The sequence below is a fragment of the Bombus impatiens genome, unplaced genomic scaffold, assembly GCF_000188095.3.
Source record: "Bombus impatiens unplaced genomic scaffold, BIMP_2.2 scf_0582, whole genome shotgun sequence".
Taxonomy (NCBI): domain Eukaryota; kingdom Metazoa; phylum Arthropoda; class Insecta; order Hymenoptera; family Apidae; genus Bombus; species Bombus impatiens.
The window spans coordinates 1033885-1175780 of record NT_177001.1 but is presented as its reverse complement, the minus strand read 5'-3'; the positions used below and the strand labels follow the sequence as shown (position 1 = coordinate 1175780).

The following is a 141896-nucleotide window of genomic DNA, read 5'->3' as shown; positions in this document are numbered from 1 at the left end:
GTCGAAACGTTCGTTTAAGATATTTATGGAAGACTAATATAGATAGGCAGTTACAAAGCGGTATACTGGTTCCCAGTATGGTCTCACATAGACCAACAATTCTTGTTACGTTTTATTAGAATTTATATTAGATCGTCCAAAAAGTTTCTTTCGTTTTATAAGGAAATAATGGACGCACAATATTTTCCGTTTTATATTATTTTATCGAATTACGTGTGATCCATTTTGTTCTATCAAAATAAAGATCACAATGTTCGACAGATTAGGTTTCATGTTTGTATAAAGATGCGTCGTTGTAAAAGACGTTGTATCTGTAAAAGAAAGACACTTTTCGGACAACCTAATATCATGTATATTCGTACTGTCGCAATTGCCTAGACTATAAGTTTCTGTCACACACACATTTGTATTTTTTTATGCAAATAATTTTTTTATTTATTTAATCAGATATAGTGTTTAATTTTCTGATATAAAATATTGCGTTTTGGGTGTTTTTTGAAAATTGTTTTCGCGCTAAATGAAAATGTTTCATTTTTCGAAAATTAGATATTTTGACCAATATACTTCATTTATTGCTTTTTGTTTTAGTAATTGAGTTGGCTTGCGGTGAATATGGAGATGACAAAATAGCGATGTTAATATCGGGCTCAAAGAACGGCAAGAGTACGCAATGGTTCCAAAATGCTGATAGTCTTGCAACTGCAAATAATTTGAGAGGTATATCTATTACGAGTTAAATTTGCATTATTTTAATAAGATTATATATAAATTAAATCAAAACCGAGAATGATTTTTTTAATGACATTCATTTCTTCATTTTGCAGCGTTGCATCCGATTAAGAAGCATGTGAATTTAAATGGAAAAAGTAGTCTTCATGCGACTTCTTTAATACATCAGATTAAAATTCTGATTGAAAGAGGTTTTATAAAGTCTAAAAGAGATACTGTAAGTATTATAAAAGTGCAAAATCTACAAAATTATCAATTTAAACAATTATTAATTATGCATTAATTAATATAATTTGTTAGGATGTGATGTTTATTTCTGATTATCCTTAGTAATCTACAAGTAGTAGTAATTAATATTTCATTATGTAGTCATATAATCTCTCTCTTTATGATGAATGATTTTTCATAAGCTTATACTGAATGAAATATCATAGATGGATAAATACTATTCTTCGAATAAATTGATATCTTTCTATTACAGACATTAACATATTTACGAATCATAGTCAATATAGCCGTTGGTTTAATGCTTGGTATGGTCTTCGTTGGAGCTGGAACCGACGGTGCCAGAGTGTTAGATAATTATAATCTTTTGTTTTCCATTCTTATACATCATTTGATGACCACAATGATGCTTACCGTAGTTACTTGTACGTAAAACTGTCCATAATTTAGCGATTAATTGTTATAATTTTTGATAATTTTTAAATATGATTTTTAATAGGGTTTTAATATTTTTTCAGTTCCTATGCAAATGAGCATTCTATTAAAAGAACATTTCAATAGATGGTACAGTTTAAAAGCATTTTATACGGCCATTACTGTCATCGAATTACCGATTTCGATAATATGTTGTCTACTTTTTACGTTGATAACGTATTTGTTCACGTGTCAACCATTAGAAATGTCACGATTTTTCATGTTTTTCGCGATTAGCTTGTTAGTGGTTCTAATATCACAGGGAGCTGGTCTCATGATTGGGGCAGTGTGCAATGTAATTGTAAGTATATCGTAATAATTATAATTAAATTGCCGATTTTTATGTATTTATAGAAAATAATATACAAAAATATGTAATATACACAAAACATAAAGTGCTGTAAAACAATATTTATTTTTTTTTTCTATCTATTATATTCATAGTTATATTCATAGTCGTATAATTCACAATATGAATTTGCCATTCATGGTACCAATGACATTTCATAATTAGAAGATATTTAACATATTTCCTTAAAATCTTAGAATGGAACATTCGTGGGACCAACTTTGACCGTGCCATTGATGATGTTCGCTGGCTTTGGTGTTACATTACGTGATATACCAAATTACCTTAAGTGGGGTACATATATAAGTTTCTTGCGATATGGTTTGGAAGGGTAATATTCCTTTTCTTATATTTTTAAATATGTCACAAATTTTAAAGATAACAAAAGTAATGCAGCCTTGTTCCAATTATCTAAAACATTACTTTTGCATTATTGTATATTAATATTTTATTAAAATCTTTTAACGTAGAAGTTTTTTTTTATGAGATAATTGGAAAAAATTAGCTTTCTATAAAAATATTAATTTATTCCATAATGTTTAAATTAATTTTCTTTGTGAATTTACAGATATATCGGTGCAATTTATGGATTCGATAGACCAGTGTTATTCTGCGAAAGTAACGAAAATTTGTACTGTCATTACAGATATCCAGCAAAATTCCTTTCTGATATTGCGATGGAAGGCAATCAGTTTTGGAATGATATTGTGGCGCTTATAATAATACTTATACTAACGCGATGTGCCGCGTATTTTCTTCTTAAGTGGAAGATCATGTCTGTACGATAAATCGATTAAGTTCAAAGTGATCTTCGAACTTGTTGTTTCGATTTTGTTTCGTATCGTAAGCGATAAACGATCGCTATTTAGCTGCATAGAACGTTATATGCAAGGTAATCGAAGAATGTATTTATACTGTTTCTCTAGTTTTGCAAATACTTTTTGCTCAATACAGGGTAATTTTTATAGAGATATAAAATTGGTTCAAAAAGTAATTTTGATACGGTTTCTAAAAAACAAATACATTTATATGGTAGTTATGGATTCTTGAAAAATGTGTATAATTCTGACTAAGCCAAAGACATTATTTTTATTAAACTGGTTTAATTAACGGTTTAATTAATCTCGTTTAATTAATGATCTGGTGATATCTCTAATTTGTAAATACCAGATTTTCTTTTTTTAAACGAGAATGATGTCGGCGATATCTACTCGTTCGTAATAACATAATACAATTTAGGATTATTCTGGAATCAATTTTAACTTATTCGTTATTTTTATTTCTCATATTCAATAATGATAAGAATTTTAGACATTTGAATGTCTAAATTGTAAATTAATCTTTCGTGGTCGAATTACGTTACGATAGAATAATTTTTTTCAATAACCTTAATAATTCCATCACTAAAGATTAATAGACGAGAAGAAACGCGCTGTTATATTGTAAATTAAGTATATATTTAAGCTGATACATTTTTCCGAAACGATATTTTCGGAAGTTGAACGTGATATTTTAAAATTGCTCAACGAATGTCAATTATCAATGCAAGTATATTTTTTTACATATCAGTTTACGAAATAAAATGAGAAATTTGGCTCTCCAATTGTACGTACGCAAACTTTTATTTTATAAGTATATTTTATATGTTCATATTTCTATAATTTATAATGTGAGAAACCTTTTAACTTCTCCTACTTGAAATTGTTCATGATACAACTAATTGTACATCTATACAATTAGTTATACAATTGAATACTGCTCATACTTCTGTATAAAATGATATTGTTAAGTTCATTATTCTGTAACATGTAATGTTAGAAATTTCTTGCCCTTTTTGTACTTGAAATTATCAATTGTACATGTAAAGTATTTTTATACAATTATTTTATTAATATATTTATATTTGGTGGGACGAAGAAATCGTAGTTAATCAATTGCAACTTTGAAACAATCCTATTCAAAGCATTCTTGTTTCCATCGTCAGTGAGCTACGTTATGTGAGTATTTGCGGAAATACTTTGGACTTGTGATTACGATTAAAGGAACAGTAAAACATTTGAAAAATATTTCTAAAAGAGTACGTTTATTAAACTTATGATAACCTTTCGATAATCCTCAGATATAGTACTTCTACGAATGAATATTTCTTGAACGAGTATAAAAGTGTTCGATATTTGCAATATGAACATACATAGATAATGAAAAATATTTATCTTGATAAGAAAATCCGTATTTTAGATCTTGAAAGTATAATATATTTATATAAAATCAGACAAATGTTATCGCAGCACGTGTAATATTCGAAAATTTTCATAAATTGCTTGGCTTACGAGCTGTAATGGAACGTATGTAAATATGCCTTAAATAAAGAATAAGTATTACCATTTATATAATATAATAGTTACATAATAATTATAATATAATTATATAACCAGTTATATAGTATTATTAATTGTATACAAATATCACAATGATAAAGTTTACAAAAATATCAATATAAGTATTAATAATATTTTGCGATATAAATATTAATTAATTCGATATCACATGAAAAGTATGTATAGATACATTTAAGCACATCATCTTTTGGCTTTATGTGCTTTCCATTTAAGTACCAAGTATGTCAAAAGTTGTAAACACACTATCCAAACAAATAAACCTAATACAGTCATGTAGTAGGAAATTGCGGGCATATCTATTTCTTCTAAGATCTTTTTAGGTGAACGTAATGGACAATAGATTTCATCACACCGTAAATTTTCTCTGTCTCCATCGTAAATTGCTTGCATAATACCTTCAAATCCATACCTACAGAAAATCAAAAATAATTTTCTTTCCACAATTAATTTTACACAAAAAAAATGAATCTTTATCAATTATGAAATGTATTAATTACCTAAAGAAACTAATGGAACACAAAGGTTGAAGAAATGATCGCACTTCCCTAAATTTTAGGAAAAATCCGGCAAATAATATCATTGGCATATTGAGTGCAGGAATCAAGAAAATTCCCATCTGAAAATATTAATTAATTTTGTTAGTATTATTTTAATTTTACATAATTGGATTGCTTTTATATCAAATTAATATGTGTTAAATTATGAAATTACATAAAATTACAATGATACAAATGTTATAAGTGACGTTGTAATTATCTCAAATCATACATTACATGTGTATCGAATGCAGCCCCAACAAGCATTCCTGATGATTGTCCAAGAATTGTTGTTAAAATACAAATCAACCACGTACGTAAAAATCTATCGCATTGCATCGGTTGACCAGTCATATAGTATGCAATTGAAATAAATACCGAAGGTGTAAGAATCTACAAAGATAACTATTATATTAAAAGTAATATTTTTAATCAATATACTGTCACTACATTGAGGATGTTTATGCAAATTTATACTTTTACAAACATAATTAAATAAAACAATGGAATCTAAATAAAGATTTACCCTACTGAATGTTGTAATGAGTATCTTACTTTTAATATTTTATATATTCTTTCATATTGCAAGCATTCTAAATATTTTTGTGCTTCTAAATTTCCCATAAATGCATAAACATCCGCAGTCTAATTATCATATTAGAGTAACAAACATATATGTAATATACAAATGCTACTATTACACTTACTTGTACTGGCAAATCTGACAATACTTTTACAGAAAAATAAGACCTTAAATGATACCAATTATTTAAGTACTCTCGTATAAAAACTGCAGCTTCTGTAGGAACTGTAAGTAAAGCAAAAATTTAACGTAAACTTTGTAATAATTAATTTGATGCTTAGATTTCTAATATTGTAAAAATAATGCTAACAAATACTTAACTTACACATTTGCACAGCCGGCATGGAATTCGCGAAATATAAAAACAGCAGAATAAAAAATACACAAGCTATATTGCTGTGAATCCTACTAGCATTAGTTCCTGAATCGTAAAATACTATGCCTAGTAGAAAAGCTACTACAACGTGAGCTGCGAATCTCAGTTTTGTCAAAGTCTACAAAAAACAATTTGTATAAAAATGAAATTTTTAAATGAAGCGAATTACTACAAATTATTAACTCCTGATGTAATTACTAACATTGTCTCGTTTAATACAAATTAGTGCTTTTAATAATAAAATCTTGTGTTCTTGCCATATAGAGGATAGCTTCGATATGTCGGTACTATTATCCAATTTTGCAGCAACTGCAACATATGTTCCTAAAATACTTGTACTAGATTATTCAATATTATTTTAACACTATTATTTACTCTATTTATTCTGGTAAACTATTCTGGTAAAAAATTATTCTAATGTTATCTTTACAAATAGTGAATTTCTATGTAAATATTTCAACATAATATAATTACCCCTAATAGGATGTTGGAAGTGTTTCTTCCATTTTAAGTATTTATCTCGACTAAGTTTCTGTAGATTATTTAAATCACCACTTCGTTCCCCAGTTACAACTTCTACAACTACAACAAAATTGACAATGAATATATTAAGTAATTACCAGATTCATATTATTAATAGTAGCATTTATTATCAAATGAAGGTTCCACGGGAAAAAGGGGGAATGTCAAATTCTAACATATCTAAGGAAACGAAAATTTATTTTTTAATATACACATGTAATATACACAATATACATGTATAATTAATGTATAATTTATTACTTAAGGGCGGCTATGGTGAAAGTTTGGACTAGTGTATTGGGGTTTGTCCCAACATTCCGGACGGGAAATCCCGCTGTCTTTCCTTCTCCGACATATATATAGTATATATGTGTGTGCGTATGTATATATATAGTAAGTGAGTAATATAAGCAAGAGTAAATTAGTACATTAAATTGTAAAAAATGAAAAATATGTTGTCGCTATACCTCAATTTGTTATAACTACTGTAAAACGCAGAAAATTTTAATTCAAATTAATACGATATAGCTAGTGATAAAAAATTAAAAAAGAAAAAATAAAATTCACAGGAGTGTACGAAGAAAGTAAAAAATTCGTTAAAATTGTCATTCCCTGTTTCTCCTTTGCATTCTTCAAATAGTAACATATACGTATATTACCAAATTCGGATACGTTATAAAACTGAGGACACACATATTCTGCTTCACTGAACGTGCAGAGAACATCGTTCCAAGCTCCGCAATAAAACGATGTCCCGTTATGTATAACCAGTAAATCGTCAAATTGCGATATCATACGACTACTGGGTTGATGAATCGCACAAACGACTGTGCAACCTCCTTTTGCTATTTTATGCAACAGTCCAATTACCTATCCGAAATATTTTTATTCGAAATAATATCATTTTCTAGATCACTTTTCAAAGTTACATATTATAGAATTAGCGTTATAGACCTGATTCGAAGATGTGCTATCAAGCCCACTGGTTGGTTCGTCGAGTAATAAGACAGATGGTTTTGTGATTATTTCTACACCAATCGATAATCTTTTCCGTTCTCCACCACTTAGATTCTCTACTAAAGTGTCTAAGCAGCTTGTCAAATTTAAATTTCTTGCTATGTCCGTCACCTGTAAGGTTAGATATACATGTATATGGAATATTTCACTTGTAAATGTATAATTGTGTTTTGATGAAAATTTTCGAAATTTAATATTTCAAAGTTTCCAAATTTTCGAACTTCTATACTTGTCAATTTTTAAACTTTCAACTTTTGATTTTTCAAACTTACGAGTTTTGAAACTTTTGAATTTTCGAGTATCTAAGCTCTTACATTTTCCAAGCTTTCCAACTTGCAAATTGCTGAACTTTCAAATTGCTGAACTTTCAAATTTTCAAAACTTTGAATTTTGAAATTTCAAAAATTCCGAACATCGAGAATTGTAATTTTTTAGACCTTCGAATTTTCAAATCTTTCAATTTTCAAATTTTCGAACTTCTAAATTCTTAAACTTTCAATTTTCAAATTTTCAAATTTGAGTGATTTGAAATTTCAAAATTCTTAAAGAAAAGTTCTTTTATGACATTTCGCTACATGGATCTTAAACGAATAACCACAAATTAATACATATTACTTTCTACAGCAAATGATGTGCATGTAAAACGTACAATCAAATTGAAGGAGCGCAATTCACGAATACCCTGAACCTTTAAACGTGCTGCAATGTAGAGCGTTTCTCTGGCAGTAAGAAGAGGTTGTAAAGGAAATTCTTGTGGTAAGAAACATGTTTGTTTTCGGAAAGCTTTGCCATTCCACTCTTTGCCGTTAACTGTGATCGATCCTTTAACATTTGTACTTTTCAGGTTACATATAATACGAAGTAGCGTCGTTTTCCCAGCACCGGAAGGACCGATAATAGCAGTTAATCTCTCAGGACGGAAACATCCTGTTACATCCTCTAATATTCTTTTTGATTTTTCTGTAAGAAGATAAAGATTTGATTTTCTCTATGATAAATTTGCATAAACTATACTATCCAGACTGCAAAAATTTTTATCTTTATGTGTTATTTCAAGAGTATTTTAAATCTTTTTCACGAAAATATATAGTTTTGAAAATTCGGCCTTATGAACATTTGATCCAGAAAGGTCCTAACCATGTTTTAACTGTAGAAATTCGCATAAGACCGTGATATTATAGAGCGGTAAGCGGTGAACAGCAAAACTACTGATAGTACAGCAAATGCCAATGTTACCGCTTACCGCTCACTGCTCTCTATATACTCATCTATATGGCGTAACCGATCGTCTCACGGAAGCGGGAAAATAAGAAATACCTCTTGGGTTAAAAAATGATCTAATCCAATACTCATGATTCAAATGCGTATGGGGTAAGCCATACAATAGGTTAAGTACCAAACTTTAAGAAAGATATCGTCAAAATCTACAAGTATGTCGCACATCAACAAATTGACTGAAATTGTTTACATCATATTTCCATGAAAAACGATCGTCATTTTCGGTTTCAGTGATCTTCAAAATCCCTAAAAAGTGCTATTCTACCTGAATATTTTGCAGTCCAGATACTATAATAGAACCATAGTTTTATAATGTTAAATGCTTGAAAAATACTTGCAAACAGAATGTTAGAAATATTTGATGAACAAACGTTTACTGATATTGGGTTGGCAACTAAGTGATTGCAGATTTTGTCATTAGATGGTATAGACAAAATCCGCAATCACATTGAAATAGAGAATAGCATTAATGAAAACTGAAGTCAAGGTCAAAGGTCATTTACATAAGAATTAAGGAAAGAAGATAAAGTGTATATGTGAATTTACCGTTTTAATTAAAGGACAAATTATTTTCATTCTTTTTCTATAAATGTATAAAATCATTGTAAAATTAAAAATCATTGTAAAATCTAATAATTAAACTGCGGACTTTTATATAAATTCATAATTTTGGGAATATAATTAAAAAAGCAGGAGCTCGGTAGAAAATTGTTTTAGCTAACAAATGTGATAGAAATATAATATAATATAATTATATATTATAAAAATCCGTAACCTACTTATAATTTACATTTGTTGTCTGCCACTTGTGACATTATGAATGCACATACTTATCTTCATATTATGTTAAATTTGAATAAATATTATCAGAAATACCATCTATATGCAAACGCACAAATGTTTTTTGTTATTGTTAGTTACGACATTTTTTTAATTTTACCATGATTTTATACATTTACAGAAGGAGAATGAAAATAATTTGTCTTTTAATTAAAACGGTAAATTCACATATACACTTTGTCTTCTTTCTCTAATTCTTACGTAAATGACCTTCGACCTTGGCTTCAGTTTTCATTAATGCTATTTCCTATTTTAATGTGGTCAATATTGCGATTGCGATTACACAAGTTAATCTATTATTCACGCATCATTAACAAACAACGGGTTAATGCAAAATACATACTTGCAACTTATAATAAATTGTTTAAATAATTGGCTAAGATAAACAAAGATCATCACAAAGCATTACGGGAGTAGATACAAATAAGGTATAAGGTCTTCTCATTTTTGTTCCTGTAGATCATTCATATTTATAGTTATCGTTGGATTTAAAAACATACTGCGTTTAAATACTAAAATTATAGGTCGCATATTACTGATTTGATTACATACATTTATGCATAAATTACATACATAACATATATTTGTCGCATAAATAAAACATTCTTACCTACTAATAATCACTGGTACAGTCAATTAAAAAGGTTTCCATGCGTACATCGAATTTGATGCATCCAACTTATCGAAAGACACTAAAATTCGTTATAAAATTCTGTATACTTTCATACTAACTGATATTCATTTATTTTTGGAATAAGTTTAAAAAATCTAAACATCTACGTCATAAAAGATTAAACGAAATAAGATTAACAGAAATAACGAAATCTTTAATTTTATTAATTCTAAGAAGATCGTAAATAGTTATTGATATCTACAGAGTGGACACACAAGAGTCCTTTGTTCCTTTTAATGTATTCGTAATAATATATTCATAATCATTAGGTGATATTGACAAAATCCGCAATCACTTAGTTGCCAACCCAATGTGTAGCTATGTACAATAGGAGTATGTATAATTTTGCAAAATTATATTTTGTATCTTTTTACTTCTTCTTTTTTTATAAATGTAGTAATTTGTATTATTTTTGTTTATAATAAAAAGTAATTTGTTATATTTCAAACATTGATTCATACAGGCTTTTGTATGTAACTGTACATAGTCACAGAATACATAAAGACTATCGGGTATCTTAGCTCAGCAGCAAAATATAATGATAAGAAATAATGAAAAAAATAAACAAAAAAATTGATTTCTGTTTTTAAACCTGAAGTGATTAATCGACAACTATGTAAATGTTAAATGCCACTTAAAAATTATTCTCCTCAATTAACTAATAGATAAAATGATAAGTAGTCACGCTTTAAGTAATGCAGTTGTTTTATTTTCTTCATACACACGAAGTAACTAAGAATGAATGTATAATTGGCGGAATAGGTATAGTACAATAAAATCATAAAATTGATCAAGTATTAAAGTTGGCATATTTTCAGAACTGTAATTTTTAGAACTTGAGATCTTCAGAGTTACTTCTGTCTTCGCAAGTATACTTTAAAAAATTATATATAGCATAGAATCTGGAAGCAGAGTTAAGTAATACACAATTTACTATTTTTAATTTTCTAGTTCACATATATATTTTAAAGGAATTTAATATAATTAATTCACAAGTAAGTTTGCAAACCATGGTTTGAAATCTTTCTTTCTCTGTATTATTAATATTTCGACAAATTATAAACAGCATTGCGTTGGAAAACAAGTCCAAGCAATACACAATTTATTATTTCTTACTTCTATAATGCACAATTATTCTAAAGAAATTTTATATATTAAAATTAACAAGTAATTTTACAATTTGTACAGATTTAAACTGCTTCCACAAAATGCATACACCTCTGGATACACATGCATATGATCACCACTGGTTAGGTTTTACTTTACGACCACACTATATCTCTGGCATTAAGTATACTTGCCTTTACCAGAGCAGATGGAATACGAGAGATTGTCAAACTCGATGTGCATCTTGGTAACCGACTGAGAATCTGGATTCAAAAATTTCTGATTCTCTCCTATTGTCAGTTGGACGGTGCATTCTTCTTCGTCGATCATTCTCGCTGATGGATTAACAATTGCATTATTATGATGCGTTTCCATCTTGATTTCTTACATCCGACGACTGTTAAATATGTATTTAAACTAATCGTCCAGATAAACCACTGAAATTTGACCCACGAAAATGACCCACAATCACAAACGATGATTACAGCTCAAAATGTTTCAGCTGTTTGCTGCTTATGAAATGGATGTTTCCCTCCACAAAATAAATATAAATGATCATTTAGTTTCATATAATCAAAACTTCACCGAGAGGAATACTAAATATATACATATATATATACTTCCAGCAATGTTATATCACAATATATATACATATGTTCGCACTTTCAAAAATTAAAACTTCAAAATATTTTGTAATAATAGATTTTTAAGACACAATGTTATTGTGAGTTAATACTAATTAAAAATTTTTAGCAATTATTACTAATTAGTAAATAATTTTTAGGACACGTTCAGCTAACTGTAATTTTTCACAATTTTAGATTCATCAAATATGAGAATTTTATACACAACAAGGAGATTGCACTAGTTGATGGAGAATACATCAAGAAGCTAACAAAGAAGATTATTCACTATGATTCAATAGTTGCATATAGTTAGATGTCGCGATGAAAAAAGAATTTTTCACGTAGTTCGTTGAATTCACTTTATTTAGCAGAAGAAGCATTGTTTCCAAAGCACGCTTTATCTAATGGCGAACGCAATAGAAACGATATGCGATCCCAACGAATTCGTGACGGCGACTGCCGATTAACTCTTTATTACAGGGCCGTATAACTCTCTTGCTACGGGAAACGTGTCCAGTCCCGTTTGACCTTGCATTCTGGAGTTCATTGCATCTGAAATGCTACATGCGTACTTTCATTTAAAACATTTCTATCACGATCACTTTTATAAATCGACAATTCTTTATATTTTTTTACTGTTTTTATTAATTACTGTATCTAACAAAGAGTTTGTTCCCGCTAATTATTAATAAATGTTATCACTATCAATATTACATTAGGTTGTTCCAAAAGATTCTTTCTTTTTATTAATAAATAATAGATGTACAATATTTTGTTTTATGTCAAATTATTGAGTTATGTACGACATATTATGATCCATTACTTTCCTCCATCTCTCCAGAAACGACATAATACTATTTTTCCAAAACTTCCAGGATTTGCTAGAAAAATATCGTTTTAGGCATTTTAATATCATCTATTGAACTGATTCTTTTACAGTGAAGAGAATTTTGTAATAAGAAGAATAAATAATAATCACGGTAGTATATCCGGGAAGTACGGAGGAGGTAAGACATCGCAATCAAATTTAATAAGCTGTTTCTAATCGGGACCCATATATCTTTAGTCGTTAGAAACAAATTATTATCATTTGATTGGGTTGTTCTACCTCATTTTCCATAATCTCCGGATGTAGTTCCACGTGATTATTATTATTCATTCCTTCCATTAAAAAAATTATTTTCACGGTAAAAGATTCAGTTCAATAAATGACCTAAAAATGCATCTAGAACGATATTTTGCTAGCAAATCCCAAAAATTCTGGGAAAATGATATTATGTGAAGAATGAATCGTACATAGCTCAATGACATGATATAAAATATAAAATATTATGCATCCATTATTTACTTACAAAGCGAAAGAAGCTTCTGGGACAACTAATTATTTATCTGAACCTTTAAGAATACAGAATAAAAAAATTATTGTTAACGTTTGATATTTAAATAATTCATTATAAAAAATCTAAACAGTATGAATATATCACATTTTGAAATATTTCCGTAAAATTAGTACAATAAAAATGTTATGTATATTGTTAATAATTTTTGGATAGCATCTTTAACATTTTCAATCAAAAGAAATGTTCTCCGCGAAATGTTGGAAATGAAAATGCGAAGCTAGAAATAAATTGAAAATAAATGAATATATTTAGTTTTTATAATATTACGTTTTTTCTAACATAAATCGACTGTAATTATAAAACGGCTGCTAATTTTTTAAATTTAGAACAATGTTGTATAGTATATTTAATGTAGGCGTATATACCGTAAATTTATGGAAATAGGCGTGGAATCTACGAATAATATGTAGAATTATACCTTAATATGTTTCAAACGAACATAATTTATACAAAAAATTTGCTGTTATCAATCGATACGAAACACAGTATCAAAAGACATTGGTTCATGATATTTACTATCTCAAGATAAGAATTTCTATTTCTGTTTCGACAAACAACATCGTATTGTGCAAATAATTATTCGTCGCTTCTTTTTGCCATAACAAAACTACAATTAAATGCAAATATATATTCTTTTTCTTTTTTCAATAAAATTTTCTTATAAATTCTTGTCTTTCTTTCTTTTTATACAGAAGTTTTAAAATAAAATCAGTCTTTAACAATAATTCATTTATATTGTTCTATTTACACTGAACACAACACGATCGTAGAAAAAATGTTTCACCGACATCTCACACATATTTTCAATTTTGTGTTTCTTTTTATACACGTTTCTCTAACTTATATTTCAGTAATGTGTACGTTCCAATATCCAATGCGATATATAGAGCGACCAATACAATCAAACAGAACCAATAGTTAGCTTGCTTCATGTCTACAGCGTTTAACAACGTCTCCGGTATAGCAAAATGGCAATAGACGTCTGAACAAGAAAGCTTTGGTCTATCATACCTGAAATCACAGAAGAATATTATGTTAACAATTATGTGAAAGGAACAAATTTTATAAAATAAATTTTATGCTGTACACTTTACCCATAAATGGCGATCATTACACCCTCGAAACCATATTTAAGAAACGATAAATGGAATAACCATCGTAAGTACGGATGAGCGTCCCTGAATTGAACGAAGAATCCACTGAATATCAAAAATGGAAGAATCATGAGTGGTCCAAAGATCATACCATGCTGAAACAAATAATAAAATAAGAATGCAATATATGGTAAATATTTTTAAAAATATACGTTCATACAAACCTGTACTTTCATTCCTGTTCCAACTAAAAGGCCAAACGTTTGAGCAACCATACTGACGGCAAAACACATCAGCGTGTAGAGACAAAATCGTTGAAGTTCTAATAATTGATCACTCATATAATATACAATGAGAATATACAAAGAAATGGCTGTGAATTGAATGGGAATGTCAGCTAACTTGTTAGCAAGGTAAAAAGAGTGTAACTTGTACCAGCGATTGAAATGCTCCCGCATGGTGATTGGTAACTCCGAGGGAACTGTGATGTAATAACAATTTTTATTGATTAACATAAACAATTTTTATTCAAGAAAACAAGGTAAAATGTTTTCGGCTTACATGTTGTTACTGTTGCGCTGAAGGCACTGAACATAAGAAACATTATATTGAAAAATAGAAGATTGAAGTTATCCAACACGTAGACAGCATCTTGGCCTATTTTGAAATAGATCACGCCAACGATCAAGGCAATTACAAAATGCATTGAAAGTCGTGTAAATGTTAATACCTGTGAAAAGGACAGGAGGCAATTTGAAAGTTTTCTTACTTTGTTAAGAAAAAATATATATAAGAAATTGTGGTCAATCTATCGAAATGTGACGCTCTCTCCGATTTTGATGTTTTTGAAATATGTTGTAAAATTCAACACTCGTCCTTAGTTTCCCAGTTAGACGCAACAGTACGCCGCCGTTCGCTATTACTTTTCAAACTAGGATGGGTTAATAGTAATCTCAATTTGCGAATCCCCTTATCGGTATTAATGTAAAGTGTAAACAATGCTGGTCAACCGCCTCATGCGACGGTCGGATTGACGCATATTACTACTAACCCAAACCAGCTTGAAAATTAAGGCCGAGCGGCAGGGTATTTTTGCGTATAACTCTAAAACTAACGCTTATCGCCAGTTATACGAATAGGAAAAAATTGTTCAAAATATTGAATTTTACAATATATTTTAAAATCATCGAAATCGAAAAAGGCATCACACTTCGATAAGTTCATCGAAATTATATATGAAAAATATTTGAAAAAGTTAATATTTCTTTGATGTTTAAATTTCTATATAATTTTATTATAAATATATTCATTGAAATTGGTAGAAGTATCTGAAATATCATACTTTAACCAAGGTCAATTACTTCTGCGGTTATATCACTAATGTTATTTATTACATGTTTTCCAAGTATCAGATTTCTCTAGAAATGTTACGAACTTTGTATCTTCATATTCATTTCTATTTCCCGAGTTATTCAGTGAAATTTACTAAAAAATTTTTTTAACATTTTAGTATCAATTTTCAAATTTAGTCGAAACATTCTAATCAAATTATACTATTAAATTCAGCTCATACAATCGAATTTAAGAAAGGTAATATTACAAAGAACTCTTTCACAGCTCTTATCATTTAATAGACGTTGATTCAGTAATCAATGATCTCACAGATGGGACTCGCTTTATTATTATTGTACATTTTCGCGTTCTAAATATGAAGACATCTATATATAAAAGATACGGGCCAGTCGCATATCTATTTTTATTCTTACGCGACTAGTCTGTACACGTGTCACAAGTACAACAAATAGAGAAGACTAACAAATCCAAATGAATCTATTAATACTATTGTGTTGGCTCTTCTTACAACTAGCGAGTAATTTTACAATTGGCGGCTGAGTTATACTATAACTTTCTTCTATGCTTTGTCTGTTACAACGAACCTATTTTGTAAATAATATACAGCGGCTGCAAAAAATATTTGCACATTACATACTAATTAATTAGATTCAAGTATATTAATTTTCGTATCATTTAGTAGTATTTTCATAAGATTACAAAAAGTACCGTATAATTGAAATGTAGCACCTGATAGAAAAATACTTTATTGGAAAATATAAACAAGTGCAAATATTTTTTTATTTACATTGTATTTACATTTTAGATAAATTTTTCATTCCAAGATCGAATTATTCATTACCTTATCTCTCGAGAGTCTGATAGCGTTTCTTTTAAGTAAAATGAACAGCTGTTTCCAGAAGCCAATCGCACACCCAGCACCAGCTTTATGTTTACCATAAACGTGCTGTATCTCCATCGGAGACCGTTGCCGAAGTGCTTGGAACGAAGCTGTCACATTCAAAGCGATCACTTCCTCTTGGTGATTGACGTTGGTTACATTACTGATTGACCTCCATGCATTATTTTTTCCATTCTCGATGGCATTCACCATCTGCGGCAGATATCTGCCGTAATCTCCATTGCAGATTTCCATCACTATAAAGAGAAAGACTTTTTCTCAAACATCATTTAAACTTGGTTACCCTTAACTTTTTAAACTGATTTGAGGAAGCGAATAAGAAATGTTAGTGGATATTTTAAGAAATTTTCTTGCTAATTCACGAATGTTTTGCGTGATACTTATGATACGAATGATTAAAGGCGCTTTGTGTCTTGTACATCAAATGTCTTGTACATCACGACAATTTTACATAATAAAATAGGCAAGGAGCAATAGTTAACGTTTCCATAAATCATATACTCTCTTTTTCTTTCTTAAATGTGTATGCAAAATGCTCGTACAATATCTATTTTGGTGATTCTTTATTCAGAGATATCACTATAGATAGGATATAATGTAAATTAGCAATATGATCAAGGAAATGGTATGAAATACGTCCGATTTCCATTTACTTACGAGTATTTACTTACGATAATCAGCTGGATTATAGTGAGTTGGACATTGCAAACCGAGGCTGCTCAAATAAGGCACTAAATTCTGTGTGCTACCGCTGTACACACAATTTCCGTCTGCCACCACGTAAAGATGATCGATCATATTCAACAAGGAAGCACTGGGCTGATGAATAGAACAAATCACCGTTTGTCCCGCCTTTGCCAACTGCTTTAGCAACGTTATACAATATTTTGAGGTCACACTGTCTAGTCCGCTGCAATTAATATCAAATTATACCTTTATTGTTATTATTAGTTTTCTAGGAAGAAATAATTTATAGTGAAATTTGATATGAATAAAGCATACAGGTATCAAAGTACAAGTATATACCTAGTGGGTTCATCGAGAAATAGAATCGGAGGACTGTTGATTAATTCCAATGCAATGGCCAGTCTTTTCCTTTCTCCACCGCTAAGTTTTCCCGTTCGTGTGTGGCGACATGTATCCAGACTCATTGTGACCAAAATCTGATCAATCTGAAAACGTGATTCAAAATTAGTTTTCTTTTAAATTAAGTAATATGAAATGCTAAAAGAGATACTTTTGTTATGTTGTATAATAAACTAGAATATAAAACTATGAAACTATAAAGCAATTAATGGGGCAATTAATTCAACTTCTTTAACAATTATACGCATAACAATTATATTATATTATATTAATAATATTTATATGTATTAATTGGTATATTAACGGCATTAATTGTAATTGGTATAATAACATAATTATATCATTGATCTATGCTTTTGTCCAATACTGTAAACATCATAAAATTTCTGTTGTATTTGACCTCTTGAATGATGAATTTTCTTAAGTTAAAGAGAAATTATACAATTTTTCATTTGAGTATATCCAATTTAACTTAGATCAACCTTATTCAAACCAAAGAAAAAATTAATTACTAATAAACAAAGTAAAATTAACCCTAAAGAATGAATAATGAGATATTTTTAATGATGGGGAGCTGCTTCTCTGACCTTGAGCTACTAAATGACTATAAACAAGCTATAGACAACAAAGTCTTCGGCGAGTAATTTTTCAATTACTTTGAGCGTTGTGGCTTAGAACAAACAACTCTGCGATTATATTACAGATTGACGAATAAAATGTAATATACCTTTTGTTTCTTTTGTTGAGGACTTGTGGTAAGTTTTAGGTCGGCAGCAACGTTCATTGCTTCCTGCACGGTCAACAGTGGCTGCAAATTGTCGTTTTGCATTATATACGCTAACAATCTTCGAAATTCATTGAGATTCCTAGCTTTTGAATTGACCATTATATTCCCGGTTACGCCAGTCGTTCTGAAAACGGCCCAAAGTAATGAAATACATTTTTAATCCTACGATTTGTAGCGCGTTTCCAATTTTCTTACTTTCTTCATCATTTTTTAGATTTCTTTTCCTTTTTTTCGATTTCCTTTGTTAATTTTCTTATTTTATGGAAGATAGAAGGATTAATTTACAGAGGAACTGTGTTATATGCAGTCCATGTGCCGAAAATAATGGATCGATATTCAAATTATGTAAATGTGGCAATTTTCATCAGTTACACGATGCAGTTAAATGCATCGTGATAGCACACAATGGTCGATTTAAAATGCCTTCAGCTAACCTACTTAAAACATCGCATAAACTAATCAGATGATCTTAGTATGTTTGTAATCTTCATAATGAATCATTAGACACAATTTGATATTTTTAATTCACTACCATAAAAGAAAAAAATATTGGATAACAATAATTGAGATAAAAATAAAATTGTAAGAAAGAAATTACTCAGTAACGTTATCATCTTTAGTTAAAAAAAGATGAACCTATATAAATCTAATTTGTTATTTAGAATCTTTAAATATATCATTTTCTAAACCTTCTAGTGGTAATTTACACAATGATTTCTTATATGTAAAAAATGGATATGATGTTAAAAATTATAATATGAAGTATAAAAATATACAGACAATAAATAAATGATTGTGGAATATAAATTTAATTAATGAATAAATAATATGTTAACGGAATTTCTTATAACAAACGTTCATGAGAGCATGAAACTACTCGCGTTGCAAATAGTAGTTTATCGTTCTTTTATAAAATACAAGATTTCTTTGGTCACGCAAGTTTATCGGTGATAATTCTATTTCATCCAATGAACATCAAATTATACTTCGATTCGTACTTAATGGAAATACAGGTCGTGTCTGTTTGATCGAGCAATGAAAGGATACTATGTGTTCATTACTACAATCTCCCACAATTGAGCATTTAATAATACTTTGTGATTAATAGTTTAGAAGTAATGTTTTGAAACATTCATGTGTTCATTGTCTAAAACAAACAATATAGAAATTACTATTAAAAATAAATTTTGAGGCAGCTAAAAATACATAAAATGAATATAGTAATAAAATGATAGAATTATATCAACAGTAATCAACAAAAATATTAACTGTATTATGCTTCGTATCATGTGTATCACATGTTCAGTTTTCATACTAGCATCTTTCAAGCCAGACACTCGTTTCAAAAACACGTGTTTCTCGTATCAACTTTGTACAACTCCCCCTTCTGCTGTGACCGTTAAACTGTCATCTAATTTATATGGCATGTGGCAAATGTGTGAGTATTTATATACTCATTTGCCAGCATTATTCTATTAAAGTAGAGCGAGAATTTCGTTTTGATTAAAAATTTCTAGTTAGTATGTATTTGGTATGTATTTTAGGTCAGCGAAGATATATCAAATCATTGAAAATTTCAATTTGATGTAGCGTTAATAGCGTCATCAGTGGTTGATAAAGTCAATCGTATGGTTGTCAAAAATGACAAAGATCGCGACATAGTCCCCGTAGGTCAATGATATCTCATATTTTGAGATCAACCGGAAATTGACCGTTTGCAACAGAACATGTGACCGCACTTGATACTTACAATTTCACACTACATGCTACTATGATTACTGTAATGTAATAATTGCTCATAATATAGCAGTCGTGCCAACGTTACTTTATAACCACAAATATTTCTAGCGTTCAGTCTAATATGTAATATCAATGGCATAAAATTATTGAAAAGAGGAATACTTGTAGCGAAATCATTTGATTTCTTGTATTTATTTGAAATCTTGTATTTCTTTACTGGGTTTCTCCACTTTAATCAAATCTCAAAATTATTGTGCATAGAAAAGATTTGTCAAACTATTATTTGCCTGAAATTTTTATATCAATAATAGTTATAATATTTCTGAGATTAAATAAAAATAATACACATTATATGATATATTAATATGAAAGAGTGTAAGACTTCATCAAACGTTAAAAAGTTTAGTTTTCTATGGTTGATTTTCTAGTTATATAATATTATATCATTAATTAACATCATAGCACAATATCATCAGTGATAATTATTATCAACGTGAATCTATTGAGCCCAATTTATCCAGGAACTTCATACAAATGTGTCTTGTTTAGCATTAGTGGTTATCTACATTTCCTGTCCCAAATTCAACAGATTGTTATCGATGATTCATATAAAATTTCATCGAAATTATTTACTCTGTATCATGTAAATGATAAAAAGAGATTATAGACAGAAGAAAATACAGATAAGAGATCTACTAACGTAAAGCCAGTTAGAACATCCATCAATGTGGACTTTCCAGCACCGGACAATCCCATAATCGCCGTAAGTTCGCCGGCTCTGAATTCGCCGCTCAAATTTTTTAATAGTTCAGTCTTTTCTGAAACAAACATTTATGTACATATTTTCTGCAGACATGCATATTATTAAGCGATATCTGACTTAAAAAAAATAACGCCCGCTGAATTATCAACGAAAGTTGGAGTATTGGATAGATATTATGCATTGTTGAGCTTCGTTTTATAGCGATAACACGCTGTCTTTTCAATGTAAACTGTATAAAGTTTATAAAGGCTCGCGCATATGAGTTGATTTATAACACTAATAAAAATAGTATTCTATATGGCAAACTTTTGTAAGATTTTTTCAAAACTTTTTACATTAGATAACTTTGCGTAGTTCCATAAATTAATTAAAAACATACGTTTATTAAACGATTATTTCTTTTTTGCACGAATATTTTAGTTAAGTACTTAACTTTAATTACAGATATGCATGAACTTCAAAGTCTATATAACAACTAGATTTTTATGTATTTATGTGAAATTTAAAGATGTACACAACTGTATAGGATGTGTATAATATACAAAAATATATAAAATATTTAAATGAAAGTAGAGTACTCGTTATAATTTTTTAATAGGTAAAACAAATTCAAGTTCTATTTCTTTGGTTATGTACATAAAAATGTAAATTTGCACAAAAATCGGCAGTCTATATAATGAAGTAAGTAATGAAGTAATAGTAATAGAAAAAAAAACGAATTTAAAATGTTTTCTAGATAAATTATAAAAATAGTAAATTCCCAAATTTGTTTGAAGTTACAAGTTTTTAGGCTTAATATCCTATGTTTGGAAATCCGTGATGAACCTGAAGGGCTTCAGAAGGAAAGAATTACAGCCGAAGGGCGAAATTTCAACTTTTGTGTCTCATCGTGCAACGTATACCGTAAATAGAATGTCTTAAGAAAAAAAAGTAGAGGAAGGAAAAAGGGCGAAACGAAAAACATTCAATAGGAGAGAAGGAAAAAGACAGAGGCTAAGTAATAGAGAGACTAAATATTAATGAAAGATAAACGATAAAAGATATACATATGTATATTAGTACAATCTGCAGCTGCTATATGTTATGAAATTTTTGCAAACACTAAACGGTCCATACTTTCACTCTGTAATACCGACGCATTTCTCTCGCATCGCTGCAAGAATTTCGAAATTGTTCGTCTTGAATTCTTCCCGTCAATTATCGACTAAAAGTGAAAAACACCAATTCAGTGCATGCTACATTGCGTGTCGATAAATCTAAAGCACCAAACTGCTAATTACGTAAGTATATTATTAATTGCCGATAATAAAGACACGTGATAATTCCTATTTATAGTTTACCTGTTTACCTCGTCCTGTTTTCATCTGATCATGAGATCTGCATCATATTACATTCCTCGATGTTTGCAAACAAGCTCACAAGGCTCGCTTAAAACCGATCGTTTTCACTGTTCGGTAAAACTAGAAAGCAAAATCAACGGAAAAGAACTTAAAGGAGAGAACGGAAAATGGCAAAGGTGGGAGTAGTGGTGGGGGAAAGCATACTTTTCTTATTACAATATTATTTTTTTAATTAATACTATGTTAAGTCCCTGTTGGATTTACGTATCATCTTAAGTACTCGATATCTCTAATAAAAATAAAGGAAGAATAATTTTCTAACCAACAGTATGATATTATTATTTCATTTTTTAATTAATGTGATATGTTAAACCCTCATTGAGGTTATGTACCATATTTATATATTTGAAATACATAATAATATATATCTTTAATAAAAAAGGATTTTTATCACATATATACATAGAAAGTTACGTGGAAAGAGAAAGATGAAGATAAAAGATGCTTCTTATATCATTGACCGTAGCATAATGAAGGTCTTATTGAATTTGTAAAGGACGATTTGACTCTATTATGTTTTTTAAAGACAGTATCAACGATGTTTATTATTCTGTCATCTTCTCTGTCGTTTCTGTTTATTAACCGTTTCAGGGTTAATAAACTCATATGGCGGCACACATTGGCGCACGCATACAACACAGAGAGATGAGGTAGGGGAGGGTCCGAGTGTGCATACAGTCAGATACAGACGATACAGTCTATATTTGTACTCTCTCAAGGGAATTCTCAAGCATTCCAATTCGGAGAGCAAGAACAACTCCTATTGTATTATCATCTAAACAATTTATTTACCACGATATATTTGCACTAAAATATAGTAAGAATATTTTATTTTAGGTACATTTAATTCTACACTGTTTTAACATGAATGTTATTTACCACGAATACTTACTAAAACTATCATAAAAAATGTGATAGATAAGAAAATGATTATTTTCTAGTATGGTCATTGGTTGTCTAGATAATCATTGTACACATTTTAAAGTCTAAAAAAATACAAGAAATGATCCTTTATGTATTATAATTACCGTGTAAGTGAGCTAATTGAAATTAACGTTTCACTTTACTTACATTAGGCTACACCACAGTTGATTCTTTTTTAAATTTCCTATCGCTATCAGTTAGGTTAGGTAACATAACTAAAAGTGATAATAAATAGAAATTGGTTGGAATTGATATCAACAATTATCTTTGGTTTTAAAACTAACCATACAATAAAATATTAATTATATAAAATATGATTTATAAAATATTTTTTTCGGAAATCTAGAAAAAAATAAAAATTTATTATAATTACTATAATTCAATTAATGCACGTTATAATACTACACTTGTATATGCGCTTGTAAATATAATAACACTAATAAATATCATCGGTAATAAACAACAATGCATATAACATTTACATATAATAATACAAAAAAGTGAAATTTCCATAATTACTAGCAGCTTGAATGTGCTTTAGAAAAGTTAATATAGTTTATTCGTGCTAATTAAAAGCGATTATTTTACTACTTTGACTCACATGGAACGCGAAAATTTTCGTCCCCGTTTGCCACAAAATTAGCCGACTTCGAAAACCGTTATCCGTTAGGACGCTATCACATTCAATTCCGTTAACTCGTAAAGATCTTATCTCATGAATAAACATCATATTGACTTTGTTGGTCGCAATACACTTGTGTACTAATTAGATATTAATATTACTCCTTTGAAAGAAAAAAAGATAATTCATCATGCACCACACATTTTGGATTGAGTAAACAAGACGCCAAACCTATTATGTTATACGTTACACGATAAGAAAAATCAGGTAAAGATTTCTATAAATAAAGTTTCGTGAAATATGTCACTTTATTCAAACATATTCAATCAATGCATTTCATACTTTATTTCCAATACAAAAAGTTTTATATAAAATTTGCAATATTAAAGAAACTTCATGTGAATGCGAATAAAAAAGCACGAACAAAAAATTTATTACATTAAGGAATTATTTATGTACATTAAAAGCAAAAATTTTTTTATGAAAGTTTTTACATAACAAGAAATTATTTATATAACTTCTATGTAACAAGTTTTTTACGGAATTTATTATAGCAAACAATTTTGCTTATAACAATGACTTAGTAAAAATTGGATTGTAGTGAAAAACTTACTTCCAGAAAGTATCCACGGCCTGGCGCAGTAGGTAATATCCTCGAAAACTAAAAAAATCGATTTCTGGATATCCATTAAGTCCTCTAGCTTCTTAGTACTGGTCGGAGCATTTTCAGAGGTGGTCACAATATGCCTCAGCTGCTGTTGCATCTCGATGAGTACCTTCGTGCTCATTTCCTTTGTTCAATCTTCGTCGGTTCCTCACATCCGACTTTTCACTATGTGCTGTTAATTCCTTCTTTTCTTAATGGCCGATGTGAGTTATCAACACTAAACACAACGAAACACACACATGAGACCGCGATAAACAATATGCGAAACGAGAACTAAAAGAGAAGTAAAGAAAGACCGAGTTGGTATAGCAAGTCTCAAGGAATTGATTGTCGCATTTCGTAACCGTCATACCGTGGGTGGACGTTTATGGAATTTTATACAAAGCAACCAGAGCTTCGAACGCTCTCGTGCATTTACTTTATTCCATATTTTCTTTATTTAATTTAAAAAAGATCATGTTTTCAATATTCACTAATATCTATATTGGTTTAGCCTCACGTAACATAGTAGTTATTAGATTGTGGATTTTTATGTGAATTTATATTTTTGAGAATATAATTTGAATAAGAAAATTTCAGTAGAAAATTTTACCTAAATATACTATTATTAATATTAATACCACACATTACATAAAGCATTATACTGTTGGTATTTTATATGTACATATATATGTTGTCATACTTTATCCATTCTATAATATATTCATAAACTAGTATTTTTTTATTTCCTACAAGTACATACAGATTTACAATCTAGTAGTCACGGACGATTAAGAAAACTGTTGGCAACACTTATTTTATCCGTATTCTTACCGATTTGAATTGTAAATATCGATGTACGTAACATGAGTCTACGTTGAAACGCTGTCAAAAAGTTCCATTGTAGAAAGCGAAAAATATAGATAAAATGCATCAAAAATTTCAACTTTAATAATGATAATAAATATAGTAAATAATAATGGTATAATATAATAAATTTGGTGTTTTATATATGTATTTGAACCATTTATGACATTGAAGTATTATTGTTTCAAATAAATTCCACGTGCTAAAATTTGGAATCTAAAGTCCTCTCAATACATTCGTATCGCTAGACTGGTTCTATTATCAGCCTATGATGCGCTATTGCCGCGTGTCTCTAAGATTAGAGAACAAAATACAAATTAATCGCTTTCATCCAAATCGTATTCAAACAACAAATTCACACAAACTTATATAACTTTCTATATTCTACGTTTAATAATGTTTTAATCTGGCTAACCGAAAAATTTTGTTTTGTTTATATCGTAACTTAATTTGTAGATCGCGGATGTTTGTACAAATTCATATCTTTGATAAATATAATTAACAGACTCGATGACTAAAGTGTGAAACTCGTAACAAAGAAATCAAAATGAAGTACATGAATAAATACATAATGCAAAAGAAGAAGCTTTATCTATATACATCATCATGAGTTATTGAAATCTTAAAAAATCTGTTATCAGTTTATAAGGTTTCTATAAAAAGTCATAAATTGGTTATTATTTATGGTAGTTACAATGTTAAAAAAGTGGAAGTCAAATAGAAATTCATTTTACTTACTAGATACTATAAGTAAGCTATAACAGTATAATAATATATGATATGTAGTATAATATTAATAAGTACAATACTATACAATAACTATAATAAGTACGTAGTATAATTGATAATTTGTTATGCTATACAGTATATCACCGTTAAATTTCCCTTAAATGCATAAATATCCACAATCTAGTAATTTGTGAAGAAACACATGTCGACGAAATATTCACTAGAATAAACACTGTGCATTTAATTGTAAATAAAAATAAAATTTCTTTGATAGACATGTTTTATCTAGATGTTTTATACTGTACAATACAGCTCTCGTACTGCTATCGGAGGTGACATGTGAAACGCATACAAAGTTCACCACACGAGGACAACACCATAAATGCAAAAGTAGAAGACGTGTTGAACGAACTCCTTGTTAGAGGAGGCGCGCTGCTGTACTGCCACAACTGGCCACGAGCTACAACTCAGCGGTGAAGGCGAAATAAAACTTCATACTACTCCCTCCTCCTCGTCGTTTAATAATCGCGCACGTTTGAACGTGATGAAATTTTTAAGTGACAAAGTCTCACCTTCTCTTCTTCCAATTACTGGTCACACAGTTTCCCTATTTACCGATTGCGTCGCCTAGCATACCTTTTCGTCAATTCAATTAAAGTTTATATATTCATATGTATGTACATAATGACATTATGGTAAAATTTTATAATTTATGAGCTACAAATTACAAGTTATTTACTTTACAAATATTTACAAATTTATATTACAAATTAAACAAATTGTAGGTTATCGTCAATATTACTAAATTTCTTATTACTAACTGCGGATACTTATAAACACTTAAGAAATTGAATGATTTAAGCAGAAACTTGTTTTATCTATTGAATATTATAACGAGTAACCTGTTTTAGATATTTTTAATATTTTTACATTTTATGCATATTCTGTAAATTTTCTGTAAATATATAAAAATCCACAATTTAATTATTACAAGTTGTAATTTATATTGTATTGTATTTATTCAATTTCAAGTGGTCAATTTATTGAATTTCATGAGGTTTATCTCATTTTACTACATGCATTAATATTACAATCAATGTTTGTATAATATTTACAATTAATATACTTAATTGTAACTTGTAACGGACTCTTGCCTTTATTCTTAGTCTGCGATTATATTACTAATATTATTAGTTGTTAAATATGCCATAGATTTATTCCCGAAGTTAATTTTTGAGATATAAATTATTTATAGCCAATCGAATTTCTCCGAATACGTATCGTAGAACAAATGTTTGTCGACGAGATTTGGACATTGACATTTTACATTAATTATTATCGTTATAAAACATGATTCATGCATCTATAAAAGAAATTATTTTTGTTAACACAAGATTTCGATCTTGAATATAAAACTGATTTGTATTTTGATATTAAATTTCTCCTTTTTAACAATAACACAAAATTAGATAAAAATTTACACAAGAAAGGCGTATATAGATTTTCTTCTAGACACTTAATATGTACTTTAAGCGAATCACTATGTATTTTGAGTCGTTACATATCATCTTTAAATGATCGAAAACAGAAAAGCTTGAAAAACTTAAAAACTATAATAAAGATAAAGTTGGAAAAATATCTAGTTTAAAAATAATAATTAAAAAATACTCACTACACACAGAATAAACATATTAAGTCGAATATCCATATTTCATTTGTTTTTCTTAAAAAACGTTATGAAACGTATATGTAATATAGAAACATTTACACAGAGTTTCTAAGGCTTTGATTAGTTACAGACTAGTTAATTATTTTTAAGTAATTAACAACAATAATACAATATAAAGTAGACACCGATCAAGACGAAGAATTTATGTTTCCGTGAAATGATTGTTTATCACTTGCTATCAGTCTCTAAAATATCTACCTGTTTGAAAATCCATTCTGTGATAAATAACAGGTGTGCAGTCTGAATGTCAGAAAACGTGATTAAACGCAGTCATTCAAGGACTTATCACTATAATATTCTTGCATTTATATTATACATACACTTATATACTTTTTTTAAAATACATTTACCTTTTTAATTCGTGCATTATCTCGCACAAACATATTGTATGTAGAAATATATTTATATAAAGGGATTCCCCTCATAAGTGGTTATTATTGCAACAAATTCCTGAATCACATTAAAACATTATATTAAAATACTACAATGCAAACATTAGTTGGAATATAAAACTATGGAAAATGTTTATGATAAAAGAAAGATACTAAGGAAAAATAAAAAGAAAAGAAACTATGCTCAGAACCAGAACTCAAGATTGTTTTTTCTGTTGTTGTTTTTATCTCTTTCTATTGTTGCCCTTCAGCTGACACCTGGAATGTTAATATCTTTTGACTGTCAAAATTTAGATATATAGTTCTAAATTGCTTCATATTAAGGTCTGTCTCATATAATGTAGTATCTAGATAGTACCTGTAGTGACAGACTCTTATGTACATTAACCCCTTCAAGCGAGAAGAGCGGATATATTCCCTTCCATTAAACTAAGTACCATTTTCCATTTCTTGTGGACACTCGCAGTCGAGACAATCACGGTGCGTGTACAACCTTTTTATGAGAGGATTAGGAAAGGACTATGTAAAGGATTAGTGGGAACATTAATCACCTCTACTTGGAAATTTCACAGGGCCATTTATATTATAGTTTCCAATATGCTCTTATGTATTTCCATGAGTAAACAGGTTTAATGTTCAATTTATCATTTCTTTTGTAAAATTGTTTCGTTTTCAGCTCTGAATATCATGGTATTCTTGTCTACGACTTGTACAAGTTAAACTACCGCTCATGTGTCGACCTCCTTTCGTTCGTGTAAGGAGGTTTGCTCGCGTGCAGGGGTATTTTGCAGGGCAATTTTTAATTGTCAATAACTAAAAACTAAAGCCGGAAACACAATTTTTTTATTCTTGATTTCCGTCTTAGTTCGACTTCAAGAATCACCTCTTAAATTTCCTGACACTAGTAGTCGAACACCTGTTGCAACACATGGTGGTTGCTAGTGTAATATTTTCCACCTAACAAAAAATAAAGTTCCATTTGGTGAATTAATTTCACATCAATATATTTCAGAAAAGCCATTGTTGTTGTAAGAAAGTTAAATATATTGCTTAAGCTTGCATTATTGTTCATGCACAGATTACCGATTGTAGATATAATGTAATACATTTAACTTAATAGTACTTTTATGTATATACTTTATTATATTTGATAATAGGCTTTTAAGCAAACCGGATATAAAACGGCCTATTGATGAATTAGAAAACTTAGTTGGAAACGTAGACATAGAACATGTTATTAGAGTGGAAATATGTTCATGTATTTGGAAAGGAGATCAGGTAAAAGATAATACAATAGGTATTAAAAATGAATGCAAGTATGTAGTTAGCTTTTTATTCTATGTAGATTGTAAGAAATTATTTTTTATTAAAGATAAATACTACTGGATATAATAGTGAAGGACTATACAGTTTTAAATAGTAAACTTAAAAATCAAAATATTTAAAGTAAAAGAAATATTGAAATACAGAGCGTATTATTAGATTCACCATCAAGACTATCAATCCATTCCATTGACTTTAAGCTAATCAAAGAACTAGTTTTAAAATAGGTAATATTATTAAAAAGTATTCTGTTTGTTAGAACACTATGCTCCTATTGTACTTATTATATTATAATTGTAGGAAGATGCAGAAGACAAATCCAGACCGTTTATATGACTGTGATAAAAATGTTTCAAAACAACGACATGTATGATCATAGTAAAAAATTTGACGATTAGATACAACATTTAAAAATCATGTCTACTCTATTAATAAACGATACGTATTGATTGTAGAAGTAATAAACAAGATTTGATATCATTAATCTGCAAATAAATCATTGTGTATAATGTAGTAACGTAGTAGAAAAATACTACATTCTATAAAAACACAAATGTTGTAATAAATATAGTAAATATAGAACAATATCAGATTGTCCCAAAAGTTTATTTCGTTTTATAAGGAAATAATAGATACACAACTGTTCGACCGTATTCACGGAGAGACGCGTTCGCAGTATAATGCGTCAACGAGAATCGTAAGTTCTCGTCTCGACACGTCACCACCATAAATCAGCCGATACCTTATTTCGGTTAACATAATAGAGGTAGTTTGAATGATTTTAACACTGGGTTCACAGTTTAAATATCACTATTTATTTCCAACAACTTTTGAATGATGTATGTGTTTATGAGTGTTACGACCGAAGAGATTTATAATGTTCTTACCGAAGAGTGAATAGCAAGTTAAAGTGTGTTGATAGCAAGTGACGATCGACGAAGATAATGTCGAGAAGGGAAACTAATGACGGATACTGGCCACTACCTACCAAAGATCGCTCTCGGGTGGAAGTGGTCTTCGAGTAACGGAAAACCTGCTTTTCCCGTGTTTACAATGATGAGTCATAACCCTAAGGAACGTCCCGACTTGAAGAATGTATTGTATAAATTAAGGGCCTTGACAGGCGAAAAGGCAATTAATGGTTCCTTGGGATTATTGTTGTTCCTGTTGACCATCTTGGTCTTGTTTGAGTTACAGGACGTAACAACATCCTTTGTTTTATATTATTTTGTCAGAGCAATAGAATAGAATGGATAGTAATAGAATTTCGTAGTAGTAGAACAAAATGGATCAATAAAAGAATATAAAACAAAACACGTTATATATTTATTATTTTCTTATAAAACTTTTTTTTTAATTTTTAGCTTCTTAATAGGAGTGCGATTTACTAACATCAAAACATTTATTTAGATGAACGTATTTAAATTTATTCAGAACGTTTATTTTGTGTATCGATTAATGTTACATTAATGAAATTAATGAAATAAATTACATAAAATATAAACATATAAATGTATCTAAACATCGAAGCACTATATACACATGTCAAAGATATGAAACAGAACTATAACTTTATTGTAAATGTATATAAAATTTGTAACTGTACATATTCAATAAATTGTGATAAACATTGAAAATTACCTTTTTTCTATTTCTACAATTATAAACATTAATAAACCAATATGTTTTAATGAGATATTTCGTTTCCATTATTACAAAGTATAATACATTTATTAATTTCCAACATTTCTAACGCTGTCATTTATATCTATAATTTAAAAACATCCACAGAAAGAATAAATATATCGTTTTGAATGTATTTAATACAAAATTTGTGTGAAAATTTCGATAAAGCTTTACGTACGTGACAAAATGCAAAAATTCAAATTTCCCGCTTGGCGCGCATGCGCTGTTATTCTAGCGTCCCAAACTTATAGAGCAGTGAATGCCATCTTTATTAGTTGCATGAGACGCGCGGGGCATAGCGGTTGATGTGTCAAATAGTGAAATCCACCACAATATTTGGATGAACATGGTGTTTATACAGAAAAGATGATTTTTAACGTCCAATTTTGATGTAAGTAGCACATCGTGTTTAACGACGCTATAAAAAGATCGTACAACCTAGAAACACGTTGATTTGTGTCGGTCAATATACATATCTGCCAACACGAGATTTCGTGAACACAGCTATCCTTAGGTGAAAATCCCTTTTTAAGAATCAAACATATGATACAAATCATTAACATAAGTTACTTTTTGGTGTTTAATGATGTATCAATCCATTTCCTGAAAACTAACAGAAAGTCGTAGAGAAGTTATTTTAAGAAGAATTTCTTGACAATAGATACCATCCATTTTGTTTATGCATCTCCGGCACGTATCGTCTCAAAAATATAGTACTTCGTTTTTTACTTCTCGTTTTTGAATGTTGTTGTTTGCGAAAACATCAATGAACAGAAAAGATTCATAACATTTTCCCGTACTTGTAGTACTATGTTAGTCTGTTTTGTAAATGTTTGTTTATTGTTAAATAACCGGAACGTACGTCCCGAAACTGTTTTGGTTTTATGTTTATATGTCATGATTCTTACAGTTTTATTTATACAATACATTTATGATTCAGGTTTTTGCAAATTTCTGAATGAATTATTTGGAAGATTACATCATATATTTTGTCTATAATAATACATATTTATGAGTAGCCATAATATATTTTGTATGTTTTAGTTTAATATTTAATACTAATATAAAAGCTTTAATTGAATCAACTAATTCGAAAAATGTCATAAAATATAAAAGATTCACATTTTTTTCCTTTTCAGTAGAATAAATTGAGGAAAAAATGGTTAGCAATATCTCACGGGGAACTCCCCGTATCCAAGTCTTTAGACCCACATACGAAGAGTTCAAAGATTTTACCAAGTATGTGGAATACATGGAAAGCAGAGGAGCTCATAAGGCTGGCTTGGCGAAAGTAATTCCTCCGGTTGAGTGGATCCCAAGAAAAAGAGGCTATAACTTGGATGATATGGATCTCACAATTCCTGCACCAATTTGCCAGGTAGTAACTGGCAAACAAGGTCTATATCAGCAAATTAACATACAGAAGAAATCAATGACTGTTAAAGAATATAGGAAATTGGCTAACTCTGAACGGTATAATACTCCTCGTCACTTTGATTACGAAGATTTAGAGAGGAAGTACTGGAAGAATATAACATATGTTGCACCTATATATGGGGCAGATGTATCTGGCTCGTTAACCGATCCAGATGTGAAAGAGTGGAATATTAATCATTTGGGAACAATACTTGATTATGTGAATAAAGATTATGGTATATCTATCGATGGTGTTAATACAGCATACTTGTATTTTGGGATGTGGAAAACTACATTTGCCTGGCATACAGAGGATATGGATTTGTATTCGATAAATTATTTACATTTTGGAGCTCCAAAAACATGGTATGCTATACCACCAGAACATGGCAGACGATTAGAGAGACTAGCTAGTTTTTACTTCCCATCAAGTTATCAAAGTTGTCGGGCTTTTCTACGTCATAAAATGTCTCTCATTTCTCCCCAAATATTGAAGCAACATTCTATTCCATACAATAAAGTAAGTTTTAATTATTTATGTACCCTAAAAATTGTTTAGAATAGTTAGTATAGAGATAAAAATTAGACTTAACATCTTTCTTTTCATCTTTTAGATAACGCAAGAAGCTGGAGAAATTATGATCACTTTCCCTTATGGATACCATGCGGGTTTCAATCATGGATTCAACTGCGCTGAATCCACGAATTTCGCTGCACCACGATGGGTAGAATATGGTAAAAGGGCTATACAATGTACCTGTAGTAAAGATATGGTTAAGATATCTATGGACACATTCGTGAAACGTTTCCAACCAGAAAGGTAGGAACAAGTTTTTACAAAAAAAGTCAAGTAAAATCTATAGATTTTGCCATCTTTAAGAGAGATTAAGAAAATTAATTTGGTATGATATATTATAGGTATGAATTATGGTTACGCGGAGAAGATATAGGTCCTCATCCTGAAGATCCTAAACAAACAGCCGCACCTATGCCTTCTCAAATGGATCTTCTATGTAGTAATAGTAGCAATGGTCAATTACCACAAAGTTACTTGAACGCTGCTCCAAAAAATAAACGACACACTATACATAAAAAGAAGAATATAATGGCAACAAATCCGGATGTTGACATGGAAGAATTAGTAAACCGTTCTGATATTCCACCAGATGTTAAGAAAGTGTTACAAGATTTAGAATTGGAAGAAGCATATGATCAACCAGACGAACAACAGTTGGAAGTTTTAGAAGATATATGGCTGAAAGCAGGAGAAATGGGTAAAAGACCTATCCTATTTATTATGATCGAGTCTTTTGGTCTCAATATATGTTCATGTTTGTCTATTAAATTCTTATGTATATATAGAAAATATTGATTATTTTCTTTTAATCTATTTTAATTTTCTTCTGATCTCATCCTTTTACTTAATTTAATAAATAACTTCTTTGGTAGATGTAGATGAGGCTTCTGTATACGATGACGGTTACAATCGTAAAAAGAGTAGAAAAAGGAAGAAAAGGAATACGGATAAAAATAAATCAAAGTCCAAGAAAGATTACAACAAAAGTATTACTGATGAAGTTACAGTAAAGACTGAAATAAAAGAGGAAGTAGACGAAAGCTATAACTTCTTGCCTCCTGCGGAGCAAAGTGCTCAATTAGAAAGCGACGTAGTTCCAGGTAGTTCCAACGTCATTATAACAAGTGACGATATCGTTGGAAGCATAAAAATGGAAGAAGAATCTGACTTTTCGGACACCACTGATAAACCAGTGAAAAAGAAGAAAAAACATTCGAAGTGTGGAGAGCCAAAGAAGATTAAATCAAAGAACATAAATAAAACTAAACGTAAAAATTTGAATGTGTCTATTTTCGATACCAACGAGCCTTTGGATGTGTCTGACGCCGACGTACAGCGGAAACTTATGGCTATGCCAAGTCTTAATTTACACAAATCCTCAACAATTAATAAAGAAACCACTAACCATATATCAGGAACGACGACTTTTGCTGATAACGATACTAATATGAGTCCCAAAGAGAAGAATGTTATAAATATTACAAATAGCAGTCAAGTTGCAATTCCTACATATAGAGATACAAAAGAAATGGAGATTTTAGAAGATGATGTGGAACAGCAAGTAAATTTGTATGCGAAGAGTACAAAAAAAGATAGCATAGTTACAATAAAGCCATCATTTTCTAAGCAAATTCCATTGAAGAATATTTCTTTGGATCAAGTGAAAGCTGCTAACAAAATTGACAAAGCTGTGGAATCTGAATTCATCAGTGGGGATACTCAAATCACTATACAAGAAACGAAACCTGGCATTTACACCAGCTGTAAAAGTGTAGGAACGATTATAAGTGAAAGGTCGATACTTAATTACTCGAAAAAAGACATCATAAAAGCTCCTAGGTTGAGTGTGCTGAAATCAGCATATAATATACCAGCGACCGAAGTATCTCCAAAGGTTAGCACTGAGAAATCTATTGGAGCAGAGAGCGATACTCATGTACCACCCAAAAGCATAGTAATTTCACCAAAGAGTTGGCCTATCGCCAAATCACAAGAACCTAAACTCTCGGGACCAAGCATAATGTTTTTAAACACTAATTTCTCTAAGCCACCGATTTTACAGAAGGAAACATCTCAAGAAGTAGGGAACGGAACGAAACGCGTGAAAGTTTCAAAATCTGTAACTCCATGCGCCATTCAGATACCACGATTGGAAGGTATTTTTACTAAAAATACAATTTTGGCACAACCATTAGGAAAAAGATCTTCTACGGATACATCGAAAATGATAGCAACCAAATTTTGGCAACCGTCTACTAGTAATAACAGCGTGTTCTTCTTGAAGGATATAAGAGACGACAAGCAAGTTCATTCAACAGTTACGAACGCAGAAATACCTGAAGTCTCTGTTTCGTCTTCCCCGTTAAATTTATCGGGCAACAATACGTTCTTTTTGACCACAACTTCAAAATGCACAAACATTGCATTAAATTCTCAGCCCTCGATGATGATCGATTTTAACAAAAAATATTTACAGACCACTACTTCCGTTCCAAGTACGGCTAGTTCCTTCGTGAAGATTATACCAAAATCGCAAGATCAGTTATTTATAAAAAAGCCAATTAATCAAAAGGAAGAAATCTGTAACAAGATCTTTAAGAGCACAGGTACAATTGTTAGCAATGTAAAGACCGTATCGACGCAAGTGGACAGTTCATTGGAAGTTATTAGCAAAAATATAAATATCACGACATTAGATACTGGTACACAGTACACTACAAATCATTCCAGCACGGACTTACAAGATTCTCAAAAATCAATTACTGTTTCACCCTCGCAACAGGAGGAACAATTTTCAAACGTAAAAGTAGTCGATGATCAACTGCAACCTCAGAATATAGAAAAGAGTTTGGAGAGTACCAATTCACTACCATTGAAGCAGTTAACGAGTTCGAGACGGAAATTAAAAGAAAAATTGAAGAAAGCAACCACTAGAAAAAAAGAATCCACTGAGATGAAAATGGTTGCAGCAACGTCGAATTTGGAGGAGTCAAATATAGTTACGTGCTCTGTGGATCAATCACCTTTGGTGTCTCATCGTGTATCAATGGTACCAGGACATATATCGGACATGTTGTATCCTACCGTTCCAAATAATGATTTACTAAAAGCATTCAATGATTATTGGAGTGCTCAAATATCTCACTGTGCCATTTGCGCACCGTTTACCTCAAGTTGTAATGGACATGGCAGGTTAATGCCACCAGACTGGAAATATTGTAAGCCCACCGTTTTACCAGAGAGTTCACCGATATGGGTAGGTAGAATTTCTCTTCATTTGACAATACAAATACCTAGAAGAAATATTATAGAAACGTTTTTTTTTTTTTTTAGGTATCTGCGAATATATTCGTTGCCAACTCAAAAGAACAAATGGTTGAACCGGAAAATGATAAGATTTTACGTTGTAGAGAGTGTCATGTCACGGTTCATGCCTCCTGTTATGGAATCACTGTTTTACCTACAGATTTACGAAATTGGGCTTGCGATAAGTGCAAAGCTGGTAAAACACAAGTGGTGCGTATCTGTGGAATTTCCATTTTGTATAGGTAGACTATGGTTACAGTCAACGATTTTTAATTACTGTTCCATGCGATGTCCATAGGTATTCCATGAATTTTTAAAACATGCAATGCCTTACTATTTGGCTAGAATCACTGACCTCATTTCCTTTAGATTGTCAAATAAAAAACTGACTAAAACAATAGCTGTCCGGCATGAATGCTCTGTCTTCAATCTGCAAATATATACTGCAAAATTTTAGTAATTAATTTATGTATGATAAAAAATGTTGAAAATCGCTGGGGATAACCATAGTCTTGTTTCTGTTCTTAACAAACTTTCTAATTACTTTTCACCATTACGTAGATGTGTTGTTTGTGTCCTATGCGGGGAGGAGCTCTTAAGCGAACCAGCGATGGTAATTGGGCACATATACTATGCGCTCTTTTATTACCTGGAGTCACTTTTAAGGATGCTATAAATAAGGACCCCATTAACGTATTGACTATCAAACCAGATAATGTTAAACAACAGTGTTGTTATTGTGGGCAAAAGGATGGCGCATGTCTTAAATGTAGTCACTGTAGCAATCTGTTTCATCCGTCTTGTGGTCTCGTCTCTGGCGCTACGTTTACGATTCCCGTATACAATTCACCTGAACTTCAGGTATATACATCACAGAGAATAAGGGTATAATATATATAATATATAAACAATATACAGTAGAACTATATTTATTTGAATTTGTTGGGGGACAAATAATTTATATAATTAGAGTTCATATAATACGAGCTCATCAATTTTCCTCATGATCTATAATTTTTCGTTTACATAATAGAAGCTCACGTTTACATAAGTAAATTCAACTACCAAAAGTTCAGTTAATCGGTCATTACATAAAATTTCGTTCCAATAAATAGAGTTCTACTAGTATATATGTGTAAAAATCAAATATATGTGAAACTATGTTGAAATTATAATGGGGGTTATGTATAGGTAACGTGTGACGGACATGACGATGGAAAAGAAAAAATACCACCGCTTCGACAAGGAGAAACTGTTTGGGCAAAGCATCGAAATACACGATATTATAAGGCCAAAGTAGATTCCATACACGATACTTTATTTTATATGGTGACGTTCAATGATGATAGTTTCAGCGATGATTTATATCCATCAGATATTATGGTAAGTTCTTATTGTACACTCTAATTTCATTTTCTATATGAATTTTATCTTAAAGTAGAATTTTATTCTTCTTTACAGAATTACGATCCTGGAAATCCACCACAACAAGGAGCTGCAGTTGTTGTGAAGTGGACAGATGGCAACATGTATAATGGTATTTTCGAAGGTACAAATCACCGGATTATGTATACTGTAAGTAATTCATAATTCTAAAAAAAAGTATCGTAATATTAATTTTTATTAGTAACATTTTTAAATCTTATCATTATATGATATTATTAACGTTTTTAATTTTAGGTGATTTTTGAGGATGGTTCCCAACTTCCATTGAAGCGAAACGACATATACAGCTTACAGGAAGATATGCCAAAAAGAGTTCGGTCACGTTTGGTGAGTTTAGTGACAAACTAATTTATTCCGCCGTGAATACTCTGGTAGGATTTTTAGAAATAGGATTCTTTTTTTATACGATTCACCTGACTTTTTTTTATTTCTGTCGTTTTATGTTTTATCTATAATTTTATTCCTTTATCACAAACTTATGTTGACTTTTTATTGTTTCGATTGATTTTTATTGAAGTCTGTTGCGACCGAAATGAAGCACCGGTATCATCTGTATGGCACGGAGGATGAATCGGAGGCGCAAAGAAAGGTGAAACAGTCGAAACATTGTGATTAGAACGAAAAATTATATACGATTCGTTGTAAATAATCAATAGAGACAAATAATCAATTTATTGTACATACCATATACGAAACAATTGTACCTAATCATTTGGTCTTTTCTAAACGTATACGTTGTTAAGAACAGACCAAATTTGATAAATTTTTACTTTTCTTCATTTTCGTCTCGTTATCTCATTTCTCTTCGTTTTATTCTTTCTTTCTGTTTCGTTTCGCTGTTTTTTTAATGTCTCCCTTATTTTTAAGTATGCCATAGTTTATTGATTGGATTCGTTGTAATAAAAATTAATAAATTATACTCCAATATTGTCGAATGAAAAAGAAGTTCAATATTGATGTTACAATATCTCTTCGAGAAAAGAAAGATATTAAGGAAACCACAGTGTTACAAATTACACCTCCCTTCGACACGTTTCATTCATTCATGGCTATAATTAAAGCAGCTTCGTTTTTAACTATTTATCACGTAACTAGTATAACTAGTAACGAACTAATACAAATTCAGAATTTGTTACGCAAAATGAAAAGAAAGCATAGTGTTTTTTCTTGTTCTCTTGTATTTACACGCAGTTAGAATGATTTATTGTATTCGACAGATTATTAAAGACAGGATGATGTCATTCAGCGAATTCTTAAGGATTAAAGAAGAAATAATAAATTTTATGCTATATACTTCTGTATATATTTGCAGAATATGAATAGAATTGAAAAGTTTTTAAGCGGCGAGTCTCGTATAAAATCTCGTAATTGAAAAAGAATTTTTTACTTTGTTTTATGGATAGAAGTAATCGAAAATTGAATATTTCAGAGATTTGCATTGCATATATCTTGGTAAAGATCATGTTAAATTGTAATGCGTCACTAAATGCGTGTGTAGAACTGTATTTAAAGGCGTTCATTATAATAAACCACTGTTAGAAGGGTTCAGTAGTTATTTGCGAATATATGTTTAATGTATAGTTCCTTTTGTATTTTGTCATGTCATATTTATTCTGTAAAATTTTTATAAATAACAAATGTGTATGATATATGATATATAAATTATCATACTGAAAAATATAACAAATTACCCCTAAAAATTCAGTGTGCGATGTATTTCCTTAAAGTACAATTTTTACATAAGATGTTTACGAATACATAATCCTTGATTCATTCACGTTATAGAAATTAATAATGTATTTCTGTTGATTACAGAAATGTTTAACGAATTAAAAATATAACTAAAAATTTTTAAAATTTTTCTGTGACGACTATTGATCCCTTTAACGTGGCAAGTCATGTTAATTATCTTTTTTGCTTTAGAAGAGTATCATTAATAAATCACAGTACTTGATTGTGTGTGTTCATTATAAGATTGTTCAATAAACATTTATAACACGGAAGAGTGTATTATCGCCATGAAAATCTATTTTTATTTTTTATTCACGTGAAAAGCATGCTATCGATACTCTTGCATCGTTTTAGTATGTTTTCTTATGACGGTATGTTTTTTTTATGTTTTTCTTGTATGTTTTGTTTGATTGTATCATGTTCTTAATATAGTGAACACTACACACAACAGTAATCATAAGATATATCTGTATGTATATTTGTAGAAGAAATTCGTTATGGAGTTGTTGGTATTCACATGATCTCTTGAAATTCGTTTCCTGTAGAGATTTCATTTAACTCTGAAAACAAAGATATGTGCGTGCGCCCGCGTGAGACGAGCTATAGTTTTGTCTTAAACTTACGTAATTTATGCGAAAGGAAATCATCACTTTTCCCCTGATCACTTTATGATATCAATTAAGATAGATTAGGGGAAATGTATTAGTGTTTTATCTGTATATGATATTAATGCAAGAAAAAAAATTAATAATGTATCCGAGTATAGAAACAGATTGGATACACAACGTAAAATAAAAACTAAATATATAAAATAGCCCTTTTTCTTTCTACATCACTATTAGTTTTTCTTTTTAACATAAAAAAAATGCAGATTTCGATTGTAACATTTTGTTTAATTCTGTTTATCTCCACTTGCTATGAGGAAAAGTTCAGACATTTTTTTATTGTAATGTAAATGTAAATAAGTAAGATAAGTATTGTTGTAGAAGTTAATGAATAATAGACAGAACCTATTCATAAACAGTTTTATTTCTTATTGTATAATATCATATATAAATTAATAACTTATCCTTCCGCAAGTAAAGATATTTATACAAATAATAAATACAGTATAGGAGTGTTGAAATAGTGAAAAATATAATTGAAACTTCCGATTTCAATATTGATACAGATCAAATATTTTGTAATAGGAATATATTTTTCAATAAACATCTAAAATTGTCACGGTTCATTCTTACGAATTAATTCTAGATTTTTAATTTACATAAAATTACATTTACACACTGCTATTTATGTAAAGTTATGGAAATGTCTAACAAATATATCACAGAAAATAGTTACATCTGTTATAATAAAAATGGAAAAAAAGACGTGACGTTTTCTGAGGAATTAATCCAACAATTTTTCTAGTCCGCTATAAGCAAAATAAGCACACGATAACTTTTTGAGACCATCGCCTACTGACTGGAAAATGATATAAACAATGCCCTGATCTTAATATTATAATTTCTATAATGTCATATACTTTTAGTATAACCAAGTGCTTAATTTTTGTTAATGTTCCAATATCACTTTCAATGTTTCAAATTGATAACTTGCTTGATTCTCGATTAATTTTTCAAATTAATCGTATCGTAAACAGTGCAATAATTACACCTAACATAGACCGTCGATTTTATTTTTAATCGTAGCATATAAATAGTATATTGAATGATTTAATATACTATCATCAATAGATCTCGAGTTTTTATGCAAATTTATACTTTTATGAATACAAGAAATAAAATCTAATATAATTTATTTCATCTACTGAATATTACGATGAGTACTATATTTTAAATATTTATGTATTTTTGTATATTGTGTATACATTTCGCATTTTTAAGTTCTGTATGAACGCATAAAAATCTGCAATCTAATTATCAATACCATTAGACTATCAATAACATTGTAATATATGAAAACGTGATAAAAAAATAGAATTTTTTCTTAGCTATTATGTGCATCCTACATTACATTTATGTAACTCTTAAAGGTATTCGAGACTACAGTACATTTTAAAGCTTTCGTGACTCATTTCCTACGAAAGTCTCTGATATAAGAGATCCGATAAAAAAGACGTACAATAAGGTAATAATCCCGGCAATCACGGAGTAATGTGATAATTATTGAATAACGTGTAGCGATACATCTATATTCAGAAACTCTACTTGCTAATAGTACGATTAAGTTCATACATTGCCATCGACAACTAATCCATAATTTTTACACGTTTTCAAATGTTAAGATATCAACACAATTTTTGTACAATTCATAAGTACAGTACAAAAGAATTTACTTCATAAACGTTTAATAGATAATTTCTATAGTTCTTGATACAAAAAATTCAACGTTTTTCGATCCGTTCCTACAAGGCCTTGAAGGAAGTCTTTCAGCGCTATCTTCTATGGTAAAGAAGATCGCATATAATTGGCTGATAACGATATTGAAATATCAAAGATAGAAAATAAGTAGTTCTTATCTTCTGTTAAGCTTGCACCAGAGAGCACTGGCAGTTAATAAATGCATTAAGACGCCGATACCAATAATTAAAATGAGATTGTTCGCGACGCTTATGTTGACTATCTCCATTTCTTTAAGGAATTGTGTTGGTTTCTTATAATGACAATAGAAGTCGTCACATTTCAAGTCCATCCGATCGAAACCGTAGACAGTGTGTAACAGGCTGTGGAAACTAGCGCGAAAGTATGATATATGAAACATCCATCGGAACATCTGTGGCGTATCCATGTATCGAATACAGAACCCGAATACGGAAAATAACACTGCAATTATGGGTCCTGCGAATACCGCGATCTAGGGACATAAAAAGATTGAATATTAAAATCCTCTTTTTAAAAAGAATACCTCTTATATCTTTTACTTTGGTTTTCAGAAATATTGAGAAATTTGCATAATAAAACGATGCATAAGCTATCAATAAAGATTTCCCTTTTTCTTAATATTTATCCAACAATAGCACTCTTAAATATTTCAAGATATTATTGTAAAGATTAATATTGCGTAACGAATTAATCAAACTCAATACATCGTAAATTTTAGGAACTATATTTTAACAAGCTTTGAAAAATCGATAGTCTAGATTTTGCGCATCTATGTGCGCATAACATCCATATACTGCATAAGAAAGAGAGCCTTTTATTCCTCATGGATTATTTATGTGTAATGTAGTTCCAAACAAAAGACATTAGCACAATCAATTAAATATTTTGGAACATCTTATATGGCTTACTGAAAAAACGCGAGAATTGATTGTAATTTTAATAAATATTAAAAAAAAAAAATCTTATATGGCTATTGTCATATTATTAAAATATTTCATATGGCCACTATAATAATACACACCTTCACTGGCGTGGTCGCGCCAATAAAAAAGCCCCATGCTTGAGCTGTTAAACTAGCGGCTATGCTGACAACCATGAAAGAAATTATGCGAGGAGTTTCTATGGGTTGCCCTGTTAACCAGTAACTCACAGTTAAATAGGTCGCTGCACAAGCTGCTTGAAACGGTATTTCGACGAGCAGTAGACTGATATAGTACGGTGCTAGCCCATACCACCGATTAAAGTGTTCCCTGCTGAGTATCCGCATTTCTTGTGGAACTAAAAGTAATTCAAACACTATAAATTCATATCATATTTTGAGTACATATATGCAAGTCTTAAATACAAATTGAAATTATAATTACTTTGATTATATTTTTTACAAACGCAATTAAAAAAATTGGATCTATGCAGAGATTTGTTTCACATGCTAGATATTATAACGAGTATTCTAGTTTGTGTAATTTTGTACATTATGTACATGTTATGATGTTATATTTTATGTATGATACTTGTTATGATTATTCTAAATTGAATTAGTCTCTAATCAAGATTGAAACAAAATAGTCTTTGAACTTCAAAATTCAAATCAGAGAACAATTTATTTTGATGCTTTTATTGCATCGTTTTTGGATATTTTTTTTATCGTTATAGAGATTATAGTAGTTTAGATCGAATCTACCTCGAAACGCTTTCTAAAAAAAAGGCAAAGAAAAAATAAGCGAAGAAGAAGGAAGCATATAAATTGAATAGACTAGGGCAATGGCAACCATTTATGGCTACAATTTAAATAAGCAAGAATATAGTATACGTAGGTAAAACAGGAGTGTCGACACGATCGGGTAACTTCACAAGCAAAAAAGATACATATAGCCGATGGGAGTGAATGGCCACTAGAGATACTGTTAACTCTCCTGTGCATTACGACTTGCGACTTAGCCTAAGATATGATCATACACCATGCTTCCTTGACCTACATTTCCCCTATTGATGGCGCGAAATTATAGCAATGTAAAGGAAGGATCAAACCGTGAAAACTGAACTGCACTATTCCTTCTTCTTCGTTACTATGTAACTCCCTTTTAATAATTATTTAACCCTTTGCACTCTGAATTTTATTTCAATTTCGTTACCAGCAGCTCCCAACGTTTTTAAGTGTTTTATTTGAAATTTACTTTAACTAAAAAATAAGACAATTTAAATAAATAAAGGAAGAAACAAATTCACTTAATAGCAGTTTTATTTACACTATCGTTGTATTTTGTAATTTTTAAGTGTATGATATATCTTGAAACAATTTCCAGGATGCAATCCTACTTTTCTTTCGAATGTTTCACAAAAAAAGATGGGATTGAAAGAATGTCGAGTGGGACTCAACAAAGGAGCTCCTGAGATAAAAACTGATGTCGAGTCACATTCGACACAGGAGTGCAAAGGGTTAATATTATTATATTATTTAGTAATCTAATAATATATTTAACAATAATTAAATTATACTCTCTCGTTCATAACTGAAATGTTAATAGATAAGTAGCTATCTTACTAGTAGAGTTAAATATAATTTTTAAATTCTCCAAAAAGTCATAGTTAATATTAGGAAAAAATTGAGTAATTTCAGAATTTGGTTCCTCTAAATATTTTGGTTAATGAGAAAGGTGAAGTTCCAATTTTATAAAGTTCAGTTATACATACTATACTAATCTTCCAAGAGAAGAACGATTAGTGTTAAATTTTTCACGATGTCGGCGTTCATAAAGCTGTTAAATATGCAGGGGGCAAATTTTAAAAAAACCTGTTATATATATGGAAATGAAATTACAGGTACTTTGAGAAAAAGGAAAGAAACAAAGTACTTAATATATACAAATTAGTATAGCTATTGATCATTGATTTAAAAAAAAAGAAATACAGAGAAACGGCTCTTGAGAAAGAGATTGGTAAGTAGTTTAGGGGAGAAAGTTTCCTAGTTCTTAATCCCACTATTATATTATACATATATGTGTATACATTTTAGTGTATCATATACTTACTTAGTATAAATTTTATAAGTAAAATGTTCATATGTTTATGCACAACTGAAGAAATTTGACTTTAGGACTGAAACCCAGGCTTTATTTCAGTAAAAAGAATGAAACACTTAAAACTTCTCTGTCAAATTTAAGATTTTAATAATAATAAAAGTTTAGAATAGTAATTCAATGTAGTGAATACTCACAGGCAAGTGTGACGGCCATTTTACCCGTGTAAACGAGTAGTAGTAACGATCCATACAGGTAAACGTAATTAGCAAGGACACCGTTCGCTCTGTAACCGCTTCCCATGTACAGATAGCCGAAGATTATTCCAATTAACAGGTGACACAACAATCGTACTACCAATAATGTGTAGTCTCTTTTGAGGCAAAGTAATTGTCTCTTATAAAGTAGGTAACATTGTGCGATGAATCCTGCAGGTGTTGGTGGTTCATTTGCGCTTTCTATGTTAACAAAACGAAGTAATAACATAATAAATCGGCGGGGCTGTAAAATTAAACGAATTATGGGGTTACGAATGGACATTGATTAAGGACCAAACAATACGTAGTTTATCATAATATTATAAATATTATAATTCAATTTCTTGTGATTCTAATGTTATAAATATTTAAATAATTCCGTACTATTATAGAATCTAGGTTTCTTGGAAGAAATATATATCGACGAAAAACTATCACACGAATTTTTACAATTCTCTTTCATAACCACAATGTAAAGAAAAAAGAATTAGATATGTAATGTAAATTGACTGAAAAGTACTTAAACACAATATTGTGTTAACGCACGAATTTTTAGAATTCTCTTTCATAGCCACAATGTAAAGAAAAAAGAATTAGATATGTAATGTAAATTGACTGGAAAGTACTTAAACGCAATATTGTGTTAACCCAGTGTTTGCTCTGAGTGAGTTAACTTTCATACATATGTACAGTTATAGTAGAAGAAACTTCATAGATATGTACAGTTATAGTAAGTGGAAAATATGAGAATATAAAAAGATATAGGTGAGTAAGGAAATGTTACAACTACCTTCTAACTGTGATTTCATCGCGTAAGTAACGGCCTTATTGTCATCTTTAGACACTGTTTCCACAGCAGCTGCTAATTTGTCCACAGTAACGCCGTAATCTCCGATCGCTACTTCTAAAACTGTAACAATAAACGTGTGCACAGTTGTATTACAATTTTATTATCATCGCAAAATTGTGAATGAATAACGTCTATTCAAGGCCAATAGGATTCTCAGTACATATATTATCAGAATTCATTATGTAAAATATTAGAAATATTACAGAAATAACAGATAAATATTATTTAAAAAGGTGAAAAATAAAGTAAATAATAAAATATCAAAATTGTAAAAAGAGAAATAAACACGATAATAAAATCAATAATTAATAAAAAAGAGATCCATAATGCCATCTTTTGATGTATGTAGTTTTACGATGTAGTGATAGATTTTTCTTTGATGACCTTGAACAGAGTGCACATTTCATACAGTGTGGTTCGACTGTAAACATGAAAATGACCCGAAAGGAATGTCGCTGTACGTACGAAAGTCAGCTGGGTTGTGGTAAGGCGGGCAATCAATACCGATCGAGGACATATGAGGCAACAGAGATTTAACCGACCCCCTATATATGCAATATCCACCGGCAACCGCGTAAATGGCATCAAACATCTCTAAGAGCAACGCACTTGGTTGGTGTATCGTGCATATTATCGTACGCCTTTCTATTTTAGCAAGACGCTTCAACAACGCGACGCACTGGCTGCACGAAGACGAATCCAAACCTAAAATTACAAAAAAAACTTTTGAATTTTTTTTAGGATTTCAAGATTTTAAAAAATTTAAGGATTATTTGTATAAAACCTTTAAATAATTTTTATGTTATAAGTAGACTGCTAACGTTTGTGGAATTTTATATCTTTGTGAGAAAATGGAAATTGGGAGAGCAAGAATTAGAAGAGGTGGACTAGATAAGATACCTAGGGTATATACTACAGAAAAACGGCAATGATGAGAAGCACATACAAGACAGGAGAAGAGAGCAATAAGGATAAAGGACAGGATAAAGAGAGCACATACAAAATAGGAAAAAGAGAGCAACAATTGCAATGAAGAAAACATGGAACGTTGGAGAAAGAATATTCAAATAGGACTACAAAAGGAGAATGAAGATGTTTGGAGCACTGGTAGAGAGTGTGGTGTTGTTTGGAGCAGACGTATGGGGCTGGAACATGCAAGAAAGACTGGATAGAGTACAAAGGAGATATGCGAAATGGATATTAGGCTTAGATATGACAACACCAAATTATATATTGATGAAAGAATGCAAGATAATAGAAATAAAAGAAAAAGCATTAAAAAGAGCAGCAAGGTATGAAGAGGAAGCCCTAAAATCAAAAATGGAATTAGTAAAGAAGTGTATAAAGGAAAGAGAGAGAAACTGGGGAAATGGCCATGAAGAGAAAAGAGCAAGAAAGAGAAAGAAGGAACTAGAAGAGGTGAGAAAGGGAGGGTTGCAGATAGAAGCAGGAGAGGAGCAAGAAAGGATGACAGCAGACCAAATTATAGAAGAAAAAAGAAAGAAAGGAGCAGAAGAGAGGGGGAAAAGAATAAGGGAATCTATATATAATATATGCCACAGAAATATAGCCAAAGAAAAATTACCAAAGTACTTAGAAGGGAGGATGAAATGGAAGGACAAAATACTGGCAAGATTCAGATGTGGAAACGAGATCAAAGCAAGAAATACTGGAAAGAAGAGGGAGAAAAAAGATGCAGACTATGTAGAAGGAAAGAAGAAGATCTGAGACATGTAATAGAAGAATGTGAAATAACGCGAGGACCAAAGGACATAGGAAAAACGCTAAATGAGACTGTAGAAGGTTTAACAGAACTGAAGGCAATAATAGAGAAGAGAAGGGGAAACGACAGGAAGGATCCACAGCAAGGAGGCTACAGACCAAAGTTGCAATAGTTTTTAGTAATTAGTTGCTAATTTGTAGTTTCTAGTTTTAGTTTTTAGAGATAGAATAATTAAGGGAGTGCAATAGAATAGAGTGGAAAAGAGGGGGGGGGGGGTAGACATATAAGAAGAGAAATAAACATAAGAGATGTAAAACCGAAAGTTCGTCCAAAGCCGAAAGGCACGGACTAAACAATAATAAATAAATAATATATCTTTGTGAGTACAACTTGGGAAATACAGTACTTTGGATACACCTATAAATTAATAAATAAAATATAATATATATTATATATAACATAAACATGTGCATTGTCTACTGATAAAAATTTTAAAACTAATTGAAATGCTGAAGATATAAGTATTAAGAACTTAATGATTTCTGAAACATGTTACGTATCTGTCTTTCATAATTCAGTATTAAAACACTAGGACTTAAAGATAATTTGAGATTTCAAATTATCGTTGTGTATAGACTGCGGATATTTATGCAGTTTTGTGTTTTTATGATCATAACTAAAAAATAGAATTTACATAGAGATTTGTTCCATCCATTGTATATAACTATAACGAATATTCTATTTTGTATATTTTATATATTTTCGTATACACATTCTGTGTATTTTTATATATTTATATGCATAGTTGCATAAATCCGAAATCTAGTTATGTATATTATGGATTATTATCATAACGTCTAAATAATTATGTTCAATAAAAGTTAGTATGTCACTAATATGTTGTCAAGACATCGCTAAATTATAAAAATAATTTTTACATGTTTCTAAGATACATGAACTGGCGATACCCGGAAATGCTGTTGTGCTTTGTAACATGCATCAGCGGCAATGATGCAACTAAACTGAAATTAGTCATTACAAAATGCTGCACCGCCTACTCCGATAGGAGATTTTTATATTTTGTATCCACAACATAAAAGATCTATCATACTATTGCACAATATACATATACAAATTATTAGTTTACTTATACTTTCTATAATTAAAGTTACTCAACTTTTTAATCTATATTTCTTTATTAGAATTATCTTAAAACTAACAATTGATATATCAATATTTATGTAGAATTAGAATAGAATGATGGATGAGAATCGTGTATAGTAAATTGTATTTGTTATTGCAAAGCGTCTGTATCGCACCAGTAAAGACCTTGTAGGATGAAACGTTCCAAGCATTCTATGATACGACCTATAATGGATTCAACTAGTAGCAATTGACTATCAGTGTTGTCTCAAACAAACACGTTCGTCGTTACCGGTTTTTTTCTATCGTAAATTTGCCATGTGCGACTGATATTAAATCCATTAAAACAACGCAAATTCGAATCTATAGTTAAAGATCCATTAAAAAGCTATTGATAGATAAAGATGTTTGGTTACATAAAGAAACTTCGATTAAACAATATTGTTCTTAATATCATATTTTGTAAACTTCTGTAATTTTAAATTAGAAATTTTTATGCAATTAATATTAAAAGTTGTTCGAAATTCTTGTAATACACGATGATGTAGAATTAAGAAATTGTAAAATAAATTTATATGTGTCTAGTTCCAATTTATTTCTTAATAGCACCATCCTTCTTTCATATCTATAACCATAATCTTGATAGCATTAAGTAAAAAGCAAAATTCGAAAAACATCTTAAACGCAACGTCTAGTGCTTAGTGTCCGTACAGGAGTATTTCGTAATTACCGGTTGTTGGTTCGTCGAGGAATAATACTGAAGGATTACTTAAAAGCTCCAGAGCGACGTCAAGTCGCTTTTTCTGTCCGCCGGACAACTTTCCACAAAGGGTGTCATAGCAATGGCTTAATCCTAACATTTCTAAGAGTTCCAAAACCTGATAACAAAAAATACATTACCCTTTATTAAATGTATTATCGTCATATTAATCCACATTGCATAAATTGAGTTTAATATTAAATTAGATATTTTTATATCATTAATTCTTTCAACTACTTGAAAATTTTTTGAGATCTTTAAAGCTTTAATAATGTGAAACAGTATCAGTATTTTGTAGACTTTTACATTGTTAAATTAGACATTTTTATTCAAAAATGTAATTTAAAAAATTTCTAGAAATGCTTGTAGCAATTGTAAGACATTATGATGTTTTTAATCATTCATAATTTTGTAGGATTTTTACATTTTTCTATTATACAATTTTCAAATAAATTATTTTGTTGTTAAATAATGGAGAACATTTGAAATTGATTTTGAATATGTAGTTTAGAATTGTATAGCAGGTTACAAACTTGAGTGTGTTTATAGGCTGAATTTATACTGTAGCCAAGTTTTAAGTGTGCAGCTAATGTCATGGCTTCTCCCACGGTGATCCTTGTTCTCATTAGGGATTCCTGTTGTATGTAGCATGATGTTCTCTTCCATCTCTCACTGTACGGAACCCTAACTTTTCCATTCACTAGAATCTTTCCCCGAACGCCTTTCACTCTGAAACACCGTTTTGTTCCTAATTAATTCAATGGCATTATTAAGATTATTTAATTTTTATGATAATATAATTATTTAATTATATATGATTATTTAATTTTTAAGAGAATACCCTAGAATAGTATTGAATATTTTAGTATGATCAATATTCTTGAAATATATAATAAATAAAAATTTATAAACTGAATAAAATTGATATTTATTTAATTATAGATTCAAATATTAATTGTGGTAAAAAAGCTCATAATATTGCATTCATGTGTAAAATATTCAGTAATCGTTTTCAGCTCATTACCAAGATTTTCTTCGTATAATAAATTATTGAATCAACTAACATTTAATCTCATTCCGGATCACGTGCTGCGCAATCTAACTGTATTCAGATAATATTTACTGTTCTTTAGACCATGTTTCTTTTTTATGTGAAAATGTTAATATTTCAAAATATATACTGAAAAATCCCGTTCTTCCGTTGAAAATTACCTTTTATTTAATTTTCCATTTGTTTATGAGATGCATAAACGATCGATACTTTCCTCGGGATAAATGTTTATTTAAAACATCTAAAGAAAACGGAATGGTAAATTTACACATTTATAATAATTTATAGACTGAATAAAGAAAACGCAAATCTATTTCTATTACTATTAATTATTCTTAAAATAAATATTTTCTTATTGGGTAATTAATAAGTTTTAATTTTAAGATTTGTTTTAGATTAATTTTAGTTTAGATTATTTTCTTTAGATTAATCTCAATTAATAATAAAAACAATGATTAATCTATAAATTATGTTACTTAATTTTATGATTAGCTAGTTCATTGATTTTTTATCTGTTATTATTTCACTTTCATAACTAATTCCTCATCCAAATCAATTTTTCAATTTCCTTTCCTATTTGATTCTATATCAACTCAATCTATTTGTAATTATCCATGACTCATGAATTACCCTTAATGCGTTATATAATAATCATTAAGACGAACGGCTTTCTGGAAAGTAAATTTCTAAGGCGATACTTCCTCGTGTTCCAGAAATTAATTAAGATATTCATCGTCGATTTCAATGATCGTCACGTATAGTTCATGACGTTGTACAAAGTACAATTTAACATATAATTGCAACTTCCTAGTATTTATTCTAGTAGAATCAGATTCTAGAGAAACGTATTAGCAATTACTCGCAGAAATCATAATGTAATTCTCACTATTATTGACATTTTTAAATATGTAAATATTTCTACAGAGAAATATGCTGACAGAATGATTTCTAAAAGCATACGTTTTACTTACAATTAGTTAATGTATATTTTGTACTTTTGGGGATAAATATTCATTAAAAAGGTCATCTTCGATTTCGATTTTGAAATATAATGTAGGGTTCAACATTTTGAACAACTTTTTTCTATACATATAACCAGCAGCCAACCTTGATTTTTGAATTGCACATAAAAATATCTCGCCGCACTTAGTTATATAAAGAGATCTCGATACTCACTATGGAAAATCATCTGAAAATTGGATCATGAAAAAGCCAACAAGGAAGATAACAAAGTTCACGCACTGTGAGACAGACAAAGATGAGTAGAGTGTTTCTCGTCTTAGCATTTATAGCATGTTGCGCATGCGTAACGAGACCTTTCTACTCTTCCATGTTGATTTTTCACGACTTAATTTTCGAACGATTTCTTCTATGCTTTCAACATATTAGTGTCGAGACTTGTTTATGTAAACATGAATATATAATATGAATATGTAACATATAATGAATATATAACAATGCTGGCCGGTTACATCACGGCGTGCAGACCGGGTTAATGTTAATATGGTTTGTCCAACGAAACGAAAGGGTAGATATAACAAAACATTGCTGTTGTTGCAGCCAGTAACCATACTAACCCAATTCTGAACTGAAACCTACCAGAGGGATATTTTTGCGTATAGCTGGAAAACTAATGCCGACGGCCGATTATATGTATAGGTTAGATATATAGGAAAGTTATTTAAAATATTGAGCTTTACAACACATTTCAAAATCGGCGAAAACAAAGGTGCCTCCTTTTTTTGTAAATATTTACTCTCTTTTATATACTTATGTTGTCTAGATGAGTTAGTTTAAATATCTGAATCATAACTTAAAAAAAAGAGAATTCAATGCAACACATAATACATAAGTTTGTATAACAGGTGTTTATATACCTCCATGAGTAACTACGTGTGCTATGATATATAGTGGATTCGTGTTCGAATGAATTAATCATCTAAAAAGCGAATGCAATATGTGAGTTAAATTGTGATTGTACTTCATTATCATATTATGATAATTTAATATAATATATTTTATCAATAGATAAATAATAATATAATATATTTTATCAATAGATAAATAATAATATAATAATAATATAATATACAATATGTTTCATTAATAGATTCCTTATAGTATAAGAGAACAATCAGTATAACATAATGATCTTTTTGATCGTGCTGCGTTCTTTCAGTCAGTTTCGATCCAATTTTCTAGCTTTAAAAAATATTCCAAGTTTGGACAGAATGTGAGAAAATTCTGACTGGTATGCATGATTTCAATCGTATATAAAACATCCTCTTGGTTAAGTAAGGAAGTAATTAGTTAACTAAGAAACGATAATAAGGCAGATATTATAAGTATGGAAGAATGAATGAACAAACTTGTAAGCGAAATTTATCTCTAGACCGATGAAACTGAAATTAAATAGGATAGATAAATAATAATAATAAAATTAAATATCTTTCTGAAACATTAAAAATCTTTTTTGCATGCGAAAATTCAATAATCATTAAAGCACAAAAAGCAATGTGCATGAATATTGAAACTCGTGATACGAATATTAATGTAGTAAAGAACAGTATGTACGCAGTACGTTCACGTTCAAGTGTACCGATAACTAGAAGCCGCTAAATCATGTTCTTAGCGTCCTTGGCTTAGGCTAATAAATACTCACGTATAGCCGGCTAAGACGTTCAACAAAGTCGACTTCCCGGCCCCAGAAGGCCCCATTATGGCGACTAGTTCGCCAGCTTTGAATTCCCCACTGATACCATGAAGAATTTCTTTGGATTCTGCAATTAGGAAAGGAAAAATTGTTTTCACTCTCTATACTATACTGTCTACATTGTAGTCTACATGTAGTCTGTATTTGTTTCTTTGCTTCCTGCTATAAGAGAAAGGAAAAACTAGTTTTATTCCCTATAATTATGTTTTCTATATTTCCTAATCTCTATTTGTAAGATAAAATTTCTTCGCATTCTATACTGAGGAAAAAGAACATTTTTCTTTATTCTCTGCATTATATTGCCTACATTCTATAATCTCTATTTTCAAAGTAGAATTTTGTCGCATTCTGCTTTAAAGATAGACCACAAATTAGTAATCATAACGATGATTAATAGGATTTTTTCAATAAGAAGATGGAAAAATTGTTTCTATTCTTTATATTCCTTAATCTTTGTTTCTTAAAATATGATTAATTTTCTTAAACATACATGAAAAACAGAGATCTCTATACTATCCTTGGATTTAAATAGTTGTATTATAACAATTGTGCAATTTTCAATTCTTAGCAACAAATAAGAAATCTTAAATTGTTTTATTTTAGAAAGATTCAAATTAGTTCTACCAAATAAATTTCTTAAATTTTTGCTGAAGAAGAGTCAATGAACGGAAAAATAGGATGAGCTTCAATGGCTTCCATCAAATGTTAAATTAACAAACTAAAACACGGAGACATCAATGAACTGATATTACGATTTATCTTCAGATCATTTATCTATAATATCTATTCGAAGCATTTCGTCTCATTAATCCTCGCTTTATTAATAGAAGCAATTGTACTTAAATTTAACACGGTCTTTTTGTGCCAATATTTTTAGTAGAATTTCTCCTTGAAAAATATTCGCTCTTTTAAGAGACTCCAACTTCACAAAAAAATTGGTTCGCACATTCTGAGAAACCATAGTAATCAACGACATGGTTCAGTGATGCAGAAAACGATTCTTCGTTAATCAATATACTAAAATTTGTCATATTTTAATCCTGTTTGATTCATCGTACCAATTTTTTGTCAAAATTGGTTGAAATGCAATATTAATTAGTCTTTTATGAATTGTATTAATCTATCAGATTTATAAAATGATCTTATAGTAGACTCTATTAATGCATAACATTTAAGATGGAACTTTCTATGTCATTTAATTTGCGTTGCATTAATTCATGAGAAAAATTTTGTTCTTGTATTTATCTACGTGGAATATTTATCCGTATAAACAAATATAAATGCCACGTCGAAACGAAGGACAAAAGAAGACAATAATGAAAATGAAATTAACGACACAAACAATCGATGACTTTGCACTAAGTCGTACATTTCCATAACAGAGTGCATTTTTGTCCAAGACAAATATGCACATATTTGCTTTTTTAGTAATGTAAATAATTGTAAGCTCTTGTAATAACAACATGGTATTAAAGTATAAGTATAAAGTTACTGTATTATATATATATATTTCTAGTATATATAGTATATATATATATCTAGTATATAGTATATATTTCTATGATATATATTATTATAGTATATTATAGTCGTATATACAGGGTAAGACAGTAAGAATCACCACCTGAGATAACTCATTACTTATTAACTACATCAAAAGATATTTGAAATAAAATTTATTGCATTCGAGGGAGATGATCAAGTGAATATAGTTCGACTTTTTAATACATATCTTATATTTTTGAGATATTAAGGTGACCTTAAGTTTTTTAAATAGCACCATATATTTTTTATAACATTAGTCAATCTAAATGGATATTCTCTACAAGAAAGTAAAACACGAAAAGACGCGAAGCGATATTCTTGCATTTATATTGTTTTTATCTACCATGCGTTAAATTTGACAAATTATAAATGTGTATGAAAAAATATACGGTGCCATTAAAAAGTCTCAGAACCACCTTAAGATATCAGAATATATATAGTATAACAAAAAAATGGAACTATATTCACCTGATCAGATCTTTCGAAAACAATAAATCTTATTTCAATCATTTTTTGATGAAGTCAATAGATAAACGAATTTTTTCAGGTGGACATTATTACTGACTCATTCCGTATATATAGATATAGTTATAATATCGATGGCTTATTTTGAAAGTGGTATAAATCTGTCTTCTTTCATTTTGAAGTATTAAAGTGTTTGCGTTTCCATCAACTGAAAAATCCTAATAAGGTCTACTTAATTCGTCCATGTCTCTAGATGTTTAAATAGATGTGAATTCATTACACAAATAGTTTTTTTGAGAATTACCTAGCCTAATATCTCTTTTCAGGGTCATAAGTGAGCTTACTCTATTTTCAAAATTAGAGAATTGTAGAATTGAATAAATTTTGATTATTTAAAATTTATGTTTGATATTTGAAGACAAATAGAATGTAACTGTAAATAAATTGAAATTAACATAATATTATTATATTGGACTACAGTAAATATACCTGTATCATTATCAGATTCTAATGTTAACGCGAACTTATCCATTGAGATAAGAAAGCAAGATAACAAGAATACGTAATACTTTCTCGAATTTGAAATTTACACTTCGATACGAACCGATATAAATATAAAACTATTATTAATTTAATAATGCTTTAAGCGTAATAATACATACATTTAATTATAACAATTTAATTTAATGATAATAATAAATTAATAAATGTAATAATTATTTACAAGTATACTACCTAATCGCATTTAAACAAGTTGTTCACATCCGTACATGGAATATTATGTTGGATACAGAGATTAGAATTATATTCGCTATCATTCGCTTTTGATTAGGTACGTCGACTGTTTGGTCAGAGTACAGATTACAGAAAAACGGCTTACATTAATTTCAAAATAAACGTTTCTGCAGTTTCATTTATTAACGAAAATTCAGTTCATTAAAGCGAACGAATATTTGAAGATTTAAATTATAAATAAAAATAAAAAGTTCACATTATTATAAAGCCTATATAGTTATGCTATGTGTACTAATAATTATTGCTATAATAACTACTATAGTTTACTATGCTAAATATATTTTTACTACATATTATATTATATAATCTAATATTTTTTCATTATATATTTTGTCATTTATATGCATACATAAATCATAAAATTAGTAAAAACACGCGTAAATAAAGTGTTCATCGCAGACATTCATATTGATGAGATGTGCACACACAAAGAAAAGAAAAAAACAATACTCTATTGAACAGGTTTTTCTCGGAACATCGTCATATGAAATGCATGCGCTGTTGTCATCTATATTATGTCGTTTCGCATTTATCAATTTTCAAACGGAAGTCGAATTCATTATTCCTAGCACGGGCAAGCGTATAATAAAGAATTGTAATATTTAAAACATTTATTATCATTCATTCTGTTTTATGTTATCTTATTTCTATTATTTAATGCCACATCAACCGCATATTTCGCATATATATTATATCGAATTTAATAATAATAAATAATAATAATAGTCGTTTATTACGATTCTGTCTCGGTACAGAGATTGTTCTTATTTGTTACTCTTATATTTTAAGCATCCTTAAAATTAATAGTTTAAATAAAAGACTTCTATTTTCAATATTGTTTGTTCAAAATAATATACTGTTTCCGCTTTTTTTTGCTATTCACGGTGTCTCAGAGTATTCCATTGTAATATGCAATCTGCTCGCTGATTCCTTGGACATTAGTACAGTATATGTTCTTTGGTTTCAAGTTCATAATTATTGAATATGTCGTCGTTTTTGTTACTTAAATGAGCTTCTTCATTTCCAGCTAGTCTGAGCTGCACTATGTTTCTTATTATGTTTATTGGCAGTTGAAATTGAATATATGTAGTCTTCACATTTATATGCCTGCAAATCCTTGATACTTTTGTACATCGGATTATAATTGGAATTTAAGATACTATGTTTCTTCTCTAGGATATATTTCTCCCTGATTTTCTTTAGGATGTTTGGTAAGTTCCCTCTTTGCTGATGGATTGTATAATTTACTATAACCCATTTTATTAAATATATTTTTCATTTGTGTATACCAATTTCTTACGTTTTCACCTTTCTCAGCGCCGTCTCGTTTGAATATTTTCATTTTTGCTTTCCAGTTGTATATTTTTATCTTCATGAGTGGTTTCCAAAGTACTCCCACAGAGCAGTTTAACTTTTGCTAGGAACTGTTCGCAGGCCTTATTGAATGCCCCTAAGAACGTAAAAGTAACATCTAGATGCAGTAGATGTAGTATTTTAACACTTTTAATTCGTTCTCATTATATTTTGGCTCCATTTTCCTCTTTAGTTTGCCGGATTTGCAGAATACTATTATTTTATTTTTGTTGGTGTTGTCCTGGAGTTCGTTATATCGAATTTTACAATAGTGATTTTCGATATTTAGAGAATATTTAATCCTGACAATACAACGTAGGAATAATTCAATATGCAAATCTATATAGAACTGATTCAATGATTGAATATTAAGGTCAAATATTAGTCGCACATAGAAATCACTTGATAAAAATTTGCAACTTCAAGCCGTCAATTGTTCTGCTCTAGCAGTGATGACGCATCTTTTCCTTTGTCAAGCAATGGACGATCCAAGAAATCATCCCAAGCGTCGCAAACTATATATATTACGTATGTACGTATATACATGCCCGCATGCCATCGAGTAGTGTGCAATAAAAACGAATTTATGGTTATATTTAACTATACATGCTATGAGTCTTCCTTATTCCTTTGAATTTTTATGAATAACAATTCTAGTAAATGATTTGTATAACACGTGTAGTAAATGGTAAAACTAGAAAAATATAACACACAAAAATATAAATATAACATTAAAAAAAGGATTGAAATAATTTTAAAGATGAACAATCGAATAGAATAATAAAATAGTCAAAATCGATTAAGATTCAAATTAGTTAAAATCTGGAACATAGATAAATGTTTGCGGTCAAAAGCCTGGATCGACTTTTAATAAAACAAATTAGAATTAGCTGATGTCATATATGCACTCTTATATTTACTGTTCTTGTCTAAATACATACTCTTGGCCCATTTAACAATAAAAAATGTTTGTTTATAAGCATAGAACGTCAACTACACGTTTATTGTAATTAATTAAAAATTATTGTAGTCAATCATAATTTCCTACACATGTACTGACGTCTATGGTGGCGACCTCTTGCCACCTGAATCTCCTTTTCGATCGATTATAACGTTTTCTGCCAACATCTAATAATGGCGAAATGTTTCCAAAATGCCCAACATTAACTTTCTCCGCTCAAAACTTTCTTTGCTACTCTCAGGACCACTTCAACATCGCTTTCTCTCAGAGTCACGACGACATTTATTACGCTAAAAAGCGGAGAAACGCGATCCAATCGGATAAACTATTATCAAGCACTAACCTACGAGGTGAACTATTCCAAAAATAACCGATAAAATAAAAGTTTTTGTACGTTGCATTTTCAGAAACAAATATGATCGCCTTTAATATATGTATAATAATTCTATCGGAAAGCGAATTTATTCATGAAGAGATTAAAATATCATTATTATAATTACCATACAAGGTATTAAAAAAGTTGGGCGATATTCAAAAGATGTGAATCTAGACATAAGAACAACGGAGGAAGCTTATGTACATCATTTCTTAATGTTTAACATCTTATAAATATAATACTATACTGCAATATGATATTCATCTATGTTGCTATTGTCGCTCCGAAGTAAAGAAAAGCATAAATGGGAAAAAAGAGATCTATTAATATTACCATATTCATAAAGGATGATTCTGAACATTAAGACATCGTTGCAATAAAGTTACCATCACAGTAGAAGAAAATAGAAGTTTTTATTCTCACCTTATATGAAAGGCAACACAAATCACTGTATTCGGATTGAATACAATAGACATTATATTAGAATTCTAACATTAGATCTTGAATAAACGATAAGAGATTCGATTTATATAGATATTTCGTATTCTGAATTTTATTTCCTTTCGATATTCGAATTACGAAGCTCTTTGTATGATATAATTTTAATGAAATGTAACAAAATCATCCGGTCAAGGAGTTTCGGTAGTCATGCAGCATGCATCACCATGATGCTGAGATCTATGCGCGTTTGACGTACCTCAACTAACCTACTTTCGTCCATGGCTTTGTATTCTTTCGGAGAGAATTCTTTCGGGAAAAATAATGCTTTAGGGTAGTGGTTCTCAACAGGGATAAAATAAAATATTTGAGGACGCATTAAATTTTGTATAAATTACATATATCGATAAACATAGAAAAAATGACATAGACATTTAGAAAATCTTGTAAAATTATAATAATTTTAGTAAGTAATTAATGGCTGTAGTGTACCCATAAAAGTGTTTCCTAATCTATTAAATTTTTTATAATAAAATAGAAAAAATTACGTTAACTCATTGAATCTATCAAATTATCTATTTCAATTAATCTCTTTATCTTATGATTTTTTTTTTATTTGACAATAATATTGTTTCGCTTCTCGGAATACATGGCTATACATAACTTATGCATTAGGTTTCTTATAATAAAACGAAACAAATAGTGTCAAACAACTCTAAAATACTGAATGATCCCTTTATATATACTTTCAAAATCTAATTATTTTTCTATATATGTAAGAATTCACATCAATTTTAAAATGTTCAAAACACGTCTATTCGTATTAGACATTTTATCTAATCTACTAAGTTTTTCACAATAAAATAGAAAAAATAACGTGAACTTACTGGGTCTTAACTGTCGAAAGGTCCATTCTTTTACTCTATATCGGACGTCATAAAAAGCGAGGTCCACCTCGGGCTTTCTGGGGAAAGAGTATTTATCTTCTACGAAATAACTGTCTTTCGCGGCAACTGTCACTCCGTGTACGTCATCGCGGCTGTTGTGTTCGACCTGACAGCAGCTTAACGACGATCGGGATGGAGAACAGTGGGCAGAAGTGGTCATCGTTCGATAAACTACGTTTGGGGTTTCTTTCCACGAGTGTCGCTGCGTTCGTTCTGACCACAATTCACGTCTGTAATCGCATGTCTAACACAGCACCAATGATTCTGTCCTTCTTCCCTCCCTTTCGATTGGTCGAGTCCCGATGGTTTTGATTTCCAACCGATTACTATTCGCACATTATTAAGCCACGTGCTCTTCTGCAATAAGGTAAAACATACATAGGTATAATTAATACATTCGCATCATACTTATAATGACATTCTTTTAAATGATAACGTGAACAGATATAGGAAAACCAATCTAAACATGCAAATAAATTTAATAATTCATAATCCTTATCTTTTTCTTTGATCACTACAACTACCGATTTCTAACGGAGTAACATTTTTTAAACAATTTATTTTAGTATCAAATTGTTGTAGTTATACGAAAGTACGTATTATCAAACGATATGACAATTATAATGTACTTTGACCTTATTAATCAGTATGTAAATGATATAGTAAATTCAACAGTGTGCAAATATTTTTTATAGTTACTATATTATACAGACAATAATAATTAGACTGCGGATGTTTATCCATCCATGTGATTATCCATTGTAAATTATCCATATTTTTGATAAAGTATAGTATCCGGATTACAAAATTTTTGATGCTGAATATGTGCTCTGAGAGATACTTTAGAATACTACAACCGAAAGTGAGGACATTTTTCATGGCAATGAGCAATTTTGAAAATTCGACTTTATAAACATTTGGTTAACTGCGGTCTTAAGTATTAATTATAAAAATCTGCATAATATCATGTTCATATTGAGCGGTAAGCGGTAAGCGGCAAAGTTATGGCACAGCCAATGCCATAAAAATTCCAGAAAATAAAGGATAATCAAAATTTAATCCACTACAGAGTACGCTATAAAACAGGTTAAGGATATTAAATTGTAAAAAAAGAGTCGGTAAAATCCATAAGAACGTCATACATCAGCAGGCTGATTAAAATTTTTTGCGCCTTGTTTATGTGAAAAAACAACTAAAAAGTATCATTCTAGTCGAATATGTCGCAGTCCTGGTACTATAACAAAGGGTTTATACGGTAAATAGAGTTTTGTAACACTTTCGTTCTTTACATAGTATCTAAGTAAACATTTGTTTTGTCTATTAAATGTAATAATGAATGGTTTAGTTTAGATATTTTTCTACGTTATGTGCATTCTGCACATTTTCGTATACTTAGATTTTCTATATAGAGGTACATAATAACGTAAACAAACGTAAGAGAACCAATATGAAAATTTAACCTTTGGGCTATATTAATTTATTATAATAATATAAAAAAGATATGCACCTTCGTATTTCTATGCATATAATTATTTTTGTCATATCTTTTTAATCTTGATTTACTGTTTACTGGAACTCTTTAGGAGAAATATATACTAAAGGTCGATAGTTTTGATTATTAATATATACGACTATACAAATATTTTAATTTTCTATCCCAACTTAATTTATTTGCTTATATTACCTTGAAAATATTATTACACTTTGAGGTTACGTAACGTTATAGAAGGTACGTCACCGATTCAGCTTTAAGGAATTAATATGATTTCATCTGATGTAGTAATGAAAGTATCGTAAAACTAGAGGTCGCTGGTATTGGTGGCATAATACTTGTATATACGTATGTAAATGTATACTATGTGTATAATAAGCAGACTTGAAATCATAAGAAGGTTGAGAAAATGTTTGTAAGGTGCACAACGTATCCTTGCAATTGAAATTCTAACCATAAACTTGTAACACGCTTAATGTTGCTAAAACGAACTATATATATCATCTTTTTTCGTTAAGTAATAAAACAATAGAAATAGTAATAAAAACTACAATATAAAATATAAACATAGTAAAGGTAAAGTTAATAATAGAAATAATCTTTATAACATTGATTATTAACATTTCCAATGTTGACATGTAATAAGTTTTTTAGCAAATTGCAATAAAATGCTTGTCAATCATAGTTAAGGTAATAAATATTTATCTTTGCGTGGTTTCCCCACGATTAGCAAGCTCAACATTAAGAAAAGTAAAAAAAGACATTAGAAGAAAATATAGAACCAGCGTAAATAAATCAAATGCATATGCAAATCGCTTGAGATATCTTCAACGGATACGTTGATACTTAAGATTAAGATTACGTTGAAACTTAGACACAATACAACGGAAAATCCAACTACAGTACCATAAAAATGTTCTTGATTATTCGCTCGACGAAAATTTTATTTTTACAAATGAATATTTTAACTTCGTTTTATAGGAAATTGAAAACTTAAAAAATGTATAGAACGTACACAATGTGCAGCAATATATATAGAACACCTGAAATATAGTACCTGGTGTGATACTTACAGTATGAAAAAAATCTCCATTAAAATACCATTTGTTTAATTTTATTCTTTAATTTATGGAAATATGAAATTGTGTTCTTCTATAAAAGATAAAAACAACTTATGCTTTAGCCATATGCTTCTCATATAAAATATGTAAAGTATAATACTCGCTAAGAATAAAATAATCTAATCCAAAATTCTATTTTATTAATTTTATTTATAAAAACATGAAGTTACAGAAATAGTCTAGTCATCGACATAAAGCTTTTTCGTGAGATTATACGCGATCGAGACACGTCATTATCGGTTTCATCTTCCATACACGCTCCAGCCTACACACAAAAGAAGTGCTTATGGTGGGAGTGAGCAGCTGAAACGAGTGCGGATACTCAGACGTTAAAAGAAACCTTCGAAGACAACATACTTAATACAAATCTACAATTTAAGTTTATTTGTAGATTTATCTATAAATGAGTATAACAATATAATATATATATATATATATATATATTTTTTGTACCATCCGTTGGTCTTGTATTTTTAATTTTCCAAATGATTTTTATAGATATAACGTAATTTATTGTCACAGGGTTAATGAAATCTTAACAATTACTATTATTATTATTAAAGATATATATTATATATATCTTTGTGTAGTAATTGTATTATAATTTTTATTATAATATATTTATTAAAATATATGTTTATTATAATACAAATCAAGGCTGAAAAGCGGGATTTAATAAGTGAATTAATTGCAATTTTTTCAGATTATAAATTCAAGGAGATAGAGAGAAAATGGGAGAAACTGATTACGATGATTTATTACTTGTAGTTGCGGATAAATGTCTCGAATAGAATACGTATATTGATTGTCCAGTAACGAGAAGAATAAATGACAAACGTCGCTGATTATGCGTTAAGGTTTGTTGTATTGTAATTATTGAAAAGCTGATACTTTCATCCTTTTTCCTTCTTTCTTTCGTTTTTAACGATTTGTATTATACATCAGTGTTAAGTCAAGTGTCAGTTCTTGTCCCAATTTCCAATTTTATATAAACAATACAAAGCTTATAATAAAATTTTGAAAATTTAATAAACAATAAGTAATTTCACCTTTATACCATAGTAATCTCCTCTTTCGAATTTTTTATGAAATATAAAAATAAAACAATGTTCGAGAAGTAACACGAATAGCATCAGAATTCATGAATTATTTCCACATAACTTCCGCTAATGTTGTCTTGACAATGGACGAGTTGACGTTGTAGTGACGCAGCGAAATGTTACTTTTATTCAGCAACCTGAACCTCATCGACTATCCATAGCTCAACTCTGTTAATCTATTCAGGACATTTAATTTATAATTTTTTTTATAGTCAATTCACATTATTTAACTCTATCGTATTCACATTATGATCACGAAAAGAAATTCCAAAAATTTACTAAACATGTTTTCTTCGTTTCGTATTTACTATTTCTTCTTTCATCTAGATTTAGTAATTTTATGAAGTTTGAAGAAATTGCAATATTTTATAGTACTATGACAAATTACTTTTTTCTCAAATTGTAAAACTTCTTTTCTTGCATACATTTTACAGCTTACTTTATCATTGGTTTAATAATAATGTTAATATATTTACATATATAATAAGTTTGTTTGATAATGTTGCATTTGCGCAATTTTTACACATCATTTCATTACTTTATTTTTAACAGATTAACATGGGTGCCTTAACATTTTGCGTCTTTGATTTCTTTGCGAACGAAACATTCCTTATTGCGAGTAACTAAAAAGCAACGAAGACTGAAAGATAATCCTGAGCGAAGAAGTCATGAAACACGAAACACGAAAAGCATGCGATAAGAAACTTAAAAATTCACAGATAGCAAAAGTTACCACGTCTCGGATATCCTACACTGCTCTCAGTTTGTTTAACCGAACACGTATTTTAAGCGATTAATATTATCATTTGCATTGAGGAGAATATATAAATTGCAATATTCGAAAATTATTGAATAATCATTGTAGAAATTATTTAGAATTATATATTTTAAAATTAAGAAATTGTAACTTCAAATAATCTAATGTAAAGTGTTAATGATCAAATCATTTAACATTATATAACCTAGCAACAAAAGAGAGTTAAAAGAATAAGTTATATTAAATGATCATATGATTAATATAAAAACCAATAAGCTTTTAGGAGTTCTTCGCTGTATATAAAATTATATAAATAAAAAATATATATATATCTTATTATATAATATAAGTCTAATTTATTGAAACTGATTATATACAGTATATATATACTGTTATATATATGTTATATATACATATATATATAGAACTGATTATATACAGTATATATATACACACACACTGTAATAGTGTGTATGTATATATATATGTGTATGTATATATATAATGTATATGTTAATATAATATATATGTAATATGTATATATATATATAATGTATATATATATAATATATATGTGTATGTATATATGTGTGTATATATATAAAACACCTACAATTTTTTGCAAATATCTCGAAAACTAAATGAGACCGACAATTACACGTATAGAAAAAAATTGTTCAAACCTTGATTTCTATAACATATTAAAAAATTATTGAAATCGAGGAGAAGGGAACGATTCTACAAATTCATTGAAATATTAACAGACTGCAGAATTTGACGCAAATTGTACTTATTTTTTATGTTACATGTCTTCCATGCTTTATATATAAATAGATATGTTACATATCTTTATATGATTTGTATTCTGTTTACAGCGACGTATGATTCATAAATTATGATTCATAAATTATGATTCATGATATTTTTATATAATAATTGCCGTACAATCAGTTTATATCAAACATAACCGTCCAGAACAATTTGAATTCATAATATGTGTCATAAGAAACGTGCACAACAACAAAAATGAAATAAAAATGAATTTTATAGCGATCTTCACGCGATGAACAAATACTAGAAAATTTTAGCATTCGGAAAAAAAAGATCTTCGTTACGATACGACAATAAAAATTTCAGAATTCCGTTAGATACATCTACAGGTGGAGCAAAAAAGATATCGGAGTATTAAAAACATTGTTAGAGAATGAACAAAGGAAATGAATAATAAGCAAGTAACAAATTAACGAATAGTATTGAAGATATTGCTAAAGAGATTTGTCAAGGATGTATCAATTATTGATAACCCTGTAATTGATAGAAGACTTCACGGTTATGTATCCTGGGGAAAACAGATTAATCACAGAAGCATAATGATCTTGAACTACAAGTTCTCTGATTCATATGTACATATAAAAGCACCCGGAGCCGAGGTCATTTATCTATAACTTCGTATCACGCTTATCTTGCTCGTATCGTATCCTGAATGAATACAGCCGAAACAAATTACTTCTCCATCTTTCAATGTGCCCTCCTCCTTTACGATTACAATCCACTCCTAACAAAGATAGTATTCTGTCATTCGAAATAATAAAAAATTATTTGTTTTATTAAACAATTATTTGAAAGGAAATGGATTCAAATATTTTCATTGTCCTGTCTATAAAAGGCCAAGGATGGACATTCACTGCATACTCTGCATGACCATAATTACTCAGTGTTGAATATTTATTGTATACTATATGTGACTATAATTATCCAATGGTGAATGTTCAAGGAATCTTATCGTGACTATAGTTATTCAATGCTGAGCGTTTAACGAATATTATACGTGACAATAATCTCTCAGTGTTGAGCGTTATGAGTATACTATGCATAGCTATAAATATCTAACATAGAATATTGTCTGTGCCTGGCAATGTATAAACATCCCGCGTTAAGCGTTTAACGAATACTATGCTTCGTTATAGTCACTGAACGACAACTGTACTCTCAAACACTTCATCGCTAAATGTCCATTGTTCTTTATGGATGACTATAGCTACTTCAGTTGTTCAATATTGAGCGTTCGCTATAAATTACGCGTGACAACAACTATATTTGTTGACTATAAGTGACTATAACTATGTACTGATATTGAACTGTGTTACCGTTGAATGTATCATATTCACTGTATGCTGTACCTGACTATAAACGTCCAAGAGTAAACGTCCACTATATATGTTACTACGTGTGACTATAATCATTAAATTGTGCTGACTATGAATCACTTAATCACCGAGCGTTCGCTATGCTTTATGCCTTTGTTGAAACATTTATAATTCTGAAAAGTTAACTGAAAAGTTAAAGTCCAACATTTTTTAATGATCTGCTCACACAAAAATCTTTTCTTTATATATGAATAAAAGTAACAAACATTTAACCCAGGTCTATATGTTATAATACTTTAATGCTGTGATAGTAAAGATTAAGCATAATAGGAACTTCGAAATCGCTACATCACTGAACTATACGTAGAATCAGCATTGAAGCTTAAATCGAGGTCATTCCGGTGAACGGCCGCTTTAATGCGCACATTCGATTGATGCAATTGTTTTAAGAAGTAGAGACGATTGAAAATTACAAGGATTTCGATATTCCGTGAGAAGGATGGAAAGTATCTATCTCATCCGTGAACAGATACTTGCGCAAAATAACATTCTGGTCGAGGTTTTGCAATCAACTTAGCAACTCCCCTTCAAAAATTACGAAAACTTATCCGGTAAATATACTAGTTGTGATAATGGTCCTAACGTCATTCTATTGCACGTACTATCGTAATAAACATAAATTTCTTATATGGTTTCTAATGTTACACTATTGAATTTCTCTCATCAAACTATTAGACATTGATCGAACAAGTTGAGGAACTTTCTAAAAAAGAGGATTTATAAATCAATAATAAATGTACTTACATACATACACAGTACTATACATAAATTTAAGATGGATTTTTCTCTTTGTATTCTAAAAAATGATATTTAAAAGAATTTTAACTAATATCGAATAGAAAAAGACAGTACGACAAATAAACGGTGTTTTAAATTTATATAATGTTAGTTAAGATTCTTTACAATATAGCTTTTGAGATGTAAGGTGAGAAATATATCTAACCTGAAACTTTTAAATACCATTATAGGTGCCAAGTCTGTTTTTTAATCAAATAGTAAAATTATTGTGGAATTTTCATTTAGTTTTCAAATATAAAAATAACAAAGTTCTTTAAAAGCTATGATTGTAACATGTAAATAATAAAAAAACTAGAACTAAAATTACAATCTTTACTATAAAAACAATACAACTTACAATACGCTTACATTTTGTTTCATGAACTTTTTTCATAGAAAGCTTGTCATTTTCTATTTGTTTGAACTCTGACTAGAAATGAATAGAGTTAAAAAGAAGAATCGCTTTCACTCTGTTTCCGGAGAAGAAAGCAAATCCTATTTCACATCATATTTTTAGAAAGTTTTACAGCGGTGCACGGTTGTTCTCGGTAAAATGTTTGAGACGTCGACAACGTTCTTCGTTGTCCCCTGAATGCCCCGTGTTTTCACTTTAAAGAGTGCAATTAATATCATGGTTGTATTCGACGTATGGTAAATTGGTAATGACAAATAGAATGAGGCGTCGCGTACCACGGTAACGAGTAATGTCATATCAATTAATTGATAGTGAAAATATTATATTACGTAAGTACTAGAATTTAACAGGATTCTTCTTTTTATTAACATTTATTATTTTTTTTCTTGGTATACAAATTAGTATCTATGAGTTGGTTACAAGAACATTAGGAATGTAATTATAAAGGAGAAAGATATCAACCTATTAGTATTCAATGTTTCTTAATATATGTAGATAAAAGAGATATCTGTATATATGCTAGTAAATTAGAGAAAACATCATTCTCTAAGACTTTTTAATATTTACGTAATATTTTTCTTTTTCTAATGTGCTTTAATTTTTATATTTTTGTGAAATTTTTAATATATTCGAATGTAATTACAATTTCTTTCCATTTCAAGTGGCTTGTAATCACATCTATATGAAAATAATTGATACTGAACTAATAATATTGAACATGACATAATGAATGTTAGTTATCAGTTTTTAATCTTAAAGTTAAGAAGTTGCTTATCAAGAATACGATTTAGATTAAGGTCGCTGTATGTCAAAAAGAAGATGAATGACGCCTTATGATCGACGAACTTGCTTCTAGTAAAATTTATTGACAATTCTAACCGAATAGCATTACAGTGAAATCATACAGCTATAAAAGATATTGATATCCCGTATCTTTTATAACATTCTATTTTTTCTCCTGGAAATGAGTCAAACATGAAACAGCCAGTCGAAAGCGCACTTTGAACAAATCGAATTTTTGACTTTTGTTTATTTACCAGTTATAGTCATAAGTAATAATTCTTGCAGAGTCATTATAGTTTCAAGCTATATATCACTCACGCGTTTCTTCATTGAATTGGAAATCGTGAAAGCAACAGGCCATGTGAAATATTTACTTCAGACGTTATCGATCCCGCGATAGGTAGTCCATGTTCAATTATTCTAATGTAATTCAGTGGTAATAAGCTATTTTAATTCGCCTACTATATGCGATTTCGTCAACATCGAATAATCGAGCGCGATTTCGTTAATATTCCCTAGTCTGCGTAATGTTATGTGACATGCGCTATTACGCTTTTCTTCTCCCGTCCTCCTTTGCGTACGGAAGCGAGACCAATACGAAGTTACGCAAACATTTCTAAACATTGTGAGATGGCAATATTTTTGTTAATTCACAGGAAAGTTCATGGAATCTTTTTATCGATAGTAATATAATATAATCTTGCAAAAGTTTCAGATCATGTTACATATTGAACATACTTTATATGAGATTATAGACTCGTATCTAGAAAATTATTTTAAAAAATATTTATTATTTTGATTTCTAATCTACAGCAGTAGCGAATCAACAGTTTCTAATGCCACGTACTCTATATAAATCCACTCAATATACATGTTAACGTAGAAATATTAGAAATATAGAATTAATAAAGTATATATTAAAGAAAGATTAAAAAATAAAATATATATTAGTAGAAATATAACGTAGGAAATGCAAAAATATTCGTATACCTAAAAAGACACTTTTTATAGAAATAAAATCGTGCAAAATTTCACTGTAAAGTTAACACAAATTATGTTAAGACGCCTGAGAGCTTTTGGTTATTACTTTATATATTAGAAAATAAATATACGTATTATAGTTTCACATTGGAACTTAAATTACAATTCCAATAATATGTTTTTCACAAAAAAACCATGAGTCATTTACCTATTATTATATTCTACGAATCTCGCAGTGCAAAGTAATAATCTCGAGTTGATAGTGTTTTTATGTTATAATTATCAAACCGATTCCCCCATTTTGATAGTCTGTTTCACGTGGGAGTATAGTTGTCACGTTGGCAACTATGTCAGCGTAAAAAAACACATGTGCTACAATTATAGACAGTCGTGCTTCTATTTAACAAAAAACAGTATTTAATAAATAAAAGTATGTATTGTACTCGTATTTGTTTTTTCTTATTTTGTCCTATGAATTTTTATTATTTTAATATTATTCGTCTCCTTTATTGTTCACGTTTCAAACATTCAGTTTAGTTTAATCTTCGTTTCATTTTAGTTTCATATTGTTAATGCCATATGATTGTTCAAAATAATTGAAAATAAGTATCACAAGTTTTATTTACATACTTGCTAATTCCAGGAACGAAATATTCACGTTCTTTAGATTCCAGAAATAAAAGAATAGGAAAATCGAAAAAGGATTAAGAAAATATACATATAAGCCTCACAGAAGGTACTTGATTAACTCTATAAACTGAAAAGTAGAAAAAAGTGATGATGTTGCACACGCTATTTGTTAAATTTACCTTGGAATTTGCTATTAATATTTTTTTATTTGGTAATAAATGAACTTACGGAAGTAATTTGTTTTTAAAAAATTAAACATTAATCTTGTACTTAATTATGAAATCAAACTAAGAGATTAATAACAAAGAAAGGGGCTCGTATAACAATCTCCTAGCTTTATTTTTTTCAAAAATAGCATAGCTTTATTTTAATTTGTTGTACCGCATTGCATCAACTTTCACGTGAATTTTTATTTCGTTCGCGACTGGTATTTTTCGTGCGTTATGCGTTGTTCGTAAATTGTCAGAAGCATATTTAAAATCCATGTACATATAACCGTGCACATCGATCTCACACAGCCCAACCTTCGGGTATAAGTACGCCTACGTTTTCCTATCCTTCCAGTGTTGTCACACATTGGATCACAGCCTTGTGTTACAACCCTAACCTCGTCATAGTCTACTTTAAATACACACGGTACGCGCCATAATAAGAGTAGATATGGCAACAGTGCCAGGTCTGTCACCACCATGTAAACATAACCTAGGTAGTATGATACCTTGACGAGTATTTTACGATTTTATGAAATGTTTGTGGTAATATATGTTGCCAAGATAACTAATATTAAATAGTGAAATAGGATGCAGTAAAACTATTACTATATGCTATTAACTATTGCTATAAGATAAATAATATTAAATAGCGAAACAGGATGCAGTAAAACTATTACTATATGCAATGTAATAGAATACACATTCCTAACCTATGAGAATTCCAGATCAGGTGAATATTATAGAAGGAGTCCTGATTCAAAAAAGGTTAAAAAACGCTATACTAGAATGTGCTACAAAAGCTGCTAGACACCCACTTTTAGTTAATATTTCAATAACAAAACATATCTTCCTGTTATCGTTAAATATTACGTTATACGTATGAGCGATAAAAAACAGTTATGTTGGTAAACAACAAAGATAATCTGGGTACATATTTCTCATGGAAATTTGATGATTTAACGACACAATGATCTTTCCTATCACTCGTATATTTCGAAATTTTAAGATTATCTTGAATTTTTTAGTCACATTTTTTCGCAACAAACGTTGCGAATTACACCACAACAATTGTTTTATGCATTAAAATGGTTATTGAGCGATTTTTAAAGCAATTTTATTAATTATTACAATTCCATACACATTATCAGTGCATTATAAATGGTGTCCTTAAATGAATGGTATATTTGAGGAGGAAATTATTCACGTTTAAGTAGTCACTTTTGGAAGTGTAATTAGAATTCATATAGACACATAAATCTCTAAATTTACAAGATTAAAAGATATTAAATAAAATACCTATAGTTTTCGACAGCTCAAACGTAATTTATATGTATATTCATTAAGATATCGTAGATTTGTAATTAAATTCGACCTTCTAAGATTCGGATCTCATTAACACGTTACTTGCCAGACCGATCTTTGGTTATTTTCCGTTCAGACGTTGGGCATATATACTACACGTTATTACGAATAATAGCTTTGCTTATGCCACACAATTTTTTTAGTAGTGCAAACAACATAATTATCAAGAAAAAAGTGTATTGTCTAAAATGTATTAGACATCAAAGCAACAAACTTAATTTTTAAGGAATTGTTTTAACAAACACATGGTTGAACATTTGCTCTACCAAATTCCAAATGGCTTAAATGGAAAGTTCAGCATGGGGAGGATACGCTCCATGCGGAACGGAACGTGTTAAATGTTATCCTTTCATTCCTAATCAACTATCAATAATACGACACCGGAAGGGCAATGAACCATTTTTCATAGGAGTTATGAGATTCAGTAGGTAACCTAGAATTAACAAGCAGAAAGATTATAATAAACAACTGATCACTATATAGTTTAAAATATAATTTCGGAATAAAGATGTTTGAAAACTAAAAATTTGAAAAATTTATATCTGAAATTTCAAAATATTTTGCCTCAATATGAATCTATTTATTATCTACATTGTACTTTATTATTTCTGGAAAGACAATTAGGATACCTTAGATTCGTAGAATTTGTAGGACTTCATTTCGACTAACTTATCAAATAGTAATGAACTTTCCTTATAAAGATTTATGTTTTCATGTATATAATTCGCGATGGACACACATTTGACCGTTTGACATAAAATTTCATAAGTGGCGAAAAATTTAATTTTCATGAAGATCCGACATATATATATGATATGCGCATGCGCGTCTCATGCACCGTGGCGCAAGAAAATTTTCACGATTTTTCTGATTTCTTTATTTCAATCGCACAAAAATAATATGGTCATGGTTTCAATAATAAAAATTAAAATGAAACGTTTCGAATTTCACATTTGGGGAAAAGAAAAATTGTATTAACCAATCTTAAAAATTTATATATTAGGTAACTTAAATTTCGTAAGGATAGTTTCACGGCATTTTGTAACGTCATTTTCACACTGTACATTATTATAGTATATAAAGTAGCTACAAAAGTATTTCTGCACCACTGCATTTATTATATTTATGTACTATCTAATTAGATCCAACTCTGTATCATTTAGTAATACTTACAAAAATTTGATATTTTGGGAATTAAATGTAGTACAAAATAGAAAAAAGCTTTTTTGGAAAATAAGAATATGCACACTTTATAGCCACTGTATACATATGTGCGTTTTTCGTATTACTTTCTTTAAAATTATTTCATGTCCGTTTCAGAGGAAACTATAGTGATATTTCAAATCTATTTCTATTTCTGAAAGCTCAGCTTGATTATTCTAAGTTAATTGTTTCCATCATTTTTCATTAATTATAAATTGTATCAGATGGTTATATTGTAATTGTATCAGACGATGATATATAATATGTGTATATATACACACTGTCATTGTTCATAAAATCAGCAATAATCATGGTAACGAAGAACAAGACAAGACAAGAGAAATACCTATGTCAAATGCAAAGAAGGCTTTAAGTATACAGTACATAATGTATACTCTATGTATACTACTACTATACTATACTTTATAATATACTCTATGTATACTACTATATAATATATACTACACGTATACTACTACATGTATACTATATATAATGTAAATATATATTCCATACATGATTATTACGATGATTAACTCAGGTCACGTCCAAGATCAATATTGAATTTAATAAGAGTTGAACTCGGATAAAGATTTTTATTGCATTAGTAGGAAAAGTAAATAAAGATATCTTATGAAGAAAAATATCGATTATTAAAAATTTCATATGTTGGTATATGTTGGTACAACCAATAGTGCCAACAATACAAGCTAAATACAAAAATCATAATTCAAATAATTGAATATAGTAAGATATATTAGAGTAAGATATATTTGTCACAAAATTTCAATTTAAAATTATATTTCATAACTTAATTCTCTTGATCCTAATTTATAATTATTTTATGAAAAAATATTTTGTCATTAATAATATTTTTAATGTCGTTAGAATAATATTGTTGTTAAATGCAATCATATAATGTACAAAGAAGAGCTCATTAGTATGGTTTTTGAATAGTTCACTTTTGTCTTAACGATTCAATAAAATCGATACTAACAGGTCTAGACCTGAAAACCGTGACTTTGCCACGGTTTATCACGTAATTGGTGAAACGCGGTCGTAGAAACTGCCAAGGTGCACTCGTAACTGTCTTTTTAGTATATATACTTTACCTATCAGTGTTTACACATACAAATATGAGCCTCTGCACTACGTTTCTACAAGAATATACTTACAATATATATACTGTCGGAAACAAAAATAACTAAACAAGTAATGGAAGTAAGTATATATGTGTATACTTAGATATCAGTGAAGTTTAATCTAACCAATACTAACATTACATCTTTAAGTTTTATGTATACCGTTATATTACATAGATTATTTAATAAATAATTGAAATTAACCTTTACATTTTGTATAAATAAGCGGTATTTAACAGAACTTTATCGATTCCTATTTCCTTCGTCCACTTATTTTTGCATCCTACTGTATGTCAATCACTATTCAAGATTTTCAATTGCGAAGATTAATGGAATACATATATATGTATATATATTCGACGCCATGCATGTATATTCTATTCACATTTTATTGAATATCGTCTCATAAACACGCTTCTAGACAATAACCACTATAAGAGCGAGCTCATTTACTTCAAAAATTACCAACGTTGCATTAATCGATCAAGCCTATAAATAAAACCACCTACTTGTATGAATATACAACTCGAAGTATGAGTGTACATATACTACACAATTTAACCTGATTTCGATTACTAGTGAATTTTTACAGAAATGTTTCAAGCTATCAAGCTATCAAGAATTTTAGATCTATCAACTATATTACATGCTTAGGAATGTAGGAAACATAGAGATGTAACATAACATGAGGAGAAGCCATGTTAGACGCTCATTTCGATTAACTGAAGTAAATTGTTTTTAATTTTTATTCGGGATTATTTAGAATTTACAATAATACATACATAATTGTATATATTACTTGTTACAGTATGTATATATTGTGTATACTTGTCACAAGACAGTGATAGTCAATATTAATTATAAGCTTTATTCAAATTCATTGCTTTGTCAAGCATTTGATTAACTATCATCTCAACAGCAATTGCAAAGTGTATGTATGTGTTACATACTGTTTATTATATAAATTATTTCTTATCAAATTATCGTTTTCCTAGTTCCCACAAATAATCATTTTCTCAATATGAAGTTAGATATTTACGTCTTCAAATCTGTCACACTCTTTAGTCACATTCTTTATAATAAAATATTTCGTATAGATTCGTATAAATCCTTCTCCTAATTTCTAATATAAATTCTACTAATTGATAAAATTCATAAATAATTATATTTTTCTAAGATAAAGAATATTAGACATCTATATTAATTTGTGATAAAACAATTTCATAATAGATAATAAACGCATGCGTGAAAACGCGACCAATCAAATTTGGGTATAATTACACTACATCTCTATATTCCTAGATAAGTAACATGATATATATACATACAGTAAAACTGAAAGAAAAGATATTAAGGAGGAAGAGAAAACGTTATTGTAAAAGCTAAGAGAAAACAGATCCCTAACACTTCGATCCGCTTTTAAAACGAATGACAGATTCACATGCGCACATCAGTCTATTTTCACAGCTTAGATTTTATTAAAGAAATAATGTTAAGTCACAATTTCGTCACAAGCAACGACAACCAAAAATGAATGTTGACACATTTATATTGTTAAGATTGATTATTAATTAATCTTACCGTATTGTTATAGGAATCGTCGAAGCGTAGGATTGAAATATAAAATTAATTTTGGGATGAACTATGTGTGATGTATGTTGAGAACGAATAACATGAAATTTGGCTGACAATGAACAAACAAAACAACCAAAACACCCGAACGTTCGCAGAAGACTGACTATGTCGTTGCCGTTATGTTACGACGTGCTCTCTCAATTTATTTCTTTCTCTGTCCCTTCTGCACGCAAGCGTACAGCACCGCACGACTTACAAATCGTCGATTGGCGCATGTTATTTGAATGTCTTATAATTAGACCACAACTTTTATGCATTTTTATATTTTTATGAACATAATTAAAGAAATGGAATTTAAATAGAAATTTGTTTAATCTACCAAATATTGTAGTAAATACTTTATTTTGGATATTTTACATATTTTTGTATATTATATGCGTTTATATTTATGTCCTATCAAATTTCCTATAAATGCATAAAAATCCGCAATGTACCCCCATAATTCTATACGAGCCGCAGTTTTATAACTTTTCTATGAAAAAAAAAATATATATATATGTTAATTTTATTTATAATCTTTTTATATTATATACTATAAAATTGTACATGTTAAATATTAACACTAGAAAGACCATTCAAACCATTCTGACAGGTGAATAAATTGGCAAAAATTTGTAATTGTTGCTAATAAATATAATTACTCGTAAAATTATATTTTTAACAGTAAAGCAATATACATTAATTAGACTAACGTATATAAACTAAAGAAAAAATTCGTAATTATCCATTATTATATATTGTAAATAAATATTTACAATTCTGGAAAAATTAACTAAATTGTATAGGTATGTACATAAATTAAAATTAAAAAGAACAATTGAATATTTATAAAAGGTGGGAAACTAATATTGGATATATGATAATAATGATAAGTGATAGTTTTTGATGTGAAAGATTATGAATTATTTAAATTCGGTATTAAAGAAAAGTTTCAATTTATTTCCTAATATATCCGTCTACAGCAGCACTATATAATTCAGTGACATAATTTCTCTACCTTTAAGATTGCAGGCAAGACATAGCAGAAATCTGATATACCATGCTATGTTATACTCTAAAGTCATTAATTAGATAACTCACTGTAAGATAGATCTCACCACGATTGTGAATTTCACATTATATCTGCGATTTGCTATGGCGAATATATGTAAAAATTATATTCAACTTGAGTGATTCGATTCTTGATATCGATAAAAATGGATTTGGCATTTAACAGAATATCCTGCATGCTCTGTAATATCGATTAATCAGAGTTTTTATTACGCCCCCTACAATTTATAACATGGCGCGAGTGTAATTAGTCCTTTTGAATGCACTCTGTTTATTTAAACAAAATTTTAATTAATGCTCGATTAAATAAACTTCTGGCCATTGAATTGATTTATCTGGGCATGAAATACTATTATGTGGATGAGAAATCGTAAGTAGTGAGGACATAAGTATTTGTCCCACGGTAAATTCAAATAAATGGAATTCTACCGCTATAAGTTACAATCTAATACCACAGAAATGTAAATTTTGTTTTAGCTTATAAAAAATAGAAAATTATAACAACGATGATTATAATAAATTGTTGCAGGCATAAATTTACAATGAAAATTGGAAAATTATTAAATTTGATTGCGTTATAATGGAAAAATCATTTTTTATAACATCGGCAAAGACCGTTGATTATCGGACAACCTTGCCAAGGGTATGTCACCTTGTATTTAAGGAGCATTAAACTTGGAAGCGAACTGAAATAAAATTGAGCCTTTGTACAGTGCGGATCGAAAAAAATATATACCGTTAATATAAAACATGTAAACCACTAATTGAAAACAATTCTACTGTTAACTCATAATAATATGTCATTAATATCTGTTTGTATCCACATCTGTACTATTGCTAATTTTCGAAACTGTTGATAAATTCGCAAAGCTACTTGATAAGTTCCCTAAACTATACAATTCACGTTACATACATTTGCTCTTAAAGATGGATTATCTATATCGCTGAACATTTTTCAAACAACAAAATCGTTTGTTTTTGTTATCATTCTCGTTCGGTCACATGATTTTTGACGTTACAACGCAACCTATACTTATGTATGCGCATCATTATTTCGAACATGGCCGCGGTAGAGTACGAAACGAAAGACAATACTTCGACCGACCTGTCGGAAACATCGGTATTGTCGGATGAAACGGTGAAAACGATCGAGAAACATAAAACGTCGGGAATACCCTTGCAATCGTCTTGGACATTTTGGTTGGACAAGTAAGAAGACTAAATTACTTACAATTTTGTAAATTTACTGATCCAATGTAGAGTATATTATTGCAGTGCGTATATAATTTCTTTTTTGTTTCATTTTTATGAGACATTAAGAAAATATATCGGAGTAATGTTTACTTTTTTTAATATCGTAAAATTATTATAGATGATGAAAAAACTAGTTAGACGTACAAGAAAACAATGTAACGATGTGAAACAGTATTAGGTGGTATTAGTATCGTTTCATCTTTATTTATAACCTATATCACTATACGTCAATCTATATAGGCTTTTTATGATAAAACTGCAGTTTAATATGATTTAATATATATTCAACAATAATTGTATCTCATGTTAGTGTTTTATTATATTAATTCAGGAAACAGTTTTTGTTGTTTTATAGATATTTGGTTAGGAAGATGGAATTGTTTGTATTGTATAAAGTGTATGTAATGTACAATATGATATATTTAAATGAATAATTTCCTTATATATCTTCCTTTATTGTATGTATATTTTAAATAATATTTTCTTTGGTCTTTTGTTATATTACAAAAAGAAATGTAATAAAACATAATCCTGAAAAAATTGAATCATTGTTTGCTCATAGTGTATATAGAAAGTTCTAAAGAGTTGGTAAAATTGACAGAGCTATTTCTGGCACAACTGTCGAAGAATATAAAGAAAATTTAACGAAGATTTATACTGTGAACACTGTGCAAAGTTTTTGGGCTGTTTTCAACAATATACCAAATGCTAGTGCTGTACAAGTAAGTATATTTTATAATATGTTGGTTAATATTGATATAAACATGAATAAATTGTTTCTACAATAGGTCAGATATAGTTACCATTTAATGAGAGATGAAAGATATCCATTATGGGAGGAACCAGTCAATCAAAATGGTGGAACATGGAGATTAAAGTGCCATAAATCTGATACTGTAGGTATTCGAATTGTCATTGTTATTTAACACATGTATATTAATAACAATAATTTCAGGAAAAAATATGGAAAGAAATAGTGCTTGCAGCTATTGGAGAACAATTTACTGATTGCGTTGCAGAAGGTGATGAAGTTTGTGGAGTAACTGTATCTATTAGGGAGAGAGAAGATCTTGTCCAAGTAATGACTTAGACAAAGTAAAAACTAGTTGAACTAAAGTCATATGCTACAACACTATGCTACAAAATTTTCCTCCCTTCTTTCCAGATATGGAATGCAAATGCTAAATTAGCATCAAAAGCTACAGTTTTAAACAAAGTTCATTCTCTCTTACCTAATGTAAACTTCTCTGAATTTTATAAACGTAAGCTTGCTAGGATTATATTTTTATATGTCTTTGTTTTTTATTCTGTTCTGTGATATTTGTATTTTATAGCACATCAATCACATCATGCCTATGGCCGTCGTTGAAGAAGTGTTAGTGTTATTAAAATGTTAATATGTAATAATAAATGTTAATATAGGAATGCGAATGCAGATTCTAATTATATAAGAAAATTTCTATACGTTTACTTTACTATAAAAGTTATATAGATTTTTAATTTGTTGATATTGAATTGTTTATTAACGTTAGTTAAGTATGTAAATCATTTATAAGCGTACAAATATCGCTGAAATTGTAACATTAAACTGTCAAATATATTTTTATATTTAGAAATATATTTCTGACTGCTTTATATTTATATAATAATGCAAATTATTTTGTATTATCCAAAAATTTTCCATTAAGTATCTTTTTTCATTTGCCTTGTATAAAATGCCTTTATTTCATTATCTGCAATAAATTTTTGTACGATTTATTTGATTCATCTTGAAATATTCATCACTGACATATGAAGATAATTTATAGTAATAAATATTAATTTAATAATAATGACGCAGTATAAAAACAACCGCATTTATAGTATTTCAATAAAATAGGTGTAGGTATGCGACCCTTTTCGTATTCCGCTATACCGACAAAAAGAAGAGATGGTGACAAGCAACTTCTTTCACATACTTTTAAAAGCAGATATTTGAATCTCTAATTATACGTCTATAAAGACGATTCGTTGCCCGGCAAAACGGCGCCAGTTTAACTTTTTACTGCTTTTCAATATTCCTCGTATTGACGTCAGTGAACGAATACCTCGAAAATTAAGAAGTTTATTCGTATACGAAACTCCATTAAACTAGTTTTAAATTGCATTTAAATTATGTCCCACACGAAGATGTTTCACCGTTTACATCACCCATGTATTCCCCAATCTTCAAAAAATATGCAAATCAATTATAGGCTTCTGTATTCTCTGTCAAAAATTTTACTTCGTATTTTTTCAAAATTATGTAATACGAGTCTTTCTCCATTTTTTTACGTAAACTTTCTATCATTTTTAAACTATAAATTTTTAAATTTAACTATTAAACTAAACTCTAATATAATTTTTAAATTTTTAAATTTAAGTATTGGACCAGTTTTAATTTTTAAATTTAAAATAATATTCTATATAAAATATTTAAACTTTTAACATAATTTTTAAACTAATATAGTTTTTAAATTTCTAATTATTTAATTAATAGACTAGTATGTTTAAAATTTTTTAGTTTGATTTTTGAACTAACATAGCTTTTAAATTTAATTATTAAACTAATACAATTTTTAAACTAAATATTAAGAGAAATGCGTTACGATACAATATTTGTTCAAAATTTATCAATAACTTTTTATAGTAATTTATTCACAAAAAATGCAACAGCACCAACACGTCCTTGTAAATAGCTTTACGGATACATTCAAGTAAGTAGTATAATGCATGTATGTACATAGCCAAGATTAATAAGGTTGCGTTAATGTCAGGAAGACGAAAATAAAAACCACTGAACTTAGACGTGTGTTATCAAAAACATAAGTCATCATATGCAATTATTTGCAAAATACGAATTCCGTAACAAAAAATTCTCTCAATCTTGTACATTTCACCTTTCGAAATTGAAAATGTGAATAAAATTATTATATTACTTTTATTCGGTATCTCTCGTTCGACTAAAATGCTATTTGGCATCAGTCAGTAAAATCTCAGGTTAAAACGAAAACTTGGAATTTCCTGAATTCGGAATAACGCTGTCAATAAGATTTGCGTAGGTTTGTACACGTGACCAGACGTACTGTTATATGTCTTTGGAATTCAAAACTTGTGAAATTTATTGCACTCATATGCAAAACCGTTCGATAGGTAGATCCGGCATTTATTTTCGCGCTATCAGTAACTCTTCATTGGTATTATTGATATTGGGCCAATGGAGATCATGACAATTTAGAATCAGATTACTTAATTTTTAATTTTTAATTTAATCTATTTTAATTACTAATCTCTATCGTTAGAAATGTACAATACAAAATAAAATTAAATATTCAATAGAGTAGTGATCTAAATTATTATAGTCATAAATAATTCAATACTATTTAAAAGTTAATACAATGGGAGAATTAATTATCTCATATAGATAAAGATGACAGAGTAAGAAAATTTGCTTCATATAAAGTTCTTAATCGATGTTGATTTTCCTCTAAAAATCAACATTACATTAACTCGTTTCATTTACAATCTTTTTTCAGCCAATTTACATTGTTGAATTTTGACTTTTACACAGTGTGATTATGAAAGGAAATTCCAAGAATTTAATTATGACTTTTTACGTCATAATTTCTTCTTTCATCTGGGTCCTAGAATTTTATAAAATTAGTCGATGGTTTCAAGAAATTCCTTTGATAACCTATCTTTCTTCTTACTTAATCATAGAAATTCTTTTGCACCTCTGATTTATGTAGTGGAATTTTGTAAAGTGTCTATTATTCTAATGCATTTTTTCTATCTTGGAAAGGTAATATTTTCGTAAGATATTTATATATATTTTATGCGTTATTTTATCTAATTTAATCTTTAACTTCATTGCTATAAACCAATACACAATACACTACATTTCGTTATAATAGTTGATTAAAATTGATATTTCATTATAATCAGCCAGTAATAAATTACCCTTCACGAAACGACGTAGAAATAACGTACATAGTTAATTTACAAATAGTTAAATTAACTTTATTCAACAGATTATCATACGCATCTACACATTAGCATAAGGTATTTTGTATTATGAAAAAGGTTAGACTATTCGTAAATAAAGAATACATTATCCAATTCAAATTGAGGAGAACTAGATTTTTCTCATACACGAAATGACGATAGATAAATTATTTCTGTGTGTATATAATAGTAATTTTATTTCAAGATAAATTATTGGCCAGGTATCTGCGACAACCTTTAGAGGCCGAAGAAGGAATTCTCATAAAAAAATGTAATTGTATCCCAATGATGAGCCTGCAGATCTTAGCATGATAAATTTAACTCATTCTCTAACAAATCGCCATATCGAAAAGACGTGGCAATCCTCAGGAATTTTCAGCTATAAGGTTTCTACACTCATTAATCAATCCTAATATTGTTCCATATATAGTAGTAGTAGTAGTAATTCTGCATTCCTTAGAGGCGCCACATTCTCGCATCACTCAGCGCGCCAAAAAATTCACGCATAATCATTTCAACTCGCTGACACCGTTACCGGCAACAAATCGTAACTCATTTAACTCTCTCCGGCTTCATTTCGATATACTGCGCCATTAAATCGTTGCATACTCATCTTTTTTTCTTATGAATTAATATTGTTTTTATACATTTGTAAGACGCGGCAAATATTTTCGTGGCGCCACATTATTAACCCATGAGGCTACGTTAGTCGAAATATCAATGTTTATTAGTTCTTTTTGTTTATGGAATATTTTTTATAGGATTAAAAAAATGGGAAATTTTTCCTTGCATCCTGGTTGAAATAATCTCTTAATATTTAATAATTCTACAATTATTATAGATACAATTTTAGATTATTTAAAGGATTCAATTTAATACTTTAATATAATATTAAAATAACTTTAATATAAAAATGATTTGTTAAATACGTGATTTTTTAGGTATTTTATGTTTCATCTACCTCGGTTTGGAAAACCGTAATTTTATTTTACATTAATACAAATACTTGAAATTCACACCAGAAATTTTTAAAAAGAGTGAAACATCCTGTAACTATTATGTCAACCGGAACAAATTCTGCACCTCGCTATCTCGGATGACGATCGTTGTGATGAAAAGCGGAAGCGATTTCCATAATCTTGCATTACGATATTCATTTCACGATTGACAATCGTCCTACATTCCATTTTGACACAACTGACAATAAATAATAAAAACAAACAATAAAAATAAAATGATATTTTTTGTGTTAATTTATTTATTAATATTTACAAAATTGTTTTAGAATAGCAGATAAAATATTAATTGTACAAAGCGGATTCACTGTTTTCTTCTTTTCTATAACAAAACAAGTGAAGTATACATTTTTATTCGATCAATTTAACATCTAAATGGGAAATAAAAGCGAGATGCACTTGTAACAACTACAAGTAATTCATAGTTCGCGAACCAAGAAAAACGGTTGTCAAGCTTCATTGCTCAGTTTTGTGAAAAAGTTAAATTGTTGGAGGGGCAACATTTTTATCTAACATACTATACATATATTTACATATTAAAAATACTAAAACACACATTTATATGAACGAGTATGAAGTTTCATAAGTTTAAATAAATCAAACAATGAATATAAATTAACTGCTTTTTACATAGTAATGTAAGTTTCATAAGTTTAAATAAATCAAATAATGAATATAAATTAACTACTTTTTACATAGTAATGCTCAAAATGTTTTAATCACACCACCTTTTAATTACAAATGTTACATTATAATAACTTAATTAATGAATTTTCTTGCTAACGTAAAATAGTAATAAGCAAAACATGTTGATTATGTGGAGTAGGAGATTACTGCAAAGTTGAAAGGCAAACAAAAATAAAGAATATATGTATATTAGTTATGTTGAGTAAAACAACTTTGTAACTTATTTTATAATTCTCTTATCTTATCTTACCTTCTCATCATCATGCAACGTGCATGTTCTAGATTTACCTTCATTAGACTTTCGTTTTTAGCATCTTAATGCATTTTTCATATAGCTAAGAGAAACATAACCTTAGGAGACCGTAATTGATAAGAATACAGTTGATCGATTAAAAATTAATCAGAATTTATCATGGACTTCTTTTACTCCCTTACTCTATATAACGTAGTAAGGAAGTTTCTTAGGTTCATGAGATTTTCATGGACGAAAATCATAGACAAATTGTGCACGTGCAATCATGTTGGATCATATGTCATGAATGCCACAATCAATAGATTTGGAAAGTAGAATGACTCATTCAGTCAACGAATCTCCATATACGATTTTTCTAAGGTCATTCATTTTCAAGTAAATTGTTTTTCACAATCAATTGTTTTTACGCTGATTTATCGATCGAAAATATATTACAATTACATTCATGAAATTGTACAGCAGTGATTTTCAACCATAAAGAATAAACCTTTTGAACGTGCATAAGAACTTTTGTACGTGCATAATTTTATTAAATAAAACAAAATTTATTAAATAAAACAAGAATGAGCTTCATAGAATAATAAATTCAATATTTTGTGTTTATATAATATTCTTTTATTAATCATAGTCATGGAGTATAATTAGAAAATTTGGTTGTTAAACTTTAGAGTATCATCTATATTATAGGTTATGTTTTTCGATATATAGGAAAATGATCGAAATCGATTCTTAATAAAATTGACAAACTCAAAATCATGGTAATATAAATTAAGATTAAGATTTTGAGAATTTGAATTCACACAATCCTATATATATGTTAATTTTTAAACGTATTATATCTTTAGTTTTGTACTTAATTAAATTATGTTATAATTTTATTTACTGTTACGACGAGTTTTCATGAGTTGTAAAAATATAAATTTTTATAATAATAAATGCAGAATGTCGTTTTATAAAAATTAATAGTGGACTGATTTGTGTTATAATTTTCATCTCCCAAATTCATAAAGAATAATTTGAGAACCACTGTTGTAGATCTATTCTTATAGGTTCCGAATGACATAATAGTTGGATGACTGCATGCTGACTGTTAAATGTGCAGCAAACCTACGAGATAGTCGAGATTACCTGGAATGACGCTGGTTATAGTAATTGACTTAAACAGACGACTATTCGCATTGTCTGTATTTAGCTGCACGAATAATACAAAATACGTACAGGGCCCCTTATTCGTCAATGTACGCTTGCATCGACAATATGTGCGTGAAAGTATGTTTGTGGTACATATTTCAATTCTCACATTCGCTATTATCATAAAAAAGATTCATCGCCAATTTTTCTTTTGAAGTTTTCATAAAGATATCTAAATTTCTCATCATCTTAAATGAAAGCTTATAGGAATCATTTTCAGCATTAATAGCGTAATTGTACAGACTTGAACAATATACTAGATTATGGATTTTTATACACTTTTATATACATCTTTATTAACATAAGTTACCCATTCAGGGATAAATGTAACAACTATGTACTTCATTTTAAATATTTCTTATGTTTTTAGATATTATGTGCATTTTGTACATTTTTATACTTTTAAAGATCTTATAAATGCATGTATATTCGCAATCTAAATATTACTATAAAAAGCATACTAATATATACTATACCTGTAAGAAAATATAGCTAAAAAGTATCAAAAACTCATATATCTTTCTTATTGCTATTAAAAGGTTATAATTGGTACTCTTAATATTCCATCCACGTGTCTTCCCAACGTGCTCGAGTAGATACAAATAGTAGAATCATTTTTAATATTTCATACATCATCTGTCCTACATAGAAAATCAATTTGTACTTCCAAATTCGCAAATTGTTAATTAAGTGACGGAACGTCATAAGCTGAAATGTTATTGTTCTATATTATTGCCCTCTAGTAATAGAATATATTTCTATGATGTAAATGAAAAATCATTTTATTTGAATTACACTTCTTTTTGTGTGGAAATTCCAAAAAATTGCGATGTGAGTGACTGGAAACATTTCTAGGCGAATATTAATTTATAGTTCGATTATTGACCTATGTCACGTACATCTTTAAGCAGTCATAAACTTTTATACGAAAATAAACCATATACGTATATGTATTCACACTGAAATAAATCATAGTAAATATTTTGAAAAACACACCATGAATGCGATACAGAAAATCACATATTTACAATTATATTTCATTTTGAACAATATTTATCTTTTAATATTTGTATTGTACTTTCATTCTTTTATATGTGGAAATTCAATAATAGTAATTTTTGGTGAGTAGAGTTAGGATCTTGAAGAATGTGATTCTAAGGGCTTATTGTTAAAGTAGCTGGAGGAACCTGATAAGCAAGATTGGATCCTTTCATGACAGTGAGCACCACGGACTTCCTCTTACATTTAAACTCGTTTTCAATTGATTTTCTCTGTGTCTACAATTTTTAATTCTATTGTAAAACTCTCATAATTTAATGTTCCAAATAAACAAAAAAGTTGATATACAATGAAACCTCTTTTTCTATCAGGATTGTCACCTCATTTTTAAAATATTAAATTTTTGTAGTTATATGAAATTACTATTACATAATATAAAATTTAATATACTTGAACCTAATTAATTATTATGTAAATGCTGTAAAAAATACAACAGTGTGCAAATACCTTTTGTAGGCATTGTATTTTTGATATTGTATTACATATATAATCCAATGAATCTTAAAAAATATGAATTAAAGATTTTGATTCAGAGAACATAAAAGTAATGAATATATTTTTTGCTACACAGAAGTATCTATTAATTAGGTGACATCCTGGAAAGAAGTAAACATTATGGAATAAGCAGTGGACTCTGTTCCTGAAAGTAGGAGTGGGGGACCTGGTGTTTCATGGACGTCACTGGCATACACAACATACATATAACCGGGGTTTGAAGGAAATTCAGCCAGTTTGCAAAGACCATTGAACGTGATAAAGTCGTTTCATCATTTGCGTCCATTCGAGTCCACGTGAATTTTATCCAATATTACTACTAATATTTGGTTAGTTAGTAAATAATTTTTAGACTCGTTATCATATCATTTGTATATATATTCTGAATCATAAAACAAGTGTTTTCGTTGGTAGTATATCTGTGATAGATCGAATTCCCTAGATTAACAATACGTATAAAAAGTGTGTTCGTGAAAGCTACTAAAGATAAGTGAAATAGCAAATATGAAGATTCTTAGAACTGCTATGCTGTTCACCTTTGTTCTGGGATGCTATACCTTGAGTGTCACTGCTTCTGCGATTCCCATGTGGGAATTCCTCTCCAGGGGTGAGAAAGTAAGGATTATTTTCATTTCTAAATTGAAGACGTTATAGAGTAAATCTTTCTCAAAAAAATTATATTTGAATAAAATTTGATTTTTAATTGTTATTTTAATGATCATTTATTGGGACAAACACTACTTATATATATGGAACTTGGATTTGCATTATTTAATCTTTCATGGATAAACTTATTGTTTATTTCTATTTCACTTGAATCTTAAAAAATATATGACTGATGTATTTTGTAGGAAAATTAAGTTTTTTCTTTTACATAAAATAAACTTCGCACCACAGTAGTTTGTGGATGATATCAACAACAGCAGACTTTCACCGAACACGATCGAGTGCATTCGCTGAAAATGCTCTGCTCGTGCACTTGTGCAGACCGGTCGAGTGTAATTGCGTGAGTGCGCATCGGACGTTGACTTTTCTCATGACATTGTGCCCTTCTTCTCGTAATACTTCTTTTTTTTCATAGAAACGGTCTCAAACGCAACAGTTTGCGATCAATGATTTTGCCATCTGTTGATAGTAGCTTTGCTGTCAACAATAGCCATAGAATATTTGGAAAAATTTAATTCATTAATTTTTTTCAATAATCTTTTTACAATACAACGTTAATTATAAAAGTTAGAATTTTTAATTCATAAGACTGATGGAGATTGTTAATCTCATAACAATACCGTTTATGGATGTCAAATATGTAGAAGCAAAATTAGTCAATCATGATTATTCGTTAATATGTTTTTTTTATTTTTACTTATTCTTTTTAATTAATCTTAAGATTATTTGAATCTTCAAGTAGCATATAAGTACGATAATTCATTATTCTGAATACATTTCTATATTTCTTACAGTCGCTAAACGGGTTACTGTTTATCAGTGAAGAAAGAATGTGGTAATCAAATACGGTAGCAAGAGAGCAAGAAAAATATGTTACATTATTCTTCAACATTCTCGCATTGCACATCCTAATATATATATATATACAGTTCATTAAACTCGGTATAAAAATTATTATACATTTTATATATATACATATATGTATATACAAATTAAGTATTTCTTATTTTAAGAAATACTTAACAATATTAACTAATATTAAATTTCCTATTAGAGTAATTTAATATAATAATTTAATAAAGCTTTAATCATCCAAACACGCGATAATCTTGGTAAAAGAAAAAGGCGTGAAAATAGCCTTATGCGCAATATCTGTAATATGTTCGTAATATATGTTGGTAAAACTGATTGTACGTAAGTTGAAGTTCAAGTACGTGCTCTCTATCTATGGAGAGATTGAACTTGTAACTCATACTTGTAACTTAAGATATTTCAATATATGTAACATTTTTAAAATCTGAAAATTTGCTAATCTTTATGTTTATATAGAAAGATTACCATCTGTATTCATTTTCTGTTCACGGGAATTTTTTATCGAACGATTCTCTGTCCATTTAGACTCTCTTATTTTCGAGATCTTTTAAAAAATAACACAATGATCCACCATCGATCACGCAGCAAATTTATGTAGGTCAGCATCGGAATACATGGATGTACGAACGAGCACAACTTGTCGAGATTGAAACTTATCACGTTCTATATCGTACATAAAAATATTTTCTTCTTTATAAGTATCATTTTTCTATGTGCATGAATAAATAAACTCAAACACAAAATTAGTATATTTTTAAACATTTCATTGAGAAAGTAATTATTGTTAAAAATTATTACTTTATTTTAAGACAAATTTCTCATTTTCAGAATTTATCTTTATATGAATATATGAAATAAAAATAAAAATGAAAAAAAAGAAACAGAAATAAGTATTCCAAATCATAGAATTAAATATTTCAAAATCTAGACATACGAATTCTGAAATATAGAAATAACGTTCCAAAAATAAAATAATTCGCCCAATATAATTGTACAAATAATGAATGACAAAAATTATAAAAGATTGATTCATCAAAAATATTACTACAAAAAATGTCTACGAAAGAAATTGTATCGTTACGCAAGTGAGCTTGCCAACACTGTTTGATTGGCAACACTTATCGATTGTCATTATTATTAAATTTCGAAATATTTTGTTGTTGTCCAAAAGACGTTACAGAAATGTCATTAGAAATTCTAAGGTTGAATATTCGCGTAATCGTTGAGCCATAGATAGAGCTAAAAGTATGTGGACATCGATCATTGTGCTTTACGTAGACGCACCACGAACGGGGGCATGTTTCACGTGGCAGACAGAATTTCTCGTGACGAAAAATAAAAAAACGTGTGTATCGCAATCAAAGCCCGATACGTGATGTACGGTACAGGCTGCGACACGCATATATATTTGTTTGTTATAACTGTAGTGTTCGATATCCTGTATGTTACACATTGCCGAGTTTCACCGGACGCGTGTAGAATGCATTTGCTCCGACGGAATGGAAAATAGCTTTCGCGATGATCGTCATGATGATTTACTCAGAGAAAAATGTATCCATCTTCTGTATACGATATGTATGAGCTATTCACAGGTCAAAGTTATTAACTCCCTTTCCTGAAATTTTAGTACTAAAGCACTTGATTGATGTTTATATTATATAATTTGTTTTTTGGCAAATAAACAGCTCATATATTGATCTTCATAGTTTCATTTGATATTTGATTTGACATAAATGATGCTGTAGATAGTACCCAAGCAAATTAGCTCGCAGAATTGTATTCTGATTGATAATGTAGTGAAATAAAAGGAGGAAAAAAGGGTTTTATTGGCACTAAAGAATAGAATATTGAAAATCGATGTTGCAAAGATATATTCTTAAAGACTTATATATTTTAATAATACAATATTTGAATTTGTTCATTGTATATATTATATTATGCATAGTGCTTTATATTTGAACCATATTTTAATAATAATATCTTAGAAATGAAAGGGAGAATTTTAAAGATCGGATTTAAGGATGTTACTCGGCGGGAAATAATATTTAAATATAATTGAACGAAATATTTGCAGTCATTACTGAAGAATTACTTCTTGTCACATAATATTTATTTGGTCAGTAACGATATATATTGCATCGAATATATATATAATATTGAAAGAGATTATTTAAATTTCTTTTTAAAGATAACCTATACAATGTTTAATTTCAGGCGAGTTACTTGTTAAGAGTATTCAGCATGCAAGTAGCCAAGTATTGTGCGGATTCATCCATGCCGGATTGCAACAAAAATTTATTGGTTGCCGGGATGCGGAACTTAGCTAACATGGACAATAACATACTCGATCAATTGGATCCATATCAACGTGATGCGAAAGGACTTAGTAAGATTTCCAGTTTCACTACATGGAATAAACCGAACATAATATTAAAAATTAATTCTATTTACGTTAACTTACTATTTCTTGTTTATAGTTTGGCGGGCCATGATAAAAAACGCATATTTTCCGAGACTTGCTCCTAAGCCAGATGAATTCTATTTCTCCATCGGAACAGATTCATTAGGTATGTATTTACGATAGAAATAAAATTTTGTAAAGATGATTGAAAGATAAAAATAGTTTAAAATTGCGTTCTAGGATCACTTTCTTGACCTTTGTAATTTTCTAATTGCCTCATAAAGTTAATTAATACAAATATTTTCAATTAAAACAAGATGTCTAAAGACATGTAGAAAAACATTCCACAATTACATTCTAGAATCATTTTCTTGACCCCTGTTAATTTTCTAATTACCTTATGAAGTTCATTAATACAGGTGAAAGTACTAATTGACAAGGAAAAAGAAAAGAACGAAAAAAACCTGTACTCGAACCGACTACATAATAGTCGAGAAAAATGTTAACCGTGAAAATCAAGTTCGCATGACGTTTGTTAATGATTAAAAAGAAATGTAAGCGTTGAAAGAGATTATTATCTGCACGATCCGAAATGAAGGAGAACAAATACTGTTGTGAGAAAGTTCCAAGTCTCAATCGCGCACGTTCCACTATAGAAAGTTTTTTTTTTCTTTAACCGAACGAGATCGCGTTTGATAGCAGAACGGTTGTTTTCAATTGGACCAGCTTCTTTTAACTGCACTTTCACCTGATCATCTGAACGAGTCAACCGAAGTTCGGGGAGGCTTTTTGAATGCTATGAAAAATGTTTATTTACTGCGAGGATCTGAGAAATCTCATTCGATGTTCTAGTTTCCCCCGTAGATTTTAGAGAAGAATAAAAGAAAAGAAATTAGAAGAGATGTTAGATGGAAATTTATTTTAATTGATCTTTAAGACCTTCTACTTCAGATTGATATTTTAATTGATTTTATTGAATTTCTATTGCCCAGATCATTGTGTATATAGGTTTATGATGTAAATTTTTTGAAAATGATAGTATAATTGTAAAAAAGATGATATTACAATGGCTACAAGAAGTAATAGCACATCATTGTATTTATTATAATTTTCAAACTAATTAATTAAATCCAAGTATATTAAATTTTACACGTTTATAAAAATGTTATGCTATGATAATATCATGTGGGACCTAATAAGAAAAACATTTCATAGGAAAATAAGGGATGTGTCAGTACTTTTTATTAAAATAATTTTTCTTTTCAATTATGTTGCGAATTATGTCTTATTCTATATATCTATTGAATTAAATTTAATAGTTAATATAGTAGGAAACTACAAGTTTTAACATAAATCATAATTTTTCTATGAAAAAGAATGTACGAAATATTCGCCTAAAGCCTGTTTAGGTTGAATATGTCAGAGAGAGATGGAATTCTTAGTCGTTTAAATTCTTGCACGTCTCTTCCGAAAGTCCTTGCGGAGAAGAAACATTCGACAACGATCTGACGGAAGTAGGAAGTAGTATCATAGGATACTGACATAAAAATATTAGACGTTCAATTATCATAATGCGGAGGTCATATACGCGAAAAAAGGAATGACTTTTTTGTCACGTATTATTACGTGATTGCATTCATTTATTAACGTGAACAACAAGAACATGAATTACTTAAGTCACAATGTTCATTCGGATTAAGCAATTATTTAATATTAACTAATTATTTGATATTATAATAATATTAATTCGATTATTTAAATTATTGATAGATTCGTTCTCTTCTTTAAGATTATTGATTATGTTAAAAAAATTTTGACGCAGTTTTTAGACAAACAGAATAGTTAATCAATTTTGTTAATAGAACTATTTAGAAGATCAATAAGTTCCTCTCGAATCTTTTAAGAAATAGCTTACAATTATAAAAATCGTTAGAATATACAAGTTGAAAGGTTACTAAAGGCCATTATGGGAATCTCTTTCTTCATATCGAATCATATAGAGAAATTACGAAGGGAAATTTAAAAGTATAATCGCAGAAGACACATAACTGATCTTTTTAAGCAATTTGAGAATCCTGATTCATATCAAGCGAAAATGAATTATCTAAAATAATTTTGCTATTCTAAACGTATTCATTATTCTTACTTTTTTCATAGAACCATTTGTAATCGGTTCCTAATTTTAAAGAAATCATATATTTATTGTTCTTATCTTTCAGCTGTCGGTGATAGCGATGTAAACGGCATAGGAGAAGAAACAATGGCAACACACGATTATATACAACCATCCTCTGAGCACACTGGTCCATATCTAGTTGGACCAATGGTGATTAGAGTGTATCCGGATGGTCGACCAGTTCCGGAAGACACAACGCGTCCTCTACCTCGCGATGAAGATATGGAAGAATTCAGGCGCTCCAGAGTACCTTCAGTCGAGGAAATTAAAACTGATAGTGAATTCTATGAGAAACAATTGAAAGGAAACTCATTCGCGGAAGCCAATAGTCATCGACAGTCTCAAGAGGAATCTACTCGATTCCGAAGTAGTCATTCACCATTTAAGAGACGATTACTTCAAGAAGTAACTGCAAAGCGTAAGATACGGCACCATTGAACAAGAAGAGTTTGGACTGGCGATAAAGAGTCGAAGAGCCTCGTCATGTAGGCGGCTATAAAATTTGTTGAATGTTGTTAGAAGTAATGACAGAATAAGAAATTATGTTTGTTCTTCAGAAAGTTAAAACTAATTGGAAGGTATAGGAAGAGGTAATGAATAAACTGCAGATTTTTATGCATTTATAGGAAATTGCACAGAATGCACTCAAAATATGAAAAAATATATAAAATATACAAAGTATAGTAGTGCTCTCTATAATATTAGATTGTCAGAAAAGTGTCTTTCTTTTACAGACACGTCTTTTACAACGATACATCTTTATACAAACATGAAACCTAATCTGTCGAACGTTGTGATCTTTATTTTGATAGAACAAAATAGATCATACGTAATTCGATAAAATAATATAAAACGGAAAATGTTGTGCATCCATTATTTCCTTATAAAACAAAAGGAACTTTTCGGACGACCTAATACTTGGCAGATAAAACGATATTTTCATTGAAGTTTTCGTTTTTTATTATATTCTCAAAAATATGAATTTGCATAAAAATCTGTAGTCTCAGAATGAAATTTACTTTGAGATGTTGAAAGTCTTATATGGAAAATAATATCTTCGGTAGGTATAATGAAGACACATTTGCAAGAATTTGGGTCAATTTATATTCTATTCAGTTTCTATATTCAGAGCTGTCGTGGTTATTTCTTGTAGTTATGAAAAACTGGTCTTTCATAAAAGAGATAGTTGTTTGTTATAGATTATAATTGAAGATTATTTCTTGATGAAGAGTTAATATTTCAATCATTTAGTCGTTTTGAACAATTTATTGCATGTAAGAGAATGAATGGAGAGTGATACTTTTCGATAATTTTAATTGTTTATGTGCACATTCTTAGATAATAATCTCGTAAAGCTTAATAGCGATGAGTTTGAAAAGACTGCTTTTGATAATGGTATTCATATGTTTCGTGTTAATGATCATACCAACTTCTAAAAACATTTACTACAGAATGTAATATTTAGGAAGTTAATTGACGATTGGTCGACGGTTGAATCGTTCGTAGTTTTCAACCTTAAATAAGTATATTAATAAGTACTTCAAATTAGTATATGTACTCCTCTTTTTTTATATTTCTGCACACTCTTTTATACGTAAATAATGTCGACCATGAATGTTGTTAATCACACAGTTTTCCATTAATTTATTATTTATTTCATCATCTATAAAAGTATCATTTATTTTTACATTGATTTCATTTATAATTTCACACACTATTCAAATAAGCATGAAAATAGACCAGTTCTTTTTGTTATTTGAGATATTTCCAAGTCTCAATTAGATTTTCAGTTGTTTTGTTTGCTTTTAAGGTACATATCTTTGTGGCATAAGGGAACTTACCTCGCTGAAAATTTATTATTTTTCATGCTGAGTGAATATACGTACAAAAGTCATAATATAATGAAATATATTTTTTTGTATACAATAATATTTGCGTTCGTTAAAATATTATATTTATTGCAGTCGTGTAATAAATTTCGAAAATGGTGAAAGTGGCGATTTGTAAATATATAATTTGAGTTTTGGTATTTTATATTTTATGAAAATTTTGTACATAATGTGCAATTTCGAGATTTATATTTGCATAGAGCACAATATTAGAATTTATTTTAGGATGATGAGCCCATATGTTATACAAATATGTAGTCTAGATTTTGTATAAAACTGCTCATAAATATTTGTAAGATGTGGTAAGATTAATATTAAAGTGAGAGAGATAGTTTGTCATTATAAATATTTTTAAGCTACAGATGATTTAAAATAAAATGTGATATTTAATTTGAGAAAAGTTCATTTCCTTCATCGTCATTTTAAAACATTTTATTTCTTATAATAAATGATTAAATGAAATTTAAATTGTTTCTGTTGATTTTTTACCTATTGATAACAACTATTTTGTTGACGACAGAATTTTTTATCAATATGGAAACGGGGCTTTAGCGACGTCAGCTGTATAGTTATTCGCCGATCTTGTTTCAGTATTATCAATGCTTCAGCTAAATAAGGCAAGGGCGGAACAAGCATTTCGATGGAAAGTGTGTGGGGGGGGAGACAGAGAAAGATACGAGGGAGGCATTGAACCGATTCCCATTGTTGAGTTTTTTCAAGTATTATTTAAAAGAAAGAAACGGAATAAAAATGTCCTATGAAACAAGTAAGTGACACCTACAGATTTTACCTATTTTTCGTGTATCACCGACAACTTATTACCCTGTATTTTGTGTGAATATCGAGCTATCCAATTTTCCGGTCTTATCTCGAGCCAAATCATAACACTTGAAGTGCATCAATGATTCACATATGTATGTAATGTCACGATTGATTGCAATTAAATTAATTATCAATTTTTTTCAGATACAACCATATATACAGAACTGATTATTCATTAAATCACCGGATTTTTCATTTTTTATTTTGTACAGTTTTACTGTACCGTATCATGAAGTAGTTGTTTTGCATTTCTTGCTTTAAATATATTTGCTTTTCTATCTAAATTGGCGTAATTATGCTTACGATAACTGTAGCTTATCAGATCAAGTTCAATTTACTGTGGTGTATAGTATGAAATAGAACGAAAAAATGAATGGTTATAATATGAAAATAAATGTTGACATTGAAACTTAATTATAAATTGTACACATAATTAAATTTCCAAAAAGAAATACTATAAGTTGTAATTTTTAAACAAAGACTACAAATATATTTTAATATTTTGAGGATAGTTTTAAGCATTTGAATTATATTTTTATATTATTTTTAATGTAACTTTTTTAATTATGTTTGGTTGTATTAATTAACTTTTGACCAAAAGTAGATTTTTTTGGGAATATAGAAAGCAAGCAATAACTTTAGGCCAAGATACAGTTTTCATACTTAAAATAATTTGAAATATTGCATATTGGACTTATGCCAATGAATCAAGGAAGTATATTTTAGTTCTCATGAGAAAATGCATTCTATTATACAATTTTCAGATCTTATTACAAATAACATGCTATAAGACCTTTTTTATATTAGTCTCATATTAAAATATTAGTCTTAATTTCATATGTTTGCAGAATACATATTTGCTACACTACCCAGGACACAAAGGGGACAGCCTCTTGTATTAGGAGGTGATCCTAAAGGGAAAAATTTTTTGTATACTAATGGTAACAGTGTAATCATTAGAAATATTGATGTAAGTATAATATATAAAATAATATATTCAAGTCCTATATGAAATACTAAAATGCAATGTTATCTTATTCATTTTTTATTTTTAGAATCCAGCTATTGCAGATATTTATACAGAACATTCATGTCCAGTCAATGTTGCAAAATATTCCCCAAGTGGGTTTTATATAGCATCAGGTGGTATGTACAATCATAGATAACTATTTATAAAAAGATAATATATATAAGAACCCAATATAGACTTAAAACTTTATATGATTTTTTATAATAGATCAATCAGGCAAAGTACGTATTTGGGACACTGTCAATAAAGAACATATTTTAAAAAATGAATTCCATCCTATTGGAGGGCCTATTAAAGACATAGCATGGTCACCTGATAATCAGCGTATGGTAGTTGTTGGAGAAGGAAGAGAAAGGTAAATAATTTATAGCTCTAGTATGGTTTTAATTTTAGTAACAACTTTATTTTTATATATAAATTTAGATTTGGTCATGTATTTATGGCGGAAACCGGTACATCTGTAGGTGAAATCTCAGGCCAGAGTAAGCCTATTAATTCATGTGACTTCAGACCTGCTAGACCATTTAGATTAATCACAGGAAGTGAGGACAATACTATTGCTGTTTTTGAAGGACCGCCATTTAAATTTAAGTATGTATATGAAAGTTAAATGGTTTAATATAAATTGGTAATAATAAGTTTTGTATGTAAGATTTCCGAGTATAAGCAACGTCTTTGTAAAAAGAAACATTTTATTAACAATCAGCTTCGTCACCCGCAAATCTTAAATAAAAACTTTATGTATTTGAGATATGAAAATTTTGAAATTTTTATTTAAATAATAAATTTATGATATATGCAGAATGACCAAGCAGGAGCATACTCGATTCGTTCAAGCTGTACGTTATTCGCCTAGTGGTAATTTATTTGCATCTGCAGGATTTGACGGGAAAGTATTTATTTATGATGGTACAAGCTCCGATTTAGTTGGAGAAGTAGGATCTCCAGCTCACCAAGGCGGAGTATACGGAGTAAATAAATGAAATCATTTAATGCCAAATTATTCTAAAGATAATGATGTACTCATTTTTAACATTTCTTCATAATCTCACAGGTGGCTTGGAAGCCAGATGGAACGCAGTTATTAACTGCATCTGGTGATAAAACGTGTAAACTTTGGGACGTAGAAACTCGCTCATTGGTTAGTGAATTCAATATGGGATCGACAGTTGATGATCAACAAGTATGTAATCCTTTAATTTTGCGATACAACAAACAATCGATAGCGATTTTGAAAAAATAAAAGTAAAATCGGTAATAAGATCAATTTTCTTTTAGGTCAGTTGCCTTTGGCAAGACAAACATTTACTATCTGTATCTCTAAGTGGCTTTATTAATTATCTGGATGTTGCTAATCCAACGAAACCTCTTAGAATAATAAAGGTAACAATAGTACCCATAGTAAGAATGCTTTTATAGGATGAATTTTTAATTTTTGGACACTTCTAGGGCCATAATAAACCAATAACAGTATTAACTTTGAGTCCTGATAGAGGTACAATTTATACTGGATCTCATGATGGGTATATTACCAACTGGAATGCAAAAACGGGAGATAATGACCGTGTCCAAGGTCACGGGCATGGAAATCAAATTAATGGAATGAAAGCTACAAAAAATTTGCTTTATACCGCTGGTATCGATGATACTTTAAGATCGGTTGATATTGATACAAACACGTATACAGATACAGCTATAGTTAAACTGGACTCGCAGCCGCGGGGTCTAGATATTTACACAGATCTAGCTGTAATTGCAACCGTTCGCCAGGTAAGATTATCATTTCATTTTATTTTAATTTAAAAACTAGTTAAATTAACAGTAGGTGTATATTCTAGATAACAGTTACACAAGATGGACGAAAGGTATCAAATACATCAATCGATTACGAACCATCTTGTGTGTCAATTAATCAAGAAAATGGTGATGTAGCTATAGGAGCGACATCAGACAATATGGTATATTTTTTTTTAATTTATATATAATTTCGTAAAAGTTAGTAAAATAGTAGAAAATATAGTGCATTGATTTCTTATGTAATTTTCAGATTCGTATATATACCTTATCAGGTACGAATCTAACTCCGAAAATGGAATTAGAACATTTAGGTACAGTTACAGACGCTGCTTATAGTCCTGATAGCAAATACTTGGTTGCTTGTGACACAAACCGAAAGGTGGTTCTTTATACTGTACCAGAATACAAGGTAAAAAAAGAAGTGTTTGTTTTATATAATTTATACAAACCTCAAATATCTTTGAAATTCATACATGTCGCTTGTACAAAGTTGCAGAAAAGGTGTTGCCTGTTTTCCCATTTAACCTTCATCACTTAGTAGATTATTAATATATCTCACGCTTTGAACGCATATATTGTAATTAATATTTACCATTAGCAAAATATTGTGATTGCTATATTATATGTATTTACATTAATTTTTTTGTAACAATTGCTCCTCCTAAACGCTTGTTGGATTTTTAGAGGGTGAGTAAAGCTTTTCGCTTGGAAATAAATGTTGTCTGATCGTAATTTAATTAAAAAATTATTAACGAAATATAACTTTACAGCTTGCGCACAATAGGGAGTGGGGTTTCCATAACGCAAGAGTGAATTCTGTAGCATGGTGTCCTAATTCAGCTATGGTTGCAAGCGGTAGTCTTGATACGACGATCATCATTTGGAGCGTAACAAATCCAGCAAAACATACTATTATTAAAAGTAAGTATACATATATAATCTCCGTTTTTTTGTAATGTTATTTTATTTCTACACTTGTCATACTTTATCTCAATGGAAGAAAATGTATGCGATTGTAAAAAACAATTTTGTTTCAGATGCTCATCCTCAAAGTCAAATAACACGTTTAGTTTGGTTAGATGAGGAAACATTGATTTCAGTCGGGCAGGACTGTAATACTAAAATATGGCGTATAGAAAAGATTTAATTAATGTTTTTCTGAAGATATGTTGTTTTTCCTTTCTAAAAGAGCTTAATTTTTTGAATGCATTTTATTTATTTTGTAGTCATTGAATAATATTGTATATTATTTTTGAATACGACTTTTCAAATAAGATTGATTAGTCTATATTACAATCATTTACATTCGGTATATTGAAATAATCAAAACAAGTACATACTATATACAAACGAAATTGCAACAATATCTCTTTACATTTTTGCGCCAGTGTGAATTATAAACAACAGTTTTTTATACGACAGGTATTTTTTAAATATTTACAATGTAATGAAGGAAACATGCCCTTTTTTCTGATTCATCGATTTTTACTGGATGATTTGTAAAAAGTATTAATTATGAAAAAAAATCATCAAAACAGAAAATGTCTGTCTAACATCTACTTTGTCTTTATTAAAACAGTGTAACGATAACAAGAAAACAGTAACAATTCGAACACTAAGGGTTTCGAGGAACGTCATCACGCTTTAAGTTATTTGTACATTTAAAAACAACATAATCAAGATCTTACTTGCCTTATTCTTAATCAGTCTAGTACTGAATATTTCTTAAAAAGATGAGGTACGTAAGTTTCTCATATTAAATCCTTTCCTAATGTATTTTCATATAATAAAATATTCAATTCTTATATTCAATTGCAACATTTAAGTATTAAATCCAAAAAAAAAAAGAAAGAAATAGTTAAAAGGGATCATATAAGTTGGAAAGTAGTCTTTATGTATCTTCATTTTAATCCATTACACGCTATAATGGACACCTTTCAACTAAATAAACAATTGTACAGAGTATGTACCACTTAAACAAGGAAGCATTTTAATAATTTTACAATAAAAAATCAATACTTTCATATTGATTCAACCTTCTTTCAAATTATAAATCTATTAAAAGATATAAACATATCTAACAATAAATAACAAAAAAAATCAAGAAATGTGTAACTAAATCTTCAACTTTTGATTTATAACCATTTTCTTCTCCTCCTTTTTTTTTTAGTTTTTTAGTCAATAAAGTATTTAAGTCAAATTAAATAGCACAAAATTTATGTTTTAAATAAGATGTGTCTAAAACAAAGGGTATAATATAAACCAAGGTATCTAGTTTCTATGATTTCGGTGTACTATATCGTGAACGTTTTTGTGACGACGCAACTGGATGTCTATAAGAAACATGTTTTCTAAGCGCGTCTCGTGATCTTGATACGTGTGAACAAGCTGTACAGCTGTACGAACTGTTACTGTGTGTCTCCATATGTACCCGCAAATTATATTGATTACTTAATTGTTTTCCACAAATAAGACAAGTGACACTAGATTTATTATAATTCTGAGAAGTTCTACTGCCCACAGACGTTGTCAAAAACTTGAAATTCGCATCCCAAACAGGAGGAGGCTTTATATCTTCCACAGGAGTAATTTGATCTTCTAAAACAGGTGTGCTCTCATCTATTCCAGCTTCCGAATATGCTTTCTCAGCATATTTGTTGGTAGAAGCATTAATGGAAGGAATACTGACTTTTTCTCTTTGATTTAACTTCGCATTAATGGAGTAGTAAGGCTTAGTCTTCACACAATAAGATATACTTTCTTGATCATTGAAGGGTTCTTCCATGTTCTCAGCTACATCTGTATCTAGAACCGTTTCTAAAGGTTCTCCACCGCTTATGACACTGTCTTTATTTTCTTTTTTTATCGGCGTTTCGGCTGATGTTTTTTCCTGCAGTTGCGTTGGTGAAGGTTGAACGTATAAACCATTATCGTGTCTCGAATTTTTCTGTAAAAAAAAGCCAGGGGAAGAATGTATCGTAATTGTAAAAAAATTAGAATATTAAAATTGAATTAATATATTTGAATTCCCTTTATCTTTCATATAATTACACTTTTACGTTTTATCAAGTATTCCAAAATATTCCTGTTCTACCTAGCCTCTAAGATTAAAGATCTTTTAATTACAAGAAAGAATTGAAATTTAATTTTTTAATTATTCAAACACATCTTTACAATTTTATTTTTGCAGTAAGTTATTCTGTAGAACAATTTTCATGCACTGCTTTCTTTATTCACTTGTATTTTTTTTTTCTTGTATAGAAAATAGGACTGTTAAGTATTTATACATTAATTCTAAATTTATTAATTCTAAATTTTTGTTATAATCACCCTTGACTAAAATATGAAGCATTATTTTAATGCAAAAAAAGATACACAATATGTAGAAAAGAGATTTAACTGTTCTAATATATCTACTGAAAGTTTTAGTCATGTAGAGAGATTTTTGGATAAAGCTATTTTATACCTGTAAACTCATTCTATGGGGAAAGGTTCCATGGGATGCATCCACTTGCATTTAGTTGCAACACACACAACGATCTTGATCTCGTGGATATCGTTTATATTCATTATCGTTCCTTCGATGCACGCATGAACATAATATGTGTAGTAGGTAATTCCTTCGTGTGATACTTCTTGAGGAACGACAGTGAATGTATTTAAGTGACCTGAACAAAACAACACGATCAGAGGGTAATATAAAGATTAAAGAAGGGAAAAGCGAATATGCAACTAGCTTTAGAAATTACTCTGTTGCAATTCTGTATAAAGGAAGAGGTATTTTATTAATGTCTATGTATTATTTTTGCAATGTTAAGTTGTTTATGTTTATTATATGTGTGAATGTACCATATTATATAGTAAATGATGAAACAATCAACTTTAATTAAATTAAATAGAAATGATAGACATCCTTTGAACAAAAATTTTTGCTTTATAAAATAATATGATCTTTGAAAAATACCAATGAGCATAAAAATCATTTTGTTGAGCATTATATTAAATTAACAAGTATTAAATAATTGCACTTACTGAATATTTGAACAAATTCAATCAACAAGTCATTAATATTGACATAATTATTATAAGTGAAAGTGTAATTTTGTCAATATATAAATAAGTCTACATGTTTTTGGAAAACAGGTTACAAGGAAATTACAATTATCAGCAAGGAATTGCTAATGTTTAAGGCACTGAAGAAGATACATGCTTTGTTATGTATGTTTTTTACAATTCACACTGAGACAAGCTTCACCAGATAAGGAATAATGATTTATCAAATAATACTATTACCTGTCCCTATTATGTAATTAATAAACAATAATTAATTTAATAAGATTTAATAACAATTAGTGAGTAACATTTGTTTAAGAACCAGCTGCACATAGTGCTATTAACATTTCTAAATTAATTTGACAAAAGCTAAATTCTATTCACAGTTTTAAATTTTAAGATAAGAATTTTGTATCCAACTGAAAATTAATCATCAAATTTTACTATTCATATATTACCACATTTTTCTACACTTTAAGAACAGTTAATTGCATAAAAATTACATTTAAAATGCAGTCATGCTACTTGATGTATAAAGCATTAATATAAGAGGTTTGGTAGAACAGTCGTGAAAGAAAAATAGAGAAGAATATAAATTTTCAAAGTTCAAAATATGCATTCAGAAAAAAAATTTATATGTGTACATTAAGAAATTCTTACAGCGCAATATTAACTACAGTACAAACTTACCAATCCAAAATGTTTTGTGTAACCATTGCTTTGTATTTTTACTATATTAATCAAAAACGTAGATGAATTTCCTTACCCCAGCTATATCAGCTAATCCACGAATATGTAAAGTATCTGCCATAGCCAAAAGTGCAGGTAATTGCTCTTGATAAATATTTACTTCACCATTATACATAAATGTGACAAGTGCACATAAATTTGCATATTCCATTCCTGGTAATACAATTACAGGATGTTGCAAAGAACTTAAATCCTAAAAGTTGATTCATATAATTTTTGTTGATTAAATTTAACAAAAAAACAAAAGGTAAAAAAAGAAAATGTTTAGCAATTTAAAAAATGCATCTAATACCTTAAATAATTCTTTAAAGTAGTAACTACAAGCAGAAAGGATAATTTTATGTGCATGTATGTGTCTACCACCAGCACTTAATGTGACATCTGTTAAATAACCACCATCAAGCAGTTTAGGAAGAGAACTCAACAATGTATTTTGAAAATTGTGCCATCGTAAACAAAATTGTTGGCCCTCCATGTTTTATATACTGTAAACCAAAATTGCACAATCTTTTAAAATAACATTTCATATTTTACAATGGTTACATTATCATACATATAGAATTACACAAATTTAATAATTATTATTTGTTCAACATAATTTGCAAAATTCCAAAATTTCCAAACATAACGATTAAGCAGAAAATGAAATTTATAATTAGACTGTGGATTTCTATGCAAATTTATATTTTTATGAATACAATTAATAAAGATTTATTTTCTTTATTTAAAGCTATAACAAGTATTTTACTGTAGATATATTATATATTCTGTATATTTTTGCATCTTCAAATTTCAATATACATAAATGCATAAAAATCCGCTCTCTATTTATGATATAATCATAAGACCATAAATTACACAAACAAAGCTATCTTAAAATAAAATAAACATCCATAACTATGAACAAAAAGTTACATAAAGTAGGTACAAGAATACTATATTTTTCTATACCATCTTCTAATCATATACATATATCTTTACTGAAAGAAAAAGAAAATAATTAAATTAGAATATAAGAAAATTGAACCTTCAAATGCACAATGCACCGCCTTAAGAAGGTTATGTGTCCAAAACTGTTAATAAAAGATGAAAAAAATTTGGTTGTAGATCTGATTTGATCTATTTGCGCCGGACGGGATGGTAGTTGGGTTACTGCTGGTAGAGCAGTTCAAGAGACAGACAATACTATTTATTTAATCAGGCTGCAGGTTCCAGCCAAGTCTATTATTGTACTTTCAGGTATGGCTGGAGGAAAGAACAAATATTGACTCGCAATTCATATGAAACAATCAAACATTTTTACCACTTATCATTCTTATAATAATTCGTCAACGTCACCGAATTAGAATTAGAATTCTACGCGTCACTTGTTCTTACCTCGATAAAGATTATTTGATAAAATCGCCAATGATATTCTTTACGAGACACTTCACATCCATTTGGCAAACTTCGCCATAATCACCAGTAATGTAGAAAAAGTATAGTAGCCTATTCAACGTCGACATACACTGTCACCTATCGACATATTACAGAAGTATTCGAAATCATCGCTGAAAAACACGAGCAAGAAAATGATTTATTTGATTATTTCTTTTTAATTATTATTTCTTTTTATTATTCGCTTTAGTGGATCATCTTCTTTTATTCATTATGAATATTGATTTCTAGTCTCCTTTATAGATATGGCTTTTTTAAATTTTGCCAGTAATGGACATTACAAAATATTTAATTATAAATACGGAATTTGATATCTGATAAACTTACAGAAAATTATTTACATATGTAAATTAAATAATTAATTAAAAGGTATTGTTATACTACGTTATATGAAGTCTAGAAAATTTTGGAATAAATGGATTTTGAATTATTAAATTAAAAATATTATATTAAAAAAACTATTCGTTTTTGTTATCTCTATAGCCTTTTTAAATTTTTTTTATGAAAGAAGAACTAACTATTCTTATATTATATGAAATCTAGAAAATTTTTAAATAAATGGAACTTAAATTATTAAATTGAAAATGTTATATTTAAAAAAAGAAAAAGATTAATAAAAAAATATTCTGTACTCTATATTTTTATATCTTAAAATACTATACAATTTTCTTTATGCAACATGTATATAATTGCGTTTTAGAGAAAATTTTTTTTAATCTCTTAATTTTATTAAATTGTAATCTTTATAGAACATTTGTAATACAATTCATATTATGTACCTTTTAAATCCCTTAAATTCATGTTGTTTAATAAGAAAGATTATTTTATATCGTTATAAATTATATTATTGACTGATTAATAGTTTTGCAAATGCATTTGTACATTATATGTTTTGCTGATTGATGTGAGGTATTTCTAAATATATATATTCTTCTCTGTTAATCTCTTTAAATCTCTTCCAGTCTCTTTTTCTTTGAATTCATATCACTCTTTAATTCATTCATTTATATCATTATTATTACTTATAAATAACGTAATTGAAGATGTAAACAATATTTTAAAATATTTAATCGTATGCTATTTCTCTTGTATGTTATTTTGCACGTATGCACAGGTGAGATGGCGCTAGAACTTATGTTTTTTGCGATTTATCAGTTTACCATGATTCGTTGTTGTATGTTGAACGAGCAATATCTGGCTTATTTTTATCGTAATATTCGATAAAAATATTATACGTATTATATTTTAGCGTAAATGTCAGAGCAAAATGTGTTTAGTTAATCAATCGCTTCGAACTTAAAAGATGTCTTTTACACACTTATGGAGACTAACACTTCATTTGTTATGTATAATTTCATTCAGATTTCCATTCATCGATAGCGGCGATATCAAACAGTTAACGTTTTGTGAACAGAAATCATCTCGCAGGTAAATAAATACAAATTGCTTTGTGCACATATTTAATGTTGAATTCAATGTACCTGTTACGCATATTTATAATTTGACCAACATTACTTGAATCAAAATGAATGATAACACCGTTCAATTGTTGTACACCAGCCCATTAAGGTATTTATTATATTATGGAGTGTTTGTATGAACAAATACCTGAAATGATTAAAAAATGTATATGCTTATTAGATACCATGAAATTTTACTGCGAATTACTTTTTACACTTGTAAGAAGACGTAGAAGTTTTATTATACTTTACTGTATCACTTTTAAAAATATTTTATTTATGAAATAAATTATTATTTTTATTAATTATTGAAACTTTGTAAAATATGTCATGTAAAATAAACACAATCAATCAAAAAAGAGAATTTTATGTTATATAAAGGAGAATTATATTCTGAATATTGTACTACATTCTATTACATAATTTTATTTTTATTTTATTTTATTATATTTGTAGATAAAGCATCATATTATGTTTTCAATGTAATAAAATATAATTTTTTTATATCTTTTTTGCAGTTTATTATTTGTAAGTACGTTGGATGGGAAGATATCTGCTTTAGATGCTAACAATCTTGGGGAGAAACAATGGACATTAGAATTTAATGAACCTATGCTATCATCAAATATTCATCATAGAGAAGTAAATAAATATTGAATATATTTTACATTTTTAATTTTATGGAGAAATATTAAACTTTCTTTTTGTTATAGCTTAATAATAATGGAAAATGGGTTCGTCTAATTCCATCTTTAAGTGGTGGATTGTATCAATTTGATGAAGAAAGTTTAGAAGCAGTACCAGTATCTGCAAGCCAGTTGTTGCATTCATCTTTCCGTTACTCTGATGATTTAATATTCTCGGGTGGTAGAGAAGTAAAATCATATGGTAAATATTGCTAATATATATCTATAAATAAATAATTAGTAATATATAAAACATAGAAGAGAAAAATTAAATATGTATTCTTACTAGGTGTTTCAAGCATAACAGGGAAAATTTTATATGAATGTGGTATCACTGGTTGTATTAACATCACAGATGGAGAAACATATATCAAACAAGAAGTGATCATTGTTCAAAGATTTCAACAAACTGTAAGAGCAGTTGAACCTCGTACTGGTATTGAGAGGTAAATTTCATAAAATATAAAATTCATTAAATGTTGTTAATGAAAAATATTATATTAAATGAATTTACATTGGAATAGATGGAACTTCAGTGTAGGGCAACATGACCTAGTACTTGTTCCTTATTCTGATATGTATTGCCAAAATAAAGTAACACCTCATAGTTTAGATATTGAAATTAAAGTTATTGTACCTGATGGTTTGGTTTGGGCTGTTAATAAGAATGACCCTACCGTGAAATTGTGGCAATATAAGGTAATTTAATTAATTATAGGAATAAAATATATTTGCTAAGCTGTACTGATTACATATATTGGTATTGTTAGTTTGATTCTCCAGTTGTTACTATATGGCGTGAAGATGCAAGTACAAAAGGCAATGAGTATAAAAATTTGAAGGAAATTAATTTATTTGATAGTACACAACGATTTTGGAGTACAGATTTTTCAGCTAGTCCAGCACTTTATTTGGGCATGCACAACAGGCAGTTATATGTACAAGAAAATACAGAACTCTATAAATCATTAGATGCATCACCAAGGTATATGCAGCATACGAAATATCCATGGCAACCTCACCCTGCTATTGGTATGAGAGCTTGGTTTTATCCTTCATTAAATATGTCTACAAATATAATATTATGGTAGAACATAATATATCTCAGATAATGTAATTAAACAAGCTCTTCCAGATCATTCAATAAACAATAATAAGGAAGATGATGTATTATTTGAAATAACTGATGCCCAAAGCATCACTGCATTATCAGTTTTATATAATTCGGAATATGTAAATGGTATATACATATAAAATATTAAGATTTTGTTAATAGTAAAAAACAGACTCATACTTTCAACATTTGGCATTAATTTCTTTGATACAAATTTTTTTTAGGAAATGGATTTTATTTGTATTCAACAGATCAGTTAGAATTGGACAATAACAAACAATGTAATCATACTACTTCAAATTTGATGGTTATCAAAGAAGAACGGAAATCGTTTAAGGAAAATAATACTCAAGGAGAGGATGAGGATACTCCTGTTCAAATTATCATTGTATCATTATGGTATTGGTGGTATGTAAAATGAAATAAAAAAGGTATAAAATATTAATTCTTAACCTAAAATCTTTTCATTAGGAAGGAAGTTTTAATAATATCTATTACTACTGCGATTTTATTAAATTTTATGTTGACACAACGTCTATTAAATGCTACAACAGTTGCTAAAGATGCAGCGTTTCCGGTAAAGAATATTATAAATCTTTTTAATATTATAAAGTTTAAAAATATTGATCTTGAACATGAATTAAAAATATTTATATTTATATGGAATTTTAGCCTTTAATAGTTGAAAGACATATAGAGACAAATAAAAATAACCAACCTACTGATGAAAAGGAAATCGATAATTTTAAATCACGTTATCTCACAGATTTTGAACCAGTGGATTGTTTGGGAAAAGGTGGTTATGGTGTTGTTTTTGAGGCAAAAAATAAAATAGATGATTGCAATTATGCTATTAAAAGGATTGCTCTACCAAACAGGTATAAAATTCTACAGTGCGATTTGATACAGTACAGTCAAACATGAAAAATAAGTACAACCAAATTTACAAGCTCTTCCTTTGTTTTGTTCAACAGTACATATTCAAGAGAACGTGTAATGCGAGAAGTAAAAGCATTGGCTAAATTGGATCATCAAAATATTGTAAGGTACTTTAATGCATGGCTCGAGTGTCCACCCTTAGGATGGCAAGAAAAACATGATCCTCAGTGGATAAACAAGATTACATCGCCAAACTTAGATTTTACTTCAGAAGAAATTCATACGGAAACAAAAATGAATAATTCTGTTTGCATTAATGTCAGTCAGACTGATCAATCATCGATAGATAGTGCTTGTGAGGCCTATGAATTGAATAATGATTCGAATGACGATTCCTTTATTGTGTTTGTAAAATCCCAATCAGAAAGTCAGGATGAAAATCTTGTTAGTATCAGTAACTCTACTACTAAGAGTTCTAGTTCATCTCATTCCAGTAACAGAGTTGAAAAAGTAAAGTCAAAAGCTACTAATCGTTCATATTCTGAAAGCATTATATTCAAAGACACTGGCAGTAGAGTGCCAGGAAAAGAAGTGAAGAAAAAACGCCAAAGATCATTTTCTTTAGATCTGAATAATAAGTCGAATACACGTAAATCTCCAAAAATGTTCCTTTACATACAAATGCAATTGTGCCAAAGGTTAAGTCTCAGAGAATGGCTAAAAATGCAGTCAATACGAGATTATCGTCGTGTATTAAACATATTTCAGCAAATAGTTGATGCTGTGGAATATGTTCACTTACAAGGACTTATTCATCGTGATTTGAAGGTAATCTGAAATAATATTTTATTCCGCGAAAGTAAAAATTGTTGTCTTAAACGAAATGAATTTCAGCCTTCAAATATATTTTTCTCTTTCGATAATAAAATAAAAGTTGGAGATTTTGGCCTTGTAACTGCAATAACAGAAGGTTACAATGAAGCTCATACTCCTTCAGAGAACGAAGACGTTACATTTAGAAATAATTTACATACCGCATATGTCGGTACTCATCTTTATATGTCTCCTGAACAAATAAATGGTCAGGGCTATAATTATAAGGTCGATATCTATTCTTTAGGAATTATTTTATTTGAACTCCTCATTCCATTTGTTACTGAAATGGAAAGAATTGTTGCCCTTATAAACTTAAGAAAGTCAGTGTTTCCAAAAGATTTCAGTAACGATTATCCGGCCGAGGTAAGGAAATCATATAGTCTATCCTTAAATAATCTTAATTTCTGTTTTGGCTAAAATATATCAATTGCAAACATCTTATTTTTAGTACAATTTGTTGAACATGATGTTAGATGAAAATCCTAGTAAAAGACCTACAACATTAGGCATTAAAGCAAAGCCACCATTATTAAATTATGAAATAGCTAATAACTAACTGAGGAGTTACTAACTCAGTATAGATGAAGATGCAAAATTGCATATTGAATTGTCTCAATTAACACAACATTCCTCTGTGATTAGTAATGGTAATAGTGAATCCTGAGAAACAAATTGAATAATTATATTCTCATAATTAGTTGAAATATAAAAAAAGATGTAGCTATACGTCCTGTGTAATGTATTTATATATTATCTTATATTTTTTAATATTATTGTAAATTTTAATGTTATGTTAACAGGGGTACTTGCTTGCCTTGTTTTATTATAAAACAGCATTTATTCGGAATTACCTGAACGAACATCAATTCACGTAAACAATACAAAGCGTGAAATAAATTTATGATTTTTTGGTAAAGATTCATATATTGGCTGTTTTGTCTTATATTAAATAATTGACACTTGCAACATTTTTTGCTGTATTGTCTTTAAACTGTAAATATAAGCTGCCATCACTGTAAGACAATACTTGTATAAATATATTTTTTATATTAATTTGTAGCTTCTAAATATTTTCCTACAAAAGTCGTATTATTTCATACTACTGTGACTTAGAGAATATTGATATTACCTTCAATATTCTTGAAAGTAGTTATGTCTACTGTTACAATTAGAAATTTATATAAATGTATTTTGTAATAACATTAAAAGAATATGGGAATTTTATTAATTCACTAATTAATACTTCTGTTTTTTATAAATTCTGTATTACAAAATAAGTTATTAGTGTACTAATATGTTAATTATATTATTAATATTATTTCTTGTCCTTTATCTAATTAAAAAGCTCAGTTATCTTCTAAAATTCTTGATACAACTTCATTTGCAGCTTGCTGACTACCAAGTAATGTTACACCATTCTTAGATAAGATGAAATTTATAGTGGATGTGGGATTGATGTTAAGCATTTGTGGAAGTCTATAAAAACCATGCCTAAAATATCATATGCTTTATTTTATTTCAGTTCTAACTTCTAGTTTTGTAAAATAGTTCATTAATTAATTACCCATTTCGAGCATCCTGAAATATTTCTAATAAACACCAAATTATCAAGAATATGAAACACATGATCACAACTTTACAGATAAGACTCCATTGTTTCCAAATTGTACTTTCAAATTCTAAGAGATCAAAGTTTTTTACAAAACATAAATAAATTATTTTATTTAAAAACGACTGTATTACCTTCACTTTTGTTCATCACAGTAATACCAAATGTAAAGAGAGTTGGACCTAAATCTTTATTTGTTTTATTTCTAGGATGATAAATATGACACGAATAAAAGTTTTCTATTGTATCACGAGTTATATAGCTTGCAATACTAACGGTACTAACTCGTCCATCATCTTTCAGATTGAAAAAATCATTGCTTGATGGAAAATTAAATATTACAAAATCAATATAAAAAGTACAATAGTGAATTTGACATATTTACTTGTTTCCATAAGATTTTAATAATTTATCCATTATCAACCATAGAACATATGTCTGTTTAGAAAATGTGTGTTCTTTTTCAAGAGGAATTGTATTATAGACACATGATAATTTAAGTTCTTGACCTAAGAGTAATGGTATTTCTTCATAATAATCTAAAATATTATTATGTGGAATTATATTATTGAGTTTTAGATATCTTTATAATACTATATTAAGAATTATTACCAGATATACTAATAGTACGGCTAGAAAATCGGTTGCTACTTATTTCTAGAACTGGTAATGATATAAGATCTATTTCTTTTCCATTTATGTTGAGATATCCAAGAGTAAAACTTATTTGTGGTATGTCTACACAGTTAGAACATATCTTCCCCTATTATAAAAAATTGTGAATTTCATATATGAAACAGATTTTTTCTTTTAAATAAAGTTATTTACTCTCATATCATCGCGTATAGCTCCTAAGAATATGTCAGTTCTTGATGTAATTATTGTCTTTGACAAAGTTAAAGGTACATATCTCTTTTCATTTCCATTAATTTGCATATATATGTTTTTACCATCATGAGCTATTACTATTTCAAACCATTCTCCTATTAAAATATGTTCCATACTTTCAATTGCAGTAGAAGTTTCTCCTTGATAAAATTTCAGCTTTACTTTTCCCTCTTCTAACAATAATAAGATATATTTATTGAAGAAATCACCTGGTATTGTTGCTATAAGTCCATTCAGGCTCTCTATTTTTATAGCAATTATAATCTAAATTATAATGATTATAAAATTATTATTAAATAATAGCTTTGAAAATATTATTGATTAAATAGCAATTGTTAATTTCTTACTTGCCAATATTCTATACTTTCTGGACATGATACTGCAACTGAATCTGTTAAACCAATGTTAATAAAACCTTCATTGTCATCTCCCATCAAATATCGAACATTGTTACTACTGGATAAAAGATTTACATATTTTGTACTGTGATTATCCTAAATGATATTTTATATTTAAAATATATTTATTCACTTAATATTGCAGAACTGAATAAATATGAATAACTTTTGATGTATGGAGTTGAACAAGTGCAAAATTAATTGTTAGTTCTTGAATTTGTCCTTGAAATCCTCCGACTTCCATTGCATGATCCAAGTCATATGAAATTGGAATGCATGAAAAAGAAGTAACTTTATGAAAACCATCATCAATACGTAATACTCCATGTGTCCCATATATTGCAATTAATATTACATGCCATTGTCCAATCTAAAAAACAACATAAATCAAATACAAAACAATTAATGTATAAAATAGAACATTTCTTACTTCCAATTTGGTCTCATGAATTAAAGCTAATGTACAGTCAGCAATTTGAGATAAAAGTACTATCTTCCCATTTTGCAGAAACAATTTTACGAAGTCACACATCGATCCTTTACAATCCTTTTCAAAACGATAAATAATCATACCAAAAGGAGACAGTGGTAAAAACCTTAGATACATATGAAGCAACCGTGAAGGTCTTCCAGTTTTGTCATACTGAAGACTACTCCTTTCTGTGAAGTGTACTACTTCATGTAATTTATTTATACATGGTTTAGTAAAACACTGGCGAACTTCAGAAGCTGAACCAACACAAGATGTACCATTACCACTCGGAGAAGGATTGGTACACATTCGATTTCTCAATTGTGTACCAATCCCACAACTTGAAGTACAAGGTGACCAAACCATCCATGTTGACCACATTCCATTTACTAATAAAAATTGATAATTATAAAATAATTTTTACAGATTGTACAAGTTATTTCTAGAAAATGTACAATATTGTATTTATATAAAATAACATTCTTACTAGAACAATTATTAATTATACAGCCTTTTATATCTTTGGATGGACCTTTACATGAAGTTCCTTGCAAATTTTGCGTTTCTGAACATAAGCGTTTTCTGGTTTGAACTCCACTACCACATTTTACACTACATGTGCTCCACTCATTCCAATTACTCCAAGTACTCCCTATTGAAAACAATGAGATAATATATAATTTAGAAATTATATTCCATATAAATTAACACTCAGACCTTGGGAATTTATACCTGAGAGTTTCCTGCAGTTAATCCCCACACAGCTTTTCATTTCAAATGCCAAACCACTACACATTAATTTAAAATTTGAAGGAGTTGGACTATTACAAATTCTTGTACGATATTTTTGTCCTTTGCCACAAGTTGCAGTACATACCGACCAAACTCCCCAAACACTCCAACCACCAGAGTCTGAAAATGTTTTATTATTCACATGCATTCATACATTTATGTAAATATTCATATGTATTTAATTATTTATTTACTTGGACATCCAATATCATATTTAACACAATTCATAGCATTCCAGTAAAGCATCTTTATAGAAGGTATATAAAAATATTATTTTTAGATTGTTCTTTAAATAACTACAAATTCTATTGTTTATTACCACATTTTTTCCAAGAATCTTTTCTACAACAGAAAATGTACAATCGACAAGAAAACACAATTCTATTAAAGCTGGTAATTTTTTATGAAATTTCTTTACAATTTTCAATTCTCCTTTACGTATAGGATGAGCATTTACAACTGTTTCGTAATCATTCATCATGCATCCTAAAAAAATATTTATTACATTAAATTACATGTAAAATTATATTGATATTCTATTACTTTAGGTTGTACCAGTAATTTGACAATTTTCAATTTGATAACTAGGACCAATACAAGGGGCTCCATTATTTGAAGGCACAGGATTATCACAAGTACGTCGTCTCATTCTTTTTCCTTTAAATCCACATTTCCCAGAACAAGAACCCCATGGACTCCAAAATGTCCAGCCACCATCAATGGGACATGAATTATCAAGTTTTAATCCAAGATTGCAGTAAAGGTTTTGCATTGCATTCATTACATTATCTGCAATAAAAGTATTAACAATATATTAAATTATTAATATGAAACATATCTGATAAATCTCTTACCAGTGGCACCAAGAAAAATCGGTGAAATGAGAAATATTAGGAAAAATATTGTAGATGGCAAGATTTTCATTATATGTAATAATTTAGAAAATAAAATATAATTATTATTATTGTATTATCTACTAAAAGTACTGAATCATAAAAAAAGATAAGTTATATTTTATATTTAGTATATTCCTATTTTAAGCGTAAATTGTTTAATGCATAAAGAGATTCAATTTGAATTCAAACATATTTATCTCCTATGTACCAGATAAATTCAAGCCAATAAGATTCATTAGTTTCGCGTATGCGTATATAGTTTGTATGATAATACAACTTAAAATTTACCTGTGTGGCGCGAGCGGCATAAGCCTCGTGAATGTCATTAAAAATATACAAATAGTTCTAATAAATTGTAGTAAGTGTTTCTTAAGTAAAATGAATACGTTTTTATTTTTAAGATGCAATTATGTTTTTAAAAAACAATACAGTAGATCCTATTATTTTCAATATTATTCAATGTTTAGATAAATAAATAAGTCTAACCTTTAATCACAGGATGTTTAGACGAAAAAGTCAGATAATTATTTATAAGTACATAAGGATAATGATATTAGTTGATAATAATTATATAATAATAATTCACGTTAAAACTTGTTAATACCCTTACTATTATCTTATTTCTATCTTTTTGTTTGAATTTAGTTCTGTGTGTATTTAATATTTAATTTTTCCCTGTACCGTACAAACATGACCCTCACTGAAATGGAACCGCTTAAAATACACTTAGATGCCTTAGAAATGGCAGGGAAAGTGGTTGATATACACATTACAGCTGATAGCAACTTTCCATCCTTAATTAATCTTATGAGATATAACGTACAAGGTAAATTTGTTGTTCTCTTGTCTCTTGCATATTTTTTTATTATTCTATGTTCTATAAAGAAACTCTTTTTTGTTTTAGGTGGACCAACTGTTAGTGGTCTTGATGATCATGATTATCCAAATTTAAATGGGATGTCATTATGTTTTCCTAATATAAATCAAATGAAAGCATATAGTAAAATTTCTTTGCCATCTGAGATAATGGAACATTTTCATCGTATCCTTTTATATAATTGATCATTCTTTAATATTCGTAATATGCATGTTTCGTTTGCTTCCTTATATAAAAAATATAATTTCTTAATATTTGATTAGATATGCAATGTCATTGTATGATGGGTCTTTTTACAGAAATTTCAAAAGCTTGGCTTACAATTGATAGTGATATATATGTTTGGTCATATGAAAATGAGTAAAAATTTATTTAAAGTTTATAAAATATTTTCTCAAGGTATCATAATTAAGTAATTAATATTTATAATGATATGTTTTTAGGTCTGATGTTGCATATTTTGATGGGTTAAATGAAACTATTATAAGTGTAGGTTTAGTAAAACCCAAAGCAGGGGTGTTCCAATCTTATGTAAAATATTTGTTGATTCTTACAACTACAGTGGAAATAACTATTCTTGGAGTTACATTAACAGAAACCAGTGATGGTATAATACAGTTTCAGTTTTACTTGAAGATTACATCTTTTCTAAATCTTATTGTTACCTTATTTACTAAACCTTATTTACTGTTTCAATTTTCAATTTAGGCACTTCACCAGAAATGCAACTAGTTCCTGAACCAATTTTCACAGTTGCTACGGATGGGATTGGCATTACAACAATAGCTAACACTAATAGTGGGAGAATTTTCCTTGGTGGTAGAAATGGATCCCTTTATGAAATATATTATCAGGTAAACATGCTACACAAATATGAATATAAAAATAATCAATATAAAAATCATAATTAATCACTTTAATATCTGCTCGTTATGTAGGCAGAAAGTAGCTGGTTTGGGAAACGTTGTAAAAAAATAAATCATTCTGAAGGTCCATTATCATTTTTAGTTCCATCATTTGTTACTATAGCTTTATCAGAAGAAGAAGCAATAATACAAATTTCTGTTGATGATTCACGAAATATTTTATACACACTCGGTGATAAGGGAACAATTACAGTTTGGGATATCGATAATAATGGTGCGTCCAAAGTCGCGTCTTTGTCACAAGCTTCCTTAGTACAAAACGCTGTTCATGTTGTTAAGTATGTATATTTATACAAAACCTATTTTTAAATAATTGAAATTATAATTCATATTACATTTATCATTTTTAGAACACTGGATAGTAATAATTTTCGACCATTGGTGAGCATATCAGCTATTACAGAGTCAGAGTCAGTACATTTAAACTTAGTTGTAGTTGCAGCTACTGGAACACGCTTTTACTTCAGTTGCACTGCAGTTGCTAATCCAACAATAAGACCTCAAGGTCTGCAGTTAATACATGTTAGATTGCCACCAGGTTATGCTGCTAATGCTACAGTAATGAGGCCAAGGAAAGTACAAATGGCACATTATAGGAAAGGTATACATTCCAATATTTTTTTGCTAAGGACATAATATTAAAATTTATATACTATGCAGTATATATCTGTTATAGGAACATTAATTCTTGTTTGCGGTGGAGATACAGAAACTGCTTTATGTTTAAGTAATGATGCTTATCCATTCACAAATTATTTAGCTGAAACTCAAAGTCCTTTATCCCTCGATAGTCCCGTATGGGCAATGGCAGAAATTCTTGTAGAACCAGCTATATGTATTGAAAAACAAAGTATTACACAAGAAGAACCTCCTCTTCTTGTAAGGCAGCACATGGAAGCGCCACGAAAATTTATCTTTTTGACTTCTCAGGTATATAATTAATTAAAGGTCTGTAAATCTATTAGATGTAGTTATTTACAAGTTGTTTATTTCTTTACTTACAGGGTGCCATTATTTATGTTCAAGTTCGTCCAATGGATATCTTAAAGCAGCTTCTATTAGAACAACGTGGTCCTGATACAGAAGCCGTTCGCGCATATTTTCAGTCGCAATCATTGGAACAAGCATGTGCGACTTGTCTTATTTTAGCCACGCTTGAAAGTTCTCAAAATGCTGAGGTCCTGATTCAAATTAAAAATTAAGATCAAAATTTAATTATAAAAATTAAGTTTTGTAAAATTAGAAAGTAATATTTAATTATAATTTGTATAGTTGGCAGAATGGGCAACAAGAGCATTCTTTTTATATGGTAGTCAACGAACGACAAGCATTGGGCCTGCAATTGATGTACATGGTACTAACTTTACTAATATAAATACAGGTATTACATTAATTTTATATGAAAGTTTTATTTTTCTTTATAAGTTTTTCTTTATATAGTTTATGAATGTCATAGGAGATATGCGCACATCGACACCAAGAGTTCCAAACTATGATTTAAGGCTTCAAGGATTTCGACCTCATGCACCAGTTGGACTTAATACAGACATTTCTCTACAACAGTTTTCTGCAAAACATAATGGTTTATATCTGTATGTAGGAAGAATACTTCGACCAATATGGAACATGCGTTGTATTAAACAAGAAGTTATAAACAACAAAACTCAGGTGACTTAAATTGGTATAAATTTTTTTCATTGTTTTTGTTTCTGTATATTAACCTTTACTCATATTATAATTTCAGATCTCTAGTACAATTTCAACAAGACAAGTTAGCTGGATTCTAAGTCTTCTGCAAGCATTAAGATCGTTTCTCAATAAAAATACTCACATTACTAAGCAGTATGTATCTATATACTATTTCAACAGCTTTACAAATGATTAAATTTTATTTGAACTATTTATCGATTTTTAGACACGGTACTACTAGAATAACTGATGGATTTGAAACAACTATACCTAGTCATTACCAAGAACCAATAGTCGAAGAAAGGAATTCTTTAGCTGCATTAAAAATTTTCATTACTCATGCTTGTGAAGTGTTAGAACTTTGGAAAATTTTATGTGAAAACCATTTAAATAATATTGTAAATTGTTTATCAAAGGTTAGTCAATTACATATTACAATTTTCTTTAAGTTGAAAATTTTATATTAATATTTATAATTTATAGGACCAAATTAATCAATTTTCTACAGCTACATTTCGAGATTTAATTTTAATTGGACATGAAATTTCTTCATTATTGATCATTCATCTTATAGATAGGTAAGTGAACTAAATAAATAATAAAAATCCGGTGTACTAATTTTTACAAATCTACAGTTATCTTGGAGATAATGCATCTGTTGATGCTGTTAGTCAAAGATTACGAGAAGTTTGTCCAAATTTATATAGAAGCGAGGATGCTGTTTGTTCTAAGGTACAAGAAGTAAAATTAAAAGAATCATGATTTTATTTTTATATATTGCTAACATTTTTATAAATCGTAGGCTAATGAAATAATTTTGAAAGCAAAAAGTTGTACAAATCCAGAAGAGAAGGAATGCTATTTACAATCTGCTTTAAAGGTAAACATTCTAATATTATGTATAACATTATTTGTACAATTTTATGCTCTCTGTTTACATTCACATCCTTAGCTTTGCAAAGAAGTTGCTCCCAGACTAAATTTAAGTGCAGTATGCCAACAATTTATCGCTTGTCAATTTTATTCGGGTGTACTCGAGTTATGTCTCTGTTGTGCAGAAAGAGTAGACCCTAATAATGCTGCCTTACATTATTATAAAAATAATGAACCAATCGAAGATCAAGAAGGAAGATTTGCTTACATAAAAAGGTACTGATTATAAAATAACATTTTAATAATTGTATGTTTAATATATCACATATTCTAATTATTCAAATAATTTTTTGTATATAGATTAGAGATTTATAAAGAATTCACCACGTTATTGGATCATCTTTATAATCAAAGCATTTCTAATCCATTGACACCTACCATACCCAGTAAACCTGGTCCTCCACAACAAAATGGCTCAACTATGCCTGTTACACCAGCAAAAGAAATAGTAAAGTATACTTTCCTTTTAAATTATATTATTTCCAATAAATTTACTGGATCTTTTACATAAATATTTATATCTTTTAGTTGCATGACATCATAACTGACGCATTACATTCTAAGTGTGAAATTCTCCACGCTTCAGTGTATGCTTGGATGATAGAAAGAAGGCTTCATGGAGAACTCGTTGCTCTAGCAGCACCTTCTTTAGAAGCTTATCTTACCCGAGTCAATGCGCCAGACTTGCTGTGGCAATTTTATGAAAAAAATAAAAATCATGCTGCTGCAGCTAAAATATTGGATGCTTTAGCAACTAAAGAGTACGTATAACGCACATAACTTTGATTAAATTTACACCTCTTTCCCTGATTTCAGGAAACTACTTTTTATTTTCATTTTCTTTTCTTTTCTTTAAATATAGATCAAATGTAACATTATCACAGAGAGTTGAATATTTAGCTCGAGCAGTGGTTTGTATGAGAAGTGACCAGGCTGGATACGCTCCATACCTTGGCATTTTTTTACGTGAATTAGAAGACAAAGTAGAAGTTGCTAGAATACAACAACAGGTAAGCGATTATAAATATTATGGCAAAATCTATTTAGAATATGATTTGTATGTTGTCATCATATTGTAGATATTAGATACAATTTGTAACCAACATTTAAGTGGTAGACTCAGCGATGAAGCATCTAGAGCATTAAAGTTTTCGTTACTTGATATAACAAAGGTATGATCCAACCATGTATGTTATGAATTAAGATATTTGTATGGAACTTTTAGGATTCATATCTGTTAATCATTCATTGTAGTTGTACCAAGAATATGCGGACCCTTTACAATTGTGGGAGTGCAAATTATCTATAATTCATTGTTCTGGTCATCAAGATGCAATGTTAATCCAGGAAATTTGGACTAATATTATAAATAATGGTATTAACATTCTATCTTATACATTTATATGAATGAAAAAATATCTCGTATTTACGTTTTGATAATACATATTTACAGAACTAAAAGATGCGTCAACAGCAGAAGATAAAATGACTATTTTAATGAGCAAAATTATATCCTTGGGACAGGAGTATTCAGGATCACCACACTGTTTTCCAGTTGGTAATAACAAAACTCTTTTATCACCATTATGATATAATGAAAATATAATATGAAATGAAACTATAAGATGCATTATATTTTTTCAGACTTCCTAGTAAAACAGTTAGAAATAAAAGCATGTAAGTTAAATGTATCAAATAATGGAATTATATCTGGGTTTTTACAGTTAGGAGTATCAATGGAGGATCTCTTAGATATTTACAAGTAAGTAGAATATGTTTATTGGTAAATCCATTTCTTTATATTTTACTTAATAAATAAATGCATAATGTTTGTTTTCAGAATGATTGGCAAAGATACTCGAACTTGGTTCAACGAGGGAAATGATTTTCACCTTATCGAATCGACTGCAAATTTAGTTAATTACTTTATATCTCATTCGAACATTACCAATACTTTCGTTAAGTAAGTACATTACTGCGTCATGAAAATAAATCAATAGATAATCATAAAAATAATTATGACAAAATGTGACAGTTACTTAATTTCTATTCGATTAATGTTAAAATAATTGATTGAATTGCAGACGAAAAATAATAACGAAGTGCCAAGACGTAATTTCAAAGTGTTTAACTACATTGTATAGCAAGCCTCATGGACAAGAATTAATAACGAAACTTAGATCGATTCAAAACGTTTTAATTCGTATGTAAGAAAGAATTTCTACTGTTTTTATAATAAACTAACATTTCATAAATTCGTATAAATCGTAGAAAATTAAAATACAAAATGACTGAAATACTTTGTTCCGTGAGAAAAGGATTTTATTAAGACACAATATAAAGTGTAAATACGAAGAAACCACAAGTGCTCAAATGTTGTCATAAATATTATAACGTCTCTTTCCATTAATAAAAGTTACGTGTATTGATATTTATGATGCAGATCATCTCTTTTTTTATTACATTATGTGATAATAAAAAAATTTTACTTATTTTACATCTAATAGTCTCTGAGGCTTTTGTCTTTTCAGTTTCCTATATTTTATGCTTACTAAAAACATATTTATGTAAGATTTCAGTTATGCATTTTTAGAATGATAAACTAACATCGTATAATAAAAAATTCCTATTGCATCGATAACAAGTATTAAGTTTTTGGTATTAATTAAGGTATGTATGAATGGAAACATTCTCAAGCCATTTTCAAGACATCATCCTATTTCATACTACAAAACAGTCATAATGAATTTTAAAAACTTTTTGCAAAGGATATACAAATATGTTTAACTTATGTTAACTATATGCGAACAATGTTCCAACATTAATATAATTTGGTGGCCCTGAAAAGGACCATTTCTTTTGCTTATCAATCTTAAAATTCAATGCCAGTTTATTGTATCAATTTAGATATATCTTCTTATTTGGAGCTGGTATACTTGGTGACTGCTTTAGTACCTTCGCTTACTGCATGCTTAGCCAATTCACCAGGTAACAGTAGCCTCACAGCAGTTTGGATCTCCCGAGAGGTAATTGTAGAACGTTTATTATAATGCGCCAATCTTGATGCTTCAGCAGCAATACGTTCAAAAACATCATTAACAAAACTGTTCATGATGCTCATTGCCTTGCTAGAAATACCAGTATCAGGATGCACCTGTTTCAGCACTTTGTAGATATAGATAGCGTAACTTTCCTTCCTTCTTCTCTTCTTCTTTTTATCGGCTTTGCTTATGTTTTTCTGAGCCTTACCGGCTTTCTTCACAGCTTTTCCACTTACTTTTGGCGGCATGTTGAATGCAGAACGCTTCAAAATTCAATACTTCTAACGATGTAACCGTTACAAGAGTCGGTTGTAGATTGCTCATCCAATGCCAATCCTTCCTTTATATAGCCAAATCACGTAACAGCAGCGCGCCAATCAGGGCACTTCATGCTCGCTAGATGGAATTCCTCGCCACGCGATTGGTGCGCTGCTGTTGTTGTTACCTGGAAATTGATTTCATAGAATGTATTCCACACATGGTTACGTGCGTTTTTATGTGCTCCAAACGTTGAGTTATACTCATTTTTTTATAAAAGTATATTTTTTACATTCTATAAACATTTGATATGGCTAAATTAATTCATTATATTTAAATGATAATATGAATATGATTATAATTTTGAACTATTTTACAAAGAATATTATGTATATTATAGTATGAGATTAATTAATCGAATATTATAATATGATATAATAATTGAAAAATAGTGATCTTACTTGCCTTATATGATGAATGAAGAGGTTGAATTAGCATAAAATAGATTTTCTTATAGAATTTTGGGTGAATCTGTAGAAATTGGGATTTGTTATGCAATCGTTTTTGGTAAAATATTACCTTCAGGTCCAAAGTTTAAATATATGGATTATTTAATGATAATGAATTATCATTAAATAGTTGTACGATAGAAATAAATGTTAAAAAGTAGATAATGAACTTTTTAATAAAACGTAAGTTTTCAGTATCATAAAGTCGATAAAGGAATCGATTTTAGAACTATTCTAAATATATAACCATTGTGAACTTTGTAAGTACTTTTATCAATGAATTTTCAAAACATATCACAAGTAATGATATTAAACTTTGTAATAGTAATAATACCAAATGAAAATATTTTGATTCTAGAGTCGATATTATTCCGAACAAAGGTATTACATATGTAATTTTATTAAGAAACGACGAAATTAAATCAAAGTTTGTGTTTTTTACAAAATTGTACGTATACTTTTATTACAATACTGTACAAAATAAGTATTGTTGCCATACTTTTATTTATAGCTGTACGTTGTATATATTACTATATATGTAATATATAAAAATATTATATATACGAATATAATATTCAGTTTTTTTTTTCTCTTATATAAATTTTTCATTGTAAAGAATTGTTCTTTGTTATGTCAGACGATTATACATTTTGTGAGTTTCTTAGAGAGCCACAGATGTTCGTATTACAAGCGTTCTAACATTCAAGCTATCGCCGGTTTACTGAAGGAGTAACACAACCAAGAAAAATAAATTTTTCAAAAAATTGATTAGAAATAGGTTGTTTGAAGTAAAGAATTATAGTTTATTTAACTTTCTTATAGCAGCTATTTAATAATTTCTCGTAATGAATAGTTTATGATTCTCGAGGATCTATGACAAAATATTATTTAAATACAGTTATACTACAGTATTATTTAACTACTACTTGCTACTATAAAAAAATAATTAAAATGGCTTTGTAATGTAAAAATGCCAAATCCTAAGAAATAATGTTGTTGAAAAAGTGAAAAGGAAGAAAAGAAAAGAAAGTTATGAGATATATGTACGTACTCTCATATTTACGAAATTTTTATGGAAATTATTTTTAAATAGGAATTTCAAACAAAGATAGTTTATGTAGATATATTAAACTATTTACTCTAATATTTTTTGCAGGTTATAGAATAAAATAATTACATATGCTGAAAGAGAAAGAGCGCGAAAAGAGAGAGAGAGAGAGGACATAAAGCGGTTGTACGAAACATCTGTTTCTTGTCACCAATCACAATAGAACTTGTTAGTGATTGGTCCGGGAGTAGGTATCGCTGCGCCTATAAATAGCTGAAATGGTAAAGTCGAAAACAGTAGTTCCCTGCTTGTTGCAGCGAACAGTTGTAACGTTAGTGATCTGTTTGTTTATATCCAAAAGTTAACCAATAATGTCTGGTCGTGGGAAAGGAGGAAAAGCTAAAGCTAAGGCGAAGTCTCGTTCGAACAGAGCTGGACTGCAATTTCCAGTTGGTCGTATCCACAGACTTTTGAGAAAAGGAAATTACGCTGAAAGAGTCGGTGCTGGAGCTCCAGTTTATTTGGCTGCAGTTATGGAGTACCTGGCTGCTGAAGTTCTCGAATTGGCGGGAAACGCCGCACGAGATAACAAGAAAACTAGAATTATTCCGAGACATTTGCAACTTGCCATCCGCAATGATGAGGAATTAAATAAACTTCTGTCTGGTGTTACCATTGCGCAAGGAGGTGTTCTTCCAAATATTCAGGCTGTACTTCTGCCAAAGAAAACCGAAAAAAAGGCTTAGACTTCAGACTAATAACATAAATGGCCCTTTTCAGGGCCACAAATACTTTTATACAGGGGAACATATCTGTTTGAAAACAATTTGTATTTTAACGTAAATTTTTGATACTAAAAGTATTTGATTAAATGAAATAATATTTATTTTGTATAGGAATTCTATAGATTTATATGTGAATTTTTTATACTAAAAGTATTTGAATAGTTAAAATAACAAATTTGTTATTTTCTATAAGAATTTTATAGGTTTATACAACACGTGAATTTTTTATTTTTGAAAACTATTGAGTAATCGAAATTACGTCTGTAACACTACATTAGGAATTTTGAATATTGCAAAATAAATGTATGTGGGAAGGAGAATTGGTTCCTTTTCTTTGAGTTGTGTTTTTTCATATATATATTCCATTTTTAAATACACCTGTTTAGTATAATTTTTATCTTATAATCTTTGGTAGCTAATGTTAATGATAAAGCTTCTCTAACTTTAATGTCTTTGTATTCATTCATATTATTATGAACTTAGAATTTATTTTTATACTGAAGTTCCTTTGCTTTAAAGTAGGTTTTCTAAGAACTTTAGGATTAATTTCTTGTACATCAATTTATAATATATTTAAAGATATTATCTAGTATTATCTAGTTCTAGCAATTTTAACAAAGGGAAATTAAGATTACAATATAACTTAAATGTTGATAATGCACTAACCTATGCGCCATTGGTATTTTGCTATATGAACCTATTACTAATACGATGAATTACTTAATTAAAATTAAATAAATTATGAGTCTATAACAAGTTCTACAACTATGTTAATAATGAAAGAGAGGAATTCATTCATTTTCGTCATCCTTCACTTCTTTTTCTTTATTACAACTGAAATTTAAAGTTTTAATTTGCGACCTGACTTATCTTACATTTTAAATATCTAATTAAATATATATAAAATTGCTCTTATATAAATTTCTAATACATATTATAAGCTTTGTCACAAGTAGATCTATGGCTTAAGTATTTATAAATAGCATTTATAAATAAATAAAAATAACTTGATTATACATGAGGTTCACAATATTACATTGTGATTTCTGAAGGAATCTGATAAGGAGTAGAGATAAACAGAAAGTGTCTATAAGGATATTAAGAAGAAAATTTGTCTACATTTCAAAACTATAAATAGAATTTTTATTTAAGTGTACAAGACTGTTCATTTATAGGTAGAATAATTGCAGTATTCTTATTTTAGTAAAAAATAAGTGGACATTGTAAAATAGCTTTATGTATATGTAAACAGCGTTAATTATAAGTCGATAGAACATAAATTAGTTGAGTTATATATTTTGCCATACAAACATAAAGATTATACTCGACAACACACCTTAGTGATACTAAAATAATGATAGTAATAATAATAATAATAAATAAAAATATTGTGTGATAAAGGTATTTCCAGCATAATTCAGATGATAACTTGGCAAAAGCCTTTGTTTAGAGTAAATGCGTTGGCAACACTTATACGTAAAAGAGAATGGAAACATCTAAATCCGACTTGAAGTTGCATGTATGTATGTATGTATGTATGTGTGTATGTATGTATGTATGTATGTACGGTAGTTTTGCTGAACGAGTGACTTCCGAAGAAATGATTTCTTATATGTATGTAATATGAAACGAAGAAAACTAGTTAATTCTTAAGTATGCAGTGTTTATATTAATATAATCAGTTTCTTAGCGGTAAGATCCAGATTGATTACTAAGAGTATCACTTATTTTCTATGTATATAACCTTGCTTCTTGTCAATATGTAGTACGTTAAGTTTAGAACGTCGAAATTTATAAAATAAAATTGCAGTTCACCTTCTCGTATATGTATAAAAATAACAGTGCATTATTTATTTCAACAATAACCTAGGATATATTTAGTACTTCTTTCTTTATAAGATCGAAATTGCGATTATTTTGTATTTAATTTATCAGTGATATATTACTAACAGTTCAAAAATGTACGTATTGTTAGAGTTTATGTTGGTATATGAAACTGTATATAAAAATTTTAAAGGTTATCAAGATTGTTTATAATATAAAAAAATCTTGTTTTATACAAGAATATTTTATTAATGGAATTTATTTTTATTGTAGATAACAGCCTAGGGTGAATAGAATCCTCTTAACAAGACGGCATGTTTGTAAGAATCTGGTTGCGAATTCTCACGGGGGATGAATGAGGAAGAATTATTGAAACGGTCTGCTGCAGAGCGAGATAGAATATTTAGCTGCTACGACCGTGGTAGAGAAAATGGAGCAGAAATCGATCCTTGGGAAGATCCTACCTTTGAAGTATATCATACCACAGACAGATATGGATTCATACAGTAATTATTATAATAATATACAGTAATTATTATTGTTATCTTGTCATTAACATGTAACATTTATATTTTAGTGACAAACGTTTGCCACAAAAACCAGATCCTAATGAGATTAAGACTCACCGGGTGGAAATGGAAAGACTAAAGAAATGGGAGAAAATGACAAAACAATGGGATAGTTCTTCAACTAAGGAAAAATTAAGGCGCAGAGTATATAAAGGAATTCCTAATAGATTTCGTGGTCAAGTGTGGGCATTGTTATTGGGTATTAAAAATTTAAAGAAAGAACAAGCTGGTAAATATGAAGAGATGTTACAACTTGCACGTAAATGGTCTACAGAAATAAGACAAATCGATGCTGATGTAGCTAGACAATATAGAGATCATATCAATTATAGGTGTGTAAATTATATAAAAGATTTCTAAAAATACATAAAAACTTAGTATACATTTATTGAAAGTTATATTAAATTTTTAATTATTTTCTACAGAGAAAGGTATAGCATAAAACAACGATCTATGTTTTATGTATTGGCTGCCTATAGTATGTACAATATGGAAGTGGGTTATTGTCAAGGAATGTCTGTATTAGCTGGATTACTTTTATTGTATATGGATGAAGAAGATGCATTTTGGGGTCTTTCTGTGTTGCTTGCTGATAAAAAATATACCATGCATGGTCTGAATTTGTATCATAAATTCAATATTAAAAAATGTTTTGGCTTAATATTAAACAAATATTTATATTTATAGGATTTTATGTTGACGGATTTCCAAAATTAAATCGTTTCATAGAGCATCATGATAAAATTATGAATAAATTTTTACCAAAATTAAAACGGAAACTCGATAAATGTGGTTGTGATTCTATTCTTTATGCGCTAAAATGGTTTTTTGTTGTTTTCCAAGAGAGGGTAAGAAAATATTTTATACTTTGTTTTCTAAATCGTTATAAAATCTATTCTATTAGGTTGTCCTAAAAGTCTCTTTCGTTTTATAAGCAAGTAATAGATACACAATATTTTTTTTATATTATTTTATTGAATTATGTATGATCCATTTTATTCTGTTGGACAAAAGTTTGTTCCAATAAAACAAAAAATGTCGTGCATCTATTATTTCCTTATAAAACAAAAGAGACTTTTAGGACAACCTAATACATACCATACGGTATCTAAATACAATTATTTATTTATAACAGACACCTGTGAGCCTCGGTCTTCGAATTTGGGATATATTTTTATTAGATGGGGATCGCATTTTACCTGCTATGGCATACACGGTCATGAAAATGCATAAACGTTTTCTTATGCCGATGGAAAGTTTAGATGAATTTTGTAATTATTTGCAAATTAAATTAGAAAAAGATTTTTGCTTTGATGATGATACAGTAATAAGTACTATGGAACGTAGTATGGAAGAACTAAAACGTGCCAAGTTAGATTATCCTGGCCCTCCCTTACCACACGAATTACCACGATTCCCATTTGGCACATTTAAGGAACCTACTTTTGCAAGCAAGGTAATCTAGAAATAACTAATAAAAATAACCTCGTGTTTAATACATGTCTTAATATGTTTAGGTTGGGAGACGTACCGAAGAATTTAGCGAAGCACAACACGTAATGCGAGAATCTATAACACAACGTAGAGATCTTGTACTCGCTGATGACGGTAGAGAAAGTACAACACCGGTTGAACAAACCAGTTGTGGTCTTGGCGGTGAGTTACGATATAGTGAAAACATAGTACATGGTAACACAGATACTTGCCTTCTACATTCTAAACAAGAGAGTATTATTAAGGATGAGGAGAAAGATAAAAGTACAGATACAGATGAGATTGATATAATGGTTATATATAATACTAGACTGTAAGGTACTTTTCAAAGATAAGGTTCTGAGATTAAAAAGTATGATATTGCTCAATTACGTATATATATATATATGCTCGTAAACGTATACATATATAAATAGAACTTTACAGAAATATTATATAAGCCATATTTTGAAGTATTATAATTATTGCTATATAATCGTAAGTAAATTTTTTTATATAGATTTAGCATCATTTAAAATGAAACTACACTTGCCTTTAAGATTGTATCAGAAATTTTCATTGATAATTTTTTTATGAAATAAAAAGTAAGGAGTAATAGACTGTGATTATTTTAGAATACTCAGGAAATTTCATACAAAAAAGTATTAAAAGAAAAAAGGCTAAAATATCAGTGCACGTTTTAAAATATCCTTGTTACGTAACAGTAATATTAAATTATGAGAATCACGTTAAACTTAATTGTCAATTAATTAGTATTTCATTCATAAAGAAAAGCGTGAGGCGTGTGTTTTTAGAGACAAGCTTTAATTAATACAGATTTTAAATCAAATGTATTACACTTACTATGTGAAAGTATTTTGTGAAAACACGATTGTTCGGATATCCTGTTGCAGTATAATAAAAATTACATATATGTGCAGGAAGCAAATTCTCATTTGATCCAAGTCTTGATGATGGGGCCTCTCCCAATGGCTCACGCCGGTCATTGGCAGATACATCTGTTACCTCGACAGCTGACCTTTCTGTATTTAGTTCGGCGACACGGTCTCAAGCGTTAGACAATAGTCTTGATACTCAAAGTAATATTTCTAATGCTAGCTCTGGCAGTGGTGGTTTACCCACACCTAGGGCAACGCCTCATCAACCAAGTCCAGATGTTGTACGAATTTATGTACCATATACATCGCCTATGTCTGGCTCATACAAAGATGATCTTCCGCGTACACTTCCGCGGTCTTTAGAAACAAATAGAATCCGCATACGTGTCGATCCTGATCAAACACCAATAGTGGAAAATTTAAAACCTTTTTCATTAGAGAGTCCAGAAGTCGAACTAGACTTAAAATAATTAATCTATTCATTCGATAGTTATAGTATTTCATGATGCAGAAAATGATTCATGACATTGCAATGAGTATTAAACGAGGATTTAGATAAACAAAAGTTTTATCATTTGTTTTATCTATATCTACATTGTAATATACATAAAGAAGTAGTAGTAAAAACAAATGTTAATTACAATAGGAACGAAAGATGAATAATGAATGTTGAAACGTGCATATACGTACTATTATCTTATTTCCTTGAAATAGGCGAAAGGATTTAAAGTAAATGTCTTCATCCAGATAGAAATCTGTGTATGTTATATGCACTAATTACGAATAATTGTAACCATTCGCATCGAACGAAACTTATTGCACTGTTGCGATGGCCTAATTTACGTTTATAGTCAAACACGAATTATTTAAAATGTATAATAGAGAATTATCATTTTCAATACATGTATATTATTCCTAATCAAACGATCAACGATATTTTAAATAATGAAATTATATCTATATAACTTATCGCATAATTCTAAAGATAACTGCATAATATTCGTCATAAATTCAAGTTATACTTCAAAGAACAATAAGATGATGGAACTTTATGCAGAAGGATAACGAATTATATACTAACATTATTTGTAATATTTGGTAGATATTTGAAAGAAAATTTTGAACTATTATATGAAGATTAATATGAATGTAAGACATTACAACAGCATAACGAATAGGTATGTAAACTTTTAGCGTAATGTATAGATAATTTTTAAAGTATATGTTTTTAAATCCCTCCCTCTGACGAACAGGATATACAAGATATTTTGGGGTATAATAAAAAATTGGCCATCATACATATGTATAAAAATATGAGTCAATTTTCCATAGTAAATGTAATACTAGAAAAAAAGATATTTTTGTTACTATGAACATATAAAATCCGTTGAATAACGATTATTATATTTTCAATATTGCGTATATTTCTCGGAAAATTTCTAGAACTATTGATACATTATGTACATTACATTGGTATGGTATGAAAAGAATATACATAAAGTTCCATACTCTAGAAGTATTTAACAAGCAAATAATTTTACATTATAGATATTGATGGATATTTATTCTTTTAATAATTACAGATAGATTAACATTACAAGGACATTGTTTTAGAATTTTATTTTCACGCAAATCTTTAAACGTTGTATATTCTAGTTTATTATTAGATGATAAAATCATACAACAAAAATTTATGTTTTATATTTCAAAATATTTAATATTATTTAGCATAAAATCAACTAAAGTTGTCAGGTATTGTTAATAAATTTGAATTTTTATATTATGCATCATTCTAAGACAAACTGTATAGTTTAAATCATTGTTAATTAGTTATTTTGGGAACAATTATAAGTTGGTAACATATTATTTGTTCAATGTCAACATAGAAACAACAAAATTTTAGTTAATAGATTATCATAAGATAATGATCATATCTTCTCAAAGAAGATACATTCTATTAATGAGTTAAGTACTATACTGCCACAGTAATATTAGTACTTTATTTATTTTAAGTTTCGTTCTTTTATAACGATCAATGATATATGTATTGTTGTACATACGTAGTATTTAAAGATGGAAAAAAGGGAATCTTTCATTACGCAGTACTTGAAATAGATTCCTGAATGAAAAAACTTGCAAGGTATTTGTTAGAACTTTTGCCAAGGAATGTGAATACTGAACAGTTTTTCTGATATGCTACATATTTATTGTTTAAATGTACAAAGACATAATTTAGATTAAAGTAACTACAATCGAAAAACATGCTTCATACTAATTGGTTCTGTAAAACATTCCTGGACATACAGTATTTCACCATGTATATAGAGTATGAAACTTATTAAATATTGTCGTGATAATATAAACCTGATAGCAATCACTTGTTATATTTACTAGCATAAGGTAATATTTGTTAAATAAATATTAAATGTTAATGGTTCGAATCTTTATTGCATTGTAAAAAAAGATCAACCAAATGATGTACAGTTCTATAGTGATACTGTCTTGTGGTTGCATAACATTAAATTTTCAGGAAAATTGAAGTAAAACAGAACGATTACCTTATATACAAAATATTAAAAGACATGGAATTGCATAGATGCAGAAAGATCTAGCGATAAATAAAATAAAAAAAAAAGAAAAGAAGTTACGTAAATTTACCTTGGAAAAATACATTCCTTTAACTTGCATTAAAATTAAGAAATACAGTTCTTCGTCAATTTTTAGGCTTATTCATACTTAAATTGCTATGCTTATACATAAATATCCTTATACATTAAGTTGAAAATAAGTAATAAATATATTCGCCGATCGAAAAACGTCACAAATGCCTTTTATTCTTTGATGTTAATAATGCGAAATGTAACATTAATAAATTGTTCAAACTTGAATATTTTACCTTCGTGAAGGTTTTAGATATGTAATGTATCATTTCAGATTGACCAAATTAATTTTCTCAGATTTATTTTTTTATGGATGTATTCATTAGAGTATTTTAGAAACGAATCAATTTAATAATCAAACAGATTTGTATAACAAAAAACAATGAAGTATATTATATAATTTTATTCGCAAGTAAATGTATAAATAACATGTTTAAACCAAAAATGATATTTAATATAAAGGAATTAGAGTAGAAATTTGAGACAAGAATCTTATAATGCCTATAACTATAATATGTATCAAGTATTAAGCTCAGTAAGTGATGTTTCTTCTACTATTGAAACAATATCTGTAGACTGGAACATGAATTGTGGATAACTGATTTCACATTACTATTACAGTAAAAATTACAATGCCCTTATTATTCAATAACACAAAGTTTCAATACAAGTTTGTTTTAATTAAGTAGAACTTAAAATGGATAAATATACGTTAAAAAGATGTATTCATGGCTTTGTTCAATATTCACATTCATATTAATGCATTACAGAGATAGATTAAAGTTCAAATGAAATATTTGATGAAACATGTGTATGTATTTAAAGTTGTACTCCGAGTCGATATTTTTTTTATACAAGAGTCGAAAAGGCGTACTATATAATAATGTAGGCTTCAGTATAGTATTTGTAGGATGTTTAAAAAAACAAATACAATTCGATAATCCAATATGCAAACTTCTTGATGCCTGATGACATAATCACGTTGTAAATTGATTGAAATTATCAAAATAATAAATAATAAAAATCGTACATACTTGAATACTTATTTATTTTCAAGAATTTTACTTTTTATCAAATATTCTTTTTAATCTCCACATTTTGCATAAAAGAATTATGGAATGGCTATTGTAGCAAGCAGATGTATATTTATAAATCTTAAACAAATGAAAGTGTATATAAAACGAATTTTGATTGCATAACTTAATTTTACTTTTTGTTATATTTATCTATTTTCATAGTATATATACAGATACTATAAAAGATAATTTTTATAGGAAATAGTTTTTTCATATAAGATTAGAACTTTTTAAAGTGGTACAATACCAATTTATACACTTTATACATAAGACATATTGTAAAATTCAATAATGTTCGAGCAGTTATTGTCGAATGCGATACAGATACAAAAAAATTAATTAGGGTAATTACTTCTATATTATGTTCTTTTTTTTTAAAGATATTACTTTATTTAAATGGTAATTTAAATGCAATTATTGCACGCCAAAGGGAATGTCAGTTACCAAGCTAGTAATAGTAACTGTACTCATTAATACTCTTTAATACTTGTACATGTTTAAAATACTTATGGTTCAGTTTTCAATATGAATTATATTTTTTGATAAAATATATATACCAAAGAAAAATATTTTTAATCAATATTTGGTGTAATAACAAGTAGGATTGATTTAAAGGAATATATAAATGTAACAATGTACTGTAATAGCAAATTTAAAAAAAAAGTATATAGCACAGAAGTGATTTTACTATTAGTTTTTCAAATACAAATAAATGCAATGTCTTATTACTATGTTGTACTTTGCAAGTGGAAATTGTATTTGTTAATGGGTATTGGCTTTCCATTAATTATCACTTGTGGCCCCATATAATAACGCCATAAGAGACTGTTTCCTCTTTTTAACTGGTTGGTAGCTGAAAGGTGAGACCAGCAATCTAACCAGCTATTGTAAATTGGCATTTGTGGAGGAAGACCGGCAATTAATCTTGATGAATAAAATTTATTAAATTAATGCGTATTTTAACTCTTCTAAAATAAATACAAAATTATCTTTATTTCAAATCAACTTACCCACAATTATTAACTGCCATACAGTGTGATACCACTAAAAATGGATATGTAATTGTTGTTACTATAAACTGTAAAGAATAAGTTGTAATATTTGTCATGATATGTATATTATAATTAAATAATTAATCTGTTTACCCTTATGACAGAAACTGCATATGGTTTCAATTCTCTATCACTTATAATGTATTTATCAATAACATAAGTAGATGAACTGACTAGCATTAATACAGCAGCATTTCCAATGAGCCGAGGTAATAATCCTGCATAGTATCCCATGATTCCATTCTCTTTATATACTTCTACAAACGATCTAAACAATCCGCTGTTAACGTAAACAAAGAGATAATGCATCTATGATTAATAGCAAAATATATTATACATGTATTTTGAGTTCTATTATCTATATTGTGGTATCTACATACTTGTATTTTGTTTCTCCACCAACAAATTGTGCCATCATCCTTAACGCAATAACATCTAACGGATGGCTAACTATAATTCCAATCATTCTACTAATTAGGTCTCGTATGAATTCATATATACATTTTTTATGATTCTGACTATAAAAAAATGTAATGTGCATTTTTATAACTATCATTTGAAAACTTTATGTTACACATACAGATATACATATCTATACATTTACCTTTCTTCTAAATCGCAATCATAAATTTCTTTACTTGGTTCATCATTAAATTTAATGCATTTAGAAGCTTTTTCAAAAGCTACAGCACTCACAGTGTAGGCACATAATTTTGGAATAAGACCACGGTAGCAGCCAGTGAATCCATCTACATTCTTTATGTATCTAACTGTAAAGTAATAATTTCAAAAAAAAAGAAAGAAAGAAAAAGAAACAGCAGTTTGCATCAATCAAAATGACAAAGTAATTTCAAAATCTCATAGTTTAATTTATTTATGACACTAAAGAATAAAATTGTTTACCGTACTGAAAAACGTTAGGTAAAGCTAAAGCCGGTTGTCCAAATAAAGTAGTTGTAGGTCGTGGTGGAATCGGTTCATATCCGATCTATTTTGTTATAAATAAAAATTATAAGTTTCCTTTGAACAATTTTAGTTTCTGCGTCAATTATCCACTAAGTATATTTGTTACCTGTATTAAAACTTTAGCGTATTCGATAGGATGCGAAACGGTATTCATTAGCATACGAAGAGCAATATCAGAGAATAAAGGTTCATCTATTGGCGATATCATGTTTATTTAGAATTTATCTTGCCAGCGTGTCAGGGCAAAGTATCTATTTATTTGATGATTTTGATCAATAATCACAGTCAAACTTCGCTCAGTATATTGAAGCTCATACGAATCTTGTGTAAAGAGAACGCATATTCACCGTCTTTCCCATCCAGAAACTAGGTAATGTCAGTAATACAATATATTCCGAGACAGAGAACCAAGGGAAACAAATCGTATATTTAGAATTTTCCTAGATGTGAAACTCGATTATGATTATCTGAAACAGATAAATATATTGCATTAATAAAATGAATAAAAATACTAACACAATAACCAATCAGTGACTTGGATACTTTTCGTACTTTACATACATCGTAGTTTAGGGAACTTATCCTAAACCTAATATAAACGCAATAACCATTCGGTGACCTATATCTTTGGTGCATCGTTGTTTAGAAAATTTAACGCAAACCTAATTCAAATACGATAATCAGTCAGTGACTTGGATACTTTTTTATCTTTAATATATCGTTATTTAGAAAATTCATTTAAATTTTCAGTTTATAAATATATTACAAATACCAATGAATTGAACTAAATCTCGAATCTTTCAATGTTAAAAAATATATCAATGTTTATTGAAACTATTTTAAAGAGATATTAATTATGAATAGACTGCAAATTTTTATGCATTTATAGGAAACGTAAAAGTGTAAAATTGCACAGAATTGCACAGGTAAAACAATTTCTATCTGAATTTTCATACAAATTCGCAAACTAGTTATAACTAGTATAACTATAACTAGTTATATTATAATAATCATATAATATGTATATTATATTTTAATTATATTAAATTTGCAATTCGTAAAATTTTGAAAATTTGGTATTATGTTGTTTATAGCGCTCTCTGTCGAGAGGAGTTGGGACGTTATTTTTCTAGATTGTTTTCGTCATGGGTGCTAGTGAGGTAAAAAAGTATACGTGAGGAATATCGTGCTGAGCTCATCTTACGATTTCTGGTTCATCTGTTCCTGCTTCGATGGCAGAACTGTATGCGAAGTAACGGAGTAGTTAATGTGATGTTTTGTAAAGGCAAAAACGAGGTGAATTTTTCTATTAATTATTCGTTATTTTAACAACAATACATCGACATATTTCCTCGTGGCATAAGCGGATATCATTTCTTTTTTTCTTATTCTATGTAGAGCAGACATTCGACGGACACGAGTAATAGCGACAACGATTAAAAAATTTTTCATCTAATTGCGTGATTAAAATTATATACGAAATAATTTCTTCGTATTATTTTCTAGAGACAAAAGTTGATTTCATGCTTTATGGGATCAAAGGAAAACTATAATCATCGTATAAAAAACAATTGATAGGAAAACGTTATTGTTTCGAAGAGATTTATAGCTATAGAAAAATGTTTTGCAATCAAAACCAAGTTTTGTTCTAGATTTATTATTGGTTTTAGAAACTTGTAAAATAAAATTTAATGAATAAAATTTACTTCTAATAATTTGCTAAATTTATAGGTTTCCACGAAATTAGTTCATCTTATTGCGAGATGTATTCCGTAATTTCTTGTTTCTACGATTTCATTAAATAAATGTAAATGAATTATTATATAGGAATTAAATTAAATGTTTTAATTATAGATGTGAAATTTGTTTTAATTATTCTTAAGAAGTAATGGTATTGCAGAAAGTTGTGAAACTAAACAATGAAAGGAATATTTTAATATGATCTTGTTATAGAATGCCAATACAGGCACCACAGTGGACTGAATTTCTTTCGTGTCCAGTTTGCTGTCATGACTTTGATGTGGCCATACGTGGTCCAATATCGTTAGGATGTGGTCATACCATATGTCGTACGTGCCTTGCAAATTTACATCGTAAACAATGCCCTTTTGATCAAGTAAATAGTTTTATTATTATTATCATACAAATAAACTTGTATATTTATATATTTGACTTCTGTTATTTAAAATATTTAATATAAAATTACCTCTTGTTATGAACTATAATTTATTTATATTACATATTTTAGAGTATTATTAATACAGAAATAGAAAGATTACCAGTAAATGAAGCTTTATTACAATTGGTGGGAAATCCTGTTCCCACAAATGTTGCAACAGCTTATCAAAAATTGCTACCACCTGAAGACCATGCTAATTATTTGGTTGCAAAACGTTGTATTGAGGAACTTGCTCTATATCTCAAACCATGTCAGACAAATCCTTCTTTAGCTACAGGTAATATTAATGGTTATTTGTGTAGACAATTCTATAATAACATTACATAATCTGAGCCCATGTTTAACTAAACAACAGGTGTTGGACTTGTTTCTCGACCTATGCAAAGGAAATTGGTAACTTTAGTTGGTTGCCAGTTGGTTGAACCAGAAGGAAGAGCGCGTGCAGTAAGGGCAGCTAGAAGTTTGGGTGAAAGATCAGTTACAGAGTTGATACTACAACATCAAAATCCACAACAACTTAATGCTAATCTATGGGCTGCTGTAAGAGCTCGTGGATGTCAATTTCTTGGGCCAGGTATGTTACTATCATATAACTCAATAGCAATGAAAAATATGAATAAAGTAATATATACTAATAAACATTTCTTTGCAGCAATGCAAGAAGAAGTACTAAAACTTGTTTTATTGGCTTTGGAAGATGGATCTGCCCTTTCTAGGAAAGTATTAGTTATGTTTGTAGTTCAACGTCTAGAATCACATTTTCCTCAAGCTTCTAAAACTAGCATAGGACATGTTGTACAATTGTTGTATAGAGCAAGTTGTTTTAAGGTAAGAATTATTCTTCAATTGCAATAATGAATATTTGTTATTAAGAACAATACTTAAATAGAATGTTTGAATAGGTATCTAAACGAGAAGGAGATTCATCATTAATGCAATTAAAAGAAGAGTTTAGAACATATGAAGCTTTGAGGAGGGAGCATGATGCTCAAATAGTGCAAATTGCGACTGAAGCTGGTTTAAGAATAGCACCTGATCAATGGTCTGCATTGTTATATGGAGATACAAGCCATAAATCTCATATGCAAAGTATTATAGATAAACTTCAAACTCCACAATCTTTTGCTCAAAGTGTACAAGAATTGGTTATTGCTCTTCAACGTACTCCTGATCCTGGACAATTAAGTAGTCTAAGACCTCAACTAGAATTGTTAGCTGCAATAGATCCTAGCCCAGGTATGATCCATTACATTGCAACATTATATTAAACAAATTAAATATTTGGATTAACTTCGGATTCATTTAACTGATTAATTTTGTTATAGAAACTGAACCTCCTACATTAGCAGAATGTCGAGCAGCATTAGAAGCTGTTAGAACTGTAGTCGCAGCGTTAGTAGAGTTCATTCAACAACACGGTAATCGGAAAACGCAAGATGGTACCCACAATGTAGGTCCTGGACAACCAAAATATAAAGTGAGCATGTGTCGAGATCTCGCACTTAGAGGCTCTTGTCCTAGGTCTACTAATTGTACATTTGCTCATAGTGACATGGAACTAGATAAGTAAGTACACATGTACGTGTTCAAGAAAATTCTAAGAAAATTCTGTATAAATGTATCTCTTATGTATGTACATCTATTCTCTTATTAGATATAGATCAAAAAGTCGGAAATTGAGTCTCAGATCAAGTTTACCTGGAATCAACCATTCGGATGTGAAAACAGACAAATCAGTTACTGGATCAAATAATAAGACATTTAAACAAAATGACGATTTATCTTATCATTCCATAAAGTCGCATGATAATACTCATAGGGAAAGTAAGTGTTTGTATAAAATAAATAATACAAAACATTGATTGGAAAAATTACAATTATATCATTTTCAGGCTTTAATTCTATGAATAAAGTTAATCCAATACAACATCACAACCCAACAAATGAAAACAATTTTATCGGATCATTAACGAATTATATGCTACCATCTCCTCAAGGAATGTTACCTGTGGTACCAACGAAAAATATTGACGTACATTGTTCTCATTATATTATGCCTAATACACCTGTTGATTACACTGCACCTAATCTTAATATTTGGGATTCGTCGCAGCTTTCATCTAATATGACCAATGGAATATCTAATACTAAAAAGGTAACATGATTATTCTTATATGTTAGTAACTTCTACTGTATATATTGAAATATTTCTGCATATTGCATGTTAAAATGTTCTTGTATACTATAGCAGCGAACTGTTGCAAAAACATTGGCGATGTTACTGCAACGTAAGGTGGAAATATTAAACCAACTTGGAACAATTGTCAACAAACAAGTGCCACAGGTGAAAACGGTACAATTATAATATTTCAGTGCTGAAATTACAATGAAAGTTTGGAACATATATTTTATTATTCTCTTTTTCTATTTACAGAATTACGACATACAAGGAGACACAATATCATCGAATTTCTCTATATGGACAAACACACCAAATAATCCAATGGTTTCTTCAACAAATATAAATTGCAACAATAATTTCCGTTGTGCAGATCCCATTCTATTCGATGATGAATTTGTGCCATTTGACGCATCATCGAATAGTAAATATGGACCAATTTCTAAACTATCCAAAAACTTAATCAGGTAATAATTCTTTTTATAACTTTATCAGTAAAGAAATATTGTTTACGAAAAATAAATACATGATATTAAGTCATAACAAAATAATTTTCTTTTAGATCTACTAATGGCGTACAGTCTACTAATTTCTATGCAGATGGAGGAACATCTCCTACAATATCTGCTTATCGATCTATGCCAACTACAAATTCTATTACGTCTTGGTATTATGGAAATCAACGTAAGTGTAATGAAAAATGTTTTTGGGAGCAAGAGAAAGAGCACTAGAAAATATAAGATTCTATTACAGCTTATGCAACAATTGGTGCAAATGGAGGAATACAGGCTATCAATAACAGTAATTTTGAAGATAGTTACATTACATTTGGTCGTAATATATCCGATACGTCAACGCACACACAACTTCCTCGACCAGATAGTATGTCTAAAGAGTAAGCTAATATTTAATACACTATTATTTTCTTGCTAATTATTTGGAACATTTAATCTTATTATAATTAAATTTATTCCAGCTTAATTCTTGAGTCGCAAAAGGTAAAACAACAATTAAAACATCTTGAGAAGAAGATTAATGACTTGAAGGTATTATTCATTTACTGTTTGCTTTCAAATAAAATATTTAATAACATTAATATGTAAAAACATTTTTAGCTTGCCACACAAGGTGCAACTTTTACGGCTGGGGAAAGGTTAGCACAAGAATTACAAATGATTGAAGCTGGCATCAGAGAAAAAGAAAAAGACGTACGAAATTGGAGTCCATACGGTACCGTACCTTGGATTCAATCGTCGAACAATTTACTTAGTTCTCAAAATTTCAGTCAAGATTATAAGCCCGAAGAAGTAAGTTATGGTGTTGTGGTACTGCATTGGAAGAAAGAAATTAAGTATATCAAATCTGCTTATTGTAAAAATAATCGATTAAAAATTTATATAAAACTTAAAATTGGTTCTCAGGAAGATACCTACGAAGCAGGTATCGCAAATGATATGCGGGAATTAGAATTACGATGGGAATTCGAACTACAAGAACAGGAAAAACATTGGTCAAGTGAAGAGGATAATTCTAAGAAATAATAGTAAGATAAGCGATTCTTACTAAGTTATGTACTTCTTAGATCTGACCATTATTTGTCGGAACATGTTCTTTTTAACATGTGCAAATAATTTTTCGTGCGAACTTCCATGCATCATGCATAAATGTTTAAATTTTGTCAACAAAATGAATGAAAGTAAGTGAAATTTGCCTA

General features: G+C 29.1%; 18 protein-coding genes and 2 long non-coding RNA genes across 45 annotated transcripts in view; 12 read left to right on the top strand and 8 right to left on the bottom strand.

Moving 5' to 3' along the window:
• Positions 1 to 2780, top strand: part of LOC100741555 (ATP-binding cassette sub-family G member 4) — a 25287-nt gene extending 22507 nt beyond the window's left edge. For all 4 annotated transcript variants that reach the window (XM_012388906.3, XM_033322323.1, XM_033322325.1 and 1 more), the window contains exons 7-12: positions 589 to 717; positions 825 to 946; positions 1211 to 1379; positions 1473 to 1729; positions 1975 to 2108; positions 2346 to 2780. In XM_012388906.3, the coding sequence (XP_012244329.1) occupies positions 589 to 717; positions 825 to 946; positions 1211 to 1379; positions 1473 to 1729; positions 1975 to 2108; positions 2346 to 2565 (1031 nt within the window). In that variant the 3' untranslated portion in view covers positions 2566 to 2780. The remainder of the gene's footprint in view (positions 1 to 588; positions 718 to 824; positions 947 to 1210; positions 1380 to 1472; positions 1730 to 1974; positions 2109 to 2345) is intronic.
• Positions 2781 to 3840: 1060 nt separating this feature from the next.
• LOC100741314 (ATP-binding cassette sub-family G member 4) lies at positions 3841 to 13141 on the bottom strand. Of its 5 annotated transcripts, none has more exons than XM_003491599.4 (11): positions 11303 to 13139; positions 7860 to 8170; positions 7148 to 7321; positions 6853 to 7063; positions 6146 to 6253; positions 5874 to 5995; positions 5621 to 5789; positions 5420 to 5520; positions 4950 to 5105; positions 4674 to 4792; positions 3841 to 4585 (listed from the first exon to the last, which is right to left on the bottom strand). In XM_003491599.4, the coding sequence occupies exons 1-11, from the start codon at positions 11481 to 11483 to the stop codon at positions 4357 to 4359; spliced, it is 1881 nt and encodes a 626-aa protein (XP_003491647.1). In that variant the 5' UTR covers positions 11484 to 13139; the 3' UTR covers positions 3841 to 4356. The 5 variants fall into 5 exon arrangements, with proteins under 5 accessions (XP_003491647.1, XP_012244415.1, XP_024225289.1 ...); XM_012388992.3 differs by having other exon boundaries at positions 5874 to 5980; positions 11303 to 13137; XM_012388993.3 differs by lacking the exon at positions 3841 to 4585 and having other exon boundaries at positions 4888 to 5105; positions 11303 to 13140.
• A 499-nt stretch (positions 13142 to 13640) lies between these two features.
• Positions 13641 to 26521, bottom strand: LOC100741195 (ATP-binding cassette sub-family G member 1). Of its 4 annotated transcripts, XM_033322327.1 has the most exons (12): positions 26254 to 26520; positions 24418 to 24689; positions 20796 to 20913; positions 18296 to 18479; positions 17509 to 17654; positions 17154 to 17392; positions 16423 to 16718; positions 14790 to 14958; positions 14631 to 14709; positions 14453 to 14550; positions 14229 to 14383; positions 13641 to 14145 (listed from the first exon to the last, which is right to left on the bottom strand). In XM_033322327.1, the coding sequence occupies exons 2-11, from the start codon at positions 24590 to 24592 to the stop codon at positions 14265 to 14267; spliced, it is 1623 nt and encodes a 540-aa protein (XP_033178218.1). In that variant the 5' UTR covers positions 24593 to 24689; positions 26254 to 26520; the 3' UTR covers positions 13641 to 14145; positions 14229 to 14264. The 4 variants fall into 4 exon arrangements, with proteins under 4 accessions (XP_033178218.1, XP_033178217.1, XP_024225286.1 ...); XM_033322326.1 differs by having other exon boundaries at positions 14453 to 14709; positions 24418 to 24688; positions 26368 to 26521; XM_024369518.2 differs by having other exon boundaries at positions 14453 to 14709.
• Positions 26522 to 31436: 4915 nt separating this feature from the next.
• Positions 31437 to 40464, top strand: LOC100748259 (lysine-specific demethylase 4C). Of its 4 annotated transcripts, none has more exons than XM_012388873.3 (11): positions 31437 to 31567; positions 32316 to 33112; positions 33207 to 33412; positions 33511 to 33866; positions 34042 to 36425; positions 36503 to 36685; positions 37037 to 37336; positions 37667 to 37858; positions 37937 to 38050; positions 38156 to 38248; positions 38439 to 40464. In XM_012388873.3, the coding sequence occupies exons 2-11, from the start codon at positions 32336 to 32338 to the stop codon at positions 38535 to 38537; spliced, it is 4704 nt and encodes a 1567-aa protein (XP_012244296.1). In that variant the 5' UTR covers positions 31437 to 31567; positions 32316 to 32335; the 3' UTR covers positions 38538 to 40464. The 4 variants fall into 4 exon arrangements, with proteins under 4 accessions (XP_012244296.1, XP_012244297.1, XP_012244298.1 ...); XM_012388874.3 differs by having other exon boundaries at positions 31438 to 31567; positions 32319 to 33112; XM_012388875.3 differs by having other exon boundaries at positions 31444 to 31542.
• A 601-nt stretch (positions 40465 to 41065) lies between these two features.
• LOC100748016 (ATP-binding cassette sub-family G member 1) lies at positions 41066 to 76376 on the bottom strand. The gene is made up of 10 exons (XM_003491655.4): positions 76194 to 76376; positions 60371 to 60787; positions 53500 to 53617; positions 50320 to 50515; positions 49757 to 49904; positions 46626 to 46865; positions 46101 to 46220; positions 45251 to 45511; positions 43058 to 43314; positions 41066 to 42508 (listed from the first exon to the last, which is right to left on the bottom strand). The coding sequence occupies exons 2-10, from the start codon at positions 60588 to 60590 to the stop codon at positions 42170 to 42172; spliced, it is 1899 nt and encodes a 632-aa protein (XP_003491703.1). The 5' UTR covers positions 60591 to 60787; positions 76194 to 76376; the 3' UTR covers positions 41066 to 42169.
• Positions 47155 to 47971, top strand: LOC112213301 (DNA ligase 1-like). Its single transcript, XM_024369522.2, has one exon. It carries the CDS (start codon positions 47247 to 47249, stop codon positions 47886 to 47888), a length of 642 nt encoding a protein of 213 aa, XP_024225290.1. The 5' UTR covers positions 47155 to 47246; the 3' UTR covers positions 47889 to 47971.
• Positions 76377 to 78272: 1896 nt separating the features above from the next.
• On the top strand, positions 78273 to 80171 carry LOC100741075 (eukaryotic translation initiation factor 4E type 3). Of its 2 annotated transcripts, XM_003491597.4 has the most exons (6): positions 78319 to 78506; positions 79153 to 79273; positions 79340 to 79447; positions 79507 to 79629; positions 79717 to 79813; positions 79886 to 80171. In XM_003491597.4, exons 1-6 carry the CDS (start codon positions 78337 to 78339, stop codon positions 79918 to 79920), a joined length of 654 nt encoding a protein of 217 aa, XP_003491645.1. In that variant the 5' UTR covers positions 78319 to 78336; the 3' UTR covers positions 79921 to 80171. The 2 variants fall into 2 exon arrangements, with proteins under 2 accessions (XP_024225283.1, XP_003491645.1); XM_024369515.2 differs by having other exon boundaries at positions 78273 to 78506; positions 79717 to 80171.
• Positions 80172 to 84021: 3850 nt separating this feature from the next.
• Positions 84022 to 84295, top strand: LOC117152002. The gene is made up of 2 exons (XR_004462205.1): positions 84022 to 84176; positions 84243 to 84295. It is a non-coding gene; the product is annotated as an uncharacterized LOC117152002 (long non-coding RNA).
• Positions 84296 to 85122: 827 nt separating this feature from the next.
• LOC117152001 lies at positions 85123 to 85975 on the bottom strand. The gene is made up of 2 exons (XR_004462204.1): positions 85749 to 85975; positions 85123 to 85658 (listed from the first exon to the last, which is right to left on the bottom strand). It is a non-coding gene; the product is annotated as an uncharacterized LOC117152001 (long non-coding RNA).
• A 1523-nt stretch (positions 85976 to 87498) lies between these two features.
• On the top strand, positions 87499 to 94033 carry LOC100740958 (rhythmically expressed gene 5 protein). Of its 2 annotated transcripts, none has more exons than XM_012389003.3 (4): positions 87499 to 87890; positions 91029 to 91200; positions 91292 to 91381; positions 93435 to 93829. In XM_012389003.3, the coding sequence occupies exons 1-4, from the start codon at positions 87780 to 87782 to the stop codon at positions 93827 to 93829; spliced, it is 768 nt and encodes a 255-aa protein (XP_012244426.1). In that variant the 5' UTR covers positions 87499 to 87779. The 2 variants fall into 2 exon arrangements, with proteins under 2 accessions (XP_012244426.1, XP_012244427.2); XM_012389004.3 differs by lacking the exon at positions 87499 to 87890 and adding an exon at positions 90223 to 90406 and having other exon boundaries at positions 93435 to 94033.
• A 1855-nt stretch (positions 94034 to 95888) lies between these two features.
• Positions 95889 to 100566, top strand: LOC100740631 (actin-interacting protein 1). 2 transcript variants are annotated; one of them, XM_003491594.4, is made up of 14 exons: positions 95889 to 96046; positions 96951 to 97072; positions 97158 to 97248; positions 97340 to 97487; positions 97556 to 97723; positions 97935 to 98103; positions 98187 to 98315; positions 98411 to 98515; positions 98582 to 98902; positions 98971 to 99090; positions 99180 to 99338; positions 99614 to 99616; positions 99700 to 99850; positions 99967 to 100566. In XM_003491594.4, the coding sequence occupies exons 1-14, from the start codon at positions 96031 to 96033 to the stop codon at positions 100074 to 100076; spliced, it is 1812 nt and encodes a 603-aa protein (XP_003491642.1). In that variant the 5' UTR covers positions 95889 to 96030; the 3' UTR covers positions 100077 to 100566. The 2 variants fall into 2 exon arrangements, with proteins under 2 accessions (XP_003491642.1, XP_003491641.1); XM_003491593.4 differs by lacking the exon at positions 99614 to 99616.
• A 531-nt stretch (positions 100567 to 101097) lies between these two features.
• On the bottom strand, positions 101098 to 105246 carry LOC100740838 (zinc finger and BTB domain-containing protein 24). Of its 2 annotated transcripts, XM_012388938.3 has the most exons (5): positions 105110 to 105242; positions 104760 to 104977; positions 104025 to 104217; positions 103749 to 103925; positions 101098 to 101876 (listed from the first exon to the last, which is right to left on the bottom strand). In XM_012388938.3, the coding sequence occupies exons 3-5, from the start codon at positions 104205 to 104207 to the stop codon at positions 101208 to 101210; spliced, it is 1029 nt and encodes a 342-aa protein (XP_012244361.1). In that variant the 5' UTR covers positions 104208 to 104217; positions 104760 to 104977; positions 105110 to 105242; the 3' UTR covers positions 101098 to 101207. The 2 variants fall into 2 exon arrangements, with proteins under 2 accessions (XP_012244361.1, XP_003491643.1); XM_003491595.4 differs by lacking the exon at positions 104760 to 104977 and having other exon boundaries at positions 105110 to 105246.
• A 1043-nt stretch (positions 105247 to 106289) lies between these two features.
• Positions 106290 to 111237, top strand: LOC100740513 (eukaryotic translation initiation factor 2-alpha kinase). 3 transcript variants are annotated; one of them, XR_001102490.3, is made up of 14 exons: positions 106290 to 106597; positions 107148 to 107271; positions 107343 to 107517; positions 107605 to 107761; positions 107840 to 108014; positions 108086 to 108347; positions 108451 to 108555; positions 108654 to 108837; positions 108901 to 109006; positions 109102 to 109307; positions 109404 to 110136; positions 110203 to 110547; positions 110633 to 110831; positions 110985 to 111237. XR_001102490.3 is itself a non-coding variant. In XM_003491592.4 (13 exons), the coding sequence occupies exons 1-13, from the start codon at positions 106473 to 106475 to the stop codon at positions 110738 to 110740; spliced, it is 2805 nt and encodes a 934-aa protein (XP_003491640.1). In that variant the 5' UTR covers positions 106290 to 106472; the 3' UTR covers positions 110741 to 111237. The 3 variants fall into 3 exon arrangements, 2 of the variants coding, with proteins under 2 accessions (XP_003491640.1, XP_024225352.1); XM_003491592.4 differs by having other exon boundaries at positions 110633 to 111237; XM_024369584.2 differs by lacking the exon at positions 108451 to 108555 and having other exon boundaries at positions 110633 to 111237.
• On the bottom strand, positions 110783 to 115278 carry LOC100740394. 4 transcript variants are annotated; one of them, XM_033322263.1, is made up of 15 exons: positions 115198 to 115278; positions 114899 to 115132; positions 114663 to 114829; positions 114538 to 114589; positions 114269 to 114463; positions 114039 to 114203; positions 113510 to 113940; positions 113246 to 113449; positions 113029 to 113175; positions 112622 to 112945; positions 112406 to 112556; positions 112179 to 112332; positions 111928 to 112112; positions 111749 to 111863; positions 110783 to 111675 (listed from the first exon to the last, which is right to left on the bottom strand). In XM_033322263.1, exons 1-15 carry the CDS (start codon positions 115265 to 115267, stop codon positions 111531 to 111533), a joined length of 2739 nt encoding a protein of 912 aa, XP_033178154.1. In that variant the 5' UTR covers positions 115268 to 115278; the 3' UTR covers positions 110783 to 111530. The 4 variants fall into 4 exon arrangements, with proteins under 4 accessions (XP_033178154.1, XP_033178153.1, XP_033178152.1 ...); XM_033322262.1 differs by having other exon boundaries at positions 111571 to 112332; positions 113510 to 113739; positions 113830 to 113940; XM_033322261.1 differs by having other exon boundaries at positions 111571 to 112332; positions 114663 to 114680; positions 114762 to 114829.
• A 230-nt stretch (positions 115279 to 115508) lies between these two features.
• Positions 115509 to 122095, top strand: LOC100747775 (nuclear pore complex protein Nup154). The gene is made up of 27 exons (XM_012388960.3): positions 115509 to 115597; positions 115885 to 116065; positions 116144 to 116281; positions 116380 to 116476; positions 116560 to 116723; positions 116825 to 116970; positions 117055 to 117320; positions 117393 to 117643; positions 117719 to 117972; positions 118047 to 118220; positions 118315 to 118423; positions 118499 to 118710; positions 118787 to 118884; positions 118958 to 119147; positions 119215 to 119309; positions 119367 to 119463; positions 119534 to 119611; positions 119684 to 119880; positions 119965 to 120112; positions 120193 to 120425; positions 120527 to 120674; positions 120744 to 120836; positions 120919 to 121039; positions 121118 to 121222; positions 121309 to 121426; positions 121505 to 121627; positions 121749 to 122095. Exons 2-27 carry the CDS (start codon positions 115930 to 115932, stop codon positions 121873 to 121875), a joined length of 3918 nt encoding a protein of 1305 aa, XP_012244383.1. The 5' UTR covers positions 115509 to 115597; positions 115885 to 115929; the 3' UTR covers positions 121876 to 122095.
• Positions 122096 to 122362: 267 nt separating this feature from the next.
• On the bottom strand, positions 122363 to 123045 carry LOC100740151 (histone H2B). The gene has a single exon (XM_003491589.4). The coding sequence runs from the start codon at positions 122951 to 122953 to the stop codon at positions 122582 to 122584; it is 372 nt and encodes a 123-aa protein (XP_003491637.1). The 5' UTR covers positions 122954 to 123045; the 3' UTR covers positions 122363 to 122581.
• Positions 123046 to 124751: 1706 nt separating this feature from the next.
• Positions 124752 to 125658, top strand: LOC100740026 (histone H2A). Of its 2 annotated transcripts, none has more exons than XM_024369528.2 (2): positions 124752 to 125379; positions 125456 to 125658. In XM_024369528.2, exon 1 carries the CDS (start codon positions 124892 to 124894, stop codon positions 125264 to 125266), a length of 375 nt encoding a protein of 124 aa, XP_024225296.1. In that variant the 5' UTR covers positions 124752 to 124891; the 3' UTR covers positions 125267 to 125379; positions 125456 to 125658. The 2 variants fall into 2 exon arrangements, with proteins under 2 accessions (XP_024225296.1, XP_033178221.1); XM_033322330.1 differs by having other exon boundaries at positions 124752 to 125383; positions 125460 to 125658.
• Positions 125659 to 126851: 1193 nt separating this feature from the next.
• LOC100750128 (USP6 N-terminal-like protein) lies at positions 126852 to 133763 on the top strand. Of its 2 annotated transcripts, none has more exons than XM_003491587.3 (8): positions 126852 to 126997; positions 127403 to 127635; positions 127707 to 128030; positions 128124 to 128311; positions 128386 to 128546; positions 128834 to 129154; positions 129216 to 129354; positions 130113 to 133763. In XM_003491587.3, the coding sequence occupies exons 2-8, from the start codon at positions 127481 to 127483 to the stop codon at positions 130538 to 130540; spliced, it is 1716 nt and encodes a 571-aa protein (XP_003491635.1). In that variant the 5' UTR covers positions 126852 to 126997; positions 127403 to 127480; the 3' UTR covers positions 130541 to 133763. The 2 variants fall into 2 exon arrangements, with proteins under 2 accessions (XP_003491635.1, XP_012244340.1); XM_012388917.2 differs by having other exon boundaries at positions 126852 to 126919; positions 130113 to 130540.
• Positions 133764 to 134185: 422 nt separating this feature from the next.
• On the bottom strand, positions 134186 to 136621 carry LOC100750011 (mitochondrial carrier homolog 2). The gene is made up of 8 exons (XM_003491586.4): positions 136487 to 136621; positions 135931 to 136291; positions 135762 to 135846; positions 135463 to 135628; positions 135239 to 135376; positions 134952 to 135138; positions 134817 to 134884; positions 134186 to 134730 (listed from the first exon to the last, which is right to left on the bottom strand). The coding sequence occupies exons 2-8, from the start codon at positions 136030 to 136032 to the stop codon at positions 134535 to 134537; spliced, it is 942 nt and encodes a 313-aa protein (XP_003491634.1). The 5' UTR covers positions 136033 to 136291; positions 136487 to 136621; the 3' UTR covers positions 134186 to 134534.
• Positions 136622 to 136944: 323 nt separating this feature from the next.
• The window catches only part of LOC100749687 (roquin-1), a 4972-nt gene continuing 20 nt past the window's right edge, over positions 136945 to 141896 (top strand). Inside the window, exons 1-16 of one of the 2 annotated variants that reach the window (XM_012388905.3) lie at positions 136945 to 137120; positions 137778 to 137940; positions 138073 to 138280; positions 138359 to 138577; positions 138656 to 138831; positions 138906 to 139239; positions 139329 to 139569; positions 139658 to 139827; positions 139896 to 140158; positions 140255 to 140356; positions 140438 to 140649; positions 140745 to 140866; positions 140936 to 141077; positions 141159 to 141228; positions 141298 to 141489; positions 141604 to 141896. The exon at positions 141604 to 141896 is cut by the window's right edge and continues 20 nt beyond it. In XM_012388905.3, coding sequence (XP_012244328.1) covers positions 137779 to 137940; positions 138073 to 138280; positions 138359 to 138577; positions 138656 to 138831; positions 138906 to 139239; positions 139329 to 139569; positions 139658 to 139827; positions 139896 to 140158; positions 140255 to 140356; positions 140438 to 140649; positions 140745 to 140866; positions 140936 to 141077; positions 141159 to 141228; positions 141298 to 141489; positions 141604 to 141723 — 2733 coding nt within the window. In that variant the 5' untranslated portion in view covers positions 136945 to 137120; position 137778 and the 3' untranslated portion in view covers positions 141724 to 141896. Of the gene's footprint in view, positions 137121 to 137777; positions 137941 to 138072; positions 138281 to 138358; positions 138578 to 138655; positions 138832 to 138905; positions 139240 to 139328; positions 139570 to 139657; positions 139828 to 139895; positions 140159 to 140251; positions 140357 to 140437; positions 140650 to 140744; positions 140867 to 140935; positions 141078 to 141158; positions 141229 to 141297; positions 141490 to 141603 lie in introns of both variants that reach the window. The other variant, XM_012388904.3, reaches the window with a different exon arrangement.

What these genes read in the sequence shown, in the direction of transcription:
- LOC100741314 (XM_003491599.4), bottom strand. Translation starts at nt 11,483, where the DNA reads ATGGAAACGCATCATAATAATGCAATTGTTAATCCATCAGCGAGAATG. An exon ending in TTCCATCTGCTCTGGTAAAG is followed by an intron (nt 8,171 to 11,302) that starts GCAAGTATACTT and finishes ATCTTCTTACAG; the next exon opens with AAAAATCAAAAAGAATATTA. An exon ending in GGGCTGCATTCGATACACAT is followed by an intron (nt 4,793 to 4,949) that starts GTAATGTATGAT and finishes TAATATTTTCAG; the next exon opens with ATGGGAATTTTCTTGATTCC.
- LOC100741195 (XM_033322326.1), bottom strand. Translation starts at nt 24,592, where the DNA reads ATGAGCACGAAGGTACTCATCGAGATGCAACAGCAGCTGAGGCATATT. An exon ending in TCAGACTCTCGAGAGATAAG is followed by an intron (nt 14,959 to 16,422) that starts GTAATGAATAAT and finishes TCCTTTTCACAG; the next exon opens with GTATTAACATTTACACGACT. An exon ending in GAACAGGAATGAAAGTACAG is followed by an intron (nt 14,384 to 14,452) that starts GTTTGTATGAAC and finishes TATTTGTTTCAG; the next exon opens with CATGGTATGATCTTTGGACC.
- LOC100748259 (XM_012388873.3), top strand. Translation starts at nt 32,336, where the DNA reads ATGGTTAGCAATATCTCACGGGGAACTCCCCGTATCCAAGTCTTTAGA. An exon ending in ATTCTATTCCATACAATAAA is followed by an intron (nt 33,113 to 33,206) that starts GTAAGTTTTAAT and finishes TTCATCTTTTAG; the next exon opens with ATAACGCAAGAAGCTGGAGA. An exon ending in CAGAGAGTTCACCGATATGG is followed by an intron (nt 36,426 to 36,502) that starts GTAGGTAGAATT and finishes TTTTTTTTTTAG; the next exon opens with GTATCTGCGAATATATTCGT.
- LOC112213301 (XM_024369522.2), top strand. Translation starts at nt 47,247, where the DNA reads ATGAAGATGTTTGGAGCACTGGTAGAGAGTGTGGTGTTGTTTGGAGCA.
- LOC100748016 (XM_003491655.4), bottom strand. Translation starts at nt 60,590, where the DNA reads ATGACCACTTCTGCCCACTGTTCTCCATCCCGATCGTCGTTAAGCTGC. An exon ending in CTTTCGACAGTTAAGACCCA is followed by an intron (nt 53,618 to 60,370) that starts GTAAGTTCACGT and finishes TCCTAATTGCAG; the next exon opens with AATCCAAAGAAATTCTTCAT. An exon ending in CCTCGACGAACCAACAACCG is followed by an intron (nt 46,866 to 49,756) that starts GTAATTACGAAA and finishes TTGTAATTTTAG; the next exon opens with GTTTGGATTCGTCTTCGTGC.
- LOC100741075 (XM_024369515.2), top strand. Translation starts at nt 78,337, where the DNA reads ATGCGCATCATTATTTCGAACATGGCCGCGGTAGAGTACGAAACGAAA. An exon ending in CAAATGCTAGTGCTGTACAA is followed by an intron (nt 79,274 to 79,339) that starts GTAAGTATATTT and finishes TTTCTACAATAG; the next exon opens with GTCAGATATAGTTACCATTT. An exon ending in AGAGAGAAGATCTTGTCCAA is followed by an intron (nt 79,630 to 79,716) that starts GTAATGACTTAG and finishes CCTTCTTTCCAG; the next exon opens with ATATGGAATGCAAATGCTAA.
- LOC100740958 (XM_012389004.3), top strand. Translation starts at nt 90,257, where the DNA reads ATGTTACACATTGCCGAGTTTCACCGGACGCGTGTAGAATGCATTTGC. An exon ending in TATGTATGAGCTATTCACAG is followed by an intron (nt 90,407 to 91,028) that starts GTCAAAGTTATT and finishes GTTTAATTTCAG; the next exon opens with GCGAGTTACTTGTTAAGAGT. An exon ending in CATCGGAACAGATTCATTAG is followed by an intron (nt 91,382 to 93,434) that starts GTATGTATTTAC and finishes CTTATCTTTCAG; the next exon opens with CTGTCGGTGATAGCGATGTA.
- LOC100740631 (XM_003491594.4), top strand. An exon ending in GGACCGCCATTTAAATTTAA is followed by an intron (nt 97,724 to 97,934) that starts GTATGTATATGA and finishes TGATATATGCAG; the next exon opens with AATGACCAAGCAGGAGCATA. An exon ending in AACCTCTTAGAATAATAAAG is followed by an intron (nt 98,516 to 98,581) that starts GTAACAATAGTA and finishes GGACACTTCTAG; the next exon opens with GGCCATAATAAACCAATAAC.
- LOC100740838 (XM_003491595.4), bottom strand. Translation starts at nt 104,207, where the DNA reads ATGGAGGGCCAACAATTTTGTTTACGATGGCACAATTTTCAAAATACA. An exon ending in ACTTTAAAGAATTATTTAAG is followed by an intron (nt 103,926 to 104,024) that starts GTATTAGATGCA and finishes ATCAACTTTTAG; the next exon opens with GATTTAAGTTCTTTGCAACA. An exon ending in GATTAGCTGATATAGCTGGG is followed by an intron (nt 101,877 to 103,748) that starts GTAAGGAAATTC and finishes TTTTTTTTACAG; the next exon opens with AAAAATTCGAGACACGATAA.
- LOC100740513 (XM_003491592.4), top strand. Translation starts at nt 106,473, where the DNA reads ATGTCTTTTACACACTTATGGAGACTAACACTTCATTTGTTATGTATA. An exon ending in TGAAATTGTGGCAATATAAG is followed by an intron (nt 108,015 to 108,085) that starts GTAATTTAATTA and finishes TGGTATTGTTAG; the next exon opens with TTTGATTCTCCAGTTGTTAC. An exon ending in TAATTCGGAATATGTAAATG is followed by an intron (nt 108,556 to 108,653) that starts GTATATACATAT and finishes AATTTTTTTTAG; the next exon opens with GAAATGGATTTTATTTGTAT.
- LOC100740394 (XM_033322263.1), bottom strand. Translation starts at nt 115,267, where the DNA reads ATGAAAATCTTGCCATCTACAATATTTTTCCTAATATTTCTCATTTCA. An exon ending in GATTTTTCTTGGTGCCACTG is followed by an intron (nt 115,133 to 115,197) that starts GTAAGAGATTTA and finishes CTTTTATTGCAG; the next exon opens with ATAATGTAATGAATGCAATG. An exon ending in TTAAAATCTTATGGAAACAA is followed by an intron (nt 112,113 to 112,178) that starts GTAAATATGTCA and finishes TTTTCCATCAAG; the next exon opens with CAATGATTTTTTCAATCTGA.
- LOC100747775 (XM_012388960.3), top strand. Translation starts at nt 115,930, where the DNA reads ATGACCCTCACTGAAATGGAACCGCTTAAAATACACTTAGATGCCTTA. An exon ending in TATGAGATATAACGTACAAG is followed by an intron (nt 116,066 to 116,143) that starts GTAAATTTGTTG and finishes TTTTTGTTTTAG; the next exon opens with GTGGACCAACTGTTAGTGGT. An exon ending in AAAGTTCTCAAAATGCTGAG is followed by an intron (nt 118,221 to 118,314) that starts GTCCTGATTCAA and finishes TAATTTGTATAG; the next exon opens with TTGGCAGAATGGGCAACAAG.
- LOC100740151 (XM_003491589.4), bottom strand. Translation starts at nt 122,953, where the DNA reads ATGCCGCCAAAAGTAAGTGGAAAAGCTGTGAAGAAAGCCGGTAAGGCT.
- LOC100740026 (XM_024369528.2), top strand. Translation starts at nt 124,892, where the DNA reads ATGTCTGGTCGTGGGAAAGGAGGAAAAGCTAAAGCTAAGGCGAAGTCT.
- LOC100750128 (XM_003491587.3), top strand. Translation starts at nt 127,481, where the DNA reads ATGAATGAGGAAGAATTATTGAAACGGTCTGCTGCAGAGCGAGATAGA. An exon ending in TTGTTGTTTTCCAAGAGAGG is followed by an intron (nt 128,547 to 128,833) that starts GTAAGAAAATAT and finishes TATTTATAACAG; the next exon opens with ACACCTGTGAGCCTCGGTCT. An exon ending in AACCAGTTGTGGTCTTGGCG is followed by an intron (nt 129,355 to 130,112) that starts GTGAGTTACGAT and finishes ATATATGTGCAG; the next exon opens with GAAGCAAATTCTCATTTGAT.
- LOC100750011 (XM_003491586.4), bottom strand. Translation starts at nt 136,032, where the DNA reads ATGATATCGCCAATAGATGAACCTTTATTCTCTGATATTGCTCTTCGT. An exon ending in ACGCTAAAGTTTTAATACAG is followed by an intron (nt 135,847 to 135,930) that starts GTAACAAATATA and finishes ATAACAAAATAG; the next exon opens with ATCGGATATGAACCGATTCC. An exon ending in ATGCAGTTTCTGTCATAAGG is followed by an intron (nt 134,885 to 134,951) that starts GTAAACAGATTA and finishes TATTCTTTACAG; the next exon opens with TTTATAGTAACAACAATTAC.